Raw genomic sequence first — 144,179 nt, forward strand, 5'->3', positions numbered from 1 at the left:
CTTACATTTTATTAGGTTACTTCCCATTCCTTTCTCACCTTCTGCTTCCTGAGATCATTTCCCCAATAAGCTGAATCCTCATCTCAGGGTCCTCTCTTTGGGGAAACCAAATTAAGACAAGCTTTTTTTTTCTTAAGTGGCAGAAATAGGAAACTGTTAGGTTGCCACCTGGAAGCATATGTGTTCCTGTTTCCCTGATTCTCATGAGTCCATGTCATATGCTTCGAGCTGATACTTCCCTGTGGGACAGCGTTATTTTAAGGTCATATAGTCAAGTGACTTCTTAGTTATGTCATTTTGGCCTAAATCTTATCGTTCAGTTTTTGCTTTGTTCTTAACGGCATCTCCAATTTATAAAATAACAATAACAATATCAGTTATTATTTATACAGCAATTGTGGCAAATAATGTACAGTATGCTTAAAAATCATTCCATCCTCACAACTTATGTAAATATTATTGTACTCATTTTACAGGTACAAAAATCCCTGAGAACTAGAAAAGTTAAATAATATGCATAAGATCATAGCACTGGAACCAGGATCAGAGCTCACATCTGTGTGCTTCTGTGGTTCAAGCTCGAAGCCACTTGTGCTCCAAGCCACAGTGGAGTAGTGTGCTCCACTGCTTACATTCTGCATCTAGAAACTGTCTGCCAGACATTGTCACAAAGATAACTTCATCTATAAAATGAGGATAATGATGCTATGTTCCTCATAATGCCATCAGAAGTATCAAATAAAACAATACCTTACAGTAGCCATGAAAATGTTTATTATCATCATTGTTATTATGGCTATTAATACCAAAATCATATGCAGTCCACTCCTTTTCTTAGAGTCTTTGAGGCAGTCCTCTGCAGCCTCTGGTAGATGAGGAAAGAGAGCCTGCACATGGAAGAGTATGTAGAACCGTTTTCAGAGCTAAGACTAGAAGTGCTGTATATCAGCTGTGTCTTCATCCCATTGATGGGTATTCAGTCACATGACCCCACCTGACTGCAGGAAGAATTAGGAAGTGCAGTTTAGCTGTGTGCTTAGGATGAAAAATAAGTGAAGTATGATGATTGTATTGCAATATCTCATATGGCATCATCATCATTTTAATTTCATCCAAATTTAACATGTTCAGAAGTGAACTCCATCCCCAAGATATATCCAGAATCCAGTCATGTCTCACCATAGCTCCATCACCACCTTTCTAGTTCAAGCCATTATTTGTCTCCCTGATTTCTGCAGTAACTATCTAACTGGTTTCCCTCTTTCACTCTTGTCTTTCTAAAAATGCATTCCTCATTCAGAAAACAGATCAATCTCATCATGATCAATCAGTCTCCCCTTCTTCAAAACTCTCCAGTGGATTTCCATCATTCTTAGAATAAATGACAGATGCTCCATACTCTATCTTTGATGTCCTCTCCTACCAGATTCCTTCCTGCCTGTCCAGGACTGTATACATCCTCTTCCCTCTTATTGGAATTCTCTTCCCCTTCATCTTTGCATAGATCCATCCCTTGTTTCATTCAAATCTGCCCCTAGTCTCATCTCATCAAAGAGGCCTTTTTAATCGTTTCACTTAAAATCTGCCTCAGTTCTTCTTCAGTTCCTTAATGTATCTGTTTTTCTTCATAACACTTAAAATGCCTAAAATCTATATTATATATCTATTTATTTACCAGTTGCATTGGGCTTACTCCATTAGATTAAGTTCCTGGGAACAATGACTTTGTATAGTTCACTGTTGAATTCCTAACATTAGGATGGTCTCTGGCATGCAGGAAGTATTTAATATGTATTTGTTAAAAGGTTGAATGGCTGCTGTACTCCCTGTGATGACAGTTTTAACTTTCGCTGGTCCTCATAGGGCTCGTTTTTAATTCCCATTGATTACAGTGTTTTCTCTGTACCCCACACTTCTTGTCATTTCTTTAGTTCTTTTTAATTTCTGAAGCTCTATAAACTGATGACAATTTCCATGGCACTCATGGTCCAACTGTCTGGATATCTGAATATGTTTGTTTTTCTCATACTAGATATAAAAAGAAATGCTAACTAGGGTTCCTGTTCTGATTTCTTTATAATGATCCAATTCTGCCTGTTTGTAATACCAGTTCAAAGCATCGATGCAATTTTATAGGGCTGGTTCACACCCTCCCTCCCTTTTTTCTTCTTCCTTCCTTCTTCCCTTCCTTCCTCATGGAATAGCCATTCAATCAGAAAATACAGTTTGGAATGATCTGCATGAATAGCTAGTAAATGGACCATAATCATATTTGATTTTTTAAAATGTGTTTCCATTATTAGTTTCACATAAGAAAGAAGAACAGTGGGTGAAATTGTTCGTGTGGGCATTGCCATTACTATTGCTATAACCCACAGCAGCTGTTGTCTAAAAGAATTTGTCACTGTGTCCCTGGACTCCAGAGTACTATAAAGAATCAGCTCTTGACCTACAGTAGAAGAAATAGAAACAGGAATCAGAAACTAATTACAGTTCTATATTTGCGTCAATTCATAATAGCCAACACTCCTTCCCAAATTCAGAAAAATTCCTCCATAAATTCCCCGAGTGTTTCCTGCAGTACCTCATAAGAAATTTATTGATTTTAGCTGTAGTATTTCAATAAACATCAACAGAGATTTTCTAAGCTTAAAAAAGATTTTGCCAATTTTAAAAATAAGATTTTGATAGCTTTTCAGAAGTAATACCAAATAAGGTTATTTGCTTTGTGCTCTCTCTCTTTTCTATTATTTAGTTTCTAAAGCAAATATCTGTAGGCTAAAAACAAAGGTAATGCTAAAGTTTCACTAAATACCATTATGAAGTGTTTCAATTTTATATCTTTAACAAAACCATTATTTGCAACATAGTCAATGACAGCTAAATGTTTACCAGGTCTGACCTAGATACATCTTTCTATTTTAGAGCTGGAACTTAAACCAGAGCTGATTTTTAATTCCTCAAAATAAGCAAAATAATTTTCATCTGCAAAGAAACTTTGATAGGAAAAAATGTATATAAATTATGAGTAGGTATTTAAGACCAGTATTTTATTATTTTACTTTGTATTACATCCAACTGTTACAAGCCAGAAAGAGATTCAGTTCAGTAGCTCAGTCGTGTCCAACTCTTTGCGACCCCATGAATCGCAGCACATCAGGCCTCCCTGTCCATCACCAACTCTCAGAGTTCACCCAAACTCATGTGTATCGAGTCGGTGATGCCATCCAGCCATCTCATCCTCTATCGTCCCCTTCTCCTCCTGCCCCCAATCCCTCCCAGCATCAGGGTCTTTTCCATGAGTCAACTCTTCCCATGAGGTGGCCAAAGTTTTGGAGTTTCAGCTTCAGCATCAGTCCTTTCAATGAACACCCAGAAACGATCTCCTTTAGGATGGACTGGTTGGATCTCCAGGCAGTCCAAGGGACTCTCAAGAGTCTTCTCCAACACCACAGTTCAAAAGCATCAATTCTTCGGCGCTCAGCTTTCTTCATAGTCCAACTCTCACATCTATACATGACTACTGGAAAAACCATAGACTTGACTAGATGGAGCTTTGTTGGCAAAGTAATGTCTCTGCTTTTGAATATGCTATCCAGGTTGGTCATAACTTTCCTTCCAAGGAGTAAGCATCTTTTAATTTCATGGCTGCAGTCACCATCTGCAGTGATTTTGGAGCCCAGAAAAATAAAGTCTGATACTGTTTCCACTGTTTCCCCATCTATTACCCATGAAGTTATGGGACCAGATTCCATGATCTTTGTTTTCTGAATGTTGAGCTTTAAGCCAACTTTTTCACTCTCAACTTTCACCTTCATCAAGAGGCTTTTGAGTTCCTCTTCACTTTCTGCCATAAGGGTAGTGTCATCTGCATATCTGAGGTTATTGATATTTCTCCTGGCAATCTTGATTCCAGCTTGTGCTTCTTCTAGCCCAGGGTTTTTCATGATGTACTCTGCATATAAGTTAAATAAGCAGGGTGACAATATATAGCCTTGATGTAGTCCTTTTCCTATTTGGAACCAGTCTGTTGATCCATGTCTAGTTCTAACTATTGCTTCCTGACCTGCATATAGGTTTCTCAAGAGGCAGATCAGGTGGTCTGATATTCCCATCTCTTTCAGATTTTCCCACAGTTTATTGTATATATTAAAAAAAAAAACACACTCTAGTAAGTTTAAAAATGTATTTTAAATGTGAAATAGCAATCAGACCTATGAAATATATATTAAAGATGGCATGAGGACTAATTTTCAATAGCATTGGGCACTCTTTATCATCACCTCTGAAAAAGCTCACCTAGCACTGCCTTCCTTAATACTTCTACCAGCTCATGAGAGTTGATAGTCTGTCTACTCCCTTCTCTACTCTTTTTCATTTTATCATGAAATACCAGAACAAAAAAACAGCAATAGTATATTTACCTGCTCTACTAAAATATGACCTGTTGTTCATCATCTGCAAATTCTGAAGAATAACTATCACTTAAAAAATATTTATGACATCTTTAAGTAATAATACAAAGTCAGAATATGAAAATTGATAGGGTAAAGATGCTTGGATGAATAAGGATGTTGATGAACAAAGACAGTTAGACAGACAGATGGAAATTTTTTCCCAGAGATTAGGAGAAAATAAAACCAATATTCCCTTTTCTTGAATACAGTTGGTTTAGGTTATCAGTTGCTCAATTGCTCAATTGTGTCTGACTCTTTGTGACCCCATGGACTACAGATTGCCTGGCTTCTCTGTCCTTTAACATTTTCTGGAGGTTGCTCAAACTCATGTTCATTGAGTCAGTGATGCCACTCAACCATCTCATCCTCTGTTGTCCCCTTGTCCTTTTGCCTTCAATCTTTTCCAGCATCAGAGTCTTTTCTAATGAATTGGCTCTTTGCATCAGGTGGCCAAAGTACTGGAGCTTCAGCATCAGTTCTTCTAATGAATATTCAAGACTTATTTCCTTTAGGATTGGCTGGTTTGATCTCCTTGCAGCCCAAGGGATTCTCAAGGACCTTGTGTGTTAGCTGCTCAGTCCTGTCTAACTCTTTGTGACCTCATGGACTGAAGCCTGCTAGGCTCCTCTGTCCATGGAATTCTCCAGGCAAGAATCCTGGAGTGGGTAGACATTCCCTTCTCCAGGGGATCTTCCCAAATCAGGGATTGAACCCAAGTTTCCTGCATTGCAGGCAGATTTGTTACCATCTGAGCCACCAAGAAAGCCACTTAATACATAGTTAAGAACTTAGACAACAGTGGAAAAACCATCTACAGACTTTACAGAATGACTATAATGCCTGAGAAATATATTAAGTTCATTAGAGGGAAAGCTACAAAAAGAAAATCACAAAATTTATGCTATTAAAGAACTGCTACTGGATTCATCATGTAGAAATGCCATAGGAATCAGCACAAATAAACCATTACATCATTTAACTTTTATTTTCTAGAGTTCGTTATACTATGTTGGCCAAAAAGTTTGTTTAGATTTTTCCATAGCATCTTATCTTTTGCCTCTGTCATCCTAAGACAATATCAACAAACCTACTTCTTCTGAATTCTTTATTTCAGCTAATCACATAGACATTTAAATAGTGATTCAGCCTGAAATTCTGTAGCCATTCTTAGCTTCTCCTTCAAATTTCCTTCAACATTAAGTAGTCAGTTCTGTCAGTTCAGTCACTCAGTCGTGCCTGACTCTTTGCAACCCCATAGACTGCAGTACGCTAGGCCTCCCTGTCCAACATCAACTTCCAGAGTTTACTCAAACTCATGCCCATTGAGTTGGTGATGCAATCCAACCATCTCATCCTCTGTTATCCCCTTATCTTCCCACGTTCAATCTTTCCTAGCATCAGGGTCTTTTCAAATGAGTCAGTTCTTTGTATCAGGTGGCCAAAGTATTGGAGTTTCAGCTTCAACATCAGTCCTTCCAATGAATATTCAGGACTGATATCCTTTAGGATGGCCTGGTTGGATCTCCTTGCTGTCCATGGGACTCTCAAGAGTCTTCTCCAACACCACAGTTCAAAAGCATCAATTCCTTGGTGCTCAGCTTTCTTTATAGTCCAACTCTCACATCCATACATGACCACTGGAAAAGCCATAGTCTTGACTAGACGGACCTTTGTTGGCAAAGTAATGTCTCTGCTTTTTAATATACTATCTATATTGGTCATAACTTTTCTTCCAAGGAGTAAGCATCTTTTCATTTCATGGCTGCAGTCAGCATCTGCTGTAAGTTCATAGATTTTGTTCCTGAACACATTGCTGCCCTGTATCCCCATCACCATTGTCACAGCTTTCCTTTGGGCCTTAGTATCTTCCTGTTTTCCTTGCTCTTATCTTTACCCATCTAGTTCAGCCTGTATCATGGCTGAAGTTATATATCTGTTGATACAGCTTTCTCAGTGGGGCATACAAACCCCTCAATGATTTAGTCCAGTATCTCACATATGCTTCCATTTCCTGACTCAAAGCTTTAGGAATAATGAATTGCTTGCAATCCTCCTTGTTTTATGCATCTACCCTCTCCTACACAAATATTAATACTTGGTGTTTTATACTTTTGTGTCTTTTTTACCTTGTTTCCTCTTTCTGGGCAGCACTGCCTTCATCCATTCTGAAACTTAACTCCCCTTATTTGGGGCTCTTACTCCTCACTTAGAACTCAGTTTGCATTCACTTCCTCCAGGAAGCTTTCCTGACCTTCTGCTGTCCTTGCTCTTGTCCTTCTGGGGTTCCATAGCAATGGTGTATTTTACATTTGTCATCCTCACCATACTGGAAACTCTTTGAAAACTAGAACCATTCAGTTTTTTCACCAGTGCTTTTCCAGTGGTCCACAGAATCTGGAAAACAACAGATCAGCAAATGTTTGAACACTGAGTACCAAAAAGCAGGGGGGTCCCTAACCTCCAGGATTTAATGTCTGTTGATCTGTGGTGGACCTGATGTAATAATAATAGAAACAAAATGCACAATAAAGGTAATGTGCTCGAGTTATCCCAAAACCACACCTCCAACTCTGCTCCCTGGAAAAATTATCTTCCACTAAACTGGTTCCTGGTACCAGAGAGGTTTGGGACCACTGCCAATGAAGATAAATGGCAATGACCAAGAAAGGAATTGATGAAGCTAGTTAATTGTAAAAGCCAACCCTTAAGTTGCTGCTATACTCTTTACATTTACCCCTGTGATGAGTGTGATGAGTGTAGTTTCTCACATCTCTGCTGGTGAGTCCCAGTTTTATAAATACAGCTTTACTCTTTTTCCGTAGTCTGCTTGGGTTCTGGACATCTTCCACTTGGATGGGGGTGTTTATCTTCCCTGCAGTAACATCACTATTCTTCCATATTGATCCTTTGCTTGGATTCCAATATACTTTTCTTTTTTTTTTTTTTAATTTTTCCAATAAATAAACTTTTTTTCCTTAGAAAAAATGGTAGTTCACTAACTGTCTTTCTCAAAATGTCTTTCACTAAATAATGGATACTGTATCACTCATTTCTTTCCCTCCCCCTTTTCCCATCCCCTTCTCCCTCTCTGTCAGGAACTCACATTTGAATTTTACACACAGTTGTAAAAGTAATATGAAGGTAAATAATCATTAATGAATGAATGGAAAAACTGGTACTGCAGTCGTGGTTCTCTTGGGGTCAGTACCTCTGGATCTCTGATATACATTATGTTTATTCCTGTCCTTTTTCTTCTGCTTCTGTGAGCATACCTTTAGCACATCACAATAATTGGTAATTAGCAAAAGGTTAATTTCAGCTTTATTACACTTAATTTAAGGAGTCAAGTGAATATGACAGGGATGCTTTTAAGGATTTCCTTTCACTTTTAAGGGCTTCCCTGGTGGCTCAGACAGTAAAGAATCTGCTTGCAATGCAAGAGACTTGGGTTTGATCCCTGGATTGGGAAGATCTCCTGGAGGAGGGCATGACAATCCACTCCATTATTTTTGCCTGGAGAATCCCATGGACAGAGGAGTCTGGTGGGCTGTGGTTCATAGGGTCACATAGAGTCAGACATGGCTGACTGACCAAGGACATACACTTTTAAGGAAGTTGAAAAATTTTTAGAAGTCTCATACATAATAGTGTCTTGAAAATTTACTGTTTGGAATAATACTGATGTTTTTCTGTATAATAACTTATAACTATCCCATCTGTACTCTTTTGTACACATTGATTCATAGTCAATACTGGGAAAAAGTTTGACCTTGCTTTAATAGACAGATTTATTGTAACTCTTTTGAAAATGACTTAAAGGTTAAAATAATACTGATTGGGATAGCTCCATAAGGGAGAGAAAATTCACCTTTCAAAGTATTAAAACTTTTCAAAGAGCTTTAGCTAAATTCAAGACTAAGCCAGAGATACAAAATAGAAGTTCTCTCAGCCCAGTTATTACCTTTTGCTGATGCTTTCTCGGTGGTCATGATGTGTATGCGAGAAGATTCTAAAGCTAAAAAGACTGAATGTTTTTTAATAGCTAGTTGGCCAGACCACCAATTGCTTTACGATGCTGTGTCACTGAATATAGTGCAGAGTATTAGATTAATGGCTTTTGCTTTGACCAGCTAGAACAGGAGAGTTAGGGAATAAAAAGCAGGACCCCTGTTTTTCCCATTGCAGGATTCTTTGTTCCCTGAACCACAGGGAGGCTTAGTTTGAATAGTGGTGTGTAAAATGAATTCAGTCTTATAGATCCTATCACTTTTATCACTCTGGTAAGGAAGGGATGAATTTAATAAGACATGGTATTAACTGTATTTGCTTTGTTTAGGACTTTTATATAGATTAGCAACCCTAGACTCTTTTATTGGTTTTCTTTACTTTTGGACTCATGATAGTGTGATTAGCACTAAAAGGAGGTGATGGCAGCAGGGGTGGATGGGATTTTGAAGGTGCAGCTTTGATAAATATCAGGTATTTGGGACTCACAGGAAGACACTGTGTCCCACATCCTTTGTTCGGGAATCTCCGTGATCAGAATCTGTTGGGGAAGTCTCAGTGGTTTTTAGTTTCTGCCTAATGGAAAACAGGCAGAAAAGATCTCTTTCTGGTTGCAGTCTGCTGTTAAGTTGTCTATCAGTCAGTCTGCAGATTTAAACAGAAATTGAATGAACACAAAAGCAGTTTTCCTAGTTGGGATTCTGGCCCCCACCATCAGCTGCCTTTCCCCTCCATACTCACAATCTCAATCTCTGGTTAGTATTTAATTTCCTTTCAGCAAACATTTATTGGGTGCCAGACATTGCATTAGGTGTTGATGGGAGATAGGAGATGAATATAAAACCTGGCCTCTGCTTTTGTTTTCATCACCTTGAAAACACAATTGTATCTCTCAGAGTGATTTGTTTAGTCATCTAGATTAGAAATTAGCCACACAAAATACACCTGGAGGTATAACTAAATAAAGACACTAAAAATAGCAAGTCTTGGGATTCAGGGTCGCATTACAGCATAAGGTAGGTAGACAGGATCCTGAGCAATACCTGGATACCAGAGAACTGTAGTGAAGGTGCTATCGGGTGGATCTTCCCAGATGACTGGTTCTTTGTGCCACTCAGCATTAACACACATTCGAGCATGTGCACACACACACACTCTCCTGCTTCTCTCTGCAACCAGACGTACTGCATAAAATAATTTCACAATTTGTATGGAAATACAAAAAACCTCGAATAGCCAAAGCAATCTTGAGAAAGAAGAATGGAACTGGAGGAATCGACCTGCCTGACTTCAGGCTCTACTACAAAGCCACAGTCATCAAGACAGTATGGTACTGGCACAAAGACAGAAATATAGATTAATGGAACAAATAGAAAGCCCAGAGATAAACCCACACACCTATGGACACCTTATCTTTGACAAAGGAGGCAAGAATATACAATGGAGAAAAGACAATCTCTTTAACAAGTGGTGCTGGGAAAACTGGTCAACCACTTGTAAAAGAATGAAACTAGAACACTTTCTAACACCATACACAAAAATAAACTCAAAATGGACTAAAGATCTAAATGTAAGACCGAAACTATAAAACTCCTAGAGGAGAACATAGGCAAAACACTCTCTGACATACATCACAGCAGGATCCTCTAGGACCCACCTCCCAGAATATTGGAAATAAAAGCAAAAATAAACAAATCGGACCTAATTAAAATTAAAAGCTTCTGCACAACAAAAGACTATAAGCAAGGTGAAAAGACAGCCTTCAGAATGGGAGAAAATAATAGCAAATGAAGCAACAGACAAACAACTAATCTCAAAAATATACAAGCAACTCCTGCAACTCAATTCCAGAAAAATAAACGACCCAATCAAAAAATGGGCCAAAGAACTAAATAGACATTTCTGCAAAGAAGACATACAGATGGCTTACAAACACATGAAAAGATGCTCAAAATCACTCATTATCAGAGAAATGCAAATCAAAATCACAATGAGGTACCATTTCACGCCAGTCAGAATGGCTGTGATCCAAAAGTCCACAAGCAATAAATGCTGGAAAGGGTGTGGAGAAAAGGGAACCCTCTTATACTGTTGGTGGGAATGCAAACTAGTACAGCCACTATGGAAAACGGTGTGGAGATTCCTTAAAAAACTGAGAATAGAACTGCCTTATGACCCAGCAATCCCACTGCTGGGCATACACACTGAGGAAACCAGAATTGAAAGAGACACGTGTACCCCAATGTTCATTGCAGCACTGTTTATAATAGCCAGGACATGGAAGCAACCTAGATGTCCATCAGCAGATGAATGGATAAGCAAGCTGTGGTACATATACACAATGGAGTATTACTCAGCCATTAAAAAGAATACATTTGAATCAGTTCTAATGAGGTGGATGAAACTGGAGCCGATTATACAGTGAAGTAAGCCAGAAATAAGATCACCAATACAGTATACTAATGCATATATATGGAATTTAGAAAGATGGTAATGATAACCCTGTATGCAAGACAGCAAAAGAGACACAGATGTATAGAACAGTCTTTTGGACTCTGTGGGAGAGGGAGAGGGTGGAATGATTTGGGAGAATGGCATTGAAACATGTATAATATCATATAAGAAATGAATCGCCAGTCCAGGTTTGATGCAGGATACAGGAAGCTTGGGGCTGGTGCACTGGGATGACCCAGAGGGATGGTATGGGGAGGGAGATGGGAGGGGGCTTCAGGATGGGGAACACGTGTACACCTGTGGCGAATTCATGTTGATGTATGGCAAAACCAATACAATATTGTAAAGTAATTAGCCTCCAATTAAAATAAATAAATTTAAATTAAAAAAAAGATATCCAAATGACTTACAATTTCAGAAGTTCTTTTCTTGTTAATTTAAATTTACATAAGCTGTGAATATCAAAATTGGAATGAAATTTATTCTTTCGTCTAGTAATAATGGTGATGATGATTTGCATAAATCATCCCTTGCTTTTAAAGAGATTTAGAGAATGTATTATCCAGATATTTTCTTCTCTACTCCTGTGTAAATTATAGAACACACAAATACTACTGTCTTTATTTTAGAGATAGAGAAACTGAAATTTTGAACAGTATAATGACTTCAAAAAGCCAGGAAACCAGGATTAGAATTCCTAATTTTAGGCCCAGTATCTACACTGGAGGTAGAATATCCTTTGTCCAAAAGATATATCTACTACATTTCTTTGATCTTAATCAGCTTATCTGCTTTCTAGCCATATTTTAACACCCTCAATAAACACTTGGTGGCTCAGTGGTAAACAATCCACTTGCTATGTAGGAGACACTGGTTTGATCCCTGGGTTGGGAAGATCCCTTGGATAAGGAAATGGCAACCCACTCCAATATTCTTGTCTGGGAAATACCACGGACAGAGGAGCCTGGCGGGTTGCAGTCCATGGGGTCGCAGAGTCAGACACGACTTATGAGAAACAACAATGAGAAATCACAGGAGGACAGTGATTGTCCTAGGCCAGGGAGGAGGGGGAAATGCCTTCCCCTTTTGTTTTGTTTTGTTTTGTTTGACAGAGCTAGTTTGATTAAAAAAAAGGAGTAAGAGAAAATCTTTTTTAATACAAATTTTGCATGTTGCTTTCTTTTCTGTGGGTCAAACCAAAAACAAATTATTCTGAGAAAGAGAAGTTTACAAATGGCAGATTTCATGGCCATGATCTTTGCTTCCTTACCCAGTTCATTGCAATGGGAAGACAACATAAGGTAGTTCCCCATGGCTGCCAAATCCAGCTTTAGTCTTCTGATGACTTGGAGTCTGGTTATTTTAAATTTAACATTTCCTTGTACTTTAATGTTAAAAGACACACACACTTTTAAACAGCTATATTTCCAAGATGCTGAAATGGTTTTGTAAATTTCATGAATTGTTTACACTCTTCCTTTTCATACTTCCAAACAGTTTGCAAATAGCTCAGAAATTCACTGTGACAGTTTAAGCAGCTTGCTGTTGATGCAGTATCTAACATGTTTTGACAGACATGGGAGCTTTCCAACACATAAATTGCTATTGTGTCTCAGCACTACTCAAGTTTCAACCACCTGCATTAGAATGCAAGATATGTTCTGGCAACTACTACTGCTTTTGGCTTTTTTAAGAGGAACTTGGGCTTCCCTCGTGGCTCAGAAGGTAAAGAATCCATGTGCAATGTAGGAGACCCGAGTTCGATCCCTGGATCAGAAAGATCCCTTAGAGAAGAGAATGGCTACTCACTCCAATATTCTTGTCTGGACAATCCCATGGACAGAGGAGCCTGGCAGACTATAGTCCATAGGGTTCCAAAGAGTTGGACATGACTAAGTAACTTTCACTTTTTGCAGGTCTCACCAGTAGTTGAGGGAAAGAGTGGTTATGTCTAAATCACACACACACACACACACACACACACACATGTAAATTCTTAGGTTTGAAAGGGATTTCAAATAATATTAAGTCATAACCCCCTCCCCCAGTTCTCAAACATAATTATACCTACTCCTGGGAGATATTTATTTACAAGTCATGGCAATAGCCATTTCACTCCCAGAGTCTCGTGTCTTGGATTATGTTTTGTTTGTAAAAAAATAGTCTTCTAAAATCTAAATAGCTGTGAGATAAGGTCAAGTTTAATGGAAAGAGAAAAGGATCTGGAATCAGAAAAAACTTTGTTTCATTCCTCAGCTCCATCTCTGATCCTGTGTACCATCTGTGTAATATATTTTTTTAATCATTATGAATCACACTTTCCTCATCTGGAAAATGGGGATAATAATAACTTGAAGTTATTGTAAGAATTAGTGATGTAACCTATGCAAAGTGTCTAGCCAGATATAGATGCTCTGTTTTATTTCATCCTTATATACACAGTATGAGAAAGATGTCTGTGTTTCATAAAAGAAGAATCTGAGGTTCAGAGTAGTGATATGATTTCTCTACATTCCTGTGTTAAGTAAAAAAAAAAAAAAAAAGAGTAACCACGATGGCCAAATAGGCTTTTACTTATCAAAGCAAATATATTTCAGAATTTTCAAATCTTTTCCAACACTTCAAATCCATATCTCAGACACCTCTGGGGTAGATATGGTGTCCATTTTTTCATAGTTCGTATGTCAGAAGTAAAGGAAACAAATAAAAATTGAACTAAGATTGACACTTTGATAAATACCTCTTTATCATTATTAAACATGCGTTAGTGGAGAAGGCAATGGCACCCCACTCCAGTACTCTTGCCTGGAAAATCCCATGAATGGAAGAGCCTGGTAGGCTGCAGTCCATGGAGTCGCTGAGGGTCGCTGAGGGTCGGACACGACTGAGCGACTTCACTTTCACTTTTCACTTCCATGCATTGGAAAAGGAAATGGCAACCCACTCCAGTGTTCTTGCCTGGAGAATCCCAAGGATGGGGGAGCTTGGTGGGCTGCCGTCTATGGGGTTGCACAGAGTCGGACACGACTGAAGCAACTTGGTAGCAGCAGCAGTGGCAAGCATGAATTGAGTTTTAAATTTTTTATTAATGTTTTTCATGAGTATGTAGTAAATGCCTGTCTTTCTCACTAGACTAAAAGTTTCAGGAAATCGGGGAACACATATGTATTCTGTAGCCTCAGTGCCTGACACACAGTAGTTATTTATGAATATTTAAATGAATTTTTTTGTAACCGTGCATTTAAAAGCACATAATTTTCAATTTTTTTTCAGCTTGTTTCTATATCTGAATTTTTCTTTACAATATACATTTTTTTTCTTTCCAATATACATTTTTTTTCTTTCATAAGTAAAATAAATCTCATTGTTAAGGAAGATTTAGAAAATATAAGCAAGATAAACAAACAAACAAAAAAATCATTCCACCATGTCTTAGATTTCTATTTGCTTTTTTAAAAAAGAGATGAAAATTAATTTTAGTTGGACTTCAAAAAGTGTAGATATTTCCCTTGGGATTTCTTGTTCTAACCACAGAGCTCTTGTAATTACAAGAACTAAAGCTTAATAAAACTTTCTGCTTTTAAGTTTCAGCCAGATGTCCCAGGGAAGGGTGGGAAAATCCCGTCCATATTTTTTTCAGTTTTGCTATCGTTTTTGAAAAGATTGTTTAGGGAGCCACTACCTTCAGGAATCTTATAATTAATTTTCATACTGTCTATTGATTTTCCCACAGTGAAGCAAGAATTTTTTTTTTTTTTTTTTTTTTAATACATAGCACCTCTATTCTGTTCAGCTTAATTTTGGATCATTTTTGGATCATCTGAAAACTACACAATTTCTTTTAAAAATGCTATAGAGGTAGCTAATATTTTAGTTCTGATAACTTTAAAGTTGACTGAAAATATACTTAGTTTGCTTTCATACATAACACAAGAATTTCTTTCAATATTATTGAATTATAGCCTTTATCTTTAAAGTTGTATAATATTATATATATCAGATCAGATCAGTCGCTCAGTCGTGTCCGACTCTTTGCGACCCCATGAATTGCAGCACGCCAGGCCTCCCTGTCCACACCAACTCCCGGGTTCACTCAGACTCATGTTCATCGAGTCAGTGATGCCATCCAGCCATCTCATCCTCTGTCGTCCCCTTCTCCTCTTGCCCCCAGTACCTCCCAGCATCAGAGTCTTTTCCAATGAGTCAACTCTTCGCATGAGGTGGCCAAAGTACTGGAGTTTCAGACTCAGCATCATCCCTTCCAAAGAAATCCCAGGGCTGATCTCCTTCAGAATGGACTGGTTGGATCTCCTTGCAGTCCAAGGGACTCTCAACAGTCTTCTCCAACACCACAGTTCAAAAGCATCAATTCTTCGGCACTCAGCCTTCTTCACAGTCCAACTCTCACATCCATACATGACCACAGGAAAAACTATAGCCTTGACTAGACGAACCTTTGTTGGCAAAGTAATGTCTCTGCTTTTGAATATGCTATCTAGGTTGGTCATAACTTTCCTTCCAAGGAGTAAGCGTCTTTTAATTTCATGGCTGCAGTCACCATCTGCAGTGATTTTGGAGCCCAGAAAAATAAAGTCTGACACTGTTTCCACTGTTTCCCCATCTATTTCCCATGAAGTGATGGAACCAGATGCCATGATCTTCATTTTCTGAATGTTGAGCTTTAAGCCAACTTTTTCACTCTTGACTTTTACCTTCATCAAGAGGCTTTTGAGTTCCTCTTCACTTTCTGCCATAAGGGTAGTGTCATCTGCAGTAATCTGAGGTTATTGATATTTCTCCTGGGAATCTTGATTCCAGCTTGTGTTTCTTCCAGTCCAGCGTTTCTCATGATGTACTCTGCATATAAGTTAAATAAGCAGGGTGACAATATACAGCCTTGACATACTCCTTTTCCTATTTGGAACCAGCCTGTTGTTCCATGTCCAGTTCTAACTGTTGCTTCCTGATCTGCATACAAATTTCTCAAGAGGCAGATCAGGTGGTCTGATATTCCCATCTCTTTCAGAGTTTTCCACAGTTTATTGTGATCCACACAGTCAAAGGCTTTGGCATAGTCAATAAAGCAGAAATAGATGTTTTTCTGGAACTCTCTTGCTTTTTCCATGATCCAGCGGATGTTGGCAACTTAATCTCTGGTTCCTCTACCTTTTCTAAAACCAGCTTGAACATCAGGAAGTTCACGGTTCACGTATTGCTGAAGCCTGGCTTGGAGAATATTTTAGCTTGGAAACTTGAGGTTTTTAAAAACTTGTTAATTAAAATATTCAAGATTTTTAAAACTTGTTAATTAAAATACTGTATTTAAGGATGAATTTATTTGAAATAATTTTGCCTTATTCCCTATACCTATTTTTTAATCATAGAACTTTTTCGTTATGTTTTGATTATATCTTTTGATTCATTTCAGTTTTCCTCAGTTCTTTCTTTGAACATCTAAACATCTTTTTATAATTTTTTTTAAAGTGGAGTGATGCAAGTATACAATTAAAAACAGCCAAATCGATCTCAAAGGCTTACACTGAAAGTCAGCAGTTCCTTGCCTGTCACCCCTTTCCTTCCCCTTCTATATGCAGCTCTACTCTCATTTGACTCTACTAGCTATAGATTCTGTTTTACACTTCTGTATGTTAAAGTAATATTTTTATTCTGCTCTCTCTTGATGCATCCATTTTAAATATGGCCTATTGACTAGTTGAGTTTTAGGCTATTACCACCGTCCTTCTTCTCCCTCTGTCTTCCAAAAATTATTTTATCACAGCTTTCATTAGATAAATAGTCCATATTTACATTATTATGATTATGTAAGTATTATTACTGAGCTTAAGAATGCACTATTATTTCAATAGTATGCTTCCTTTAGTTTGTCCTGGAGTTGGTAGTTGCTTTTGTTTTGCTTAGTTTTCTATGTGTCTGTCAATAATCCTTTACTAAATGTTCCAACATGTCTGGGCAATGCCTTGTAATAATTTTCACCAAACACTCAATGCTATCAAATAATCTATAGTTCTGTTTATCATTCTTCTTGGAAACTGCCCTCTTCCAACCCTCTAAGGTAATGTTCTGACATGAATTGTTGCTCTTCAGGCCTGCTGCATAGCTGCTGCCCTGGGACTTCTTGGTAAATTCCCTACACTGAACCCCCAGTTTTCTACATATCATGTCTTCTTCTCTCTTTCATTTATTTTGCTGAAGTATGTTCTCCAGTAACCTGTCATGAAGAGGAAGGTGGGTAGTTACCTTTAGAATTACCAGGTGTCTGAAAATAACTTTATTTTTACCTTCCCACTTGACTGGTAGCTTAGGTAGGGTAAAAATCATTTTTCCTGACAAGTGTGTCAACCAAAAAAAGGTAATGCAGGAGGCTGCAAATGTAAAAACTAATTGATTTGAGGGTTTAAGAATGGCAATTTAGGAGACACAGATTTGAGTAAGCCTGAAAGAGTGTTCAGAGGAAGCAACTTATACATACAAAAAGTCCCACGGTTGCTAAAAGTTATCTGGAAAGAATTGTGACTGATGAGAGTCAGAAAATATTTGCCATTAAGATCTGTCGTTAAGATCTAAGGGTCTGAGAAGTAGACAGATCGTCATGAGTTATTTTGGAGTAAGGGTCCAACAAGTTTGAGTTTGAGTTTCTGGCAGGTGTTCTAGACGACTTAATCAGGTCAGTGGTCAGACTCTATCCAGGCTGAGATGTGTGCTTAAGTCATACTTTCTAAATGGCCTCCTGGCTCTGCTTCAGCAAGTTGTCTTAGCAATATTGAACCATTTTCATTTCTTTCTCACTGTTGGAAGGCATCATTCCTCAGTCTTCTGGCTTCTAGTGTGACTGATAAAAATTCCAAATGCTACTGTGATTCCTTTTCCTTTGATTGTGTTTGGGTACTTGTTTTTGCATTATATTCTGGAAGCTTTTAGAGTTTCCTCTTATACTTATTGTTCTGAAATTTTTATTTCAGTCATTAGCCTGGTGATTCTGAGAAATTTTCATATGCATAATTTATTTCTCTCTAATTTTTCAATTCTTTATTTTGGAGGTGGTGTAGGGGTGAAATTTCAAAAAAACGGTTGGATTTTGTACCTTCCAGATTGATTCTCAAGAATTATCATAGTTTACTTCACCTCTTTTATGTTCTTTTCTGAGAGGCTTACTTGGCTTTATGTAGTAGCACTTCTGATTTTTTATTGTATTTCATATTTACTATTTATATTTAATTTAGAGATTTATTTATTATTGTCTTTTTTTGGCCTTGCATTTATTTATGTATTTTTTATTTATTATTTTTTTTTACTTTACAATATTGTATTGTTTTTGCCATACATCAACATGAATCTGCCACGGGTGTATTGTCTTTCTTAATAACAGTTAGGTTTCCATCTGTTCTTTGCACTTATTTAGTTCCTTCCTTCCTTCCTTCTTTGTGTTTTGCCTTGAATTTCTTTGACTTCTTTGTTTGACATTGAAAACACTTTTTACATAACAGCTGATCTTGATTTGTCCATTCATATTCCAGAGATATCAAACAGCTCATTGAAGCTGAGTGTCTTCATGGATGAGTAGATTCTTAATTGGAAGAGTAGTTAACCATATGTGAGCTGAAAGCAAGCCACCTTTTTGATCAAGGGACCTCAAAAATGCCACAATAAGGATTTTTCTTGAGTTGTAGAGTTATATCCAGGGTGCTCCCTTTTCCAGCTTCTTGTGGTAGAAAGTGGAGAGATAATCTTTATGTATAGTTTCTGGCAAGAGAAGCAGAGGGTGTGTAGTATGTAGACTTCATTGTATTTCGTTTTCACTCCTATACACCCTCCTCTCCACTGTGCTCCTGTTACAAAATCTAGTCTTTCAGAAAATAGGCAACTGTTATCCTGTCAGTGCAGGGGGGCGGGGGAGAAAGGGGATGTGGGGAATAATTTTATTACTACAAGCATGGAGAAAGAGACCTGGGATGTTCCAGCTTCCCTCTATAAAGTTTTTCAGTTAGTGTCTATCTTTCAGTCCTCATCCACCCCACTTCTTTGGTGCCAGGTGTCTCCAGTAGTTAAGACTCTCAAAGCATTTGGGGCAAATTTCTTCCAATATAGACTTTTAAAGAAAGGCAGAAGTAATCCTTTCATGAATGTCTAAATTGTCTTCTACCTAAAGAATAGGGGAAACATTCTAATCCATAAATTGGACAGATAGCTTATCTCTATCTGTAACCTTCATCTGTATTTAATATTGAACAGGGAAGTTTGGAGAAACCTGATATTCCTTAAGCAGTATACAGATATTTTACAAGTTAACCTTAAGTGGTTCTAATCAATAAAGAAGGGCTGGTTTAATTTTTGGTATTAATTAATTCAACAATATTTATTATGGAAGGATAATAAATATTTATTTATTTATTTGTAAATATTCCATTTATTTTGGAAACTTACAATATTCTAAGAATTAGGCATATAAAGCTTGTTGCTGCCTAGTCAAATCAACATCATGTCCTTTGTTAGCTCCAGTGAGCAAGTAGGAACAAGTAGTCCATATAACACTGGCCAACAAACCTGATGAAAGGGAGGCACATTTATTAGATTCACACATCCAAATTTGTGAAAAGAAAAATTTCTCAGCATATTAATCTATAGGATTTAATTTTTGCAAAAACACACCCCCATTTTAAAAATATTTATTGTGCACTTTGAAAAGGAGAAAATTGAGCATTAGATATCTTAAATAACCTGCCCAATATTAACACTAAGGTGTTGTCTACTTTAGCTACAGTACCATAATACTGGTACTATTATCCCAACACCATCAGTGGGAACAACTGTCAGAGGTATTGTCTGCTAAATCTTTCCTATTAGGTATTTCTTCTTCTTCTTCTTCTTCTTTTTTTTTTTTTTAGGTATTTCTTCTGTACATCTTCATGAGGCATAATTTGCACTCTATTTTAATTTTCTTTTGGCCTATTATAGCAGTGACAACCTTAACTAGCTAAAAAGCATATTCAAGTAGGCCCCAGTAGAACTTAAAAATAAAACTTTAATGTGTTTTCTTTATACCTATTCCTCTTTTCCTTCTAACCACCTAATTTCACAGATTCTGTGTTTTCTTTTACAAAGATTTGAAACATATTTTGCTCTAGGAGTTTTGTATGACATTAAGACTTTGGAAGGAAAAATGTCAGAAAGTATTGCTTTATTCTTCTTAAAACATAGCAAGCAATGCCCATCCAATTATTAGGAATGATCTCCAAAATGTTAATTCACTCATATAGAACAAAACTTGTCATGCTTGGTTAATAAATGAAAATACTGTATATAACACTACTATTTTAAATTCAAATAAAGCTATATGAAGTTACTATTTAAAATGGTGTCTTGTAAAGCACACACAAAAAAATCTCCATTACTAAAAACATTTAGTAATACAGAAAGATGACCAGAATTTTAAATACTGCTGAAAATGAAGAAATCACTGTTGCCAACATTCATTGGAAATTCTCCTAACTCTAAAGTTTTTATATACGTTTAAATGTGATGTCTGCTAGGTGATATTCAAGGTATGGGTTCATTAAGGGGTCTAAAGAACTACAACACTTACACCCTATCTCTAAAAACATATAAGATGTTTGGAGGTATAAACTGTAGAACTCCAAAGCTTTCAGTTCATTGATAGAATAGAACACTCAGACTCTACAGATTGAAGAGATAGGGTTGGACAAAGAAGAATTTACAGAGAAATTGAGACTCTAAGATTTTATATAGAAACTAAGTTGGGCCTTGAAGGAAGGGTAGTATTGACTATGTTTTGGTTAAGGTGAATTGAGAAGAGGAGAGAGAACACAACTGAGGAGACCGGAATAGACCTTGTAGATTCAAAGTTATTGAAGTTACTGAAAATCTGTTTTAGGTTGAAGAGGAACATTGATTTCTTCTTATATGAAGTTTGTTAACAGTGATCACATTTTAATTTGATGGTGCTTCTGTGGAATGATGTGATTGTATGTGTGTATGCTCAGTCATGTCCGACTGTTTGTGACATCATGGACTGTAGCCTACCATGATGCTCTGTCTGTGGGAATTTCAGGGCAAGAATACTGAAGTGGGTTGCCATTTCCTTTTCCATAGGATATTCCCGAACCAGGAATCAAACCTGCATCTCTTGTCTCCTGTGTTGCAGGAGGATACTTTACCACTGAGCCACCTGAGAAGCCTGATATGACTATATTGCCACTAAAAAATGTTAGGAAGGAAAACCTTGGTAACACATGTGCAAGAGAAAAAACAAAATCCAGGATTTTTCTTTTTTCCTTCCAAGCTTTCCTTCTAATTTTTTGGATTATGCTATATTTACAACATTCCCCCCCCCCCCCTTTTCCCTGTAGTCTTTTATTGGAAACCCACTTTATACAAGCAAAATAAAGCTAGAGGTGATTTTGATGAGGGCAGTTACAGTTGGGTTCTCTAGGAAGCAGATTCTGATGTGAAGGTAAGACTGGAAAAAATTTATTATGTAGTGGTCTTGAAATCAACACTATTGAAGAGAAAGAATGGATGAATGATTCACAGGGGGAGAAGTTTGGTCCTGATGCAGCCTTACTGAATGTCTCAGCCAGCCCCACAGTTTGCTCTGAAACAGAGATGACATTTCTTAGTCCATGATGTAGTGAGGGGCCAGGATGAAAGCTACTCCAGGAAGGAGGTGGGGCCTTAGTTGTGGCAGCATTCTCAAGCTGAGGGCAGATTTTTGCAAAGATTACGATCTGAGCACTATTAACCCTCTTCTAGTTTCTGGAGAAGTAAATTTTTCAGTACTGAAGGAAGAGCTGGCTGGTACAGCAAAGCATCTACTGCGGGAAGTCAAGCTATTTGTTAGTGATCTGGGTGCCAAAAGCATTGTTTTGCCTGAATGCAAATTCAGGTGAAGGTGTGGGTCATTCAGGCAGCATCACCAATGTCAGTCTCCAAGGGCCGCCACTACTCCACTGGGTAAAGAGGAGCCATGGGTGTGTATTAGTTTGCTTGGTCTGCCATAACAAAATATATCAGACCAAGTGGCTTAGAAAACACAATTTATTTTCCTACCTTTTTTTTTAAAGCTGAAAGTCCAAGATCAGGGCCTCAGTTTCTGGTGAATGCTCTTTTCAGGTAGCCACCTTCTTGCTGTGTACTCACCTGTCTTTTCCTCAGTATTTGAATGTGGGGAAAGATGCCCCTTCTTATAAGAACACTAATGCTATCAAACTAGGACCCCACCCTTATGACCTCATTTAAACTTAATTACTTCTGTAGAAGCTAAAGTTCTAATACTTTGGCCACCTGATGTGAAGAACTGGCTGATTGGAAAAGACCCTGATGCTGGGAAAGATTGAGGACAGATGGAGAAGCGGGTGACAGAAGATGAGATGATTGGATGGCATCATTGACTCAATGGACATGAGTTTGAGCAAACTCCAGGAGATAGTGAAGGACAGGGAAGCCTGGCACACTGCCATTCTGAGCAACTGAACAACAACTTCCCTAGGAGGAACCCCAACTCCAGGTATAGCCACACTGGGGAATAGAATTTCAACATAAACCCAAGGAGGGGTTGGAGAAGTGGCACACAAACATATATAGCAGGATCAGTTAACTCAGAAATTTCAGGTAATTCTTTTTACAAAAGTGGAGAAATATAGATTATGAATTATTTTTGTTTCCCTGAATTAGTGTTTTTTTTTTTTTTTTTTTTTTAATCCCAGCCTGTTAGTACTGGCATTGGGACATCGCAGGCCAAGCATTAGCCAAGTAGACATGTAACTGCACACACTGCAGGTCAGCTACCTTAGAATCCCCTGAGCCCCAGGTGCCCTGGAACCTGGTCATACCCACCAAGACCACTGGGGCCTCACAGTCTACAGTCTTAGGAACTGACTAATCCAATGGCAAGCTGGCTCAAGCCCAAAGAACTTCTGTGCTCTAGCCCTACTCATCAGGTTGTCAACACCAGTCTGAGATACTTTGACCACCTCAGCCAGTCATCCCAGGATACGATGCCACCCTCTAGTGGGCTAACAGCAGCTTTGGAAACCCCATGGATGACAAGCCAGCCATGTGAGGAATTGACTCTTCCACAAGTGGGCAGACTCCAACTCTGAGATCCCCAGGGTCCTGCAGTCAGAGACTACAATGCCTACCATTGAGTCAGCACTAGCCCTAGAACCCTCTGGGCCTAGATCCCACCAGTAGCAGACTGAAACCTGCTCCAGGACACCTTGGGCCATTCAGCCAGCTGTCTGGAACCTGACCCCCATTCACCAGTAGGCTGACACCAGCTTTGGGACACAATGGATGCCACAGCTAGCCATGTCAGGAACAAGTTCCACTCAGCAGTAGGCTCTCTTTAGTCTGGGATCAATGGCCCCACAATCAGTTACCCTGGGACCTGACTCCACCCACCAGTGGGCCAGCATTAGCTCTGGTATCCCCTAAAGCTTCAGAGTCAGCTACTCATAACCTGACCAGGCTCACTAACAGATGGCAGCCTCTAAACAAGGCAAGGCCTGGCAACCAAATAGGCCAGAGATCAGCCATGCCTATCAGACCAACCACAGTAGTCATTCTGCCACAACAGAAGGGCCCATGCAGCCCACCTAGAGCATATAGCCCTGGTGACCACAGGGCAGTATATTGCTGGGACATGTGGCAAGTCTCATACCTAAGGCCACTTCTCCAAGATCAGAAAACATAACCAACTTACCAAATACATATAAATAAAAACAAGAAATTAAGTGAAATGAGGCAACAGAGGAATATGTTCTAAATGAAGGAATGAGATAAATCCCCAGAAGAACTAAGTGAAATGGAGATAAGCAAATTATACCATGAAGAGTTCAAGGTAATGATCATAAAGATGCTCAGAGAACTTGGGAGAAGAATGAACAGACACAGTGAGAAGTTTAACAAAATGTTAGAAAATATAAGGGAGAATGAAACAGAGTTTAAGAATATAATAACTGAAATAAAATATGTTAAAAGGAATCAGTGGTGTATTAGATAATACAGAGGAATGGGTTAGTGAACTATAAATAGAGTAGTGGAAAAATCACTGAAGTGGACACAAAAAAGAAAAAAGAATTCAAAAAAGAGGAGTGTGTAAGAGATCTGTAGGCAACATTAAGCATACTAACATTCACATTATAGGGGTCCCTGACGGAGGAGAGAGAGAATACGGGGCAGAGAACATATTTAAAGGCATAATAGCTAAAACTTCCTTAACTTGGGAAAGAACAGAAACATCCAGGTCCAGGAATCAAAGAGAGTTCTAAACAGGATCAACCCAAAGATCTAACCAAGATATATTGTAATTAAAATAAAAATTTAAAAAAGATAGAATATTAAAAGCAGCAAGGGGAAAGCACCACATTACGTGCCAGGAAACTTCCATAAAATAATCAGTTGACTTAAGCAGATGCTTTGCTGCTCAGAAGATATATTTAAAGTGATGAAAGAAAAAAAAAAAGGAAAGCTACAACCAAGAATACCAAGGGTATCACTTAAATATGAAGGGATATGTAAAGTTTTACAGACCAGCAAAAGCTGAAAGAGCTCAGCACCACAAATCAGCTTTATAAGATATGTTAAAGGGACTTCTGTAAATGAAAAAGAAAAGGCCACAACTAAATATCAAAATTATGAAAGGTAAAATCTCATTGGTAAAGACAAATGCGAAATAAAGGTAGTAGTCCCTTGGACTGCAAGGAGATCCAACCAGTCCATTCTGAAGGAGATCAACCCTGGGATTTCTTTGGAAGGAATGATGCTGAAGCTGAAACTCCAGTACTTTGGCCACCTCATGAGAAGAGTTGACTCACTGGAAAAAAACCCTGATGCTGGGAGGGATTAGGGGTAGGAGAAGAAGGGGACGACAGAGGATGAGTTGGCTGGATGGCATCACCGACTCGATGGATGTGAGTTTGGGTGAACTGCAGGAGTTGGTGAGGGACAGGGAGGCCTGGCGTGCTTCGATTCATGGGGCCGCAAAGAGTCGGACATGACTGAGCGACTGAACTGAACTAAATTGAATCACTTATAAAGCGAGTAGGAAGGTTAAAAGACAAATATATACAAAACAAAAGGACATAAACATGGTGTCACAAACTGTAAACATCAGGATAGATAATAAAAATATAGGGTTGTGAAAATGTGTTCATATGTAGATCATCAACTTATACTAATTATACACATACACACCCCTATATATAGCAAGGTATACCACAAACCAAACATCTATGACAGAAACACAAAAAAGAGAAAAGAATCCAAGCATAACAATAAAGATAGTCATTAAATCACAAGGGAAGAGAGTAAAAGAAGAAAGGAAAAAGTAACTGCAGAACAACCAGAAAACAGTTAACAAAATGACAATAAGTACATACCTGTCAATAATTATGTTAAATGTAAATGGACTAAATGCTGCAGCCAAAATGTATAGTGACTGAAAGAATACTAAAAGAAGACCCATATATGTATATGCTGCCTGTAAGAGACTCACTTCAGATTTAAATGCACAAGAGACTGAAGTGAGGAGGTGGAAGAAGTTATTCTTTGCAAGTAGAAACCAAAAAAGGTGGGTAACAATACTTAGACAAAATAAACTTTAAAACAAAGACTTTAACAAGAAAAAAAGAAGGACATTTATTACATAATGATCAAGGGAATTGATCCAGGAAGAAGATATAATAATTGAAATATACATTCACTCATCATAGAAGCACCTAAAATATTAACAGACATAGAGAAATTGACAGTAACACAATAATAATCAGATCAGATCAGTCGCTCAGTCATGTCCGACTCTTTGAGACCCCATGAATCGCAGCACACCAGGCCTCCCTGTCCCTCACCAACTCCCAGAGTTCACTCAGACTCACGTCCATCGAGTCAGCGATGCCATCCAGCCATCTCATCCTCTGTCGTCCCCTTCTCCTCTTGCCCCCAATCCCTCCCAGCATCAGAGTCTTTTCCAATGAGTCAACTCTTCGCATGAGGTGGCCAAAGTATTGGAGTTTCAGCTTCAGCATCATTCCTTCCAAAGAAATCCCAGGGCTGATCTCCTTCAGAATGGACTGGTTGGATCTCCTTGCAGTCCAAGGGACTCTCAAGAGTCTTCTCAAACACCACAGTTCAAAAGCATCAATTCTTCGGCGCTCAGCCTTCTTCACAGTCCAACTCTCACATCCATACATGACCACAGGAAAAACCATAGCCTTGACTAGACGAACCTTTGTTGGCAAAGTAATGTCTCTGCTTTTGAATATGCTATCTGGGTTGGTCATAACTTTCCTTCCAAGGAGTAAGCGTCTTTTAATTTCATGGCTGCAGTCACCATCTGCAGTGATTTTGGAGCCCAGAAAAATAAAGTCTGACACTGTTTCCACTGTTTCCCCATCTATTTCCCATGAAGTGGTGGGACCGGATGCCATGATCTTCATTTTCTGAATGTTGAGCTTTAAGCCAACTTTTTCACTCTCCACTTTCACTTTCATCAAGAGGCTTTTGAGTTCCTCTTCACTTTCTGCCATAAGGGTGGTGTCATCTGGATATCTGTCATCTGCAGTAATCTGAGGTTATTGATATTTCTCCCGGCAATCTTGATTCCAGCTTGTGTTTCTTCCAGTCCAGCGTTGCTCATGATGTACTCTGCATATACGTTAAATAAACAGGGTGACAATATACAGCCTTGACAATAATAATAGGGGACTTTAATACCCCATTTACAACAAAGGACAGATTATCCAGACAGAACATTAACAAAAAAACACTGGCCTTAAAGTTAAAATTAGATCATCTGGCTTAATAGATATAAATAGAACAATCCATCCAAAAGCAACAAAATATACATTCTTTCAAAGTGCACATAACATTCTATAGGAAAGATAATATACTTGTCCACAAAATAAGTCTCAATGAATTTAAGATGATTGAAATCATATTAAGCATGTTTTCTGACTATAATGCTATGAGACAAGAAAGCAACTACAAGGGGAAAAAACTGCAAAAAACAGAAATATGTTAAGACTAAACAATATGTTATAAAAGGACCAATGTGTCACTATAGAATTCAAAGAGGAAATTTAAAAAATACCTGGAGATAAATGAAAATGAAAATACAACAATCCAAATCTATGGGGTATAGTGAAAGTAATTCTAAGAGGGTAGTGATACAAGCCTACCTTAGGAAACAAACAAACAAACAAAAATCTCAAGAAACCTAATCATGCATTTAAAGGAACTGGAAAGAGAAGAATAAACAAACCCAAGGTTAGTAGAAGGAAAAAAGTCATAAAGACCAGTGGAGCAATAGATAAAATGGAGACTAAAAACAATACAAAAGATGAATGAAAATAATGGCTGGTTCTTTGAAAACTTAAAAAAATGGATAAAACTTTAACCAGTCTCATCTAGAAAAAAATTGTGTCCAAGTAAATAAAATCAGACATGAAAAAGAAGTTATAACTGACATCAGAGAAATACCAATGATTATAAGTGATACTGCAAATAATTATACACTAATAAAATGGACAACCTAGAACAAACAGACAAATTCCCAGAAGTGTACAGTCTCCCAAGACTAAATTAAGAAGAAATAGAAAATACGAACAGATCAGTTACCAGTAGTGAAGTTGAGTCAGTAATGGAAAAACTAACAAACAAGCTTTCAGCACCAGAGAGCTTCACAGCTGAATTCTACTGAACATTTAGAGAAGTTGATACCCAAACTTCACAAACTATTCCAAAAAGTTACAGAGGAAGGAGTGCTTTTGCACTCATTTTACAAAGCCAGCATCAACCTGATACTAAAATCAGACAAAGATATTAAAATATAGGACAATTACAGGCCAATAACACTGATGAACATAGATATAAAAATCCTCAATAAAATATAAGAAACTAAAATCAATAATGCATTTAAAGGACCATACATCATAATCAAGTGAGATTTAATCCCTGGCATGCAAGTTATTGTTCAATATACACATATCAATCAGTGTCATATACCACATTAACCAACTAAAGAACAAAAACCATATTATCATCTCAATAAAAAAGCTTTTGACAAAATTCAACATCCATTCATGATAAAAATTCTAAGCAATGTGGGCATAGAGGGAACATACCTCAACATAATAAAGACCATGTATGACAAGCCCACTGCTAACATACTAATGGATGAAAACCTGAAAACATCTTCTCTAATATTAGCAGTAAGACAGGGATTCTCATTCTCACCATTTTTATTCAGTGTGATATTTGAAATCCTAAAGCAGCATTCAGATAAGAAAAAGAAATTAAAGCTGTCCGAATTGGTCTGGAAGAAATAAAACTGTCACTGTTTGTGGATAATCCAACCCGGGTCTCCTGCATTCCAGGAGGATTCTTTATCATCTGAGCCACAAGGGAAGACTGATACTATATCGCTTCAGTCGTGTCCAGCACTTTGTGATCCTATGCACTCAATATAGCCAGACTCCTCTGTCCTTTGGTTTCTTCAGGCAAGAATGCTGGAGTGGGTTGCCATGATCTCCTCCAGGGGATCTTCTTGACCCAGGGATCAAACCCTAGTCTCTTATGTCTCCTGCACTGGCAGGGGGGTTCTTTACCACTAGCACCACCTGGGAAATCTGACATTATACATAGAGAATCTTAAATATACCACCAAAATAATAGTTGAACTCATCAATGGTTTTGGTCAAGATGCATTAATTAAACAAGTTAATAAACAAATATGTTATATTTCTATACATTTTTAGTGAAGTATTAGGAAGAGAAATTTAGAAAACAGTCCTGTTTACAATCACATAAAAAAGTAAAATACCTAGGAATAAATCTAATTAAGGAGATGAAAACTCTGCCCTCTAAAAACTGTAAAATGTTGATGTAAGAAATTAAAGAAGACACAAACAGGTGGAAACATACCTTGCTCATTAATTAGAAGAATTAGTATTATTAAAGTGGCCATACTATTAATACCAAAGACAGTCTACAGATTCAGTGTAATCCTTATCAAATAACAAGGACATTTTTCACAGAACTGAAACAAATAGTTCTAAAATTTATATGAAAACACAAAGACTCCCAAATCACCAAAAGAATCTTAAGAAAAAAGAACAAAACTGGAAGTATCATGCTCCCTGATTTCTGAATATAAGAAAGCTACAATAATCAAAATAATATTGTACTTGCACAAAAATAGACACATGGATCAATGGGACAGAATAGAAAGTGCAGAAATTAACCCAGACTTTTATGGGCAATTAATCTGCAATAAAGGAAACAAGAATACAAAATGGGTAAATGATAGTCTCTTCAATAAATGGTATTAATAAAACTGGACAGCTACCTGCAAAAGAATTAAACTGTAATACTTTCTCATACCATATACCAAAATAAAGTAAAAGTGGAGTAAACACCTAAATGGAAGACCTGAAATTATAAAACATAAGCAGTGTGCTCTCTGACAGCAGTCTGAGAAATATATTTTGTGAATGTATTCTCAGACCAGAGGACACAAAAGCAAAAATAAACAAATGAGACTACATCACACGAAAAAACTTTTTCATACAAGAAAAATACTGACAAATTCTGCCTATCAAATGTGATAATTTTCAAATTATATATCTGATGAAGGCTTAATATGGTAACGATAACCCTGTATGTGAGACAGCAAAAGAGACACAGATGTATAGAACAGTCTTTGGGACTCTGTGGGAGAGGGCAAGGGTAGGATGATTTGGGAGAATGGCATTGAAACATGTATAATATCATATGTGAAATGAATCGCCAGTCCAGGTTCGAAGCATGATACAGGATGCTCGGGGCTGGTGAACTGGTATGACCCAGAGGGATGGTACAGGGAGGGAGGTGGGAGAGGGGTTCAGGATGGGGAACACGTGTACACCCATGGCGGATTCATGTTGATCTATGGCAAAACCAATACAATATTGCAAAGTAATTAGTCTCCAATTAAAAAAAATAAATTTATATAAAAAACTCATACAATTAAACATCATATAAATAGACAACACAATTTAAAAATCGAAGATGATATTTTTAAGAAGATGTGCAAATGGCCAATGGACATGAAAAAAACTTCCCACTATCACTACACATCAGGGAAATGCAAGTTAGCACCATAATATTATTATCACACACCTATCAGAATGGCTGTTATCAGACAGAAAAAATACCAAGTATTGGCAAAGATCAGGTAAGAGGGGAATCCTTGTGCACTGTTGGTGTTAATATAAATTGATATAGCCACTATGCAAGACAGTTTCTCAAAAAATTAAAAAAAAAAACAGTACTATTGCATTATCCCACAATTTTATTCCTGACTATTTATCTGGAGAAAATGAAAACACTAATTTGAAAATATGACTGCACATCTATGTTCATTACAACATTATTTACAATAACTGGGCTTCGCTGGTGGCTCAGATGGTAAAGAATCTGCCTGTGATGCAGAAGACCCAGGTTCAATCCCAGTCCAGAGGTCCCCTGGAGAGAAAATGACAACCCACTCAAGTATTCTTGCCTGGAGAATCCCATGGACAGAGGAGCCTGGTGGGCTACAGTCCATGGGGTCACAAAGAGTCAGACACAACTAAGCAAATGTTTTGATTTCAGTTTCAAGATATGGAAGCAGCCTAAGTGTCCATCAATAGATGAATTTATAAATAATGTGGTATACATATAAAATGGAATAATATTTAACCATAAAAAGAATAAAATCTTACCATTTGCATTAGCATGGATAAACCTAGAAGGTATTATGCTAAGTGAAATAATCAGAGAAAGAAAAATATTACATAATTTCACTTTTATGTGGAATCTAAAAAAAAAAAGTGAACATGCATAGCAAAACAGAAATAGAATCATAGATACAGAGAAGAAACAGATGTTGGCCAAAGGAGACGAGGGTGCATGGTGCAAGACAGTAATAAATGGGAAAGATTTCACCACCCAGATAATCACGATGGTGTGATCACTCACCTAGAGCCAGACATCCTGGAATGTGAAGTCAAGTGGGCCTTAGAAGGCATCACTATAAACAAAGCTAGTGGAGGTGATGGAATTCCAGCTGAGCTATTTCAAATCCTAAAAGATGATACTGTGGAAGTGCTGCACTCAATATGCCAGCAAATTTAGAAAAATCAGCAGTGGCCACAGGACTGGAAAAGGTCAGCTTTCATTTCAATCTCAAAGGAAGGCAATGCCAAAGAATGCTCAAACTACCACACAATTGCAATCATCTCACACGCTAGTAAAGTAATGCTTAAAATTCTCCAAGCCAGGCTTCAGCACTACGTGAACCATGAACTTCCTGATGTTCAAGCTGGTTTTAGAAAAGGCAGAGATCAAATTGCCAGCATCTGTTGGATCATGGAAAAGATAAGAGACTTCCAGAAAAACATCTATTTCTGCTTTATGGACTATGCCAAAGCTTTTGACTGTGTGGATCACAATAAACTGTGGAAAATTGTGAAAGAGATGGGAATACAATACCACCTGACCTGCCCCTTGAGAAATCTGTATGCATGTCAGGAAGCAACAGTTAGAACTGGACGTGGAACAACAGACTGGTTCCAAATAGGAAAAGGAGTATGTCAAGGCTGTATATTGTCACCCTGCTTATTTAACTTATATGCAGAATACATCATGAGAAATGCTGGGCTGGAGGAAGCACAAGCTGGAATCAAATTGCCTGGAGAAATATCAGTAACCTCAGATATGCAGATGACACCACCCTTATGGCAGAAAGTGGAGAAGAACTAAGAGCCTCTTGATGAAAGTGAAAGAGAGTGAAAAAGTTGCCTTCATGGCATCTGGTCCCCTCACTTCATGGCAGATAGATGGGCAAACAGTGGAAACAGTGGCTGACTTTATTTTTTCTGGTCTCCAAAATCATTGCAGATGGTGATTGCAGCCGTGAAATTAAAAGACATTTACTCCTTGGAAGGAAAGTTATGACCAACCTAGACAGCATGTTAAAAAGCAGAGACACTACTTTGTCCACAAAGGTCCGTCTAGTTAAAGCTATAGTTTTTCCAGTGGTCAGGTGTGGATGTGAGAGTTGGACTATAAAGAAAGCTGAGTGCTGCAGAATTGATGCTTCTGAACTGTGGTGTTGTAGAAGACTCTTGAGAGTCCCTTGGACTGCAAGGAGATCCAGCCAGTCCATCCTAAAGGAGATCAGTCCTGGGTGTTTGTTGGAAGGACTGATGTTGAAGCTGAAACTCCAATACTCTGGCCACCTGATGCAAAGAGCTGACTCATTTGAAAAGACCCTGATGCTGGGAAAGATTGAGGGCAGGAGGAGAAGGGGATGAAAGAGCATGAGATGGTTGGATGGCATCACCGACTCAATGGACATGGATTTGGGTGAACTCTGGGAATTGGTGATGGACAGGGAGGCCTGGCATGCTGAAGTTCATGGGGTCACAAAGAGTCGGACACAACTGAGTGACTGAACCTAACTGAACTGAAGGGGTAAAAACTTCCAGTTGAAAAACAAATGTCACCCGTATGAAATGTATAGTATAGGGAATGTAGTCAATGATTATGTAATACCTTTATATAGTGACAAATGGGAACTAAATTTAGAATGATGATTATTTTGAAATATATAGAATTATCAAATCACTATGTTGTGTATCAAGAACTAACATGGTTTTGTAGGTGACTTATGCTTCAGAAGTAAACAAACTCATAGAAAAAGACATTAGATTTGTTGTTACCAGAGGCAGTAGGTGAGGTGGTGGGGAATTGGACAAAGGAAGTCAGAAGGTACAAAATTCCATTTATAAGGTAAATAAGGGATGTAATGTGCAACAGATAAGGGTAATTAACACTGCTAGATGTTGCATATGAAGTTGTTAAGAGTAAATCCTAAAGATTTACCGTAATGGAAAATATATATCCTGTTGCTTTAATTTTGGATCTGTATTAGATGATGGATATTCTCTAAACTTACTGTGATAATCATTTCATGATATACGTAAGGCAAATCTTTATGCTGCACATCTTAAATTTACACAGTGCTGTATGTCAATTATATCGCAATTAATACTGGAATGGTAAAGAAGTGAGAGTTTTAGTTTGTTTTTTGCTTTTTAACCCTTGCATAGAAATCAAACAAATAAGCAACTCAAAGTAATACTACTCCCCACTTCAACCAACCTCAGATAAATTTTTCTTTCATTGCCCTTTTGCAAGTTGGCTAGGATGGCCTGGGGTCAGCCACTGCTGATGATTAAGTGCCTACCTGAAGAATTGTCTTGCTTTGGGCTGAATTCTACTCAAGGCAGGGACATTTTCTTTCAGGAGAAACTTGAGGAACAAACAAGTTCATTTGGGATAACTTCAGCAGTGCCAGAGAATTTTAGTCCAATTTTCTTCCCATCAAAACTTATTGAAAATAGTAATTATACATTCATTCACTCAATACTTTAAGACACTACTATGTATCCCGGGCATTTCAGTTTATGTTTAATTTAACACCCATCCCCACTGACAATTACTGGCATACCTTCTAAAAATTAGAACAGTCTTAAATAGTTCTTACATTCAATTTCTAATTAAAAATGAACTCATTATTAATAAGTGCCAATATTAAAAAGTTTTTTTTATATTACATATAACTTGAAAATTCCTAGAGTTGCAATTTAAATAACAGTAATTTGCTCTGTTTTTCAGTGATGGTATGTATATAGGTTATATAATATTAAGTTGAGTTGATTGATGGTTGTGGAAAATGGATTTTTGTGATTACAAATGATTGGATTAAATGAAATCTTTTATAATCATATACATTACAGTATGCCTTCATAACATTTGACCTTTTTGACAACTCTCAAGCAAATGCTCTGCTCAGCTCTTAATGGACTGAGGGGAATTCACTACTTAAAAGAATGCGAAGCACTCTTTTTTCCTCTTGAGTGTTCATATGACAGTGCAATGTAGAAAGACAGCAATTCCTTTGATATTTTGATATAAGAGGAAAGGAGATTGAAAATCTTACCCTGTGAAGAGTGAATACATATTTTCAGGCTTTTTGGGAGGTAAGGGGAGTGTTCAGACAGTGGATGGGAAACTGAGATGAGGAACTGGAGTAAAAATTTTTACACTACAAAAGTCTCAGTGTGTTTTCAGGGTTCTATGTCCTATTTGACTTTGCTTCCTCTTTGTGTTACGCAATTTATAGATGATAATGATAGATAGGGTTCTCAGACTGTCTCTTAAGCCTGACCCTATTGTCAGGTTCTTCATAAAACCCACAGCATACTTTCTTTCCGGCATGGCATTGAGGATCAAATCACATTTTAATCTCCTATTTCTGGAGGATTTCAGCTGGAGGGTAGAGAACAGTTCCATTGTTCTCCTCTGTGACAGCTTTATATGTTCTTTAGAGGATGATGAGCGGTAGAATTTCTTTTCTTCTCTTTTCTTCATTTCTTTATATGCCAACTTTCAAAAATTCACAATTGAAATATGTAACTTGTGACACTGAGGTCCCAATAATATCCTCCCATTGAACGTGGGGCATAGCTAATCGTACTTCTTAAGTGGATTCTGACCTAAAAGATAAAACAATCACTTTAAGTTCATCTTTTCTGAAGCTTATATGAACTAGTTGGAATTCAGTCATGCTGAAGGAGTTTCAGAGACATCAATTGTAAACACTCTTCTTTATTTGCAGTGTAAATGGATATTTAGAACATGCTATGCTGTGATATCTATTTATCAGTGTATCTGTGTATGTTCTTTCAGGTGATGTATCAGTGAGAGAGTAACACAGTATATAACCAAGAGCTAAAATTTGTGAAACAAAGTGATTATTTGGAGCCAGAATAATAAGGAAGACTCACAGAAGAGATAAAGGGTATATCTTTGAACTGTGGAATTGTTTATTCTGAGAATGAGGGCACAAACCAAGTGTGAGAGTAGGACTAATCAGATTGTATTTCAAAAGTCATGAGAAGATTGCCCTAACTAAATTTCCAAGAAGTAGTGCAGTGAAAACAGGGCCTTTTTAAATTTAGTTATGATTTTACTTCCCACATCCAGAGTGGGGCCTTTGGTAAAATAGGCTCTCAAGAGTTATTTGTTGAATGAATGAATGGATGTAACTCAAGTAAGTGAAAAGCCAAAGATAAGACTGGGTGGGTCAAGATTATATTCTGAGGACATTTAGATAAATATTTGACTTTGTGAGGGAGGCTTATAAGTCATTTCATCAAGCTGCCCAGTTGCCATTTTCCACCTGACAGCCAGATACACTAGTGACTTGATGTCCAGTCCTCTTTCATCTGCAGTCTTACAGCCTCAAGTACATAATGCTATTTTGCCATGATGAGAATCATGTACAAACTTGTGTTTTCTTCGATTAAACCTTTGAGTGTGAGAAGTTACCAATAACCAGAGCTTAGAGCAAAATCTCCAAAGAAGCTGAAAAGACATTGAAAAAAAAAAAGGACCTTTGTACAAGACATTTTCTATTGGTCTGTTCTTCACACATCTTCTCACAGCAAAAACGTGCTTAGAAACCAAATTGTCACTTTTTCAGGAGAGTTTTGTTAGCCAGGAGAACACCAGGCCGGTCAATAGAAATGTGCTGTGAGCTGTCTGGTACTCTGACCCATGTCTGAATTTCATAGTCAAGGCAACTGTGGAAGCAGATTTGAGTTTTCTCTGATTTAGATGAAACAGACAATCTTACATCTGCCTTAATCTTTGTGGAAGTTTAACAGCCCACAAAAGGAAGTTTACTATAATCCCTAACTGTTCCTTGCATGTATTAGATTTGCTTCAGTTTTTTCCCCCCAGAATGTTGTCAACTGAGTGGTTAGAAAAGAGGGATGTCACCTCATTGGCCTCACTTGAAATCCTTCATCCTGTCCCCGGGGCCTTCAGTGTAATATCCGAAGTCATTAGAACGAGTACAAAACTCATGAGGTACCTCACATTCCCCTTCCCTGTTTCCCTTTTTGAGATTATGTAGAGTATCCACTATATGCCAGGAACTAGGCTCATTGCCAAGGATCCAAAGATGAAAAAGTAATACAGACTTACAGGGTCATTTCCCCCCACATCTTAGCCCTAATCTCAAAAATGTTTAAATGGAACTTTTTGCACAGTAATCTTTCTGCCTGCCACTTCTCCTTTCTACTTTTCACTTGATTTCCATCTGTTCTTAAAAATACACCCAGGTGCCAGCCCACCTGTCCCTCTCTAGGACCTGCAGGTCAGAGGCATCTGTATTTCCAGGGCATACCATGTTTTCCTCTCTTGCAGCCCTTGTGTGACATGCTTTTCTTTGAGAAGAAAGCCTGTATTTTTCATATTTCCCTCCAGCAATTTCTTTGGTGCCTATCATAAGCAGATACTTAATAAACCTCAGTTACTCTCTTCTATTATCTTAGAATTTTCTTGATGAAATTTTATTTTTTCAGATGATTATTTTGATAGTGTGATTTCATTCATTCTCTTGGCAAAAGTTCCGAAAATTTAGTTGGTGTCAGGCACAGTTAATTCTCAGTTTCTCTAGCCACAATGGTGTCAATGAAATGGAAGCTCAAGTATATATTGACAGTCTCACAGTTCCTATGTGGCAGAAATGCTTTGCTCACTCAGATCTATGTAACTCCAAAACCCAAGCTCCTCTTTTATGCCAGGCTTTTTCCTTGGGGATAAAGCTCAACTTTTTGTACATTTTATATAGCAAATATAAATATACTACAATTTAAATTCTGTCATCATAAACTCCTTAAGATCTCCAAATTCACTTGTCAATTAATCATAATGAGCATATTAAAAATCCCTTTTTCAGTCAGGATTGAACATAAGAAAAGTCACTTAAGGTTTTTTGCTTTTCTCCTTTTGTATAAATTATCAAATGGAAAAACAAAATAATTTTTGCACTCAATGCAAGGAGAAGATTTCAATGCAAACTACACTCTTCATCATCTATGCTTGTGGATCTGAGGAGCAATTTCAGATTTCTTTCTCCAGTCACTCCTGTAATGGGGGCTTAGGGGGAGAAATTTGTTTTCCTGTTATCTCCCTATTATAAATTTAATATAAATGCAGGAGTGCTCTTAGGTCTATATGTATTGTGAAAACAAGGATGGATGATTCAGGGTGGAAGCCAACAGAGAAAAGAATTAACCTAACAGAGAAAAGGAACCAATTGATTGTTCCTAGTTATATAGCAGATTAAAGATGGCTGTAAATCCTTTAACATTCTTTCCTTAGAGAAGTGAGGTTTATTTCTCCTTCTCTTGAATTTGGGCAGACTCTCTGACTGCTTTCACTGATGCTGTACTGTAACTATGACACAACACTTCTTTCTGGGGCCAGGCTTAATACTTCAATAAGTGAATGTCACTTAGTCGTGTCTGACTCTTTGCAACCCCTGGACTATACAGTCCATGGCATTCTCCAGGCCAGAATACTGGAGTGGGTAGCCTTTACCTTCTCCAGGGTATCTTCCCAACCCAGGGATCAAACCCAGGTCTCCCACATTGCAGGTGGATTTTTTAACCAGCTGAGCCACAAGGGAAGTCCAACAACAGGAGTGGGTAGCCTATCCCTTCTCCAGAGGATCTTCCAGACCCAGGGATCAAACCAGAGTCTCCTGCATTGCAGGTGGATTCTTTACCAACTGAGCTATCAGGGAAGCCCTAATACTTTGATAGCTGTTACTTTATTTCTCAGAATTCTCAGTCTAGATTCCTAATCTACCCTGTAAGAAGCCCAACATGGTGACCATGAAAAGAGCAGGGCTGTGTGAAGGGAGAAAGGGGACCATGGAGCCAAGTCTTCAAGATTTACTTGAAAGGAGCCAGACTTGAACCTTCTGTTCCAGTGCAGCCACCAGTTGAATATTATTACTGAGTGACTACCAATGATGCTGCATTCTTCTGGGAGCAAAATAGTCTTCCAAATGAGCTCTTCCTGAATTCTTAAACTGTATTAATCCACTAAAGCTTGAGGTAGTTTATTGAGCATAATATGTAATTAGAACAGTTTGTATTTAGTCATAATTTAACAGTCACTTTAAATGGGTCCACATCCACTGTAGTACTCACTGAGGATAACTCTATACACTGTGCCTTCCTTCTCTCTGGTGGCAGGGCCATCATAATACGCATGCTAGCTAAAGGGGAAGATGTGGGTTGCCGCTGCTGCTGCTGCTAAGTCGCTTCAGTTGTGTCTGACTCTGTGGGACCCCATAGATGGCAGCCCACCAGGCTCCCCAATCCCTGGGATTCTCCAGGCAAGAACACTGGAGTGGGTTGCCATTTCCTTCTCCAATGCATGAAAGAAAAAAGTGAAAGTGAAGTTGCTCAGTCATGTCCGACTCTTAACGACCCCATGGACTCCAGCCCACCAGACTCCTCTGTCCATGGGGTTTTCCAGGCAAGAGTACTGGAGTGGTGTGCCATTGCCTTCTCTGAAATGTGGATTACTGTGCATTAAAAACATATATATATATATATATATATATATATATATATATATATATTCTGTAACATAGCAAACACTCATTTTTATTTACCACATGAAATTTTCTGGCTCATGCATCTGCTTTCTTTCAGTATTCTCATCATATGTTGAGTATGGTCATTTGCCAAGTCTTTATTATGCCATCATGCAGATGGTGAAGCTGAGACACAGAGCCTTGTTTACTTCTCTGCAGTGACGTGGCTGAGATTCTCAGAGCACACAGTATTTTCCCTTTATATGCATCTCAAATTTAATTATATTTAAGGTGATCATTTGCTAAATGTCTGTCACACCAACTAGACTTTAAATTTCTAAAGGTCAATGAGCTTCTCTGTTTTGTTTATCACTCCATACTTAGAACTTAACCCAGTGCCTGACAGGAAATACTCACTCAGTACTAGCTGAATGACTAAATTAATGAAGAATGGCAGAGCTCTCACTCAAATCTGGGTTTCCTGATTCAGAAGGGCAGTCTCTTTCTATCATAGCAATGAGTGATGAGAATTCCCAAATGAGCATGAGTCATTTAGGAATTTCAGTCAGAATGCACAGTCACCAGCCCACATTTTCCTTTTCCCCTACTTCCTTTTTCAACAGGGCATATCTGTGTGCAGGAAATACGAGTTTTGAAAATTTTTTTTAGTAATTCTGGTATATCTCCCATTGAAAACTAAGTCACAAGCAATCGTTGGTCTCTTAATGGCATGTTGTTACATATGAGGAAATTCTCTTAGAAAATACAGTGGTTTTATACTTGAAAAGAAAATACTCAAAAGCTGAGGAATCTACCTTCATGATTAAAAGGATGGAGGATTGAGAGCAACAGGAGGGTCTGGGTTAAACAGTCATCAGTGGTATGAGAAGACAGCTCACTTTTAGGCATCTCAGCGTGTCTTAGCTAATGTGGCTCCCATAAAGAAAACTATGCCAGTTGCTTCCACTGTTATTTACCCAAATGCTTCTGAGCTCCAAAATGCCCTTGAACTAAGTGCCAGGTTCTAAGAACTGGCCATGATCCTTAGGAGCTGCCTGCAGGCTGGCATACCTGGGGAACAAGGAGCTGACTCCCAAGCTTCCTGCCCTTTACTTTTGTGCCTTTTAGGATTCACAGCCAAAGGAGCAATGAGAACAGGTGGCCAATATAGTTAGGGAAGAGGTGCTGTGAATCTTGTGTTGCTGGCTAGTCAAAACTTACAAATGGGCTTCTTAGATCTGAGTGTCTGGGATCCTGTGGTCTGTTGATACAGTTCTTAAATCAGGAGTAGGCTAAAGGAATATGTATCTTAAGGTAAGTAGAATGTTTCTATAATTTCTTAGACTAGCAGCAGCTTCTCTTTATTGGAGTCAAAACTGATGACTTCAATAAGAAGGGAAAAAGAGAAAGGGAGGGAGGGAAGAAGTAGAAAGGGAGAAAGACAGGGGGAAGGAAAGGGAGAGATGTAAAAGCAGGGAGGGAAAGAGAGAAAAAATGCACACATGAGCCAGAGTGGGAACCTTAGCTCTAGGGAAAATATTTCCTGGTGCTATATATGTATGTATTCGCACATCTCAGTGAAAGCACTATTGGATTAGGGTTATGTGCAAAATAAGGTATTTTAAGAACCTTGAGTGATTCCAGGAGACAACTGATATTTTTGTATATTGTATATATTTTTTTTGTTTTTGTTTAGTTGCTAAGTTCTGTCTGACTCTTCGCAACCCCGTGAACTGTGGCCTGGCAGGCTCCTTTGTCCGTGGGATTTTCCAGGCAAGAACACTGGAGTGGGTTGTCATTTCCTTCTCCAGGGGATTTTCCCTACCCAGGGATCAAACCCATGTTTCTTGCACCAGCAGGCAGATTCTCTACCCTTGGGACACCAGGGAAGTGGTACACTGTATAACAAGTGCCAAATTACAAGGTGATAGTAGAAATTGACATGTGGGTTATCTCAACTGTGAGGAAGAAGAAGATAGAGAAAACACGGTATCCTGAGAGGATGTCTGCAAATTGTATTCCACACACTTTAGTCATTCCAAGAGAAGAGCCACTTCTCCAGAGATGTATTGAGAATCATAAAGATGGCTCCTAGACACCAAAGGAAGCTTTACATGTATTGTGTTTAATCTCCTTAAATTAGGGAACTGTTCAACTTTTAAAGGTCTTCATAGTCAAATTATTAGAAATATATGAGGAAAAGCAAAGATTAGGCAAAGAATACTCAAAAGCTCATCTTTCAATAACAAATTCTGTCAGCTTTTTGTGCTGTTACTATTTTTTTTTTAATTTTGGAAAGCAATCTTATTAAAACAGCGTTCTGTAAAGGACAGAACATATCTGCTTTCTCCCACTCTGGGCAAAAACACTCTTGTTTGCATAGTCCCATGGAGTCCAGCAAGCCAGTAACTTTCTGTCGCATTTTAAAGGCTCCTTCAATGTGGGATTTTAAAACCACAGCAAAAGAATCTATTGCAAATTATTGAATACCAATCTGGAATGAGTCTATATATGTTTATTATGAAGATTACATTGGTACAAATATATTTTATAAACTATAATGGGTGTGTAAAATAGGAACAGGTAGAAGTACCTCATGAACTGTGGTTAAAAAGTACTCATTGTTTATTCATAACTCATTCTAGATTCCTAGTCCTCCAAATGTTGCTTATCTTTCTTGATATGGTTTATACAATTTGTGTACTATGCTGATTCACACTCTGAAGTAAATTTTTATTTGAAAAATATTTTAAGGCCATGTTACTTAGGCTTTGGGCTTCTCCAGTGGCTCAGAGGTAATGAATCTGCCTGCAACACAGGAGTTGCAGAAGATGCAGGTTCGATCCCTCGGTTGGGAAAATCCCTTGGAGGAGAGCATGGCAACCCACTCCACTATTCTTGTCTGGAGAGTCCCGTGGACAGAGGAGCCTGGTGAGCTACAGTCCATAGGGTCACAAAGGGTCAGACATGGCTGAAGTGACTTAACACACACACACTTAGTCTTTAAACAATTTGTAGTCAAAGTACTCATAGAAATCTTCATTCAGTTAACTAGTCCGCTCCCTCGTCTGCATTTTGTAGCGCTTGGCACACCCTAGTGACATCTGCGTATCCAGTTAATGCTGTAGCTCTCTCGCGAATCTCATTGTTTTCTGATTGTTGGCATTTTAGTTTCTTCTCAATCAGCATTCATTCTGTGTATCAGGGAAAAGTGGGTGTTTTAGATATTTTGTGGCAGGAAGAGTAATTTCCTCTTTAGGATATGAGATACCCAGCAGATGGCCAATGCTCTTTCTGCAGTCTGGTGTCCCACTGCACCCCGTCCTGCCCCAGTCTGCAGCAGCTCAGTAAAGTGGTACCAATCAGACTTCATGTATAAGTTCATAAGGATTGTTCTTATTTTGAACATAATAGTAGTTATGGCCATATAACATATCTTTATTCTTTCTTTTCCACTAAATATTTTATTATACCTCAAAAATTTTTATACTTCCCATAAACAGAATGAATTGAAGGCATATTAACTGCTTTCTCCTTATAAAATTAATGTAAGTCTATTAAAGTAAAACAGAGGAAAGATAAAATCCCATCACTCTATTGTCTTTATGCAATATATATATGCAATTTAATACATCTTTGTATCTTGCCATCTACTTTGTGACAGAAATTATAAGTATAGGGTAAATATCAATAAATGTTTTTTTTTATTATTTAAATGTTTTTAAAAAGTATTTTTTGCTTACAGCAAATGCAACAATGCATTATAGAGTTTAAACCACATGCAGAAGTAAAATGTATGACAGCAATAGTACTAAAGCAAACATATGAAAAATACTATTAAAAGTTTGCTATATAGATGTGCAGTGGGATTGTATCACTTAAGTATAGATTATTAAAGATAAGTTAAAGGTGTATATTATGTATCTGAAAGAAAAAGAAAGAAAGAAATAAAGTGAAGTCGCTCAGTCGTGTCTGACTTTTTGCGACCCCATAGACTATAAGCTACAACGCTCCTCTGTCCATGGGATTTTCCAGGTGAGAGTATTCGAGTGGGTTGCCATTTTCTTCTCCAAAGGATCTTTCCAACCCAGGTCTCCCACCATCTGAGCCACCAGGGAAGTCCTATGTATCTGAAAGCAAGCATTAAAATAGCACAAGGAGTTATAGTTAATAATCCAGCTAAGGACAAAAAATTGAATTACTCAATATAATCAATCCAGAAAACAGAAAAAGAGGGATGAGAGAACTAAGAACAGATGAAACAAATAGAAATCAAGCTGATAGATTTAAACCTAACCATATCAGTAATCACATTAAATGTTAATGATCTAAACACTCTGATTTAAAAGGGAGAGTTGTTGCCAAAGACGTACTTCATCAAGGAATTTCTCAAGGTCTTAATGAAGGAAGTTTCCTCTGGTCCTCACAAGAAATAGAGTTAAGTAGTATTTCTCTATACTGGGTAAATGGCTTTGGCCATGGTTAATCCTTGAGTCTTTTGAACCATTTAAAATGCTTTGCAAAGGAAGTCTGGATTGTCACTTTATTTATTAGCATCACTGTCATCTCCAAATTTTAACAAGTCCATTTCAGGAGGGTATCATGACAAGCTCCAAGTGTCTGGGCTAGGGTGCTGAGTCCTGAATCATAGGAGAGTGTTCCTATGTCAGTAAATTTTCCCCTATCCTGCCCACACCCCATCCTGGTCCTACGAGCATAGTCAATTCCACTTTCCCATGTGTTCTGCTAGTTCCTGCTGGTACATTTTAGCCAGTTCCTGTGATTCTTTTGGTAGATAAAGCAGAGACTAAATTTCCTCTCTCAAGAAATGCTGAACAGTGGCCAGTAATTGGTCTGGCAATAAAGAGGAAGGGTAGGGAAGGATCTTGGGGGAGGGATGAGCATCATGTTGTAAGACAGCTATCAGAGAAAAAGTCCTTCTTTAAGAAGATAAGACAAGTTTGTTGTTTAGTCTCTAAGTTGTGTCTGACTCTTTAGGACTCCGTGGACTGTTGCCTGCCAGGCTCCTCTGTCCGTGGGATTTTGGCAAGAATACTGGAGTGGGTTGCCATTTCCTTCTCCAGGGGATCTTCCCAAGCCAGGGATGGAACCTGCATTTCCTGCATGGCAGGTGGGTTCTTTACCACTGAGCCACCAGGGAAGCACAAAATGGAAAGGATGGATAATAAAAAAATACCCAACTATGGTGCACAGAAGAACTGTACAAAAAAGATCTTCACGACCCAGATAATCACGATAGTGTGATCACTGACCTAGAGCCAGACATCCTGGAATGTGAAGTCAAGTGGGCCTTAGAAAGCATCACTACGAACAAAGCTAGTGGATGTTATGGAATTCCAGTTGAGCTATTTCAAATCCTGAAAGATAATGCTGTGAAAGTGCTGCACTCAATATGCCAGCAAATTTGGAAAACTCAGCAGTGGCCACAGGACTGGAAAAGGTCAGTTTTCATTCCAATCCCAAAGAAAGGCAATGCCAAAGAATGCTCAAACTACTACACAATTGCACTCATCTCACATGCTAGTAAAGTAATGCTCAAAATTCTCCAAGCCAGGCTTCAGCAATATGTGAACCGTGAACTTCCTGATGTTCAAGCTGGTTTTAGAAAAGGCAGAGGAACCAGAGATCAAATTGCCAACATCTGCTGGATCATGGAAAAAAGCAAGAGAGTTCCAGAAAAACATCTATTTCTGCTTTATTGACTATGCCAAAGCCTTTGACTGTGTGGATCACAATAAACTGGAAAATTCTGAAAGAGACGGGAATATCAGACCACCTGATCTGCCTCTTGAGAAATTGTATGCAGGTCAGGAAGCAACAGTTAGAACTGGACATGGAACAACAGACTTGTTACAAATAGGAAAAGGAGTACGTCAAGGCTGTATATTGTCACCCTGCTTATTTAGCTTATATGCAGAGTACATCATGAGAAATGCTAGACTGGAAGAAACACAAGCTAGAATCAAGATTGTTGGGAGAAATATCAATGACCTCAGATATACAGATAACACCACCCTTACGGCAGAAAGTGAAGAGGAACTCAAAAGCCTCTTGATGAAAGTGAAAGTGGAGAGTGAAAAAGTTGGCTTAAAGCTCAACATTCAGAAAACGAAGATCATGGCATCCAGTCCCATCACTTCATGGGAAATAGATGAGGAAACAGTGTCAGACTTTATTTTTCTGGGCTCCAAAATCATTGCAGATGGTGACTGCAGCCATGAATTTTTTTTTTTTTTTTTTTGTATTTCTATTTCTTCTTCTTATTTTTTTTACTTTACAATATTGTATTGGTTTTGCCATACATCAACATGCTTCCTCCACCATGAAATTAAAAGACGCTTACTCCTTGGAAGGAAAGTTATGACCAACTTAGATAGCATATTCAAAAGCAGAGACATTACTCTGCCAACAAAGGTCCGTCTAGTCAAGGCTATAGTTTTTCCTGTGGTCATGTATGGATGTGAGAGTTGGACTGTGAAGAAGGCTGAGCACTGAAGAATTGATGCTTTTGAACTGTGATGTTTGAGAAGACTCTTGAGAGTCCCTTGGACTACAAGGAAATCCAAGCAATCCATTCTGAAGGAGATCAGCCCTGGGATTCCTTTGGAAGGAATGATGCTAAAGCTGAAACTCCAGTACTTTGGCCACCTCATGCGAAGAGTTGACTCATTGGAAAAGACTCTGATGCTGGGAGGGATTGGGGGCAAGAGGAGAAGGGGACGACAGAGGATGAGATGGCTGGATGGCATCAGACTCGATGGACGTGAGTCTGAGTGAACTCCGGGAGTTGGTGATGGACAGGGAGGCCTGGCGTGCTGCGATTCATGGGGTCGCAAAAAGTCGGACACGACTGAGGGACTGAACTGAACTGAACTGACTGATAGTGCCTCAATCATAAAGAATCTGACTGCTAATGCAGGAGATGTGGGTTTTGATCCCTATATTGAGAAGATCCCCTGGAGAAGGAAGTGGCAACCCACTCCAGTATTCTTGCCTGAGAAACCCTGTGGACAGAGGAGCCTGGTGGCCTAAAGGAGACAGGCTGGATAATATTAATTAAAAAAAAAAAATAGATGAAACTATTCGTTACTTGGAAAATAGAAGTAAAATCACTCATGACACCAGTACTCTGTAATTGACGTTCTAGTTTGTATTTTTTCCTTTCTTCTCTTTTTTTAGCTATATTTTCTTGGTTTCTATTTTGATGTGAGTATATAGCTTTCTTTTGTTTTTCTCATTCAAAGTATGTTGCTATTGGAAATAGGTTAAAACTTGATGGTTCACAATAGTCCATTCCCTGACAATTATGAATTAAGGACTGAGTGTCTAATATTAGCTAAGTAAAAACTTGTCAGAGTTGTCCTACCTGATTAGCAATTGGACACAAAATAAGAAGGGATCCCTGGTCCCAAGAAATTAAGAATCTCTTTTCTTAAAATGGTCTATTTTGGGGTAAATGGATCATTGTAGTATTCAACAGTAAGTGCTGATGACTCACTGTATTAGATCTCATATTCTTAAATATGTAACTATTAGAAGTAACTGTAATCTTTCTTTGATGATCTTAGTTTTTTTTGAAATATGTTTATTGTATTTAGGATTATCTTACAGAATCATTTATTCCTGAACTATGAAAACACAAAATTGCCTAGTAATAAAGATTTCTGGTTCAGTTAATTACTGAGAGTGCATTCCTGATACACAAAGCAGTGGAAATTTCCCCTCTAGCCACTTGACTATGGGTGGCATATGTCTTAATTCTCCATCCCAAACATCCAAGTTGTTTAGTTGCTCAGTCGTGTCCAACTCTTTGCGACCCCTTGGACTGAAACCCACCAGGCTCTTCTGTTCAGGGGATTCTCCAGGCAAGAATACTGAAGTGGGTTGTCATTTCCTGCTTCAGGAAACAGTCAAGGTCTTGTGAGTATTATTAGGTTGTGGTTATCTGGCACCTTTTTAGTAATTTTCTTCTAGTTTGTTACCCAAACTCATTTAAGGACAGAGATAAAGAACCTTGCACACAACAAAACAAAGTAGCAAGTCCAGTGAAACTCCAGAAGTCTTTATTCTATTCAGAGAAGAGGCATCAAACAATTTTCTCATTTATTCTTTTTTTATGTGTACTGCATTAGTTTGTATTAGCTTAGTTAAGGTATAGAAATCAGATATAAAAATCTGTTAATATTGACCCATTGAAGTTTTTTAACATCAGTCGTTTCCTGCCTTTCACTGCACTTTCTGCCACCCTGCCAAATCAAAACAAAACAAAGAAGGAAAACTAAATAATATTCCTTATTTGTTGGTGATCTCATTTGTTTTTGTATTGTTTTCTTCTGTGTTCTCAGCAAAAATATTGTCTTTAAGAAGCTGCGGAGTTGCTTGTAAAAGTAATATATTTTAGCCACAAGAACAGAGCGCTTAATATATATATATATATATATATATATATATATATATATAATAAGCTCATAGGTGCCAAATATTCTACTGGAGATCAGTGGAGAAATAACTTCAGAAAGAATGAAGGGATGGAGCCAAAGCAAAAACAATGCCCAATTGTGGATGTGACTGGTGATGAAAGCAAGGTCCAATGCTTTAAGAGCAATATTGCAAAGGAACCTGGAATGTTAGGTCCATGAATCAAGGCAAATTGGAATTGGTCAAACAGGAGATGCAGAGAAGGCAATGGCACCCCACTCCAGTACTCTTGCCTGGAAAACCCTATGGACGGAGGAGCCTGGTAGGCTGCAGTCCATGGGGTCGCTGAGGGTCAGACATGACTAAGCGACTTCACTTTCACTTTTCACTTTCATGCATTGGAAAAGGAAATGGCAACCTACTCCAGTGTTCTTGCCTGGAGAATCCCAGGGACGGGGGAACCTGGTGAGCTGCCATCTATGGGGTCGCGCAGAGTCGGACACGACTGAAGTGACTTAGCAGCAGCAAACAGGAGACGGCAACAGTGAATGTAGACATTTTAGGAATCAGCAAACTAAAATGAACTGGAATGGGTGAATTTAACTCAGATGACCATTATATCAACTACTGTGAACAAGAATTCCTTAGAATAAATGGAGTAGCCATCATAGCCAACAAAAGAGTCCAAAATGCAGTACTTGGATGCAATCTCAAAAATGACAGAATGATTTCTGTTTGTTTCCAAGGCAAATCATTCAGTATCATGGTAATCCAAGTCTATGCCCTGATGGGTAATGCTGAAGAAGCTGAAGTTAAACAGTTCTATGAAGACCTACAAGACTTTCTAGAGCTAACACCCCAAATATGTCCTTTTCATTATAGGGGACTGGAATGCAAAACTACAAAGTCAAGGAACATCTGGAGTAACAGGCAAATTTGGCCTTGAAGTACTTGAAGCAAAGGCTAATAGAGTTTTGCCATAGGAATACACTGGTCATAGCAAACACTCACTTCCAACAACACAGGTGAAGACTCTACACAAGGACATCACCAGATGGTCAACACTGAAATAAGATTGATTATATTCTTTGCAGCCAAAGATGGAAAAGCTCTATACAGTCAGCAAAAACAAGGGGAAGGTCAAGTGGTCTGGGATTTCTATCTCTTGAAGACTTTTCCACAGTTTATAGTGATCTACACAGTCAAAGCCTTTGGCAAAGTCAATAAATCAGAAATAGATGTTTTTCTGGAACTCTCTTGCTTTTTTAATGATCCAGCAGATGTTGACAATCTGATCTCTGGTTCCTCTGTCTTTTCTAAAACCAGCTTGAACATTTGGAAGTTCATGGTTCATGTATTGTTGAGCCTGGCTTGGAGAATTTTGAGCATTACTTTACCAGCATGTGAGATGAGTGCAATTGTGTGGTAGTTTGAACATTCCTTGGCATTGCCTTGGGAGCTGACTGTGGCTCATATCATGAACTCCTTATTGCCAAACTCAGACTTAAATTGAAGAAAGTAGGGAAAACCACTGGACCATTCAGGTATGACCTAAAGCAAATCCCTTACAATTATACAGTGGAAGTGTAAATAGATAGAAGGGACTAGATCTGATAGACAGAGTGCCTGATGAACTACGGATGGAGTTCATGACATTGTAGAGGAGACAGGGATCAAGACCATCCCCAAGAGAAAGAAATGCAAAAAAGCAAAATGGCTGAGTGAAGAGGCCTTACAAATAGGTATGAAAAGAAGAGACACAAAAAGCAAAGGAGAAAAGGAAAGACATACCCATTTGAATGCAGAGTTCCAAAGAATAGCAAGGAGAGTTAAGAAAGCCTTCCTCAGTGATCAGCGCAAAGAAATAGAAGAAGACAATAGAATAGGAAAGACTAGAGATATTTTCAAGAAAATTAGAGATATCAAAGGAATATTTCATGCAAAGATGTGCTCAATAAAGGACAGAAATGGTATGGACCTAAGAGAAGCAGAAGATATTAAGAATATGTGGCAAGAATACACAGTAGAAGTGTACAAAAAAAAGCTTCACAACCCAGATAATCATGATGGTGTGATCACTCACCTAGAGCCAGACATCCTGGAATGTGAAGTCAAGTGGGCCTTAGGAAGCATCACTACGAACAAAGCTAGGGGAAGTTATGGAATTCCAGTTGAGTTATTTAAAATCCTATAAGATAATGTTGTGAAAGTGCTGCACTCAATATGTCAGCAAATTTGGAAACTCAGCAGTAGCCACAGGATTAGAAAAAGTCAGTTTTCATTCCAATCCCAAAGGAAGGCAATGCCAAGGAATGTTCAAACTACTGCACAATTGCACTCATCTCACATGCTAGTAAAGTAATACTCAAAATTCTCCAAGCCAGGCTTCAACAATACGTGAACTGTGAAATTCCAGATGTTCAAGATAGTTTTAGAAAAGGCCAAGGAACCAGAGATCAAATTGTCAGCATCTGCTAGATCATCAAAAAAGCAAGAGAGTTCCAGAAAAACATCTATTTCTGCTTTATTGACTTTGCCAAAGCCTTTGATGTGTGGATCACTATAAACTGTGGAAAATTCTTTACAAGATGGGAATCCCAGACCACCTGAACTTCCTCTTGAGAAATCTGTATGCAGGTCAGGAAGCAACAGTTAGAACTGGACATGGAACAACAGACTGGTTCCAAATAGGAAAAGGTGAACGTCAAGGCTGTATATTGTCACCCTGCTTATTTAACTTATATGCAGAGTACATCATGAGAGACACTGGGCTGGAAGAAGCACAAGCTGTAATCAATTGCCTGAAGAAATATCAATAACCTCAGATATGCAGATGACACCACCCTTATGGCAGAAAGTGAAGAACTAAAGAGCCTCTTGATGAAAGTGAAAGAGGAGAGTGAAAAAGTTGGCTTAAAGCTCAACATTCAGAAAACGAAGATCATGGCATCCAGTCCCATTACTTCATGGGAAATAGATGGGGAAACAGTGGAAACAGCGGCTGACTTTATTTTTGGGAGGACTCCAAAATCACTGAAGATGGTGACTGCAGCCATGAAATTAAAAGACACTTACTCCTTGGAAGGAAAGTTATGATTAACCTACTTCAGTTCACTTCAGTCTCTCAGTCGTGTCTGACTCTTTGCAACCCCATGAATTGCAGCACGCCAGGCCTCTCTGTCCATCACCAACACCCCGATGTATCCAAACCCATGTCCATTGAGTCGGTGATGCCATCCAGCCATCTCATCCTCCGTGGTCCCCATCTCCTCCTGCCCCTAATCCTTCCCAGCTTTAGGGTCTTTTCCAATGAGTCAACTCTTCACATCAGGTGATCAACCTAGACAGCATATTAAAAAGCAGAGACATAATTTTGCCAACAAAGGTCCATCTAGTCAAGGCTATGGTTTTCCAGTAGTCATGTATGCATGTGAGAGTTGGTCTATAAAGAAAGCTGAGCACCGAAAAACTGATGCTTTTGAACTGTGGTGTTGGAGAAGACTCTGGAGATTCCCTCGGACTGCAAGGAGATCCAACCAGTTCATCCTAGAGGAAATCAGTCCTGAATGTTCATTGGAAGGACTGATGTTGAAGCTGAAACAAAAATACTTTAGCCACCTGACGTGAAGAGCTGACTCATTTGAAAAGACCCTGATGCTGGATGAAGGCAGGAGGAGAAGGGGACGACAGAGGATGAGGTGGTTGGATGGCATTACCAACTTGATGGACGTGAGTTTGAGTAAACTCCGGGAATTTGTGATGGACAGGGAGGTCTGGTGTGCTGATGTCCATAGGGTGGCAAAGAGTCGGACACGACTGAGAGACTGAACTGAACTTAACTAAAGCTAATAAAATATCCATCTCTCTCAGTCTCTGTCTCTTTCTCTCTTTCTCTCTCCTCTTTCCTGTTCTACTTCTTATTGCCATTCTTTTATTCTTAAATTCTATCACAGGCAGGATATTCTAACTCCAATTGATAACTGAGATACTGGACTCTTTCTCCATTTTCTGTGTAGAAATATGTAAGTACTATTCATAAGAAAATGTAACAAGAAAGTGGGCTTCCCTGATGCCTTACCAGTGCAGAGGACGGGAATTTGAACCTTGTGTCAGGAAGATCCCCTGGAGAAGGAAATGGCAACCCACTCCAATATTCTTGCCTGGGTAATCCTGTGGACAAAAGGAGCCTGCTGGGCTACAGTCCATGGTGTCTAATAATAGTCAGGAAGCACTTAGTGATTCAGCAACAACAGCAACATAAAAACAGGAAAGCATATAGTTTATATTAGAAGGACTAAGCTTGGAATACTATTTGTACATGGGAATTAACTCAGAAAACTCATTGATTAGGATCATCCTAGAGTTTCTGTTGTGATGGATAATGAAGGATGGCCATTTAGCTTCTGTTTTTACCATATATCTTTATACTGTTATTAATGGAGTGATTGAGACACTGTAATACCAGGAAATTTGCAATTGATTTTTATTTTTTGTTTTTTTCAAGAATATTGTCTCAGATAAGTGGTAATTGCTGGAATAAAGAGACGCTTTATCACAAGAAACTAGATAATATTGTTGATAACGGGAAAATGGTCTCAATTAATGAACACTCTAAACTCTAAATACTGCATCTTTTCCAAATCTAAAACTCAGCTTCTCTCATGTTCTCTACATTGCTGTACTGAAAATGTTAGTAATTTTACTGTACACAAATAAATGTATACATTATAAAATGTCTAAATACAAAAACATGGCTCCTATGGAATGAGTCTAAATTCTGTTGAGAATATTCTGGATAATGCTGAATCAGGGAAGGAAAAGGAGAAGGAAGAAGTGGTAAGGAAGCTGTAGAGCATAGGTTTTAACATTCCCATATTAACACATATTTGCATATGAGTAAACATGAATCTGTAGGAGACAAAATATTTAAAATTATGACTATTATTGAAAATCTGAAATTAAAGTACATGGTTTTTCTTTTTTGCCTTTATAATTTTCTGTAGCAAATATGAAACCCTTAAATGTAAAAAAAAAAAAAAAAAAAAAGACAAGTCTCTTTTTGCTAAAATAACTATTTTAATAGTAAAAATATCTGTTTAACGAGCATCCTTTCGCTAATCAAAATGCTGCATATGCTGGTGAAAAGGTATTTGTATGCCAGCTGGCAGAGAGGAATAGTGCTCAATTCTATGTCTCATCGTTTATTCAATAATTGCTGAATTTCAAATATGTTTTGGAATGAGGTGGGGCATACAAGTAATGTATAGCTCAGGCCATATATCAGGCCTGTGCTTCCCTGGTGGTTCAGTGGTAACGAATCCACTTGCAATACAGGAGTGAAGTGAAGTGAAAGTTGCTCAGTCCTGTACGAATCTTTCTGACCCCATGGACTATACAGTCCGTCGAATTCTCCAGGCCAGAATACTGGAGTGGGTAACCTTTCTCTTCTCCAGGAGATCTTCCCAAACCAGGGATGGAACCCAGGTTTTCTGCATTGCAGGCGGATTCTTTACCAGCTGAGCCAGAGGGAAGCCCAAGAAAACTGGAGTGGGTAGCCTATTCCTTTTCCAGTGGATTTTCCCAGCCCAGGAATGTAACCGGAGTCTCCTGCATTGCAGGTGGATTCTTTACTAACTGAGCCATCAGGGAAGCAATGCAGGAGAAACGAGTTCAGTCCCAGGGTTGGGAAGACCCCTGGTGAAGGAAATGGCAACCCACTCAATTTTTCTTGCCTGGGAAATCCAATGGATAGAGGAACCTGGCGTGCTGCAGTCCATGAGGTCTCAAAGAAAAGGACACAACTTAGTGACTAAACAACAATATATCAGGCTACTGGTGACAATTAGACAGATTAATAGAAAGGGTCTTTGTCACAAGGAGTAGCAGTCCCTCAATGACTTAGAGTGAATTTTTTAGTGATAGGTAATTAAAACCTTGTTTTTTATTTAAATTATCCCTATCAGTTTGTTTTATTAAGATAAAGGCAAAATGTAGATGATCTTGACACTAAATAGTTCTATGGGATGGTACGAAAAAGGCATTTGTGTATCAGACAGATTCCTTGGTCTTGAATAGTGTAGAAAAATGTTTTCTTTAATAATTGGTCTGGTGTCCAGCAAACAGTGATCAATCAGTTAATGTCAAATAAGAGAGTGGTTGTGTGAACAGCTGGCAGAATGAGGAAACAGATTGATGTGAGTCATGGGGAGCAGTGCTTGACATTAGAGAGAAATGATACAATGCCTCTTTGATGGCTGTAAACCTACTTTGTCTCTCAGTTTCTGAATAGTTGCAAAGAATTGTAAAGAAACTCAACCACGTTAATTTCTGCCTTTATCCACTTTTTATATAATAGCTGATATATTTAGAAAATGGGGCATGAAAATAAACACCTCTGAATCTGTCACTGGATCTAAAGAACTTCAGGGCCAGAACTTGATTTCTAATGTTGGAAGCTATTGTTTTCATTGTTAATTAATCCATTCTTGTGACAGTCCCATATGGGTAAGAATTATGTCTTTTCACCACATATTATAAGCCACATAATGATAATTTTATCACATGTTAATGTTTTCAAATGTTTGTTTTATTATAAGATTTTTGAACTTTGTAAAAATTCTGTCATACTACAAGTAATATTTTTGACTTAAACTGTTGCCTATAGTTAAGTATATTTATTTTTACCACTGTTTAACGTTAACACAGTGATCATCCTTTCTTCTTTGTATGTACGCTTGATTTGGTTATCGTTGGTTTCTTTTCTTTGTTTAATTTGTTTTTTTGTATTACCATGTTGCTATAAATATGCTTCTAAAGTATAAACTGCGCCTGGCCTGGACAGTGATGTTTGTATATTGATTTTTTTTTTTTTTAGCCCAGAAAGTTACCTGATGTAATGAACACTCAATAAATGTTTGTCACTGTTGAGAAGAAAAAAGAACAAAAAATATTGTATGTGATTCCTAAACGTACCTATGCAAAAGGTTTCCTCTTATATATATATTTGTATATTGTATATTATGGGGCTTCTCTGCTGGCTCAGATGGTAAAGAATCTGCCTACAGTGCAGGAGACCTGGATTTGATCCCTGGATCAAGAAGATCTATATACACATAAATATATATTTATATATAGTCAAAATTTTGTTCACATATCCTACAACAGAATTTTGAAAACTTGTGTGACTTCATACATTTTTAACTTGGCACCTAATTTTTAAAAAATCAACAGTTGAAGTGATGTAATTTCTGGTATATTTTTAATTTTACTTTTTAAAGTAACACTGTAATATTCTTTTAAAAAATAGATCCAATGGAATACAAATACCATTGTACTTTTTAAACTCATTATCATTTATATAAAAATGCAGATGGAAAGGTCTTTTTTAAAAGTCAAAAATTTAATGTTCTTTCCTCCTGGAGTCATTATTTCATTTCACTACTTCCACAGAATTTTATCCTAATGCAATATATATTTGCAGTTACATTCTTTTTATTAGTCACCCTGCTATACTTTAAAATAAAAGTTACATATATAAACTTGATTTAAAAAAAATTTTTTTTGCCTTGAAGACCATTAAGTGTTAATTATTATCTGGATTTAGCTATAACAATTGTTATTAGTACACAGTTGGTTAAAACCATTTTGGAAAAAAATTATTGAACTTAAAGTAAAACTTTATTTGAAAATGTATTTAGATGTATTTAAGTTAATACAAATTAAATACTATTAATTTGTACTTGTTTCTGGTTCTAGGGTGACTGTCACTGACTACTGAAATGAGACAAATTCAGTGGAAATTCATGATAAGAGAAAATACTAGGCCACCAGTAAGTGTAGAGTTTATACAAAGTATTGGAGTAATCATTGCTAAGTATACATGTGCATAGTAGAATTTTCTATTCCCATAGGAAGGACTCAGCAAGCAGAAAAGTGGTTGATAAGTGCCAGAAAGGATATTTATTACTGAGTCAAAAGAAAATATGTTTTTAAAGTGTCTGATAATATTTTTTCTTGGTAAAATGCTGGGAAATGTTTCTCCTATGAATAATAGATGTTCAAGAAGATACAAAACATTTTTAATCTCCAATATATGTTCCATTTTCTCAAAGATTTGTGTTGAGATGTCAGAAATAACATAAACATTTTCATTTAAAAAATTTGAAATCATGTAAAATATCCAATCCAGAAACATTTTCAGACAAAGTCAGGGCATGCAATCTGAAGCACACTGTTTTAATTCTAGGGTGCATTTTCAAACGTTCTGTATATTCTAGTTATTTGATAAATAGAGTGATAAGACATGTAACCTTGTCTCTTGTTTGTTGTTGTCTTTGACATTTCTTACCCTCACCCTTTTTTGCTTTCCTTTCATGATCAAGGTATAGTATCATGATCAAAGGTATAATACCTTTTCCCACAGTTGTAGGGCATGGGAAGGTGAGGCTGTTGAGTGAAAGTAGTCATTAGACACCCTATTCTCACTCTGCACTATATATATATATATATATATATATATATTCACTGCCACCTAATATATAGTGTGTGTGTGTGTGTGTGGTGGGAGGTGGGTATTATTTCTAATATCCACTTTGTCCTTGATAGAAACACATTTATATACAAGACTGGGAAAAATGCAAACCCATGCGATCAAAAAAGTCATTGTGGATGCTCCCATCATTAAAAGAATATTCTCTGTCACCAGTAATTTTAATTGTTCCAATAATTTGCTTTCCTTGGAGTTTATACTGTTTAGGATAATGTATTATGAAATCAAAGATGAGTGAGAGCTACTTTTTTTTTTTTTAAGTGTAAGAAAGGATGATTTTGTGAAAAGAGGTGAAAAATAATTCTCATGAAATGTCTAACTGCTAATAAAGGCATGTTCTCAGATCACTTCAAAATATATACATTTCACAGGGAAGATGGGAATCTAACAATTTATTCCTTTAAATGTATCTGTGTCTGTAGGGAACTCATGTACCCAGGGTTACACATGCACAATTGGAAGACTTCTGGCCTATACTACTACCTGTGAATAGATTGCTCAGTCATGGGATATCCTTCTTTTTGTATTTACAAAATAACTGCTAAATTGTTTATCCAAATAATTGTTCACATTGACACTACAGCTAGAGGGTATGGGGATTTTCATTTTCTCCACATCTTTACTAGATTTACTTATTTCCAGATTTACTAACTTTAGGAAATTTGCTGCTGCTGCTGCTGCTGCCGCTGCTAAGTCGCTTCAGTCGTGTCCGACTCTATGCGACCCCATAGATGGCAGCCCACCATGCTCCCCCGTCCCTGGGATTCTCCAGGCAAGAACACTGGAGTGGGTTGCCATTTCCTTCTCCAATGCATGAAAGTGAAAAGTGAAAGTGAAGTCGCTCAGTTGTGTCCAACTCCTAGCGACCCCATAGACTGCAGCCTACCAGGCTCCTCCATCCATGGGATTTTCCAGGCAAGAGTACTGGAGTGGGGTGCCATTGCCTTCTCCGTAGCAAATCTAGTAGATGTAAAATTACATTACACTTTGGTGTTAAATAGCACTTCAGTGATTACTAACTTACTAATGAAGCTGTACATTTATCTTTATGCTTGTGTGCTAAATCGCTTCAGTTGTGTCTGACTCTCTGCAACCCCATGGATTATAGCCCACGACTACTCTGTCTGTGGGATTCTCCAGGAAGAGCACTGGAATGGGTTGCCATGCCCTCCTCCAGGTGATCTTTGCCCTCCTCTGGGGAATCTTCCCCACCTGGGGATCAAACCTGTGCCTCTTACATCACCTACATTGACAGGTGGGTTCTTTACCACTAGATTCACCTCGGAAGCCCATCTGTCCTTCTGTTTACTGCCAACTCATGATTCCTCTTCTGTGCAGTGCTAATGCATACCTTTTTGCCCTTCTGGATTGTTTGCCTTTGTTACTATTTTGTAGAGACTTAAAATATATTCTAAATTTTAATGATTTATTTGTTGAACATGTTGCAAATATCTTCCAGTTTTTGGCTAATATTTTCACATTCTTTATGGAATGTTTTGATGAACACAAGTTCTCAGTTAAATGCAGTCTAATTGATTATTTTCTTCTATGATTAGAGCTTTGTATTTGCCTTTTGAGAAATCTGTATGCAGGTCAAGAAGCAACAGTTAGAACTGGACATGGAACAACAGACTTTCCCAAATTGTGAAAGGAGTACATCAAGGCTGTATATGTCACCCTGCTTATTTAACTTATATAAAGAGTATATCATGCGAAATTCTGGGATGGATGAAGCACAAGCTGGAATCAAGATTATTGGGAGAAATATCAATAACTTCAGGTACGCGAATGACACCACCCTTATGGTAGAAAGTGAAGAAGAACTAAAGAGCCTCTTGATGAAAGTGAAAGAGGAGAGTGAAAATGTTTGCTTAAAACTCAACATTCAGAAAACCAAGATGGCATCTGGTCCCATCACTTCATGGCAAATAGATGGGGAAACAATGGAAACAGTGAGAGACTTTATTTTGGGGGGCTCCAAAATTGCTGTAGATGGTGATTGCAGTCATGAAATTAAAAGAAGCTTACTCCTTGGAAGGAAAGTTATGACCAACCTAGACAGCATATTAGAAAACAGAGACATTACTTTGCCAACAAAGGTCCACTAGTCAAAGCTATGGTTTTTCCATTGGTCATGTATGGATGTGAGAGTTGGACCATAAAGAAGGCTGAGCATCAAAGAATTGATGCTTTTGAACTGTGGTATTGGAGAAGACTCTTGAGAGTCTCTTGGCCAGCAAGGAGATCCAACCAGTCCATCCTAAAGGAGATCAGTCCTGAATATTCACTGGAAGGACTGACGCTGAGGCTGAAACTCCAATGCTTTGGCCACCTGATTCGAAGAACTGACTCCTTGGAAAAGACCCTGATGCTGGGAAAGATTGAAGGCACAAGGAGAAGGGGATGACAGAGGATGAGATGGTTGGATGTCATCACTGACTCAATGGACATGAGACTGAGTAAACTCTGGGAGTTTGTGATGGACAGGGAGGCCTGGTGTGCCGCAGTCCATGCGTCACAAAGAGTTGGACACGACTGAGTGACTGAACTGAACTGAATGATTTAGGTGAAAAATTCTTTTTTACCCAAAGTTTATAAAAATACCTTCATCTTATACTTGTTCTAAAAATTTGAAAGTTTTTTGTTTCACCTTTAAGTCTTTAATCCAAGTGGAATTGATTTTTATGTGTGGTTTGAAGTAGAGATTCAGTTACAGTTTTTCACATCATTATCCAGAGCTGTTTATTGTTTAGTGCATCTCTTGTCTAATGATCCTCAGTGCCATCTACTTTATTTCAAATTTCATGTCCATGCAAGTCTGTTTCTGGCCTTTTTCTTTTCCTTTACTCATTTTCTGTCCCTATGCCCATACCACATTCTCTTTACTACTACTGTTTTAAAATGTCTGGATGTTTGTGGATGATTAAAAATGGCAGAAAAGTTTTGACACATTTCCCATCAGACAGTAGAATCTGTTCCCCTCTACTAGAAGTTGTGCTGCCCTGTGATTGCTTTGACCAGTGGAGTATGACTCCAGATCTCGACTTTTTAGATATCTAGTAGTTTCCAGTCAGGCTCTAGGAATCTCTGTGCCACCAAGTAAGATGCCTACTTGCCTGCTGGAGATGCCACATGGTGAGACCTTTATGACTGCATGGAGAGGGAGAGGGGCCAGCTTAATTCAGTCTACTGGCTATTCTTTCCAAGGTCGCAGGCATTCCAGTGAAGTTGTCTTGGGCACTCCAGACCAATGAGCATTGAGCTGAGTACCAATGAATGAACCCAACAGACTCCACATGGAATCAAGAAAGAAAACCTAGCTGTGATGCCATCCTGATGTGTCAACTTTATGTTTTTGTTAGGTCAAGTACTATTCTAGGGGTTGCTATGGAAGGGTTTGGCAGATACAACAAAGGCCCCTATTCAGTTGACTTTAAATGAGGATAGGTATTTCCAGTTATTTCGCTGGACCTAATTAAATTGGTTGTGTATGTTAGTCACTTAGTCATGTCTGACTCTTTGCAATGCCATGGACTAGAGCTCGGCTGGCTCCTCTGTATGGAATTCTCCAGGCAAGAATACTGCAGTGGGTTGCCATTCCTGTCTTCTGGGGATCTTCCCAACCAAGGATTGAACCCAGGTCTCCCACATTGCAAACAGATTCCTTACTATATGAGCCACCAGGGAAGCCTTTTGGATGGCCTTAAAAGCAGGCTTGAATGTTGTGTAAGGAAGAGAAGAAATTTCACCTTTGGACAGCAGTTCTGCCTATTTCTATGGAATTTAGGCCTCAATATAATCTTCTGTTCCTGATGTTCTGCCATTCAGACTTACTTAGATAGCCCCCACAATTATGTAGGCCAGTTCCTTGAAATAAATAAGTCTTTGGAATAAACCCTACTGGTTTTGCTTCTTTGATTGAACTTTTACTGATACACAAGCTAGGCCCTGTCCAAATTCATAATTCATGGAATCAAGAGATTAATATTAATAGATAAATGTTGTTTAAGCCACTGAAATTTGGGATAGTTTTCTACAAGGCAGTTAATAACCAAAACAAAAATTAATAGGGAAGTTTGATGCATCTTTAATTTTTTTGAAGAATTTTAGTATCTTAAATATTTCTAGTCTTTGTTTTCCCACACAAGTTTTAAAATAAAATTTTACAGATATGTTTCAAACTCTATTGGTATCTTGGTGGGAATTGAATTATCTCTGTGGGCCAATGTTAGGTGAATGACATGGTTATGATATTGAATATTCTTACCCATCTACTTTTTGTTTATTTAATTCTTAATGTTACTCAATAATGTTTTAAAATCTCCTCCAAAGGGTCTTATAAATTTTTTCCATATTTTTCCAGTGACTTTATATTATTATATATATATATGTAATTTATTAAAATGAAAATTTATCTTTGTTGCTTTGGGAATGATTTTTTTATATTGAGCTTATATTTCTGCAATAGTAGTTTCATTATGTATTCATTTATTGGCCATGTAACATGTGGAATCTTAGTTCCCCAGCCAGGGATTGCCTTCTAAGCATGGAGTCTTAACCACTGGACAGCCAGAGGTTTCCCTTTCTTCCTAGATTTAATACTTTGCCTGAGGAGTTTTTAGGTTTTCATTTTCTGTCTTATGTTTGTTTCATCCCCTTTTCCTCAGAAACTTTAAGTGGAAGGTGGATAGAGACAAAAGCTGAGCTCAGGTTTACTTATGGCCAAATTTATAGATACTGGAGTTTATGACATATGTGCTATTAGGATACAAATATACGTTCTTCTATGGGGCCTTTTCAACTTAACCATGTGCATAAGAAAAATTAGAGTTAAAAAGAAAACATGGAAAGTGGAATAGTTACAGTATACTTAAAGGTCAAGATCCCAGCCTTTAATTAACAAGCTATATGAGCTTGGAGAAATCACTCAACCTTTTTAGGCTTGCTTTTCTCACCCATAAGATGGGGATTAAAATAAGCCTATGTCATAGAGTCTTAAGGACAAAATATAATGAGTGCATTCATGCAAAATTCTTATCACTTTGAAAGCTCAATAATCAATAAATGACAGTTATTATGATTGAAAGAAAGTAACTGTATTTAAATGAAAGTGTTTAATAAACATATGTAATTTTTCTAGGATTGAAATTGCACTTTATTTTGAGATGTTAACATTTAATGGTGTATTCTCAACTACATGCTTTCGGAGGGCTGGCCAAAAGTGAGTGAAGTTGGTCTTTGATTTATCTGTTCTTCTTTAGATGCCCTGTACTTCCTTTCAGTTGTTTTCCTTATATGTGTTTAATGTAGAGATTGCTTCGTAAAATTTGTACTAGGGAATTTGTGATTTATGTGATGTCCATGGAAGACTGTTTTTTCAAATAAGTGTGTGTGTATGTATCTCATCCAATATACTTTTCTCAAGGCTTCCTATGTGGTGATAGTGGTAAAGAACCTGCCTACCAATGCAGGATACCTAAGAGACATGGATTTGATCCCTGGGTCAGGAAGACACCCTAGAGAAGGGCATGGCAACCCACTCCAGTATTCTTGCCTGGAGAATCCCATGGACAGAGGAGCCTGGAGGGCTACAGTTCATGGGGTCTCAAAGAGTCAGGCACAACTGAAGTGATTTAGCACACACACATACTTTTCTCCAAATTCGAGACTGACATACCTTCATCAGGTGGTTCAGTTCAGGTCAGTTCAGTTGCTCAGTCATGTCTGATTCTTTGTGACTTCAAGAACTGCAGCATACCAGGCTTTCCTGGCCATCATCGAGTGGTGGAGGGTCTTTATTACCTACCTTTGAAACTGATGGGCTGTTGTAGATGTCTTGATTAGTAGAATATGGTGAAGTGATGCAACTGACTTCTTCAGCTAAATCATTATATGCATAAGATTTCTGCTCGGATCTTCCTTGGACACTTGACCTTGGAACCAGCCACCACGTTGTGAGGAAGCCCAGACCGCATAGAAAATGTTTAACAGTTTCTTTGAGTCTTCATTTCATTATGAAGTTTCTTGTTATGTAAAACTTAAACAAATGTGTTTGCTTTTTCTTGCTTATCTGCCTTTTGTTACAGGGATCTCATTTGAGAATTTAAAAGTGTGGAGGAAAGAGCTATCTTTTCTTCCTCTATACCTGTTTATTTCTTGATGGCGTTTTGTTTTGTTTTGTTTTTGATTAGCAGAATCTTTCAAATTTGATGAATACCAATTTGTCATTCAATCTTATGCTGACAGTAAGCAGTAGAAGGAAAAATTCACTAGGTGAATTTGTCAGCCTAATCTGTAAAGATGTCATCGCATGAAAAACAAAGACTAGAACTTCGTGATTGCCAGGAGAAATATCAATAACTTCTGATATGCAGATGACACAAGCCTTATAGCAGAAAGCGAAGAGAAGCTAAAGAGTTTCTTAATGAAAGTGAAAGAGGGGAGTGAAAAAGTTGTCTTAAAACTCAACATTCAAGAAACTAAGGTCATGGAATCTGGTCCCATCACTTCATGGAGATGGGGACACAATGGAAACACTGAGAGACTTTATTTAAGGGAGCTCCAAAATCACTGCAGATGGTGACTGCAGTCATGAAATTAAAAGACTTTTGCTCCTTGGAAGAAAAGCTATGGCAAACCTAGACAATATATTAAAAAGGAGAGACATTACTTTGCTGGCAAAGGTCCGTCTAGTCAAAGCTATGGTTTTTCCAGTAGTCATGCATGGATGTGAGAGTTGGACCATAAAGAAAGCTAAGCATCAAAGAATTGATGCTTTTGAACTGTGGTGTTGGAGAAGACTCTTGGGAGTCCTTTGGACTGCAAAGGATCAATCCAGTCAATCCTAAAGGAAATCAGTCCTGAATATTCATTGGAAAGACTGATGCTAAAGCTGAATCTCCAATTCTTTGGCCACCTGTTGTGAAGAACTGAGTAATTGGAGAAGACCCTGATACTGGGAAAGATTTAAGGCAGAGGAGAAAGGGACAACAAAGTATGAGATGGTTGGATGACATCACTGACTGGATGGACATGAGTTTGAGCAAGCTGTAGGAGTTGGTGATGGGAAGTTGGGAAGCCTGGTCTGCTGCATTTCATGAGGTTGCAAAGAGTCAGACACTACTGAGTGACTGAACTGAACTGAGACCTTCATGTTTGTTTTCTATTATATAATATTTCTAAGAATATATGTATGATATAATCTTTCTTCAAAAATATGTTTGGAATACCAACATGATTCAGTTCTACTGTTTAACTTTGATGAAAAGATTTTGTAAATAAAACTAGTATTTATTTTCCAATGTGGATTTCTAAAACTATACCCTTAGTGACTTTTCAAAAATAGGAGTATGGCCAGCTAAGAGAAAAAAAGAAAACAAAAAACACTCCAAGGAAAACAACATATTGGAATTAAACTAAATATGTATGTATAAAGTAAAATTAAAGTGAAAAATCAAATATTTTAATAATTCTTCTCCAGGGAAGTGTGAGTGTGTATGTGTTTTCATATGTGTGCATGTGTGTGTGTGTGTTTGCACTTGAACAAAATCATCCTAAGACTGTTTTTCCTTTCAAATTGTCCTGACTTTCAGGCAGCAGAGAACCAGTAAAATATGCTGGTGTGACTCTTTCTATAGGCAACTCTTAAAAGGAGACATTTGCCGGGAGCCGGCATATTGCATATTGAGTGCATATTGCATATTGCATATTGAGTGCAGCACTTTCCACAGCATCATCTTTCAGGACCTGGAATAGCTCAACTGGAATTCTATCACTGCTGGGAGCCAGCGTGAGGAACTCCGCCCATGACAAAGGTCATGAGGAAGGAGGCTCGGCATACGCCAAGGTGGGATCAAGCCTCAGGAGTCCCCCTGGAAATTCTCGAGCATTTACACCCAAAACCAGAGTCTGCCTACTTTCTGCTTTGTGCTTTCACCTACACCTCTGACTTTACGGGGGGCTGTCCCCCACTACCTCTCTGAAAAAAGAGTTAGCTTACAGCTCCAGTTAATATTTCCTGGGTGTGACAGTGTTTCAACCTACAAACTCCTTTGGAAATCCTCTAGCCTGCCTGAATAGGTTTTTCTGGCCACATGTGATTGTTCAGAGCCTCCCAACTGTGAGAGGCAGGAGATGTTCTAAACTGTCTAAACACAGATTCCTTTGAGTAGTTAAAAGATTGATTAGAAATTGTATTGGTGAAGGGTTTTTCACTTATTGGGCCAATGTTTGCTGCTACGTCTCCATACTCCTTACCTACTGTGTCCTTGGCAGTGTATTGATTGATATAATGGGTTATAGAAACGTAAGTAGTAGCCTCAATGTTTGTAACCTTGGACCCTTGAGTTAATTCTTTTCTTGATTGAGCCCACCTCACCTTTGCCCTATAGGAATGCAGCTTTGTCCAGTGCTTTTTTGGAGGCTGGTGCCTGACTTTGGAATAATCACCTTTAGAGAAATATAAGTTTCTTAAAATGTTAACAGGCCTCCTGGCCAGAAGATGATGTAAATCACCTGAACTTTTGCATATGATAAGTTTGAAAGCCTGGCTTCGATTAGGACCAGGAACTGCTGTCCTTGCATGACTCCACCCCTTCCCCCATTATTCTCTATGCACAACTTAAGGTATAAAAACTACTTTGGAAAATAAAGTGCGGGCCTTGTTCACCGAAACTTGGTCTCACCATGTCGTTCTTTCTCTTACATTCTGGCTGAATTATTCAGCCTCTTTTCTCCACTGAATTTCCTCACTGAGCTATCCTTATTCTATTACTCTTTATATCTTTGATAAATATTTAAATAAATAGGTCTCCTATGCCGTCTATCCTTCGAATACCCTGGATCAGCCGGGGCTGGACCCCGGCAGACATTAAAGAAAAAAAAAAATTAGCCTTAATTTGGATTTGTCTCTTTCCATGATTATACAGTTGTCTTAATCAGGCCAATGCCTCCCATGTTTTAATTTCATAATTAAGAATGTACAAGTTACCATATGTGGACTTTGTATTAAAGAAAGTCATCTTGGAGCAAAACTCTATTGGCCTGACTCTAATAATGTCAGTCAGGTTAGGCTTACAATTCAAAAATGATTATCTGAATGATGTTCTAGTTTTCCCTCTTGACTGCTTTGCAGCGTTGAAAGTCTGAAGCCAGTATTTCTGTTCTAATAATAAGTTTATGCCAAAGGTGAGGAAGACAACAAGACCCAAACAAGGAGGTAATAACAGATACCAGTGGTGTCTTTAGTGGGAATATTCAAATTTGGTCTTACTTACACAAGCATTAAATGGTTCATCTGCATTTTCTATTGAGTGTCAGAGCAGCATATAATTAAGAGAAATTGTTTGTAATTGCAGAGTACCCCATCATAGCTTAATAATCTTCATATGCTTTGTTTAATGTTATTTACAGTCTTTCATTCTGTGGAAAGGGTCATACTCCCTTTCAAAGAGGGCTAGCTGTGTCTAAGGACAGGTTTCAAAATTATAGGGATTGTTTTTATATAGATATTATAAATTAGTAAATAATCATTTGTTGGTTATCTAATAAAAGGAGAGTAATTATAATAATTTATGCAGTTGTAAAAAGGGAAACCTGCAGAGAAAAAAGAAAACAAAATATTTTTTCTCATTTTTTACTGTACCACTGTGTCTGCTGCTGTAAGTACTTTTCCATCTGTATTTGGACTGAAAAGTTAAAGCATCAAGCAGTCATAAAGGAGATTTAAACCGAAAGACAGGAAGATGTCTCCTAGGGACTGAATTGTGTTCCTTCAAAATCCATATGTTTAAGCTCTAATACCCAATGTAACCGTATTGGAGATAGAGCCTTTAAAGAGTTAACTGAGATCATAAAGGTGGGGCCTTAATCAAATAGGACCAGTGTCCTTATAAGGAGTAGAAGAGATACCACAAGTACACCTACAAAGAGGAAAGGTCATGTGATGACATAGTAAAAAGGCAACCTTCTACAAGTCAAGAAGTATCACAGAAACCAACTTTGCTGGAACCTCGATCCTAGCCTATAAGTCTCTAGAGTTGGGAGAAAATAAATTTCTTCTGTTTAAACCACACAGTCTGTGGTATTCTGTTATGGCAGCCTCAGCCTACCGATTCAGGACTGAGTAGTATCTAGCCCCAGAAGTTTTAACGTCAACTCTGTAAATTAGTATAAATTAAATCCGTATCAGCTGAACACAGACAAACTTGCTTTACCTTTACATTTATGTAAATAATTACTGTTAGTCAAATATGTATCAGCATTTAAAACAAACCAATACATACATAAATATGTACATAAAAAAGACATACAGTACCATCTAACATACTACCCTCATCCAAAATGTTAGAGCTTCAGGGATGTTGAATTAATTATAGTCTATTTAAAGATACTCCTGTTGCTTTAGCATGAACCCCTGCCCTGTGCCAGGTTGTTGAGTGAGCACTGGGTTTCCCAAGTGGGATGGATAGAGCATCTCATGATTGCTGATCTGGATCTCTTAATACTGTTACTCTTCTGCTTTATAATACACTCGGCTTATTGATCAGTGGTGTCTGGCTAGCTACTGGATTGCTTGTCTGTTGTTATCAAGTATCAAATTTCAGGTATCTCAGTAACAAAATCTGTCTCTGTTTATAGTGATGTTTGAAATCTAATTACTCTTAGCTTTATGAAGACAGAGTTGTAAAATCTGAGATTTTAAATTCATTTGGGGAAGAATTCTAAATTATAAAGTGCAATTTGTACATTTGTTTTTTCTTTATCCTAGGATGGCCAAGGTGTTATCTAAGTGTTGTTACCTCTAAGTGTTTTCTTTCCGATATATTTATAATGCAGTTACAGGCTACTAGCATGACATATTCTGCGGAAGGAAATGGCACCCCACTCCAGTACTCTTGCCTGGAAAATCCCATGGATGGAGGAGCCTGGTAGGCTGCAGTCCATGGGGTCGCTAAGAGTCAGACAAGACTGAGCAACTTCCCTTTCACTTTTCACTTTCATGCACAGGAGAAGGAAATGGCAACCCACTCCAGTGTTCTTGCCTGGAGAATCCCAGGGACGGGAGAGCCTAGTAGGCTGCCATCTATGGGGTCGCACAGAGTCGGACACGACTGAAGCGACTTAGCAGCAGCAGCAGCATGACATATAAACTTCCCAGTGGAGGAGGTGTTATCGCAAAAGGATGCATACATTCTAACATTTATGCAGCTATTCTGGCTTGTCCTTAGAAAAGGTATTTTAACCCACTGAAAGCAAGAGTAATTTGTAAGGACTTTAGAATTTTAGAAATGTTAGGAAATAATGACAGTCTATGACACTTGTTAACTTACATAATTAATCAAGTGCTGGACCTAAAGACTTGGAAAAGAGATAGTTAAGCACTGCAGTTTACAAATGGTTACCCTGTTATTGCTGCTGCTTTCATCTTGTGCCTGGAAGGGGCTCTGGAATTCATGTCATTGAAATAAGTCTTTTAAAAGGACATTTAATAAGACAGAAAAACTTGGTTTTGAATTTCAGCTCTGCCTTTGACTATTTCTCTTGGACATTACATAAACCTCTTTAAACTCAATTTCCTCCTCTAATCCCAGTCACCATACAGTGTATTATTATGGATGAAAGGGGACAATCCAGGTTTAGTACACAGCAAGTGTGAAAAGTGCTCCACAAGGGGTCATCGCCTTTGTATTTCTGTAGAAGCTGTAGGACAGCCTCTGGCTTCGCTTTGTCGTTGGTAGTCACAAAAGTAGTGACAGGGCAGGATTTCATCCTTGCTGTAGGAAAGAAGGTCCTGAGCAGTGTCTTCAAGGCCAAAGTGGGGGCTGTGCTGGGAGAGCACCCCTTCTCCGCCCCTCGCAGCAGCCATTTCTTCTTACTCGTCTCTAAGTAGCGTTCCAGCTGAGTTACGGTGAGCTGTTTCTCTGATTAGGCTTCTCCAACAAATATTTGTATCGGGGCTAGAAGGATGGATGACTGACATACTAGGTTCTAAAAGATTCTAGCTAACAAAGTACACATTTTTGTTATTTCCCTCATTTTCTGTCTCTTCTTTCCCCTAAGATTTCTGGTAAGATAATGTGTGCATGTACATAAGGATATACACATGCACACATACACACTGTATGTCATTTTGTTTTAATTAAACATTTCTATAAGCTGATATGAACTGCACTAAATTACTGTGATTATGAGCACCTTTTTGTCTCCAGCAGAAGCTAACTTATAACTAGCTTAGAGTTTTCTGTGTCCTTTAATTCTATTGCTGACAAGTCCTTGGGTACTTCCCTGGTAGCTCAGTGGTAAAGAATCTGCCTGCCAATGCAGGAGATGTATGTTTGATCCCTGGGTTGAGAAGATCCCTTGGAGAAGGAAATGGCAGTATTCTTGCCTGGAGAATCCCATAGATGGAGGAGCCTGGAGGGCTACAGTCTATGGCATTGCAGAGTCAGACACATTTGAGCTACTGAGCACGCAAGCACAATTCTACACTGCTATATTCCTGCTTCCTTTTTGGTTATTATTCCACAGTCCCTTGAAAAACTAAACTTTAGCCCTCCTTTTCTTTGACATCACTGTAAAACTTGCTGGATCTTTCTTCTCTTGGCTTCTGACTGTGGACATCCCAAAGTTTTAGCATAGTCTTATTCTCAAAAGGTCTACCTTTTAAATCTCTCATGACCTGCCCACTTATTTGTTTTGAGTCTTAAGTTAACCCATATTCCTAATTGCTTGTAGGGCATCTCAAATTCTTCAGATATAAATCCAAACCTATTTATTGCAAAGGCCTATTCATTTCTAGTGTCTATTTCCTATAACATACAAAAATGTTTCTGGCTTTTTAAATTTTTAATTTATCTTTTCTTTTCTTCTCTTGTTTTTAAACAGCACTAGTCACTGATGCTTTTGAACTGTGGTGTTGGAGAAGACTCTTGAGAGTCCCTTGGACTGCAAGGAGATCCCCCACTAGTCCATTCTGAAGGAGATCAGCCCTGGGATTTCTTTGGAAGGAATGATGCTAAAGCTGAAACTCCAATACTTTGGCCACCTCATGCGAAGAGTTGACTCATTGGAAAAGACTCTGATGCTGGGAGGGATTGGGGGCAAGAGGAGAAGGGGACAACAGAGAATGAGATGGCTGGATGGCATCACTGACTCGATGGACGTGAGTCTGAGTGAACTCCAAGAGCTAGTGATGGACAGGGAGAAACTGGTGTGCTGCGATTCATGGGGTCGAAAAGAGTCAGACACGACAGTGACTGAACTGAACTGAGTCATTATTTTAAACCTTGGAGATTTATGTTAGAGTGATTCCATCTGTCATATTCAGTTTTTGATTCTTATTTAAATACCTTCCTAGGATTAAAAGTTCAACACTTCAGCTTTTAAGACTAAATTACTATATTTACCTCTTCATGGATTCTCTGTTCATTCAGATCTGTTTAGCAATTATCTACACAACTTGTTCAGGTACTTATGCTATTCTATCTATTCTTATATATTAGACAGCATACCATAATAACACTGTTATATACCTGTTATCCAAAACTGGATGCTGAACTCTTCAGTGACACTGTTTATGACCTAATGCACCAAAGTTACTCAAATCTAGTGATACCCTATCTTCAAAGCAGGGCATTTTTTGCTGCTTCTCTCACATAGAAGATAACAATGCCACTTTTCTTTGTATTTTTGAGTTGGGCTAGTCTCAAAGTATAATTAATTAAATAATAAATCTCATCAATGCTATGTGATCTGGTGACTAAATTCAGTATGTTATTCAACAAATTAACAGCAAGATAATTTTCCCACTTTTAGATGAGTTTCTGGAGTTAAATTCAATCGCAAAGAGAAATTATATTCCCTTGAGACTGAATGAACCTTTCTCATACTTGTTAAGATGTACTTTCACTGTCATTAGCTTACAGAAAAACACCCATGAGCAGTTTTAGCATCCTTGATGCTCTCTGCTTAGCACTGGCCATTAGGTTCAAATATAAAACCTGTAAATGGTAGGCTTCATGTTGGCTTTTAAAGCTACAGTAGTCACTTTTTGTGGAGGAATTATCTTCTGTCCTGTGATGGTGTTCCTCAGTATTAATCCCAATGGTGAGAATTACACCAGGCTTAATCACAAGCCACTGGTTGTACTATCAACTGAATAGCAAATTACATCTTAATCAAGATGGCTGTTTACTTATGATAATTCTATCTGCAGATTTCACTTTGCATGTATCCCAAGTACTTTATATATATCAGTCAGTTGAACTCTTATATATACATTTCAGTTCAGTTCAGTCGCTCATTCATATCCGACTCTTTGCGACCCCATGAATTGCAGCATGCCAGGCCTCCCTGTCCATCACAAACTCCCGGAGTTCACCAAAACCCTTGTCCATCGAGTCGGTGATGCCATCCAACCATCTCATCCTCTGTCGTCCCCTTCTCCTCTTGCCCCCAATCCCTCCCAGCATCAGAGTCTTTTCCAATGAGTCAACTCTTCGCATGAGGTGGCCAAAGAACTGGAGTTTCAGCTTTAGCACCAGTCCTTCCAAAGAAATCCCAGGGCTGATCTCCTTCAGAATGGACTGGTTGGATCTCCTTGCAGTCCAAGGGACTCTCAAGAGTCTTCTCCAACACCACAGTTCAAAAGCATCAATTTTTCGGCGCTCAGCTTTCTTCACAGTCCAACTCTCACATCCATACATGACCACAGGAAAAACCATAGCCTTGACTAGATGGACCTTTGTTGCCAAAGTAATGTCTCTGCTTTTGAATATGCAATCTAGTTATATGCAATCATAACCTTCCTTCCAAGGAGTAAGGGTCTATTAATTTCATGGCTGCTATCACCACCTGCAGTGATTTTGGAGCCCAGAAAAATAAAGTCTGACACTGTTTCCACTGTTTCCCCATCTATTTCCCATGAAGTGGTAAGACCAAATGCCATGATCTTCATTTTCTGAATGTTGAGTTTTAAGCCAACTTTTCCACTCTCTTCTTTCATTTTCATCAAGAGGCTTTTTAGTTCCTCTTCACTTTATGCCATAATGGTTATGTCATCTGCATATCTGAGGTTATTGATATTTCTCCTGGCAGTCTTCATTCCAGCTTGTGCTTCTTCCAGCCCAGCGTTTCTCATAATGTACTCTGCATATAAGTTAAATAAGCTGGGTGGCAATATATAGCCTTGACATACTCCTTTTCCTATTTGGAACTAGTCTGTTGTTCCATGTCCAGTTCTAACTGTTGCTTCCTGACCTGCACATAGGTTTCTCAAGAGGCAGGTCAGGTTGTCTGGTATTCCCATCTCTTTCAGAATTTTCCACAGTTTATTGTGATCCACACAGTCAAAAGCTTTGGCATAGTCAATAAAGCAGAAATAGATGTTTTTCTGGAACTCTCTTGCTTTTTCCATGGTCCAGCGGATGTTGGCAATTTGATCTCTGGTTCCTCTGCCTTTTCTAAAACCAGCTTGAACATCTGGAAGTTCACGGTTCATGTACTGCTGAAGCCCGGCTTGGAGAATTTTGAGCATTACTTTACTAGCATGTGAGATGAGTGCAATTGTGCGGTAGTTTGAGCATTCTTTGGCATTGCCTTTCTTTGGGATTGGAATGAAAACTGACCTTTTTCAGTCCTGTGGCCACTGCTAAGTTTTCTAAATTTGCTGGCATATTGAGTGCAGCACTTTCACAGCATCATCTTTCAGGATTTGAAATAGCTCAACTGGAATTCCATCCCTCCACTAGCTTTGTTCCTAGTGATGCTTTCTAAGGCCCACTTGACTTCACATTCCAGGATGTCTGGCTCTAGGTCAGTGATCACACCATCATGATTATCTTGGTCATGAAGATCTTTTTTTGTACAGTTCTTCTGTGTATTCTTGCCACCTCTTCTTGATATCTTCTGCTTCTGTTAGGTCCATACCATTTCTGTCCTTTATCGAGCCCCTCTTTGCATGAAATGTTCCCTTGGTATCTCTAATTTTCTTGAAGAGATCTCTAGTCTTTCCCATTCTGTTGTTTTCCCCTATTTATTTGCATTGATCACTGAAGAAGGCTTTCTTATCTCTTCTTGCTATTCTTTGGAACTCTGCATTCAGATGCTTATATCTTTCCTTTTCTCCTTTGCTTTTCACTTCTCTTCTTTTCACAGCTATTTGTAAGGCCTCCCCAGACAGCCATCTTACTTTCTTGCATTTCTTTTCCATGGGGATGGTCTTGATCCCTTTCTCCTGTACCATGTCATGATCCTCTGTCCATAGTTCATTGGGCACTCTATCTGTCAGATCTAGGCCCTTAAATCTATTTCTCACTTCCACTGTATAATCATAAGGGATTTGATTTAGGTCATACCTGAATGATCTAGTGGTTTTCCCTACTGTCTTCAGTTTCAGTCTGAATTTGGCAATAAAGAGTTCATGATCTGAGCCAGAGTCAGCTCCCAGTCTTGTTTTTGCTGACTGTATAAAGCTTCTCCATCTTTGGCTGCAAAGAATATAATATATCTGATTTCGGTGTTGACCATCTGGTGACGTCCACATACATTACTCCTTCCCATTTTTTGCTTCTGAGTATTAAATGACTACCTTAAAATATAAAACACAGGTGAGAAGAAATGAGATATAATTTTACACGTGTCTATAGAACTAGTTTAATTACCTTAACACAAGGAATCGATATATGAGGTAAACTTTTGGAAAATATGTCAAAATCTGTTTATGTTTAGGAAATTAATTTCAATTGATGTTATCTTCCAGTTGTTTGGGGACAATAACTTGCTCCAAATTTTATTTCCTCTTATTTCTAAGTTTTATTTGCCTCATCCCCTACTTTAGAGATTTGTGTCATTTTTATTTTCATTTTCATCTAATATATACTTATAATCTCTTTCCATAAGATATTTTTCCTTTTCAACTTTTTTTTTGGATAGAGTATTTTTATTCATTAATCATCATGGATGAGCTTCCAAGTTTAAGATTTTCTAATACTTTCTTATTCTATTTCATTCATTTTTAAGAAACTAAATTCTTTATCTTTATTGTCAGTTAAGTTACTGACAAACACCTAGTATTTGACCTGTAATTTGTATGTATTATCTCATTTATTTTTCTCATTTAGTCCTATGTATTATTACCTAATTTTATAAGTGAGTAAAAGCAGAACTCAGGAAAGTTGTATAACTTGTTTTAAGTAAATCAGTCAGATTCTCTCCAGGTCTGATGCCAAAATTCCCTGCTTTTAAAATTATTTTACAGATGCCTTATAGGAATAGGCAAATTGTAGCATTTCATAGATGCCTATAGTTCTTAGATATTTGACAAGATTCTTTGCCAAGTTTAATAAATTTGACTCACTGCTGCCATGTGTTAATTTTGTAAAAGATGAAGATTTTAAAAAAATATATATTGATTTTCTTTAATAGTTTCAATCTTTTGATGTATTTTACCAAGTAGCTGAATTATGGTGGCCACTATTGCTGAGTAGTTAGGCAGAGTTTAGGAAAAGAATGTAATCAACTACTGCAGTAACATTCATTAACCCAGTTGTTAGGAAATGGCACTTCTGTTATGTAAAATAATGCCAAAATTCATTAATTATTGTTACTTATAAATAACTTTGGCATAAGTTAGCCAATGAACAAGATACCTTGTTAGTGGGTTCCCATAAAGGATAACATTGATAGGATCTTTGCAAATATAATCTTAGAGAATTATAGATGTTCCATAGACTTACCACACTGAAATAGATCCACAAAGCCATCTCTGTGTTCTAAATGAACATACTTTTCCTCAGAGGTACAATGGAAATTTTATTTGTGCTTTAAAAGGTAATCAACACATTGCCTAGGAGGGGAACATTTTGGCAGATTAAGTAAGGAAATCCTTGGTATAATGTTCTAGTTAGGGGCACCCAAGTACCATTTAGTATTTTTGACCAAAAGCAGTATGAAAGTCAAATATAATTGTCATAGTACAAGAGAAGATTCTCATTATTTATCGTATGTTTTGGCCCCTCAGGATTCTTGAAAAATTTATTGCAAATGAGAAGGTATGTGAACTGATTCTGTGCTAAATTACTCAGTGAGTAAATTTGAAGCAATTTTTTAAAATCCAAAATGAGGTTGATTTGTATTATATGAATATATCATGAATGAATTCATATGTCATGAATCTTTATCCAAAAATAAAATGAGAATCCTACTAACCCTCACACTTTTGTCTAGGAGCTCCATTTGAACTCTTGAGATTCCTTTTTAGATTTAGTAAACTGGTAAGTTCTTGTGTTTCTATGAATGAAAATGACAAGACTGATGTTTTAAAGAAAAATTGTCGTAACATAAAGATATATGTGTGTCTGTCACATATGTGTGTGTGTGTAGATACAGATGTGTGTATGAGTGTGTATAATGTATTCTCTCTTCTTTAAAAATGGTCAGGAAATATTAGTTATTTTTGAGCACATGCCAAAAACAAAAATCCTAGCTAACAGAAATAGTTTTCTTTTTTCCAGACAGTTAAAAGAAGTGTCTAACAATAAGAACTGTAATAGAATTGCTTTCTCCAACAGAATTATAATTACTGATAGGCCATAATATATTTTATACTACTCTGTTAGAGTTTTCTACTATTTTTTTGTCCTTTAGAAGATTTTACTACGCTGAACTCAGAACAGAGGTCAAAGTCCACACATCTGACAAATAAGTAAAAAAGTAATAATCCAAAATAGAAAGTGCTTATAACGACATTCTGCAGTTAATGCACTACTACCTTTAACCCTCGCTTAAGTTGTGCTAATTCATCACCAAACCCATTCAACATTTAATAAAGTATTCAGTAATGTACTGTGCGAAGCTACCTTCCCCCATAAAACAGTGTTTATATGTAGTTACAAATTCATAGACTCTCTGGTTCTTTATATTTCTTAGTGTTTTCAGTGGAAGTAAAGTGAATAAATATACCTATTCAGTCTAAGTATTTGTTGCTAAATAATATTAAATATAATTAATTCAATGAAATATAATTAATTATATATCTCAAGCAAAGTTGCACTTTAAAGAGCCTTTTGCCTTGCACCAAAAAGAGAAAAATGCCATTATAAAGAATTGATTATGTCTTTATTTTATATCTCTAAGTAAATGCTTTCAGGAAAAATTAAAAATACTAATTAATAAAAAATTAAATATTTGTAACTAAGTATTTGATTTCTTTTATGAAGAATCATTTCTACATTCACCATCTTATATGTCTGAATTGGAATGGTTTGGTTTGTACTATTTTTAGTAGGAATTTAAACATTAACTATGGGTAAAAGGCTATGTTTATTTAACTTATATGCAGAGTGCATCATGAGAAACGCTGGACTAGAAGAAACACAAGCTGGAATCAAGATTGCCAGGAGAAATATCAATAACCTCAGATATGCAGATGACACCACCCTTACGGCAGAAAGTGAAGAGGGACTCAAAAGCCTCTTGATGAAAGTGAAAGTGGAGAGTGAAAAAGTTGCCTTAAAGCTCAACATTCAGAAAACGAAGATCATGGCATCCGGTCCCATCACTTCATGGGAAATAGATGGGGAAACAGTGGAAACAGTGTCAGACTTTATTTTTCTGGGCTCCAAAATCACTGCAGATGGTGACTGCAGCCATGAAATTAAAAGATGCTTACTCCTTGGAAGGAAAGTTATGACCAACCTAGATGGCATATTCAAAAGCAGAGACATTACTTTGCCAACAAAGGTTCGTCTAGTCAAGGCTATGGTTTTTCCTGTGGTCATGTATGAATGTGAGAGTTGGACTGTGAAGAAGGCTGAGCACCAAAGAATTGATGCTTTTGAACTGTGGTGTTGGAGAAGACTCTTGAGAGTCCCTCGGACTGCAAGGAGATCCAACCAGTCCATTCTGAAGGAGATCAGCCCTGGGATTTCTTTGGAAGGAATGATGCTAAAGCTGAAACTCCAGTACTTTGGCCACCTCATGCGAAGAGTTGACTCATTTGAAAAGACTCTGATGCTGGGAGGGATTGGGGGCAGGAGGAGAAGGGGACGACAGAGGATGAGATGGCTGGATGGCATCACTGACTCAATGGACGTGAGTCTGAGTGAACTCTGGGAGTTGGTGATGGACAGGGAGGCCTGGCGTGCTGCGATTCATGGGGTCGCAAAGAGTTGAACACGACTGAGCGACTGATCTGATCTGAAAAGGCTATGTGGATATTTTTTAAACTAGAAAATTTACAACACAAGCTTTTGGGAATCATTTAACTTTGGGCTTTTATTTTATGCTTTATAAGGTCTTAATCTCCTTTAACTTCTGGTTTCTGTATTGAGTGACATAAATTTCAATTTCCAAACAAGTCAATGGCAGAAGGTATGCTTATGCTCTAAAAGCTCTCTGTTCATTAACTATTTAATAATAGATATGTCACTCATCTATATTCTCATATTTAGTGTTAAACATATATTTCATAATTTGTTTGAGTAAGAAGGTGGTTGAAAATATTTTCAAGGATATGACAAAAATTCTACCTTTCTAACACAACTTGGTAACTATTACGCATACCTTTAAATTTGTTTAACTGTGCATTATATTATGCTAATTTTATGAAATATATGTAGAATGAATATATTTAGCTAACATATATATTCAGTTTATAAAGGATAATAAAACCAGGGGCACCACTGTTTATCTTCAAATGCCAGTGTAAACACTGCTGCTGCCCGCCTTTTCATGCTAGAACTAGTTACTATGCTGATGTTTCTGGTTACCTTTCCCTCAGATTTCTTTACAATTGTATTTACATGGATGTATTAGGTATTTAACAAATTTAGAAAGGTCATTTCTTTCCCTAGTGACACTATTTCTAGTTGTGAATTTTTGTTTTGAAGCCCATCTGTAAAGTTTCTGTGTAGCTATACCAGCTCGGACTTCCCAGGTAGCACTACTGGTAAAGAGCCTGCCTGCCAGTGCAAGAGAGTTAAAGAGATGTGGGTTTGATCCTTGGTTCGGGAAGATCCTCTGAAGGAGGTCATGGCAACCCACTCCAGAATTCTTGCCTGGAGAATCCCATGGACAGAGGAGCCTGGTGGGCTACAGTCCATAGGGTAACACAGAGTCAGACACAACTGAAGCAACTTAGCGCGTGTGTGTGTGTGCACACTCACACACACACACACACACCAACTAGAGCTTTCTCTTGGCATTTTCCATTGTGTCTGTATCTTTTTTCTTATCTCTTTTTGCCTTTTTACCACTATACTTCTTGGGTGTGGTGTGTAAGTGGATTTTGTTTTAATAAGGCTTTTCTGACATTAATTCATAAATTTTAATTTATTCACTGTAATTACAGATATAATTGTATTTTTTCTGACATTCTATTTTGTTCTTTCTTCATTTAGATTTTTCTATATTCATTTTCCCCTGTAATTCATTTACCTTCTTTTGAGTTGACTTTTGAATTATATTTCAATTTCCTTTATTGTTTCTTTAGTGCTTTGGAAGTTAAGTATTTGATTGTTATTCTTTGAATGGTTACTTTAGAAATTTCCACATGCTTATTTAACTTAGCATTAAAAATAGTTAATCTATATTTATAGACTATGTTCCCCAGATTGTGATTCTAGAATAAGAGATCTGAATGATTTTACGATTTTAAAAAATACTGCTAAATTGCCATCCAAAAAAAAAAAACTTGAATGTGTATTGCCACCAGCAATGCATAAATGTTTATTTTTCACATTCTTGCAAATGTTGAATATTGTGATTTTTTTATTTGTTTATTTTTATGCAAATTTAATTGTGGAAAGTTTTTCTTTAAAGTTTTTCTTTATTTTTCATATTATGCACATTGCCTAACTAATATTTTCATGTGTGAATTTTTTTCCAAGTTATCTGTTTAATTACGAAATTTTATGTGCTCATTATAAAATGAATCATTTATTTGAGACTGGCCAATTTCAGTGTCTATGTAGCAATCTTAAGTTTGTTGGTTAATTTATCTTGTAAATCTTCTACATCACCAGAATCACACTTTTATTATAGACTATATGATTTAAAGAGATATTTATGTGTCTTTCTCTCCCCTAGACTGGAGCAATATTATATTCAAATCTCTACTTACATTACCTAACAAGATGTTCATGAGAGTAATCCTAAATGCCAGATACAGATATCATTTTTTTCTGAATTGCCAACACTATCTTAAAGTGTATAAAGCATGCCAGACTGCTATTATATTTCAAGGATAGCCTCCAAAGGGAACAGAAGGGAATGTGTTTTTCCCAGTCAATTTGTCATACTTAACTAAAAGTTGACTGCTTCATTTTAACTTCTTTGTGCTATTACATGTTGCTTTATTGAATGAATTTGAGGATGGAGGAAGATTGCATGTGTTCCTTCTATCCCCTGAATATTTCTACAATTTGATAGTTGCTACTTAATGTTCCTTAAATTCAATTATATATGTAAGAAGTTTATATCAAATAGCAGCTACTATAATAAGTATTAGGAAGTAAAATTTAATTAATATTCTATTCTATATCCCTTTGTATTTATTTGTAGTTTATTCTGGAAACATATTTCTATTTAGTCATTTCATTGATTTATTGAAATATGACAGCATAACAGTATTGGGGTGAACCTACTTTTGACATTTTTTAATGTACCTAAGTGTTTATGTATGTATATTTTTAAATTGCACTATTTCTGCATGCTTCCTATTTTTATTTTATTTTTAATTTCAGTTTTATTGATTAATTTGTTCATAAAATTATAAGATATTTAAAGTGTACATCATAGTGATTTGATGTATGGGCTTCCCAGGTCGTGCAGTGGTAAAGAATCCACCTGCCGATCCAGGAGACACAAGAGACACAGGTTCGAACTGTGGGTCGGGAAGGTGCCTGCAGTAGGAAATAGCAACCCACTCCAGTATTCTTGTCTGGAAAGTTCCATGGATAGCAGAGCCTTGTGCTCTACAGTCTGTGGGGTTGCAGAGTCAGATGTGACTAAGCACACACACATACATTGTGAAAGGATCTCCCTCATCTAGCTAATTAACATGTTCATCATTTATTTGTATGAGAACATTTAAATTTGACTCTCTTAGAAAATTTTCAGTTACACAGTACAGTATTATGAACTATAATTACTGTGTTTTACATTATATCTTCAGATCTTATTCCTTATTACTGAAAGTTTGTACCCTTATGCCAGCCTTTCCCTCTTTCACCCACCCTGCAGCCCCTGAAAAAAACACTTTTCTATTCTATGAATTTGACTTTTAAACTTCTAAATTACACATATTGAATTATGCAACATTTGACTTTCATGTCTGGTTTAGTATTTCACTTAGCATGATGTCCACAATGTCCTCCATGTTGTTGAAAATGTCAGGATTTTCTTCTTTCTCATGGCTGAATAATGCTCCACTATATACAAAAATATGTATATATTTATATTTATGTGTGTGTATGTGCCGGGAGCTGGTGAGGCATTCCACTTGTGACAAAGGTCATGAGGAAGGAGGCTCGGCATACGCAAAGGCGGGATTGAGCCTCAGGAGTCCCCCTGGATATTCTCGAGCATCTACCCCCCAAAAACCAGAGTCTGCCTACTTTATTGCTTTGTGCTCTCACCTCTGACTTTACTGTGGGCTGTCCCTCACCATATCTTGCTCTTTCTGTCAGAGTTAACTTACAGCTCCAATTAATAAAGTTCCTGGTCAATTAGGAGTGTTTAAATCCAAACCCCTCAGATAGCTCTCTAACTTGCCTGACAAGTTTACCCGGACTCCTACAGCTATGCATACGATTGTTTACAGTCTCCCAGCCTTGAAAGGCACAGGAAGCTTAAGATATTCAAATAGCTTAGAGCCTCTCAGAGAGTTCGAAATTGTCAGAATAAACTAGTAAAAGATTTCATTGATGAGCCAATGCTTGCTGCCAAGTTTCCACATCCCCTGTATTGTATCCTTGAATGTATATTAATTAATATAGTTGGTATGTAGAAAAAATAAGTAGTGGCCTTGGTGTTAGCAACTTTAGACCCTTAAGGTAACAAATTATTTCCTTTGTTGTAAACCCATTACGCCTCTGCCCTATAGGAATGCAATTTTATCTAACACCTTCGGAAGATGGCGCCAAACCTTAGAATAATTACTCTTAGAGAAAATAAGTCTTACAGTTGATAAACCTTTGTCAAGAGTCATAAAATGTTAATAGGCCTTCTGGCCAGAAGATGATGTAAATCACCTAAACCATTTGTATATGATAAATTTGCAGGAAAGAAACCCTGGTTTTTGATAAGAATCAAAGACTGCTGACTTTGCATCCCCTATTATCCTCTATGTGTAACTTAGGGTATAAAAGCCCCTGTTGAAAATAAAGCTAGGGGCCTTGCTCACCAAAGCTTGGTCTCCCCATGTCATTCTTCTCCTCAATTTCCAGCTGAGTCTCCATCTGGAGTGCGGAGGTCCTCTGCGACCATTTATTTGCCTGGGCTTCTAAGACCCACTCGAGAAGGTGTCTAAGGTGGGGCACCTTCCACTGTTCAAGAGGGCGCCTGCGGCCTCCGTGGTCAGAGCTAACCTGGTGTCACAGGTTATATTGATTTTCCGCGTAAACCAAGCTACTCAGCCTCTTTTCTCCACTGAATTTTCCGACTGAGCTATCCTCATTCTATTACTCTTTATATCTTGATGAATATGTAAATAGTCGCCGACGCCATCTCCCTTTCGAATACCCTGGATCAGCTGGGGCTGGTCCCCAGCAATGTTTATCATATCTTTTTTATCCATTCATCTGTTGATGGACACGAGTCATTTCCATATCTTGGTTATTCATGAGTAACTCTACAATGAACACTGAAGTACATATATTTCTTCAAGTTCCTGTTTTCATTTTCTTAAGATATATATCTAGAAGTGGGATTGCAGGGTCAGATGGTAGTTCCTTTTTTAAGTTTTTAAAGAACTTCTGTCCTGTTTTTCATTCTGACTGCACCAATTTACATTTTCACTAAAGTGCATAATGATTCCTTTTTATCCACATCCTCACCAATACTTACCTCTTACCTTCTTGATGATAGCCAATCTAACAGCCATGCTGTAATATCTCACTGTGATTGTAACTTAATAGTTATTTTTAATAATGCCGTAAGCACCCATGGAATCACTAATTCAAATGAAAACTAAGATATTGACTATAATCAATTAGCCATCTGATTTTGTCCTTTTATTAACCCATCCTGTTTCACCCTTACTGATGGTAACCATCATCCTGAATCCTCTGTTCTTTATTACCTGTTTAAATTTTGTAGTTATATTTCATCTCTATATGTGACTAAGATATTTGTGTGTGTGTGTATAGTGTGCATTTGTGTGTTAAAAGAGCTTTGGGAAAAATAAGGAACAAATGTTTCAAATAAAACTCAGACAAATCTGAAATCGTATTAAGAGTAAAATTTACTAATAATATTAAAAAATACAAGCAAGTAGGTGGTTTAAGAGATACATGGGATTGGTTCAGTTCAGTTCAGTTGTTCAGTTGTGTCCAACTCTTTGTGTCCCCATGGATTGAAGCACGCCAGGCTTTCCTGTCCATAACCAGCCCCCGAAGCTTGCTCAAACTTGTGTCCATCAAATTGGTGGTGCCATCCAACCATCTCATCCTTTGTCATCCCCTTCTTCTCCTGCTCTCAGTCTTTCCCAGCATCAGGGTCTTTGCCAAGGAGTCAGTTCTTCGCATCAGGTGGCCAAAGTATTGGAGCTTCAGCTTCAACATCAGTCCTTCCAATGAATATTCAGGACTGATTTCCTTTAAGATTGGCTGATTTGATCTCCTTGCAGTCCAAGGGACCCTTAAGAGTCTTGTCCAACACCACAGTTCAAAAGCATCAATTCTTCAGCGCTCAGCTTTCATTATAGTCCAACTCTTGCATCCATACATGACTAATGGAAAAACCATAACTTTGACCAGATGGACCTCTGTCAGCAAAGTAATGTCTCTGCTTTTTAATATACTGTCTAGGTTGGTAATAGCTTTTCTTCCAAGGACCAAGCATCTTTTAGTTTCATGGCTGCAGTCACCATTTGCAGTGATATTGGAACCCAAGAAAATAAAGTCTGACACTGTTTCCACTGTTTCCTCATCTATTTGCCATTAAGTGATGGGACCAGATGCCATGATCTTCGTTTTCTGAATGTTGAGCATTAAGCCAACGTTTTCACTCTCCTCTTTCACTTTCATCAAGAAGCTCTTTAGTTCTTCATTTTCTGCCATAAGGGTGGTGTCATCTGCATATCTGAAGTTATTGATATTTCTCCCAGCAATCTTGATTCCAGCCAGGCATTTTGCAGGATGTACTCTGCATAGAAGTTAAATAAGCAAGGTGACAATATACAGCATTGATGTACTCCTTTTCCTATTTGGAACCAATAGATTGTTCCATGTCCGGTTCTAACTATTGATTCTTGACCTGCATACAGATTTCTCAGGAGGCAAGTAAGGTGGTCTGGTATTCCTATCTCCAATTCCAATTCCCATCTTCCAACTGTGGAAGAATTTTCCGCAGTTTATTGTGATCCCACAATAAAGGCTTATTGTGATCCCACACAGTCAAAGGCTTTAGTGTAGTTAGTGAAGAAGAAGTAGATGGGTTTTCTGAAATTCTGTAGCTTTTTTTATGATACAACAAATGCTGGCAATTTGATCTCTGGTTCCTTTGCCTTTTTAAAATCCAGCTTGAACATCTCAGACTTCTCAGTTAATGTATTGTTGAAGCCTTGCTTGGCAAATTTTGAGCATTATTTTGAGCATTATTTTGCTAGCATGTAAGATGATTGCAATTGTGTGATTGTTTGAACATTTGGGGCATTGCCTTTCTTTGGAATGAAAACTGACCCTTTCCAGTCCCGTGACCACTGCTCAGTTTTCCAAGTTTGCTGGCATATTGAGTGCAACACTTTCACAATATCACCTTTAGAATTTGAAATTCTAATTTCAAATAGCTGGAATTCCATCACCTTAACTAGCTTTGTTCGTAGTGATGCTGCCTAAAGCCCACTTGACTTCACATTCCAAGATGTCTGGCTCTAGGTGAGTGATCACACCTTTCTGGTATCTGGGTCATTAGAATTTGTGTGTGTGTGTGTGTGTGTGTGTGGTTCTTCTGTGTATTCTTGCCACCTCTTAATATCTTCTGCTTCTGTTAGGTCCATACTGTTTCTGTCCTTTAGTGTGCCTATCTTTTCATGAAATGTTCCCTTGGTATCTCTAATTTTCTTGAAGAGATCTCTAGTCTTTCCCATTCTATTTTTTTCCTCTATTTCTTTGCATCAATCACTAAGGAAGGCGTTCTTATATCTCCTTGCTATTCTTTGGAACTCTGCATTCAGATGGATGGATATATCTTTCCTTTTCTCCTTTACCTTTAGCTTCTCTTCTTTTATCAGCCATTTGTAAGGACTCCTCAGACAACCATTTTGCCTTTTGCATTTCTTCTTCAGGATGTTTTTGATCACTGCCTCTTTACAATGTTACAAACCTCCACCCATAGTTTTTCAAGCACCACTCTATCTATCGTATCTAATCTCTTGAATCTATTTGTCACTTCCACTGCATAATCGTAAGGGATTTGACTTATGTCATACCTGAATGGTCTACTGGTTTTCCCTACTTTCTTCAATTTAAGACAGAATTTACAATAAGGAGTTTATGATCTGAGCTACACTCAGATCCTGGAATTTTTTTTTTTTTTTTTGCTGACTGTATAGAGTTCTCTATCTTCGGCTGCAAAGAATATAGTCAATCTGATTTTGATATTGACTATCTGGTCATGTCCATGTGTAGAGTCATGTCTTGTGTTGTTGGAAGAGGGTATTTGCTATGACCAGTGAATTTTCTTGGCAAAACTCTGTTAGTCTTTGCCCTGTTTCATTTTGTACTCCAAGGCCAAATTTGCCTATTACTCCAGGTATTTCTTGACTTCCTTCTTTTGCATTCCAGTCCCCTATGATGAAAAGGACATCTTTTTTGGGTGTTAGTTCTAGAAGGTCTTGTAGATCTTCCTAGAACCATTCAACTTCAGCTTCTTCAGCGTTAGTGGTTGGGGCGTAGACTTGGATTCCTGTGGTATTGAATACTTTGCCTTGGAAAGAAATAGAAATCATCCTGTCATTTTTGAGACTGTTCCCAAGTACTGCATTTCGGACTCGTTTGTTGATCGTTAGGGCTACTCCATTTCTTCTAAAGGATTCTTGCCCACAGTAGTAGATATAATGGTCATCTGAATTAAATTCGTTCATTCTGGTCTATTTTAGTTCACTGATTCCTAAAATGTCGATGTCCACTCTTCCACCTTCTTTTTGAACACTTTCAATTTACCTTTATTCATGGCCTTAACATTCAAGGTTCCTATGCAATATTGTTCTTTACTGGGCACCTACCGACCTTTCAGTGTCATATCTTTTTGCCTTTTCAAACTGTTCATGGGGTTCTCAAAGCAAGAATATTGAAGTGGTTTGCCATTCCCTTAGCCAGTGGACCATGTTTTGTCAGAACTCTCCACCGTGACCCGTCTGTCTGGGGTGGCCCTACACAGCATGGCTCATAGTTTCATTCAGTGAGACAAGACTGTGATCCATGTGATCAATTTTTTAGTTTTCTGTTGTGGTTTCTGTTCTGTCTCCCACCTGGACATACTGTATGTTCCTTCCTGTATACTATTGAATTCACTTTGCTAATATTTTGTGAGGATTTTTGCATCCTTATCACAGTTATTGGCCTATAATAGTTCAATTACCTTTAAAACAGTTATTGATGACTGTGTACCAATTGCCATTTTGTTAATGTTTTCTGGTTGTCTTTGTAGTTCTGTTTCTTATTCTTTTGCTGTCTTCCCTTGTGACTTAATGACTACTCTTTAATGTTATATTTGGATTTCTTTCTCTACTTTGTGCATATGTCTATTATAGGTTTTTGGTTTGTGGTTTCCATGAGATTCATATATACCCATATATCATAAATAGATGTATATATATGTAAGTATGCTTATTTATTAAATATATTATCTATAATAGTGATTATCTTAAATTGATACTCTCAAATTCAAACACATTTTAACAACTCTGCATTTTTACCCACTTCCCAAGTATAATATTTTTGACATCATATTTTACATCCTTTGTGTATCCTTTACTATTGATACTTATTATGATTATAGATGATTTCACTACTTTTATCTTTTAATCTTTCTGCTAGTTGTACAAATGTTTGACCTAATACCTTTAATGTATGCTTGCCTTTATCAATAAGACTTTTCCTTTCATAATTTTTGTATTTCTAGCTGTAGTCTTTTGTTTTCTACTAGTGAAGTCATTTTAACATTTTTTGTAAAGTCAGTTTAGAGGTTCTGAACTCTGTTAGCTTTTGCTTGTCTGTAAAACTATCCCTCCTTAAAATCTGAATGGTAGCTTTGCTAGGGTGAGTATACTTGGTTTAGATTTTTCTATTTTATCACTTTGAATATATCATTCCACTCCCTTCTGGCCTGCAAACTTCTGCTGGAAAGTCAGATTATTGTCTGATGGTAGTTTTCTTGTACATAACTCACTGAATTTTTCTTGATGCTCTTAAGATTCTCTTTATCTTTAGTATTTGTCATTTTAGTTATAGTGTCATGTTATGAATCTATTTGGGTTTATCTTGTATGGGATTCTATGTGGCTCCTCTTCCTGGATGTCTGTTTCCTTTCCCAGGTTAGGAAAGTTTACAGCTATTATGTCTTCAAATACGTTCTCTGCCTCTTTATCTGTCTCTTCTTCTTTTGGGACTTCTCTAATGCAAAAGGTACTATGCTTGATGTTGTCTCAGAGTTCTCTTCCATGGTCCTTATTAATTTTTTTTTGTTGTTGTTGTTCAAATTGGGTGATCTCTACTACTGCCTTCCAGTTCACTGATCTGTCCCTCTATATCATCTACTCTACTGCTGATTCCTTCTAGTGTAATTTTTATTTAAGCTATTCCATTGTTAATTTCTACTTGGCTTTTTATATTTTCTAACTCTCTGCTGAACTTCTCACTGTGTTCATTCTTATCCTGATTGGTTGGGCATCTTTATGATTATTAATTGCTTTGATTTCTTAATGGATATATTACATATCCTCACATTAATTAGTTCATTTTTGAGGTTTTGTCATGTTCCTTCATTTGAAACATACTCCTCTGTCTTCTCATATTGCAGAAATCTTTGTGTTTACCTTTATGTGTTAGGTCAGTTTGTTATGTTTTCTGATTTTACAGCCCAGGAGATGTCCTATGGGGCCCAGCAGCATATTCCTGTGTGGTCACTGAATCTAAATGCTCTCAGAGTGCTCTCTGTGTAGGCTGTGTGGTATCTTCTGTTGTGGTGGGACTGACTGCTGTGAGTGTGGTGCTAGGTGGGGCTGACTGTCAGTCTGGTTAGCTGCCAGGTCTTGCCTCTTTCAGAGGCTTCAACTCCTGCTATGAGGGGCTGGGACATTATGCTGCTGGCTTCATACCTTGTGGATTCCTGGGTCTGGTGCTAGCCTGCTGGTGGGTAGGTAAGCCCCCAGCACTAATAAATTAGAAGGAAGACTTCAAAATGGCTCTTTCCAGCACTAGTTTTCTTGTGATAGAGTGAACTTTTTCAAAATGGCCTCTGCCAGCATTTATGTTCCCGGGTGGAGTCCCAGTTGCCTCTTACTTTCTTGAAAGTTTAAGATTAGCAAGTGTATCTGACTCAGGCTCTTTTTTTAACATACTGCCTCTGCATGTAATCTCTGAGTATGTGAGATTTTGTGCGAGCCATTTAAGAGCAGAGTATCTATTTTCTGAAGCCCCCTAATCTCAGCCATATGCAAGAGCCAGCCACTGGTCTTCAGAGCCAGATGTTCTAGAGGTGTGTCTTTCTGAGGCATGACTCCTGGGCTGGTACACCTGATGTGGAATTTGAGTCATTCTTTCTTGGCAAGAGCCTCTGAAATTGTGATTATTCTCCCATTGGTGGGTTGCATATTCTTTGTGGTGGATCTTGGTTCTACCTTGTCTTTTTACCCCTCCTCCCATCTTGTGTGCTTTTTATTTTTAATGTATTTAGTTGTGGAAAATCTATTTTTCCAGTCTTCATGTGATTCTTATAGATAGTTGCTCTTTAAATAGTTATAATTTGGTGTACCTGGGGGAGAGGGTGATCCCAGGGTTCTCTTACAGCACTATCTTGGCCACACCTCCCCAGATATTTCCTCCAGCTCATGAAGTTAAGCTTGACTCAAGGAGACATTTCCACAGAGATTGCAAGAGAATCAGGGAACCATGCATTCAGTACTTTCTAAGTGTACACATTTTCCCAGTGGTAATTTAGGCCTTGTATTCCTAGTGGTCAGTGTGTTAATGTCCTGTTGAATAATTTGATCAAGTTTATGCTGTCCATTTACATTGGGACAGTCACTTTTGCAGAAGCTTAATTGTATTGGTTTAATGACCAAGCGTGTGTCAGATGAAAATGGTTATGTAAATATTACAGCTTGAAATAAATAATATTTTATTTTAAAAGATAATAATGTTTGTTGTTCCAGTGCAAATACAGAACATTAATTTTTATGTACTGGAATAAATAAATCTATAGGCATTAAGTGATAGGAGAGTGATCATAGGAAAACCTCATGAATAACTGAAAACTGAAATTTAAGAGGCTTATAATTTTTTGCTTTTACTAATCAGTGTATCTTATAATATGAAATGCTCTTAATTAGTGGCATGTCCTTTTTAACTATAACAGATGAAACTTTTGGGAAAACTTCAAGTTTTTCAAGAACACAGAAAATCAATTATTGGACATGAAAGGCAGAGAATAGACCAAAAAACACAAAAACATAATTCAAGATATACTTTTGAGATGAAAAAATTGTCACAAGTCAAATAACTGCTAAGAATATTGAAAAGTGAAATGCACCTTTAGTATTATGGTAAAAAATAAAACAATACTTTATCAGGTTACAATATTGGAAGTAACATAATATCAACATATGATATGAAATATAAAAGGATAATTGCTGTTATATATTTAACTTAAATTTGAATAAATCATTTGACTTACTGATAAAGAATTATCTCACATTATCTGTGTTTACAGGAGAAAATTTCTTGACCACTTTTTATCTGTTTATCACAGAACGTCTATAACACAAAAAAGGGTTTTACTGTTAATTGATCCCCTTAATGATATTTTGTGGACTAGAACAAATGAAATGGCATCAAACTAATAGAGAATCAGCTATCTATATAGCAAGGATGGTGAGTAATGGGCATATTTTTGAAATATTATTCAAATGATAATTGATACCTAATTAGGTAATTAATTAACTAAATGATAATTCACATCATAATTCCTTTATTTATTCAGAAACCTGGCACTCATCAACAGATCTTGATTCAGAGTGGAAAGACATAATGAAAAATGTGAATAATTTTCCATTACAGCTGTATCAGTGTATGCATTTTCAGGTATGCCTTTTGACTCAACTCTGTATAAGAAGGTGATCAAGACTCAGTGACTCAAACTCATTGATTACAAGGCAATATCATTTGTTTAATATATAATTAAGTATATAGTCAAATATTTTCCTAAAACTGTTGGGGAAAATAAGTCCCCCTTCTCCTGCCCCCACCCACACCTTTATATCTCTCCTCTAATGGGAATTTTGATAGGATAAAATTTCAACCACTGTCAACTCTAAAAGAGTTTTGCTTGAGAATGAAGCCAAAAAAAGAATGAGACAGGCCTGATATAGGGAGAAGTGCCAAAGATATTTCTTGGAATGTATTTAATAGTGAAAGAAGTCAAATTTTTAGCATTTTTTTTGTCTTAAGCTATTTTGAATGTGACATTTTGTCATTTAAAAATGAAAGAATCCTAATAGAAAGATTATTGTTGCAACTTAGAGGCTAGATTCTGGAGTCAGGATCAGTTCAGTTCACTTCAGTTGCTCAGTCTTGTCCAACTCTTTGCAACACCATGGACTGCAGCACACCAGGTCTCCCTGTCCATCACCAACTCCTGGAATTTAATCAAACTCATGCCCTTTGAGTCGGTGATGCCATCCAACCATCTCATTCTCTGTTGTCCCCTTCTCCCACCTTCAAACTTTCCCAGTATCAGGGTCTTTTCAAGTGAGTCAGCTCTTTGCACCAGGTGGCCAAATTATTGGTGTTTCAGCTTCAACATCAGTCCTTCCAATGAATATTCAGAATTGATTTCTATTAAGATGGACTGGTTGTATCTCTTTGCAGAGCAAGGGACTCTCAAGAGTCTTCTCCAACACGACAGTTCAGAAGCATCAATTCTTTGGCGCTCAGCTTTCTTCACAGTCCAACTCTCACATCCATACATGACCACAGGAAAAACCATAGCCTTGACTAAACGAACCTTTGTTGGCAAAGTAATGTCTCTGCTTTTGAATATGCTATCTAGGTTGGTCATAACTTTCCTTCCAAGGAGTAAGTGTCTTTTAATTTCATAGCTGCAGTCACCATCTTTGGTGATTTTGGAGCCCCCCAAAATAAAGTCTGCCACTGTTTCCACTGTTTCTCCATCTATTTGCAATGAGTGATGAGACCAGATGCCATGATCTTCATTTTCTGAATGTTGAGCTTTAAGCCAATTTTTTCACTCTCCTCTTTCACTTTCAAGAGGCTCTTTAGTTCTTCTTCACTTTCTGCCATAAAGGTGGTGTCATCTGCATATCTGAGGTTATTGATATTTCTCCTAGCAATCTTGATTCCAGCTTGCGCTTCCTCCAGCCCAGCATTTCTCATGATGTACTCTGCATATAAGTTAAATAAGCAGGGTGACAATATACAGCCTTGACATACTCCTTTTCCTATTTGGAACCAGTCTGTTGTTCCATGTCAGTTCTAATTGGTGCTTCCTGACCTGCATACGGATTTCTCAAGACGCAGGTCAGGTGGTCTGGTATTCCTATCTTTTTCAGAATTTTCCAGTTTATTGTGATCCACACAGTCAAATGCTTTGGCATAGTCCATAAAGCAGAAATAGATGTTTTTCTGGAACTCTCTTGCTTTTTCGATGATCCAGAGGATGTTGGCAATTGGATCTCTGATTCCTCTGCCTTTTCTAAAACCAGCTTGAACATCTGGAAGTTCATGGTTCATGTATTGTTGAAGCCTGGGTTGGAGAAATTTGAGCATTACTTAACAAGTGTGTGAGATGAGTGCAATTGTGCAGTAGTTTGAGCATTCCTTGGCATTGCCTTTCTTTGGGATTGGAATTGAAAACTGACCTTTTCCAGTTCTGTGGCCACTGCTGAGCTTTCCAAATTTGCCAGCATATTGAGTGCAGCACTTTCACAGCATTATCTTTCAGGATTTGAAATAGCTCAACTGGAATTCTGTCACCTCCACTAGCTTTGTTCATAGTGATGCTTCCTAAGGCCCACTTGACTTCACATTCCAGGATGTCTGGCTCTAGGTCAGTGATCACACCATCATGATTATCTGGGTCATGAAGCTCTTTGTACAGTTCTTCTGTGTATTCTTGCCACCTCTTCTTAATATATTCTGCTTCTGTTAGGTCCATACCATTTCTGTCCTTTATCGAGCCCATCTTTGCATGAAATGTTTCCTTGGTATCTCTAATTTTCTTGAAGAGATCTCTAGTCTTTCCCATTCTGTGGATTTCTTCTATTTCTTTGCATTGATTGTTGAGGAGGGCTTTCTTATATCTCCATGCTATTCTTTGGAACTCTGCATTTAAATGGGTATATCTTTCCTTTTCTCCTTTGCTTTTTGCTTCTCTTTTTTACACAGCTATTTGTAAGCCTTCAGACAGCCATTTTGCTTTTTTGTGTTTCTTTTTCTTGAGGATGTTCTTGCTCCTTGTCTCCTGTACAATGTCATGAACCTCTGTCCATAGTTCAATCAGGCACTCTGTCTATACGATCTAGTCTCTTAAATCTATTTGTCACTTCCACTCTATAATTGTTACAAATTTGATTTAGGTCATACCTGAATGGTCTAGTGGTTTTCCTACTTTCTTCAATTTAAGCCTGAATTTGACAATAAGGAGTCAGGATAAGTAAGTTTAAATCCTAGCCCCATCATTTGTTCTTTGTGTGGCCCCATACAATTTTCTTAACTTCTTTGTGCATCAGTTATATAATCTGTAATTAATGAGGACAAGAATAGTACTTATCTCAAAGGTCGTTGTGATGGACAAAAGAGATAATATAAGTAAGTTATATATCTTTAAATTAAATGTATGTAAAATAACTCAGAATATCTGCCATGTCTTAAGGGCTGAATGTTAATTTTAATTAATTTTATCTTTGTTATTTATATATGAATTGTCAGCTGTCAAAAACTTCATCCAAATCACTAAGAGAAATAACAAGCAGAAAAATAGTTCTTAAGGATGAATAAAACAAAAAATGGAATGGGTATCCATTCACTACAACCCCAAATTGAAACTTTAAAAAATATTTCAGGTTTTAAATAGTTCAAAAATTTGCTTAGATTTCCTCTCCACTAGGTCTACACATTCTTTACCTTATGTCCATTTAGTGAGGACATATTGGGTTAGCAAGTGGGTCATTGCTTAAAGGAATAAATTATTTTCATGGTTTATAGTAGCTGTCTCTAATTTCTGTCTCAAACATACAAAAGAGGGCTGTGTATAGTCTTCTATGAGAAAACTCTTCACAATTTCTACATCTACTTTAAATTGAAATGCACAGACTTGGAGGCTGCCAATAGTTGCTGCCACCTTAATGAAAAATCTGAAATACGATATATTTTTTAACCTAGTAAAGAGAATGACTAAGATATGAAGCTGATGAGATATGGAATCTGACTAATGGTGAAAGCTGTGTGTCATCTAGTCAAATATAAATAGTTTGTTGAAATATGCTAATTGACATTTATCCTACAGGCAACACTAAAATAATCACTTGAAATAATTGAAACATTATGTTTTGTTTATTAAAAGTATGATTTTCTAAGCAAATTTCTATAGACGCCAAAAGGTAAATACTGATTTTAAGGGATTGAGGCTTTAGATCTGCAACTTTCTAATGGGATCTTTGGAGTCCCAGGAAATTTTGGAGATCTCACTTTTAAACATAAGCATTTGAGCTCCAGAAAATTATGTATATATCTATTATGTATTAATATTATAGAAAATTTAGAAAAACTGATTCTTTGGAATAACTATAGTGTAGATTTTTTACTCCTGTTTTACAGATGAGAAAACACCAAGAAGGAACAAATAAATATAATAATTTGCTAGGGATTAGAAAGCAGGCCCTGGAGGGGGGCCTGGAAACCCACTCCAGTATTCTTGCCTGGAGAATCCCCATGGACAGAGGAGCGTTGTGAACTTAAGCCCATGGGGTCACAAAGAGTAGGACACAACTGAGCAACTAAGCACAGCACAGAGCAGGCAAGTGGGAGAATCAGAATTTGAACACAGGGTATCTGGTCTGAATGCTTAATAAATCCAGTCCACTGCCTCTTGTAATTAGTAATCATTTGATGCAGAGGCCAATCTTGTCTCTAGGTGGATGAAATATACTCACTAAACTTTGATGTAATATTTTAATATAATTTAATAAATATTTTCATGTAATTCTTACTTTTTAATAAGTAATCTCCTCTAAACTTTTCTACATACAGTTTTGTCTTTCAAACATATACTCAAACAGACAACCCAGCCATGGACTTTTATTTTAAAAATTAATTTTGCAATAACCATCTCCAAAGTGAATTGTTTACCAATATGTGTGTGTACTTTATATTATTTTAAAGCACTTTAAAAATTGGATCTTAAATGTCTAAAGAAAAGAGATACAACTTTAGGTTACAAATTAGATGGGAAATAGTGCTTACTAGTTTATTCACATGCATTTTTTCAGACCCCATATCAAAATTTGAACTTCTGCATGGTAAGTCCTTTATATTTAATTCTTTTTTGCTAAGAATATCCATTCTCCACCCAATGACTACTTAAGAAGAAACTGTATTGATGTAAGAAGTAGTTCATAATGGGAAGAGTATCCTAAAGGAGTAGGTTTACCTGTGTACATAGAAACTCTTTTTGAAATTTGTTTGCTGGCCCAGAGGACTGTGGGATTCCGATAGTAATTTGTTGTCCTCTGTGGATTGGGATTTTTTTGTCTTAAGACTCTTGCAGGTAAAATATGCCAGGATAATTTAAGTCACAGATCATCAAAATGGGAGTTAGATAAAACTAGTACTAATATTGTATGCCAATATATCTCATTATAAAAAGATAAAACGGGTTTGTTTATAGATAAAAATATAGAAATAGAAAGAATAAACTACATGCAAAAACAGAAAGGGCAAAAAATGTTCTATACTAATGCTAAAAAAAGGAAGTGGAAAGTTCCCTGGAGATGGGTTAAAAGCCAGAACAGCTAATTAGTATTGGAACTAGGTCCATGAGATTTACTGGGGAAATGCTATTTAATACAACATTCAGAATTTGTAAAAATGAGACCAGAAAAAAGTCTAACTTCTATGTCCCTATGGTTTTTGTTATCCAGGGTGAATCATTAGTGACATTAATAACCATCACCATTTTAGTAACATTGTAAAAGTATTATTTTAGTCAATAGTGACTTTTTCATGTTAAAATAAAGATTATAGTTAAGAAATTATGTATAATATCTCAAAATAACTATATAGCTAAAATAAGATTCTAACCTTGAATATTTAACTCAGGAAAAAAGAAAAAGATCAAAGACACCAGAGAAAATCCTTGAGAAACATTTTTCATAAGTTACGTAACTTTAATATGCTTTGGTTTTATATTTTTTTAAATAGTATGTAATTTATACCCATTAGGATGGCTACTTTATATATGTATAAAAAAAGAAAAAGTGTTGGTTGAGAATGTGGAGAAATTATAACCACAGTGTACTATTGGTAGAAATGAAAATGGTTCAGTCAATATGGAAAACTATATATATAATATAAAAGAAAAAGTGTTGATGTGGAGAAATTGTAACCCCTGTATACTATTGGTGGCAATGCAAAATGGTGCTGTCACTATGGAAATCCACGTGGCAGTTTCTCAAAAAATTAAAAATAAAATTACAATGTGATCCAATTTTTCAACTTTAAAAGAGTTGAAAGCGAGATCACAAAGATATTTGTATACATGTGTTCATAGCAAGCATTAATCACAATAGTCAAAAGGTGGAAGAAACCCATGTGTCCCTCAATGGATACATGGATAAATAAAATGTGGTGTATATGTACAATAGCATGGGCTTTCCTGGTGACCCAGTGGTAGAGAATCCTCCTACCAGTGCAGGAGACATGAGTTCAATTTCTGGGTTGGAAAGCCCTGGAGAAGGGAGATGGCAACCTGCTCCAGTGCTGGAGAAATGCCATGGAGAGGGGAGCCTGGCAGGCTACAGTCCATGGAGTCACAGTCAGATGTGACTCAGCGACTGAGCACATACTCTGTACAATAGCCTAGTATTCAACTTTAAAAAGGAAGAAAATCCTGATACCTGCTGCATCATGAATGAAACTTGACAACATTCAGTTAGTCAGTTCAGTTATTCAGTCTTGTTCGACTCTTTGCAACCCCATGGACTGCAGCACACCAGGCTTCCCTATCCATCACCAATTCCTGGAGCCTGCTCAAACTCATGTCCATCGCATCAGTGATGCCATCCAACCATCTCATCCTCTGTCATCCCCTTCTCCTCCCATCTTCCATCTTTCCCAACATCAGGGTCTTTTCCAGTGAATCAGTTCTTCTCGTCAGGTGGCTAAAGTACTGAAGTTTCAACTTCAGCATCAGTCCTTTCAATGAATATTCAGAATTGATTTCCTTTAGGATGGACTAGTTGGATCTCCTTTCAGTTCAAGGCTCTAAAGCATCAGTTCTTCGGCACTCAGCTTTCTTCACAGTCCAACTCTCACATCCATACACAACTACTGGAAAAACCACAGCCTTGACTAGATGGACCTTTGTCAGAAAAGTAATGTCTCTGCTTTTTAATATGCTGTCTAGGTTGGTCATAGTTTTTCTTCCAAGGGACAAGTGTCTTTTAATTTTATGGCTGCCGTCACCATCTGAAGTGATTTTGGAGCCCCCCAAAATAAAGTCTGTCATTATTTCCATTGTTTTCCCATCTATTTGCCAAGAAGTGATGGGACTGGATGCTATGATATTTGTTTTTTTGATTAAGTTTTAAGCCGGCTTTTTCACTCTCCTCTCTCACTTTCATCAAGAGGCTCTTTAGTTCCTCCTCACTTTCTGCCTTAAGGGTGGTGTCACCTGCATATTTGAGGTTATTGATATTCTCCCTTCAATCTTAATTCCAGCTTGTACTTATCCAGCCCAGCATTTCACATGATGTACTCTGCATATAAGTTAAGTATGCAAAGTGACAATATACAGCTTTGATGTACTCCTTTTGCAAATGGAACCAGTCTGTTGTTCCATGTCCAGTTCTAACTGTTGCTTTTTGACCTGCCAATTGCAAAAAGACAAATCCTATGTGATTCCACTTATATGAAGTATATAGTGTAGTCAGATTCATAGAAACAGAAATTAGATTGCTAATGAGTAGAGAATTCGGTATTGTTTAAAGGATACAGAGTTCAACAAATTGAAAAGAGCTCTTCTGGAGATTGGTTGCACAATAGTGTGAATATATATGGAATGGTTCCTGGTAGCTCAGTCAGTAAAGAATCCACCTGTGAATATATATAATACTACTGAACTGCACAGTTAAAAATGGCTAAGGTAATAAATTTTGTATCTGTATTTTATCACAATTAAAGTAAATAAAAATCCACGGAAGAATAAAGTTATTTTGAATAACTGTATTGTCATAGCAAGAGTTTAGAATGACTGTTCCTATCTATACCAATGGTTCTCAATGTGTGATCCTTAGTTCTGCAGTATTATCATCACCTGGGAACTTAATAGGGAAAAGTAGATTTATATTGGGTCATCTCCCTAAAATAAAACTAATAATGTAGTGACTTTTGTAAAATGAATAAAATTAGTATAAGAATTCAAAGTGTTCAATACTAGTGTATGTTTACCTTTTAAGGTATTTATGAATAAGGTAAATAATTTCACTTTAGAGATTTTGTTTGAGACAATAGTAACATAAATAAAATTTAGAGGAAATGATCAGTACAGACAAATGTAAGAAACTGATTTGTGTGGATAAGTGGACATTCCCCAGGTGATGTTAAAAATACTTTTTCTTCCACTTTTATTGAGACATAATTGGTAGATTACATTATATAAGTTTAAGGTGTATAACAAAATGATTTGGTATAAATATATATTGCAGAATGACTTCCATGGTAAGTTTAGTTAATATTCATCACCTCATACAGTTACTATTTTTATTTATTTTTTGCTTGTTATGAGAACTTTTAAGATCTGTTCCTTTAAAAGCTTTCAAATACACAACACAGTACTGTGACCTGTGACTCATGGGCAAGTCCTTGAAGACACTGGCCATGGTTCTGAAAATGAATTCTGGAGGCCCTCTGGTATTCCTATCCTGATGTCCTTAGTTTCAGGATAATGAGTTCAGAGGAGGGATCCTGACATGGCATCAGGTTTGGCAAAGATCACAGTGAAAAGACCACAGTGAATATTTCTGGTTCAGAAACGCAGCTAAGTATCAAGTGCTGTGCTTTGTCACTTAGTTGTGTCCAACTCTTTGCAACCCCATTGACTATAGCCTGCCACACTCCTCTGTCCAAGGGGATTCTCTGGGCGAGAATACTGGAGTGGGTTTCCACACCCTCATCCAAGGGGTCTTCCCAACCCAGGGACTGAACTCAGGTCTCCCACATTGCAGGCAGATTCCTTATCACTTGAGCCACCAGGGAAGCCCAAATATCAAGGAGAATGGAAATATCTCAATATTTTAACAGCTGGCTTGATGTACTTATGTGTACTGATGACCCTGGCTATACTTTGTTTGTTTGTTTTGAAAAGTTCATGATCAGTGACTTTATAGTTTAACACATTACTCTGAAAATATGAAAATGTCTTAAAATGTAATGTCTGAATTTGAATTAGATCAAGGCTTTGGAAAGTTGGAGGTATTAATACAGTATTTGGAGCTGAAGTGTAGAATCTCAGAATAAAAATCAGAAAAATTAAGAGTGTAAAGTAAGCATGTCACCTTGAAAGATAATAATAGTTCAGTGGTTTGCATACTCAACTATTTAAGCTATATTAAATGGGCCAGGAAAAGGGGTGGAAAGTGATCTTCAGGCAAGAATGCTGGAGTGGGTAGCCATTTCCTTCTCCAAGGGATCTTCCTGACCCAGAGATTGAACCCAGGTCACTTGCATTGCAGGTGGATTCTTTACTGTTTGAGCCACCAGGGAAGCCCTAATTTTTTTGTGGTGGAGACTAAATTAAAAAACTGGCTAACCAAAATCTCTGAAGATGATAATCAACAATAATTGCTTTAAAATATGAGGGTTTTGAACATCCTGGTGAATATTGTTTAAAGAATGATTTTTGTGTAATATATATATATATATATATATATATATATACAATATTATTTTTCCAATCATGTTTGGTAAGTGCTATTAGCTTTATACTGACACGCAGGACTTCCATATGCATTTTGTAAAGATAATGCTATTCTGTGTCTAGTAAAAATGGATATGTGGTTTTTATCAGGCTGGGGAAATATTAGTTTCTTCATTTTATGGCTCTAATGAACCCTCTAAGAAGTTAGTAAAATTTAAGCATAAATAGTACTGAGAGATTTTCTTACTCCCTTTATTCTTGAATAATTTGAGAGTAAATTAGACTTCCCTGGTGGCTCAGATGGTAAAGCGTCTGTTTACAATGTGGGAGACCCGGGTTCGGTCCCGGGGTGGGGAAGATCTCCTGGAGAAGGAAATGGCAACCCACTCCAGTAGTCTTGCCTGGAAAATCCCATGGATGGAGGAGCCTGATAGGCTACAGTCCATGGGGTCGCAAAGAGCCAGACAGGACTGAGTGACTTTACTTCACTTACTTTACTTAAAAGGTATGCCAGTATTTCAGAATACTAGAATATATTTTCTTGAATCAGGATATTCGCTTATATAACCAGATTACAACCATCAGAATTGGAAAATTAACTCTGATACATGCTATTATCTGATAATCAGATTCCACTCAAGTGTTGTACCAATAATGTCCTTTATATCAAATAATCCAATCATTGATCATGTGCTTCATTTATTTATCATGTTTCTTTAGATTCCTCCAATGATTTTGTAAATATTCTTTAACTTACATTTATGTTTCTTTGGAATTAGATTTAGGGTGTGTACTTTTGCCAGGAATATCCTGAAATGAAGGTATCTTATCAGGTAGTATGCAGTTTGTGGACTTTCATCACTTAAAGTAGGGTTTGTCATGTTTCTTGACTATAAATCACTTTCTTTTGTATGTATTCAATATGTATTTTATTTGGAGGTATTTGAAAATATGTAAATATCACATTTCCCAGCAAACATTTACTTACTCATTTAACATTTATTGATACTTCTTGGCTGAGTTAATTATTTTGAATAAGGTTTCTAAGTGGTGATTTTCCAGATTCCTTCTGTCTTTAGACATTGACATTCTACTGTGAGTTTCTCCACTTTTAATTAATTAACTAATTATTTAATGTCAGTGGAGTCTCTTGGATTCCTACATTATTTAATGAGCTAAAATGAGTAACTATTGTTATTTGTCTATTTTGCTTTAAAATCAACTTTTTTTTTAATATAATTTAGTTACAATAAAAGGAAATCATTTTAAGTATATTGCTCTGAGTTTTGACAAATGTATATGCATGTGTAACTAGCAAACCAATCAAGATATAAAACGCTTATTTAACCTTAAGATGTCTCCTCATGTTCCTTTGAAGTCAGTCTCTCCACCCACATCACATGGTCACAGCACACTTACTGTTATTATTTTTTAATCTCTAAAGTACAGTTCTGTCAGATCTCTCCACCATGACCTGCCCATCTTGGGTAGCCCCATGGGCATGGCTTAGTTTCATTGAGTTAGACAAGGCTATGGTCCCAGTGTGATTAGATTGACTAGTTTTCTGTGAGTATCATTTCATCACCAGATGGTCAACACCGAAATCAGATTGATTATATTTTTTGCGGCCAAAGATGGAGAAGCTCTATACAGTCAGCAAAAACAAGACCAGGAGCTGACTGTGGCTCAGACCATGAACACCTTATTGCCAAATTCAGACTTAAATTGAAGAAAGTAGGGAAAACCACCAGAACATTCAGGTATGACCTAAATCAAATCCCTATGATTATACAGTGGAAGTGAGAAATAGATTTAAGGGCCTAGATCTGATAGAGTGCCTGATGAACTATGGAATGAGGTTCGTGACACTGTACAGGAGACAGGGATCAAGACCATCCCCAGGGAAAAGAAATGTAAAAAAGCAAAATGGCTGTCTGGGGAGGCCTTACAAATAGCTGTGAAATGAAGAGAAATGAAAAGCAAAGGAGAAAAGGGAAGATATAAACATCTGAATACAGAATTCCAAAGAATAGTAAGAAGACATAAGAAAGCCTTTTTCAGTAATCAATGCAAAGAAATAGAGGAAAACAACAGAATGGGAAAGACTAGAGATCTCTTCAAGAAAATCAGAGATACCAAAGGAACATTTCATGCAAAGATGGGCTCGATAAAGGACAGAAATGGTATGGACCTAAAAAAAAGCAGAAGATATTAAGAAGAGATGGCAAGAATACACAGAGGAATTGTACAAAAAAGATCTTCATGACCCAGATAATCATGATGGTGTGATCACTGACCTAGAGCCAGACATCCTGGAATGTGAAGTCAAGTGGGCCTTAGAAAGCATCACTACGAACAAAGCTAGTGGAGGTGATAGAATTCCAGTTGAGCTATTCCAAATCCTGAAAGATGATGCTGTGAAAGTGCTGCACTCAATATGCCAGCAAATTTGGGAAACTCAGCAGTGGCCACAGGACTGGAAAAGATCAGTTTTCATTCCAATCCCAAAGAAAGGCAATGCCAAAGAATGCTCAAACTACCTCACAATTGCAGTCATCTCACATGCTAGTAAAGTAATGCTCAAAATTCTCCAAGCCAGGCTTCAGCAATATGTGAACCGTGAACTTCCTGATGTTCAAGCTGGTTTTAGAAAAGGCAGAGGAACCAGAGATCAAATTGCCAACATCTGCTGGATCATGGAAAATGCAAGAGAGTTCCAGAAAAACATCTATTTCTGCTTTATTGACTATGCCAAAGCCTTTGACTGTGTGGATCACAAGAAACTGTGGAAAATTCTGAAAGAGGTGGGAATACCAGACCACCTGATCTGCTTCTTGAGAAATTTGTATGCAGGTCAGGAAGCAACAGTTAGAACTGGACATGGAACAACAGACTGGTTCCAAATAGGAAAAGGAGTATATCAAGGCTGTATATTGTCACCCTGCTTATTTAGCTTATATGCAGAGTACATCATGAGAAACGCTGGACTGGAAGAAACACAAGCTGGAATCAAGATTGCCGGGAGAAATATCAATAACCTCAGCTATGCAGATGATACCACCCTTATGGCAGAAAGTGAAGAGGAACTAAAAAGCCTCTTGATGAAAGTGAAAGTGGAGAGTGAAAAAGTTGGCTTAAAGCTCAACATTCAGAAAACGAAGATCATGGCATCTGGTTCCATCACTTCATGGGAAATAGATGGGGAAAGAGTGGACACAGTGTCAGACTTTATTTTTTTGGGCTATAAAATCACTGTAGATGGTGATTGCAGCCATGAAATTAAAAGTCGCTTACTCCTTGGAAGGAAAGTTATGACCAACCTAGACAGCATATTAAAAAGCAGAGATGTTACTTGGTCAGCAAAGGTCCATCTAGTCAAGGCTATGTTTTTTCCAGTGGTCATGTATGGATGTGAGAGGTGAACTGTGAAGAAAGCTGAGTGCTGAAGAATTGATGTTTTGAACTGTGGTGCTGGAGAAGACTCTTGACAGTCCCTTGGACTACAAGGAGATCCAACCAGTCCATTCTGAAGGAGATCGGTCCTGGGTGTTCATTGGTAGGACTGCAACTCCCATAATTTGACCACCTGATTCAAAGAGCTGACTAATTCAAGAAGACCCTGATTGGGAAAGATTGAGGGCAGGAGGAGAAGGGGACAACAGAGGATGAGATGGTTGGATGGCATCACCGACTCGATGCACATGAGTTTGGGTAAACTCTGGGAGTTAGTGATGGACAGGGAGACCTGGCATGCTGTGGTTTTTGGGGTCGCAAATAGTCGGACATGATTGAGAGACTGAACTGAACTGAACTCTATTCTAAACCGCCCAAATGTTTTTCAGTATGACCATACAATTTAATTTTTCTTGCAGGAATATGTGAGCATATAGATGTATTGTATCCTCATCAATACTTGATATTGTTAGACTTTTTAATTTTTGCCAGTTTAGTGGATGTGTAATGGTATATCATGTTTTTAACTTGCATTTCTTTGGTGATTGAAGCATTTTTAATGTATTTATTAGCTATGCATATATATCCTTTTGTGTTATATCCTTTCAAATAGTTTGTTCATTTTTTATTGTGTTGTTCATTTTCTTCTTATTGATCTATAAGAATTCATTTCATATTTGAAGTACAATTCCTTAATTGTGTATATGCAAGTATTTTCTCCCATTTTATGGTCTTTTAATTTTCCTTTAGGTGTCTTTGGGAGAACTGAACTTTTTGACTTTGATGAAGTCTAATTCAATTTTATATTGTGCATATTTGTTGTTTTTTTTTGTGCCTTTACCAAAAAATCTTTGTATATTCAGCAAGAAAGTCAATGGGATTCCCCTGCAAAATTTGTTAGTGTTTTCTTTGGTGTTCTCTCCTGTGAAGTGCTCTGTCTTATAAATTTCAGCCACTTCTTCCTGAAATCCAATATCTGCATCTTCAAGATTTTTTTTTTTAATTCTTGAATCACTTGAGAATAAGATACTAATAGTATTGCCTCTACCACTTTGGAACACTCTTGTGTATTCACTGTGAAAATTTCATGTTTTCTGCTTAGATCTCTGTCCAGAAATTGTCTTCAGTTCAGAAAGTGTCTCCACATGGAAAATCTGGTTGAGTTTTGGGCTCATCTAACTGATTTCCCTTCTCTTAGTTGTCACAGCCATTTGCTGCTTGTTACCCAGTGTATCCAAACAGCAACTATATATTTTATCCAGTTTGTAGATGTCACAAACTTGCCCAGTAAGAGGGCAAGTCCAGTGCCAGTTAGTCCATCAGAGTTCAGGTGGACACTCTCCAATAGACTAACAAGTTCAAATTTGAAATAGATATCTAAAAAATAAAATGTAGGCTATACCATCATTCTTTCTTAGTGACTTCATTAAAAAATTAAATCCCTGATCTGCTAAGTCTTTAAAGGATACTCTCAAAAATCCTACCAAATAGTGCCCAGTTCTAGTTGGAGCTCTGTGTCTATTTTTTTTCTCAAGTCAAAGTGAAATTTTTCAGTAGAAGGTGTTCAGAGTAAGAGTAACTGGAATGAACACTTTTATATACCTTCAAACATCATGATGCTATATACACATGTACATGTATACATTCATATATATAAAATGTGGAGAATCCTTGAAGACAAATAAAAGTACATACTCATCCTTAGAAAGACCTAGCAAAAGATGTAATGCCTTCACCCATAATCCGTAGCAAAGTCTGTTCTAAAAATAAAAATTTGAAGATATACTGAAGTGTATAATAAGATGCAAAGAATAAGTTAGTCTTCAAAAGATAAACATTTGTTTTTAATGGAAACTCTTTGACTCATACTTATCTCATTTCTGTACATACTCTCACTGGCCATAATCCTTTTCAATAAAAACAGTTTTTTAAGGACTACAAGTTAAATTACCTTTGAACCATAAAAACAATTCCTTGTATATTTTTTACTTTCTCTTTTTCTACTAGAAGCACCATATGTTGCTGAACTCCAGATGTGACTATAAAGGTTTCTTTATATGCTGCATAGTCATTATTGCAAAACATAATGTAGATGGGTAAGAGTTCTGAGTGAGGAATTCAACTGTCATACAAATTGATGTCACCATTTTCTATTATTGTTACTAGATTCTAGATTCTGTTACTAGATTCTCTCATAAGATTCTTGGTCTCATTGTTCCTCTCTAGTTGTATATATTATGAATAGATGCACAAGAAAATGGAGAAGGCAATGGCACGGCATTCCAGTACTCTTGCCTGGAAAATCCCATGGGAGGAGGAGCCTGGTAGGCTGCAGTCCATGGGGTCGCTAAAAGTCGGACACGACTGGCGACTTCACTCTTCACTTTCATGCATTGGAGAAGGCAATGGCAACCCACTCCAGTACTCTTGCCTGGAGAATCCCAGGGACGGGGAAGCTTGGTGGGCTGCCCTCTGTGGGGTCGCACAGAGTCGGACATGACTGAAGTGACTTAGCAGCAGCAGCAGCACAAGAAAATGTGTGAAGGAAGCTTAAGGTTACTTGACTTTCACTTTTTATAGCAGAAGAAATAAATTTAGATGAACTCAAGTTCACTACCTACTTTATCTCCATTCCTTTCCTTTCCTTGGCCAGTTTAATGGTGTTTATACTATGAAGTGAGGGGATAGGACATTTGGTTGCAAACAAGGCTTAAAGTCTGGCATATAAGATGTCGTTTGCACATATTTTATTTCACTGAACTATTGACTATTGTTTGGCAATAATAAGCCTCTTAGATATTTATATGGTAAAAAATTATTAAAATCTAAAGATATATTTGTCTAGTGACTTCAGTAGAACCTTTTGAAGGTTGTTAAGAAACATAAGTATGAAATCTAGTTCATAGTGATTTCATGATGACGGAAAATAGTTACTATCCAATTTCTCTACTTTATCACTAAGCTGTTGCTTCTCAAATTCTCATGTACATGAGAATCACATGGAAGGTAGTCTTCCCCCTTATTTTCTGATTCCACTGATTTTGGGTGGGGTCAGAATTTGCATTTCTAAGAAGTTGCCAGGTGGTACAGATGCTTCTTGAAGAAACACTGACTCAGGAAACCTCATTACCAGAAAAGAACTGCTTTCTTCAGGCAGAATATTTCACAAGTGGTAAATATAGACTTGGCTAGCTGCCTACTCTTGAAAATGAGCTATAAATAGTGTTATTTTTCTATTATATTTAAGTATTTTAGTTCCTGTACTATAACACTGATATTTGTTGCAAAGATGCAGATACATTTTTTATATTATTTCCTTCCACAACTGAAGAGTTTCTTTATTCTGAAACAACCCAGGCTTTTATCTGTGAATACATTTTATGTTTATTTGTTTTCCTTGTCAGATCAGGTCTAATTTATGAATTTGCTCTGAATACAAGCTTACATTCTGATATGTAAATTACTTTAGACTGTAAGACAGTAATTCAGTTCAACTGTCCAGCACACTAATAACTTCTTTTTTCCCTTTACTATTCAGTGTAAGATTTTCACACTATGTGGTTTTCTTTCACAATGAGATCATGCTGTACTATCTCCACTGCTAAATGGAAATAAATTCCAATTCAGATTAATTATAGCCTTTTCATCCAGTATACAGCTTACTATTTTAAAAGATCACTGCCTTTAATACATTCAATATAATTATATTTCAATTTAGATTACTTCAATTCCTTTATTTCTTTTTCCATTGTTTTCTCTTTCCTGATAGACATAAATCTGTGTGTGAGCATGCACACACAACATACATACATGTATACACACACATACCATTGTTAAATCATCATAGTAATATCAGTATATTTATGGGACATTTATGTTTATAAATATATACTGTAATATACCCTAACATTTATATAAATAAACAGTATGAAGCATAGAATTCCCTATATATCACAAGCAGGAAATCTGTGTGACAGTTTTATGGTAAATCTGCCATTTCTTTTGTTTCAGTTCTTAAGCATGAAGAATATCAATGGCACAATGACAGTTCTTCTCGCACCCCGTGAATATATAATAACATGCGTTCAACCCTCTCTTTTCCAAAGGCAAGTCTTACTGATGGTGACTATATGTCTTTGTACCTTTTCAGAATGACTTTTTAAATGTTACTTGTCAATAAAGTGATTTTTAGAGAGATGGAGGAACCATGTCAGAGTCAACTATTACACACTAAGTATCAATTTCAAAATGAATTTTTTTGTTTAGATTTCTAAGAACCTACATTCAAGAATTTGGGAAAGGGATTCAAGCTAATTATAAAATAATAAATGAAATGAAAAAGTTGTAGAATTAATCATGCAGTATACCATGAGGAAACTGAATTTCAGAATCTCTAAATGACATTTTTCACACATTCAATTTGGTAGAAACCCTGGATGGATTAAAGCTATGATATTGTGATTTCTAGAACCGTGTTCTTTCCACTACTCATCCCAAAAACATAAACTAAAAAAGAAAGGTGACTAATAAAAATGATGTTACTTTTCTATTGGAAACAACATAGAAGATATTCTCTTTTATCTGTAGCCTCCATTCAGTAATCTTTTCATTTTTATGCTTAGATTATAAACAGTTGAAAGCCTAAAAGGAGCTCTTAGCATTGTTGACTTCAGGTTGATAATAATATGTAGCAATGGTTATCGAGTTATCATAGTAAGTCCAACATGAATAATCACCAAACTGTAGTAATTAAAAAAGACACCTGTAGAATATAGATCCCATCTATGCAGGAAATCATGTATTACATCATCTACTTTGCCAAATATTTTTAATGGATTCATCACAATATACTAGATACTGAGCTCTCAAAAATACAATGTTCTTGCAGAGTAATGCATGTATAGAATTTCTGTGTCTTTTAAAAATCCAGCCCATGAAATAGCACCATGATACACTTTTCTAAGTGTTAAGCAACCAGACAATCAAATCAGACTAGATAAGTAGCGTGATTTCAAGAACGATTACAAACATTTAATCAAATTGAAATTATGCCTGGAGTCTGACAAATACTTCCTTTGCAACACCAGCCCTACTCATAGGGAAAAATACATTTTTAAAGGACTTCACATCTGAGATTGTATACTTCCAGCTTCCATGATACTGTTTGTTTGTTTTTTTTTAAGGAAAAAGTGATAGATTTTATTTATTTTTTTATTATTATCATTGTTTTTTCACTTTACAATATTGTATTGGTTTTGCCATACATCAACATGCATCTGCCATGGGTGTACACGTGCTCCCATCCTGAACCCCCCCTTCCACCTCCCTCCCCAACAGAGAAACACAAACTCTAAATGATACAATAACCAGTTAGACCTAATTTATACCAATACATGATACTGTTTTTTTCTGCATTGTTTAATCACTACTGAGATCTTTTTATTTTTCAATCAATCAATATAATTCTAAAATTGAAGTATAGTTGATTTACTATGTTGTATTAATTTCTGCTGTGGAGAAAAGTGATTTAGTTATCCATATATTTACATTCTCTTTTTAAATGTTATGGTTTATCACAGGATATTGAAAATAGTCACTTGTGTTACACAGTAAGACCTTGTTGTTTATTCAATCTTTATATAAAAGTTTACATCTGCTTGGCAGCTCTCCCCCTTGGCAACCACCAATCTGTTCTTTATGTCTGTGATTCTGTTTCTGTTTCATAGATAGGTTCACTTACATCATATTTTAGATTCCACATATAAGTGATATCATATGGAATTTGTCTTTCTCTTTTTGACTTCACTTGCAATCTTTAGTTGCACCTATGTTGCTGCAAATGGCGATATCTTGTTCTTTCTTGTGGCTGTATAATATTCTATTTCATGTATGTACACATCTCCTTTATCAATTCATCTGTCGATAGACTTTCAGATTGTTTGTATATCTTGGCTGCTGTGAATAGGGGTGCTATTAACATAGGGGTACATGTATCTTTTTGAATTATAGTTTTGTCTGGATATATGCCCAGAAGTGGGATTGCTGGATCAACACTAATTCTATTTTTAGTTTTCTGAGGAACTTCCATACTGTTTTCTATAATGGCTGCACCAACCTATATTCCCACCAAAGGGGCAGGAAGTTTGCCTTTTCTCTACACCCTCTTCAACACTTGTTATTTGTAGACTTTTTAATGATGGCCATTCTGACCAATATGAAGTGGCCACCTGCATTTTTGCTTTGGAAAAATGACTATTTAGGTCTTTTGCCCATTTTTTTAATTGGATTGTTTGTTTTTATTCTTGTTGAGTTGTATGAGCTGTTAGTATATTTTGAAAATTAAGCCCTTCTCAGTCACATATTTTGCAAATATTTTCTCCCATTCTATAGGTTGTTTCCTCACTTTGTTTATGGTTTCCTTTGCTGTGCATAAGGTTGTTAAGTTTGATCAGTCCCATTTGTTTATTACTGAGTTCTTTTTAAATTAATTTCTTCATAAGCATTTGGGATCTTAGACTTTTAGCACTGTAAGGAATCTTAGAGTCCTTATAGATCAATTGTCACTTTACAGATGAGGGAAACCAAAGCCCAGAGGAAAGCATGTCTTTGAAAAGGTTACACAGTGACTCATAGGACAGCTGGGAGTGGAACCTCTCCAGATAACTTCCAGACCATTATGTACCAATTTCTAGATCAAGACAAATGGAATTGCTGGTGTTCTGGGCTCCATGGTTACCTTTTCTTTTGTGTATTCCTCTGTGTCACTCTGACCCTCACTATTCACAGTAAGTTAAACACCTTGAGGCCAGAGCCCAAGGGGTTTAGCTTGTTCTATAACTTTCAATTCATTTGAAGCATTACCTTACTTAGAGCAGAGGCTCAAAAGGAAACTTCTTTTAATAGTAGAAAAAAATCATGAAACTGATTGTTCAGTTTGGTGTGTTAAAGAAAGTGAAAAAACTGGTATCTATAAAAAGCTGCCTCTTATTGGGTTACACAAAGAGTGAACTTTGAAGAAGTCTATAATTAAAATCTAAATTCTCACTTAGTTTTTATATTAGGGGGCCAGGATTCCTGCTTTTAAAAGATGACTTTTTAAAAACAATGGCTAACCTTATCTTGTTCAATCCAGCTTCTTTTTATCAATTCTTCTATAAATCCATGACATCACACTTTCAAGTCATTAACTCAAATTTGGGCCTTTGCCATGAAGCAAAGTCTGGGAAAGGAATTAGCAATGATCTAAATGTTAATACCTGAATTCAAATAAAAATGGACACAGCACATAGCTATGGAAATGTATTTCTTTAATTTAGACAACACCAATGGGCAAGGCCCTGCATTTTAGAATGGTAAAGATAAATTCATCTGCTATTCTTTATTATCAACATTGCAATATGAAGGAAGTTAGAAAGAAGAGAAGGAAGTCATAGACTTGGAGTGAGAAAGTTCAGTTCAGTTCAGTTGCTCTGTCATGTATAACTCTTTGTGACCCCAGGGACTGCAGCACGCCAGACCTCACTGTCCATCATCAACTCCCAGAGGTTGCTCAAACTCATGTGCACTGAGTTGGTGATGCTATCCAACCATCTCATCCTCTGTAATCCCCTTCTCTTTTCACCTTCAATCTTTCCCAGCATCAGGATTTTTTTCAAATAAGTCAGTTCTTTGCATCAGGTGACCAAAGTATTGGAGTTTCATCTTCAGGATCAATCCTTCCAATGAATATTCAGGACTGATTTCCTTTAGGATGGACTGGTTGGATCTCCTTGCAGTCCAAGGGACTCTCAAGAGTTTTCCCCAACACCACAGTGCAAAAGCATCAATAATTTGGCAATCAGCTTTCTTTATAGTCCAACATCCATACATGACTACTGGAAAAACCAAAGCTTTAACTGGATGGAAAAATTTAACAAATTTAACAAATAGGAAAAGGAGTACGTCAAGATTGTATATTGTCACCCTGCTTATTTAACTTATATGCAGAGTACATCATGAAAGACACTGGGCTGGAGGAAGCACAAGCTATAATCAAGATTGCCGGGAGAAATATCAGTAACGCCAGATATGTGGGCTTCCCTGGTGGCTCAGGGTGCGTCTGCCTGCAATGCAGGAGACCTGGGTTTCATCCCTGAGTTGGAAAGATCCCCTGGAGAAAGAAGTGGCAACCCATTACGATATTCTTGTCTGGAGAATCCCATGGACGGAGGAGCCCGGTGGGCTACAGTCCATGGGTTCGCAGAGAGTTGGACACGACTGAATGACTTCACTCACTCACTCAGATATGCAGATGACACCACCCTTATGACAGAAGGTGAGGACGAACTAAAGAGCCTCTTGATGAAAGTGAAAGAGGAGAGTGAAAAATTTGGCTTAAAGCTCAACATTCAGAAAACTAAGATCATGGCATCCGGTCCCATAACTTCATGGCAAATAGATGGGGAAACAGTGGAAACAGTAGCTGACTTTGTTTTTCTGGTCTCCAAAATCACTGCAGATGGTGATTGCAGCCATGAAACTAAAAGATGCTTACTCCTTGGAAGGAAAGTTATGACCAACCTAGATAGCCTATTACAAAGCAGAGACATTACTTTGTTGACAAAGGTCCGTCTAATCAAGGCTATGGTTTTTCCAGTGATCATATATGGATGTGAGAATTGGACTATAAAGAAAGCTGAGCATCAAAGAATTGATGCTTTTGAACTGTGGTGTTGGAGAATACTCTTGAGAGTCCCTTGGACTGCAAGGAGATCCAACCAGTCCATCCTAAAGGAGATCAGTCCTGGGTGTTCATTGGTAAGACTGATGTTGAAGGTGAAACTCCAATAATTTGGGCACCTGAGGAAAGCTTGAGGGCAGGAGTAGAAGGGGACGACAGAGGATAAGATGATTGGATGGCATCACCGACTCAATGGACATGGGTTTGGGTGGGCTCTAGGAGTTGATGATGGACAGGGAGGCCTGGCGTGCTGTGGTTCATGGGGTCACAAAGAGTCCGACACTACTGAGTGACTGAATGAGCTGAACTAGGTGGAACTGATATTTCTCCCAGCAATCTTGATTCCAGCTTTTGCTTCATCCAGTCCAGCATTTCTCATGATGTACTCTGCATATAAGTTAAATAATCAAGGTGACAATATGCAGCCCTGACATATTCCTTTCCCGATTTGGAACCAGTCTGTTGTTCCTTGTCCAGTTCTAACTGTTCCTTCTTGATCTGCATACAGATTTTTCAGGATGCAGGTCAGTGGTCATCTCTTTAAGAATTTTCCACAGTTTGTTGTGATCCACACAAAGGCTTTGGCATAGGTAGTAAAGAAGAAATGGATGTTTTCATGGAACTCTCTTGCTTTTTCAATGATCTAGAGGATGTTGGCAATTTGATCTCTGGTTCCTGTGCCTTTTCCAAGTCCAGTTTGAACATCTGGTAGTTCACTGTTCATGTATTGTTGAAGCCTGGTTATGAGAATTTTGAGCATCGTTTTGCTAGCATGTGGGATGAGTGCAATTGTATGGTAGTTTGAGCATTCTTTGGCATTGCCTTTCTTTGGGATTGGAATGAAAACTGACCTTTTCCAGTCCTGTGGCCACTGCTGAGTTTTCCAAATTTGCTAGCATATTGAGTGCAGCACTTTCACAGCATCATCTTTTAGGGTGGGAAATAGCTCAACTGGAATTCCATCACCTCCACTAGCTTTGTTTGTAGTGATGCTTCCTAAGGCCCACTTGACTTCGCATTCCAGGATGTCTGGCTCTAGGTGAGTGATCACACCATCATGATTATCTGGGTCATGAAGATCTTTTTTTGTACAATTCTTCTGCATACTCTTGCCACCTCTTCTTAATATCTTCTGCTTCTGTTAGGGCCATACTATTTCTGTCCTTTTTGTGCCCATCTTTGCATGAAATGTTCCCTTGGTATCTCTAGCTTTATTGAAGAGATCTCGAGTCTTTCCCATTCTATTGTTTCCCTCTATTTCTTTCGATTGATCATGGAGGAAATCTTTCTTATTTCTCCTTATTATTCTTTGGAACTCTACATTCAAATGGTGATATCTTTCAGATCAGATCAGATCAGATCAGTCTCTCAGTCGTGTCCGACTCTTTGCGACCCCATGAATCACAGCATGCCAGGCCTCCCTGTCCATCACCAACTCCCGGAGTTCACTCAGACTCACGTCCATCGAGTCAGTGATGCCATCCAGCCATCTCATCCTCTGTCGTCCCCTTCTCCTCCTGCCCCCAATCCCTCCCAGTATCAGAGTCTTTTCCAATGAGTCAACTCTTCGCATGAGGTGGCCAAAGTACTGGAGTTTCAGCTTTAGCATCATTCCTTCCAAAGAAATCCCAGGGCTGATCTCCTTCAGAATGGACTGGTTGGATCTCCTTGAAGTCCAAGGGACTCTCAAGAGTCTTCTCCAACACCACAGTTCAAAAGCATCAATTCTTTGGCGCTCAGTCTTCTTCACAGTCCAACTCTCACATCCATACATGACCACAGGAAAAACCATAGCCTTGACTCGACAAACCTTTGTTGGCAACTTTTCTCCTTTGCCTTTAGCTTCTCTTATTTTATCAGCTATTTGTAAGGCCTCCACAGACAACCATTTTTGCCTTTTTGCATTTCTTTTTCTTGGGGATGGTATTGATTACTTCCTCCTGTACAACTTTCTAACCTCCACTCATAGTTCTTCAGGCACTCTGTCTATCAGATATAATCCCTTGAATCTATTTGTCACTTCCACTGTATATTCACAAGGGATTTGATTTAGGTCATACCTGAATGGTCTAGTGGTTTTCCCTTCTTTCTTCAATTCAGTCTGAATTTGACAATGAGGAGTTCATGATCTGAGCCACAGTCAGCTCCTGGTCTTGTTTTTGCTGACTGTATAGAGCTTTTCCACCTTTGGCTGCAAAGAATATAATCAATCTGATTTCAGTATTGACCATCTGGTGATGTCCATGTGTAGAGTCTTCTCTTGTGTTGTTGGAAGAGGGTGTTTTCTATGACCAGTGCATTCTCTTGGCAAAACTCTATTAGGCTTTGCCCTACTTCATTCTCTTCTGCAAGGCCAAATTTGCCTGTTACTCCAGGTATCTCTTGACTTCCTACTTTTGCATTCCAGTACCCTACAATGAAAAGGACATCTTTTTTGGGTGTTAGTTCTAGAAGGTCTTGTAAATCTTCCTAGAACTATTCAACTTCAGCTTCTTCAGCATTACAGATCGGGGCATAGACATGGATTACTCTGATATTGAATAGTTGCCTTGGAAACAGATCATTCTCTCATTTTTGAGATTGCATTAACATATGGCATTTTGGACTGCATTTTCCACTGGAGTGAGAAAATCTGGAATTAAATTGTTAATATGCCTCTTACCAACAGAGTAACTTTAGGTAAATGATGAAACCTTCCTGAACCTGTTTACTTATCTATATGTATTTTCCATGTGTACTCAAGCATACATACATCCAGAGTTAGTTTGATTATTAAAGGTGATAATAAATTTGAAAATGTTTAGAATATAACATGTCATGTAGTTGTTAAAACGTACCTGAAATTTAATGGGTAAATCTTATGAATGATGTAAACTCATATCCATATATTACAGACTAAGTATCCTGAATATATCTATCCTATCTGAATATCAGTATTTTAACTTACTCAGAGAGTAGCTTTGAGATTTTGGAAAAGACATAGAACATAGACTAAACTTTAGTGAGATGAATGAAGGAAGTCCTTTCAGCAGGTGATATAGGTACTTTGTGAAATAGACAAATCCTGAGAAGAAAAGGTAAAAGAAGAACACCTATTATCTGAATCATTTTCTCATTGGCTTTTGCCAATTTTTAAAATGGCTCTGGGATCTAATAAAAATCAGACAAAGGGAAAAGTACTGTGAAAGAAGCATGAAATTTTCTCCACTTTGCAGTGAGCTATGTCAGTTCCAGGACTGATGATGCTCCCTGTGAATGAGAGCAGAGGCACTGTGAATGGCTCTCACAGCATCCCTGGCAGAGCTGAATCACCTGAAGCCACGTGTGGGTAAGAATGTCATCATGGGACTAGAAATTCCCTTTTTGTGGGTCTGTTCACAGGCTTTTGAAATCATAGCAAATGAAAGTATGAAATGAGACAAGTTCATGCTGTTTATTCTAACACTTGATGTTTAAACAATGTTGAGAGACGACAGACGGGAAGTGAATGCTGTATATTTCCAGAAGATTCTAGTCTGTCAGCAAAGGTATATATTTCAAAAAACCTTTACTGATTTTCTCAGTTTTCTCTTGTATTTATGGTGAATTTCCACAAGTATGTTTTTGGAGTCCTATTCCACAGTAAACATTGCATTTTATGACTCAGCTGTTAAAAGGAGTTGTCAAATATTCTTAAACTATTCAGATTCAGAATCATTCTTAGATAAATGCATTATCCAAACAAAACTGTTTTTTCCATCGATTCCCCTCAAACACCTATGAGGTGTAATTGAAATGGATCAAAGAAAAGACCTTTGCAAAGTATGTGGTTACTTACTTCCATAGAATGCTGAGCTAACAGTAAGTGTCTTCAGGTTATTATATCATTTGAAAATGATACTAATGATAATCTAATGATATCATTAATATACAATGATTAATGATAATACTTGACTCTGAAGCCAAACTGCTGGTTTATGATTCCTACTGTGCAGTTACTCACTGTATGACCTTAGAAATGTTACTTAACTCCTTTATGCCTCACTTTCCTCTTCTGTAGAATTGGGGCAAAGTACCTACCTTTAAGTTTATTTTAAGCATTAAATGAGTTAATATTGCAAAGGGCTTCAAAGAATAGCAATACAAAATAGATACACTTATGTTAATGAAAAAAAAAAAAAGAAAAGATTAAGTAGGGAGGAATTGCCTTATATGTCACACTTCAATTATGGCAGAATGGTGGTGCTGTGAGGAGAAGATAAAATCAGCAACAGGAACAAAAGAGGGATCCATGAAAGACTCTGGATTAGACTGAACACTGATGGATGACAGAGAAAGAGAAAAAGTATTCAATAAATAGAGCAAGAGATGGGTCACTGAAAAAGAGAAGAGCTATTCAATAAATAGAGCTAGAGATGGATCATTAATAATGATGAAAATATTGGAAAACAATGGCTGGTTTTCTACCTCACACAGTATATAAAAATCAGCTTTATGTGGATTAAAAAATTTAAAGAGTGAAAGCTGAACTTTAAAACTTTCAGAAGAAAATATAGACACACATCTTTCTGACCTCGGTTGACAGAATATTCTATATGACTCATAAGCACAAAAATAGTTTTAAAAATGAACAAACAGATGATGTGTGAATTAAATATTTGTTTCTCACAAGGCACTTTAGACAGTGAATAGAGTTAAAAAGTTATTTAAAGTTCTAATAACCAGCAAAGAGTAAAATCAAGTATACATAAAAAGATCCTATAAATTAAAATATAAAAACAGTAACAATAAAATGGTCAAAATATTAAAAGACATGTCACCAAAGATGTATATAGCTAATAAAATATAACTAGTCACTAAATTTTACTGGTAATTGGTGGAATGTTGATAAACACAGTGAGTTGCCATTGTTCATCACTCATCAATAGAACTGAAGAAATTTGATGGATCTGTGGTTTGGAGAAGATATAGATCTTTTACACATTGCTGCCAGGAGTGTAACATGACAAAACTATCTTAGGAGTCAATTTAACATTGTTTTCTAGAGTTGAACATTCCCAGCCATATGGCTCTTGCTGAAAGACATAGCAAAAATGTTCACTGTGTCACTGTTGATAGTAGCAAAAAAATGCTGAAAACAACAAAAAATATCTATAAATAGTGGAATGGATAACTATGGAATTTTTATAAAATGAATTACCATCATACCATGTGACAATAAAAATTATGTATAATTAAAAATTATGAGAATCTTAGCATCACAATCTGAATTGGATAAAATAAATCTTAGAGGACTACATAAGTTATGGCACGCATTTTAAAAAGTTCAAAAAAAAATAAAAAGTTCAAAAACCAATAAAGTCAAGCAATATAATGTGCAGATATGCATATGTGTCATAAACTATAAAATCAACTATCAATCAAAAAAATTTTATGTGATGTTTAGCATTCCTTTTTTTTTTTTTTTTTCATTTATCAAACAGGGCAAGTTGCACTAACGCCTCTTCAGACCTCCTATATGCTGTCCTTTCTTTAATAGTAATAGTTTCAATGATTACTTTTATGCAGATATTAGGAATATCTCAGACGTGTTTGAGTTTGTAGGTTGAAAAACACTTTTAATCTCTATTTTTAACAGTGAATAACAGGATGCTCAAAGAGTTTGTGACACTTAGGTGGTGCTAGTGGTAAAGAATTTGCCTGCCGATGCAGGAAATGTAAGAGACGCAGGTTCAATTCCTGCGTTGGGACTATCCCCCGAGGTAGGAAATGGCAACCCACTCCAGCATTCTTGCCGGGAAAATTCCATGGACAGGGGAGCCTAGTGGGCTATAGTCCATGGGGCCACAAGGACTCAGATGTGACTGAACGCACAAAAAATCAAGGTCATACAAATGAGAAGATCCAGAATTTGATACCAAGTCCTATAACTCCAACTCTTATATACTTCATAATCTTTTTAAAGGTCTAAATCATAATTCAGAAGCCCAAATGTTCAAGCCATTACTTTTATCAGCATTTTCATAAAAGTATATATCACTTTCCTGCCCCTAAAAGCTGTGCATTATTCTGTCTTGTTTCTTTGTCTAATAAACCACCATTACACATGTGAGTTTTAAATCACAAATTCACTTTTAATTTTTCTTTCTACATTATCAGCTACCAAGTCCTATAAATTATTACTAATCCCTTTTTAACTTTATCACCTATTCTTCAAAGGATGTGAACATACTATAGTCTGTACTTTTTTACTTTTCTGTCTTCCTTTTCTGTTCTCTAAAATCTCTTCCCTTCTTTCTTGTCGAAATACATTAAATTTTATCTTAAACACCTCCTTATTCAGGAAGTTTCTTACAGTTACAACAAGCTTCTGTTTTTCTCTTTGCTTCTATCTCTATATATTTAGATTATTCTTTATTTGGATTTCTCTTAATGCATTTACCATCTTTGCATTTTGTGTATCTGTCTTGTTATTTCTCAGATCAGATCAGATCAGATCATTCGCTCAGTCGTCTCCGACTCTTTGCGACCCCATGAATCGCAGCACGCCAGGCCTCCCTGTCCATCACCAACTCCCAGAGTTCACTCAGACTCACATTCATCGAGTCAGTGATGCCATCCAGCCATCTCATCCTCTGTCATCCCCTTCGCCTCCTGCTCCCAATCCCTCCCAGCATCAGAGTCTTTTCCAATGAGTCAACTCTTCGCATGAGGTGGCCAAAGTACTGGAGTTTCAGCTTTAGCATCATTCCTTCCAAAGAAATTCCAGGGCTGATCTCCTTCAGAATGGACTGGTTGGATCTCCTTGCAGTCCAAGGGACCCTCAAGAGTCTTCTCCAACACCACAGTTCAAAAGCATCAATTCTTCAGCGCTCAGCCTTCTTCACAGTCCAACTCTCACATCCATACATGACCACAGGAAAAACCATAGCCTTGACTAGACGAACCTTTGTTGGCAAAGTAATGTCTCTACTTTTGAATATGCTATCTAGGTTGGTCATAACTTTCCTTCCAAGGAGTAAGTGTCTTTTAATTTCATGGCTGCAGTCACCATCTGTAGTGATTTTGGAGCCCAGAAAAATAAAGTTTGACACTATTTCCACTGTTTCCCCATCTATTTCCCATTAAGTGGTGGGACCGGATGCCATGATCTTCGTTTTCTGAATGTTGAGCTTTAAGCCAACTTTTTCACTCTCCACTTTCACTTTCATCAAGAAGCTTTTTAGTTCCTATTCACTTTCTGCCATAAGGGTGTGTCATCTACATATCTGAGGTGATTGATATTTCTCCCGGCAATCTGGATTCCAGCTTGTGTTTCTTCCAGTCCAGCGTTTCTCATGATGTACTCTGCATAGAAGTTAAATAAACAGGGTGACAATATACAGCCTTGATGAACTCCTTTTCCTATTTGGAACCAGTCTGTTGTTCCATGTCCAGTTCTAACTGTTGCTTCCTGACCTGCATACAGATTTCTCAAGAGGCAGATCAGATGTTCTGGTATTCCCATCTCTTTCAGAATTTTCCACAGTTTATTGTGATCCACACAGTCAAAGGCTTTGGCATAGTCAATAAAGCAGAAATAGATGTTTTTCTGGAACTCTCTTGCTTTTTCCATGATCCAGCGGATGTTGGCAATTTGATCTCTAGTTCCTCTGCCTTTTCTAAAACCAGCTTGAACATCAGGAAGTTCACGGTTCACCTATTGCTGAAGCCTGGCTTGGAGAATATTGAGCATTACTTTACTAGCGTGTGAGATGAGTACAATTATGCAGTAGTTTGAGCATTCTTTGGCATTACCTTTCTTTGGATTGGAATGAAAACTGATCTTTTCCAGTCCTGTGGTCACTGCTGAGTTTTCCAAATTTGCTGGCATATTGAGTGCAGCACTTTCACAGCATCATCTTTCAGGATTTGGAATAGTTCAACTGGAATTCCATCACCTCCACTAGCTTTGTTCACAGTGATGCTTTCTAAGGCCCACTTGACCACATTCCAGGATGTCTGGCTCTAGGTCAGTGATCACACCATTGTGATTATCTGGGTCGTGAAGATCTTTTTTGTACAGTTCTTCTGTGTATTCTTGCCATCTCTTCTTAATATCTTCTGCTTCTGTTAAGTCCATACCATTTCTGTCCTTTATCGAGCTCATCTTTGCATGAAATGTTCCTTTGGCATCTCTGATTTTCTTGAAGAGATCCCTAGTCTTTTCCATTCTGTTGTTTTCCTCTATTTCTTTGGATTGATCACTGAAGAAGGCTTTCTTATCTCTTCTTGCTATTCTTTGGAACTCTGCATTCAGATGCTTATATCTTTCCTTTTCTCCTTTGCTTTTCGCTTCTCTTCCTTTCACAGCTATTTGTAAGACCTCCCCAGACAGCCATTTTGCTTTTTTGCATTTCTTTTCTATGGGAATGGTCTTGATCCCTGTCTCCTGTGCAATGTCACGAACCTCATTCCATAGTAAGCTTTGTGCTGGTAAATAAAATAATTTTACTTATCTATTTAATCCATGTATAGCAAAGTCATGGAGTAGGTAATCTGTAAATGTGTAATAACTTAAACATAGATATGAAGGTAACCTATAGTCTGAATGAAGCCATAAGATAAGAAATTACAGCAAAGTTTAGATTTGACATGAAATCCAATAAATGAGTATGTCGTCTATTTCTGGTTGTAATATTTTTATTTATTGACGGTTTAAATCAATTTATTTCTCCTAAAGGTTTTTTTTTTTTTTCCAAGGAATTTTTAATATTGTTCCATATGTGTTTGATCTAAGGGCATAGGATATTGGATGATTTGAATGGATTCCTAGAAAAAAATGGTTCTTGCAAATATAAAGGTCTTTCAACTTGCAGGGCCAAATAAAAAGCCTGGGGTTTAAATGTGTCATGAATCCTGAATTATCTTTTCAAAGTAGCTGTTCATCTACTTTAGAGAAGTTCAAGCCATTTCTTTCTCACTAATACAAATCATGTATGCAAATAATGGGAAGGCCGTCTTCTCCCAATGAGAAGGAATAAGGAACCGTTTTTGTGTGCATGCTAAGTCGCTTCAGTCATGTCTGACTCCGTGCCTCTGTGGGCCATAGCCCGCCAGACTCTTCTGCCCATGTGATTCTCTAGGCAAGAATACTGGAGTGAGTTGTGGTGCCCTCCTTCTAGGGCTCTACCCCACTCAGGGATTGAACCTACATTTCTTAAATCTCCTGAAGTGGCAGGTGGGTTCTTTACTACTAGTGCCACCTGGGAAGCTCAAAAACCAGCACATAGGCTTTCCTGGTGGCTCAGTGGTAAAGAATCCGCCTGCCAATACAGGAGATACAGGTTCAATCCTTGGTCCAGGAAGATCCCACCTGCTGTGGAGCAACTACGCCCATGCACCACTATTGACCCTAAGAACACTATGCCTTGTGTGAACTGCATGACATTCACAAGCTGGTGATGAGGAAGTATGGCTTTACTTTTTATCTTTGCATTCTGGGCAAAGGGAGAATTTCACTCTAATACTTAAGTATTTGATGATGAAGCATGGAATGATTACATGCTTTCACATGAAAAATATATGCATGCATGAAAATTGAGTGATCTTCTGCTAATTATCATTTTGAGAGTTAATGATGTTCTCTGAGCTCCTCCTAAAATTGCATAGACAAATCCTGAACAGCCTGCATATTGAGAACTTAAAAATGGAAAGTAAATCAATCATACTAAAGTGAGATTTTGACTTTTGAATTCTCTAATGCAAATTTATTTATCCTCTTTATTTTTTATAAATACTTTTCTTCTTTAATTCAAGTATAGTTAATTTACAGGATTTTGTTAAGTTCAGGTATATAGTAAAGTGATTCAGTTATGTGGAAATGTATGATTTCTAGATTATCTCCCATTATAGGTTATTATAAGATACTGATTATAGTTTCTGTGCTGTACAGTAAATCCTTGTTGCTTAGCTATTTTACACATAGTAATTTGTATCTATTAATCCAATACTTCTAATTTATGTCTCTCCCCCATCCCTTTCCCATTTGGTAACCATGTTTTTTTTTTTTTTTTTTTAACGTCTGTGGGTCTGTGTTGGTTTTGAATCAGTTCATTTCAGTTGCTCAGTCGTGTCCGACTCTTTGCGACCCCATGAATCGCAGCATGCCAGGCCTCCCTGTCCATCACAAACTCTCAGAGTTCACTCAGACTCACCTCCATCGAGTCAGTGATGCCATCCAGCCATCTCATCCTCTGTCATCCCCTTCTTCTCCTGCCCCCAATCCCTCCCAGTATCAGAGTCTTTTCCAATGACTCAACTCTTCGCATGAGGTAGCCAAAGTACTGGAGTTTCAGCTTTAGCATCATTCCTTCCAAAGAAATCCCAGGGCTGATCTCCTTCAGAATGGACTGGTTGGATCTCCTTGCAGTCCAAGGGACTCTCAAGAGTCTTCTCAAACACCACAGTTCAAAAGCTTCAATTCTTCAGCACTGAGCCTTCTTCACAGTCCAACTCTCACATCCATACATGACCACAGGAAAAACCATAGCCTTGACTAGATGGACCTTTGTTGGCAAAGTAATGTCTCTGCTTATGAATATGCTATCTAGGTTGGTCATAACTTTCCTTCCAAGGAGTAAGTGTCTTTTAATTTTAAGGCTGCAATCACCATCTGCAGTGATTTTGGAGCCCACAAAAATAGTCTGACACTGTTTCCACTGTTTCCCCATCTATTTCCCATGAAGTGATGGGACCGGATGCCATGATCTTCGTTTTCTGAATGTTGAGCTTTAAGGCAACTTTTTCACTCTCCACTTTCACTTTCATCAAGAGGCTTTTGAGTTCCTCTTCACTTTCTGCCATAAGGGTGGTGTCATCTGCATATCTGAGGTTATTGATATTTCTCCCGGCAATCTTGATTCCAGCTTGTGTTTCTTCCAGCCCAGTGTTTCTCATGATGTACTCTGCATATAAGTTAAATAAGCAGGGTGATAATATACAGCCTTGACAAGATTCCACATATAAATATCATATGTTACTTGTATTTCTGTGTCTGACTTACTTCATTCAGTATGACAATCTCAAAGACTATGTTATTGCAAATGACATTATTTCATTCTTTTTTATGGCTAAGTAATATCCCATTGCATCATTTTGTGTATATATATGTGGAGGATATGACAATCCACTCCAATATTCCTGCCTAGGAAATCCCATGGACAGGGAAGCCTGATGGGCTACAGTCCATGGGGTCACAAAGAATTGGACACAGCTGAGCACATGTGTATCACATCTTCTTAAACCAACCATCTGTTGGTGGGCATTTGGGTTCTTTCCATGTTTTGGTTATTTTAAATAGTGCTTATATGAACACTGGAGTGCATGTATCCTTTTGAATACAAATTTTTGTCTTTTTCAGATATATGCCCAGGAATGGTGTTGCTGGATCATATGGTAGCCTTATTTTTAGTTTTTTTTTTAGGTCCTTCCATACTGCTTTCCATAGTGGCAGCACCAATTTACATTCCAGCCAACAGTGTGGAGGTTGGCTCCCTTTTTTTCCACAAACCCTCTAGAATTTATTATTTGTAGACTTTTTGATGATAACCATTCTGACTGGTGTGAGGTGTTACCTCACTAAGATTAGACACAGATGCATGGGGCACTTTGGATTTCTGTTTAGATTTACAAAATTGTTATTTAGGTATCATTCATATTAGGCAAGAATCTGTAATGCCTATAATTATATAATTATTTATAGGCTTATTCATATCCTTTGAAAATTTCTTACTACTCAATTCTTGTTAGTATTAACAATTCTTGCCTGCTGCTGCTGCTGCTGCTAAGTCGCTTCAGTCGTGTCCAACTCTGTGTGACCCCATAGATGGCAGCCCACCAGGCTCCGCCATCCCTAGGATTCTCCAGGCAAGAACACTGGAGTGGGTTGCCATTTCCTTCTCCAATGCATGAAAGTGAAAATTGAAAGTGAAGTCGCTAAGTCATGTCCGACTCTTCGCGACCCCATGGACTGCAGCCATACCTGTATCTCTCTCCAAAAGATATTCGTTGAGATATAATTGTAAATAATATTCATTTCAAATATACTAAATTAAGTGATATAAGACCAAACTGACACTGGCCAAAGGTCCATTTAAAAATAGAAATGGTATACACAGTGATTATTTAGAAGAAGCCTATAAAGCTTAATTTAGGTGAACCAAGCTATCTTTCTTTTATGATATAGCTCCTAAAATATTTGGATATGTTTTCTAAGAGTCAGCAGAGAAATGGATAAAGAAGAAGTGGTACATATATATAATGGAATGTTAGCCATTTCCAGCAACATGGATGAACCTAGAGATTGTCAACTGTATGAAGTAAGTCAGAGAAAGACAAATATCATATGATATCACTTATATGTGGAATCTAAAAAATAAAGGATACAAATGAACTTACCTACAAAACAGAAATAGAATTACAGATGTAGAAAACAAATTTATGATTAGCAAGGATAAGGAAGGGGTAGAATAAATTTGAAGATTGGGATTGACATGTACATTACTATATATAATATAGACAACTAATGAAGATCTATTGTATAGAACTTAGAACTCTACTTAATACACTATAATGGCCTATATGGGTGAAGAATCTAAAAACAGAGTGGATATGTGCATGTGTGTAACTGATTCAATCCCTTTCCTGTACACTTGAAACTAACACAACATTGCAAATCAATAATACCCCATAAAAATTTTGAGTTCATTAAAGTTGAGTTTCTTGAAAAACGTCATTTTTGTTTAAAAAAATCTCCTGTAGTGTGTTAAGCACAGGTGGAGTTAAATAATTACGTAGTGTGTCTTCAACAGAAGGAAATAATAACATAAAATATGTTTTCCTTGTGTCATTTTCTCTTCCAATGGAGAATTATTTAACAGTATAAGAAAATAATAGCAAAGCAGAATAAATTAGTAGAAGATTAATAAAAAATTTTAAAAAATTCATCTTGTTTGCACAATGGAATAAATGAGACAATATCATTTCTATGGTGTTTTTGCACCTCTAAAAATTATGATCTGTGTGGGGTTATAATATCATATCAATGTTTTCTGGTTTTTAAAATTGTGTTATGCTTTTATGTGGTGCTAAAGAGTTGGACATGACTGAGCACACACACACAAAATGTTAGACAAAGCAGAATGAGAGTTATGCAGCACTATTTTTTTAAGTTTCTGTATTGTTTTTGCAAGTTTTCTCTCTAAATTTAACATGAGAAAAAAAGGCTTGTTAACTTTTCCTAGTTCCATAAGTTGATTAATAGAAAAATTTTTATTGGAACTAAGGTCCCTTCTTTTTTCTTTCCAAAGCACAGTATATTCCTATCAAAGTAGATGTTGTCTAGTTAACAAAACAAGTTAGGTTCCAGTATTTTTATTTTATATTATTGCTAAAGATTTGCACTTGTCTAAGTAAAGACTCTTGAGAGTCCCTTGGACTGCAAGTAGATCCAACCAGTCCATTCTAAAGGAGATCAGCCCTGGGAGTTCTTTGGAAGGAATGATGCTAAAGCTGAAACTCCAGTACTTTGGCCACCTCATGTGAAGAGTTGACTCATTGGAAAAGACTGATGCTGAGAGGGATTGAGGGCAGGAGGAAAAGGGGACGACAGAGGATGAGATGGCTGGATCGCATCACCGACTCGATGGATATAAGTTTGAATGAACTCTGGGAGTTGGTGATGGACAGGGAAGCCTGGCCTGCTGCGATTCATGGGATCGCAAAGAGTCGGACACGACTGAGTGACTGAACTGAACTGAATCGAAGTAAATATTCTTATCTTAATATTTAGTAATATTAATGGGCCTTAAGCAGAAAAGATCCCCCAAAATGGCAGTGAATTAAATTGTCAATCACTTGAACTGTTCTTTAGAAAGTTTACATCAGCAACAGAGCTCATACAAATTTGCATTAGATATTTCTAATAAGCATGGACTTTTGACAGTACTCTATCAAGACAAGACAGTGTTTTGATATTTAAATAACATAAAAATGTAACAGTTATTCTATTATGATTTGGCAACCATAACTTGCAAAAACCAGAAGAGAGAAGTTGTGGGAAAATGCGAAATTCCATTAAAGCTGTATATAAATCCATGGGTTAAGATGAAAGTACCCATGGAAAGACAGCCTTTCTGAAAGAAAAGTCTAAATGAGACATAGCCTGAAGCTTAGAAAACTAAGCCTCATTAGAATCTACTGGCACCCAGGAAATAAAATCTTTCCTAAGTAAGGGTGATATGAATTAACAACAACAATCAAAAGACTATCAAGGCATGAATTTGGGCTCCAGTCAGTTCCCCAAAATCTAGAAAATAAATATTTTTGAAACTGATTATGAGTCAAGCATTGTGTTTTGCTTCAAGTTGATACTGATTCACCTCTACAACTTTGGCCAGTTAATTACCTTAGTCTTCTCTGGTGGTTCAGCTGGTAAAGTCAGCCTGCAATGCAAGAGATCCCAGTTTGATTCTTGGGTCAGGAAGATCTGCTGGAGAAGGGATAGACTACCTACTTCTGCACACTTAGTCTTCCCTGGTGGCTCAGCTGGTAAAGAATCTGCCTGCAATGTGGGAGACCTGGGTTCTATCCCTGGACTGGGAAGATCCTCTGGTGAAGGGAACAGCCACCCACTCCATTCTGGCCTGGAGAATTCCATGGACTATACAGTCCATGGGGTCACAAAGAGTCTGACACAACAGAGTGAATTTCACTTTCACTTTTCTAATGCCTAAAAGTGGGATAGTGAGTGAGTGAAGTTGCTCAGTCATGTCCGACTCTTTGCAACCCCATGGACTGTAGCCTACCACTCTCCTCCATCCATGGGATTTTCCAGGCAAGAGTACTGGAGTGGGTTGCTATTTCCTTCTCCAGAGGATCTTCCTGACCCAGGGATCAAACCGGGGTCTCCCACATTGTAGGCAGACGCTTTACCATCTGAGCCACAAGGGAAGTAGGATAATCTCTTTTAAAATTTATTTTGTATTATTATTATGTTTTCATTATAGGAGTTTTTGATAATATTAATATGTGGAAACATTTTACTGTCTTGGTACAAAGGCACAGATATTTGCTTACTATTTTAAATATGAAGATACCATTTGGTTTGCTGGAAAAAGTGAAGAACTATGATATAAGGATTATCATTGAGCTTTGATAAATAAAGTCTTTATCAGTTAAGAGAAAAATCTAAAAATACTCTTCAGAAGAGCAAATTGGAAGGGTTTTTTCCTCTTATCAAATAATAAAATGATATAATAAATGAGAAGCTAGTGTATTTGTTCTCTACTCAGAATTCTTGCCTTTAGTCTGAAATCCTTTTAAAGTAAAATGGGTAGTTGAATATTTTGGTAAGTACTCTGAATACTTGTAAACCACAATAGTCCTTGTGAGTCCATAGGCAATACCTCTATGTGCTTTTGTACCACAGTAATGTTATTAAAACAGTGAGCAAAAAATTGTAATGGCTCAGGAATGGCCCCCAAGGACATAGAAAGCATGGCCCTTAATGCAAGAGGATTTTTTACAAAGAAGTTGTTTCACTCAGGATCTCTTGGGATGCCATGTTTTTCTCTCTAAGGAGGAATCTGAATCATCTCAGAGTGAGGCAAAAACAGAACAGAAATCTCTTGTCAAATCATATTTTAAACCCCATTAACTTTCCACTGTGAGGCCAGTGCTCAAGTTACAGCATAAGTATACCTATGGCTTCTGAAGAAGAATGAATGGATTCCCTAATCCAAGCAATATACATGTTTATATATTAGTTTTGGACAGAGAATTTAACCCCATACCACATTATGAAAACAGAACACCCTAGTTCTTTTATGTTAAAATGCTAGCCCAGTGTTCTGGCAGTATATTATTTTTTTTTTTTTTTTCTATTTTAGTAATGCATCCCTCCCTATATTGTCACAGAGATTTGTCATTAAACAGGGATCTTTTAACAGAACCCCTCTGGTGGGAAAGCTGAGTGACAGCATACACAAACTTGGGAAGAGAAGTGACTGCAGGCAAGTCACTGTTCTTCAGGAGAAGCAGGTATTCAGTGAGAACTATGATCAGTTTAGGTTGCTTTATACATTTGTGGGCTTTCTGCATCACTCATGCTAGCCTAAATTTCATCAGAGATGAAATCCAAGTAGATCCATAGGAAAATTACTCAGATAAGGCACTAGTGAATTGTCTAAAACATTTAGTTTCTGGATATAAACTAATCTACGACCACTTTTCTTGTGATGAAAAGGAGGCCTGTCCTGTAAGAGTGGATCCAGGTACTTTTTTATTGTTGTTTGCTTGTATTATGTTCTTTCTTAACATATTTTCAACAGTTTTTAACAATTTCTTTATCCAGATGAGCAAAAAAGTTTCCACCTCTGAACTTCTTAGTTTCTAAATCAATAGTCAGTACCTGAATTCCAAGCCACTTTGTGGTCCTGTCACAGCAGCATGGACATAACCTTTGAGGCTGTAAGAAATTTAGAGTCTCTGGCCCCACTGAATATGCATTTTAATAAGATGCTGAGGTGATATATTGTATATTAAACATTGAGAAGCACTAGCTCATTCCATTAGACTAGAAACTGTCTGCTTTTCACTTCTGAATTGATAATTATAATTGTCCTTTGAGTCTGACAAATCAGAAGCTGAGTTATTGCATATATGTATTCCTAAGATTTTATAAATTTGGAATCTACCAAAGAGACCTATGTAAAAATTAAGGGTCCAATTAGATGTATACAAATTTTACTATAAATCATCTGTACTATAAAATTATGTAAAAATTTATCAGGGGTTTACTTTTGTCAGGAACAAGCTTTGCTATTCATGGATTATATAGTCTGTTTCCTTTTGCCTTTCCTTTCCTTTTTGCAACATCGTTTCCTTTTGCCAGCCAAGGAAAAGGAGTACGTCAAGGCTGTATATTGTCACCCTGCTTATTTAACTTATATGCAGAGTACATCATGAGAAACGCTGGACTGGAAGAAGCACAAGCTGGAATCAAGATTGCCGGGAGAAATATCAATAACCTCAGATATGCAGATGACACCACCCTTATGGCAGAAAGTGAAGAGGAACTCAAAAGCTTCTTGATGAAAGTGAAAGTGGAGAGTGAAAAAGTTGGCTTAAAGCTCAACATTCAGAAAACGAAGATCATGGCATCTGGTCCCATCACTTCATGGGAAATAGATGGGGAAACAGTGGAAACAGTGACAGACTTTATTTTTTGGGGGCTCCAAAATCACTGAGGATGGTGACTGCAGCCATGAAATTAAAAGACGCTTACTCCTTAGAAGGAAAGTTATGTCCAACTTAGATAGCATATTCAAAAGCAGAGACATTACTTTGGCAACAAAGGTCCATCTAGTCAAGGCTATGGTTTTTCCTGTGGTCATGTATGGATGTGAGAGTTGGACTGTGAAGAAGGCTGAGCACCAAAGAATTGATGCTTTTGAACAGTGGTGTTGGAGAAGACTCTTGAGAGTCCCTTGGACTGCAAGGAGATCCAACCAGTCCATTCTGAAGGAGATCAGCCCTGGGATTTCTTTGGAAGGAATGATGCTAAAGCTGAAACTCCAGTACTTTGGCCACCTCATGTGAAGAGCTGACTCATTGGAAAAGACTCTGATGCTGGGAGGGATTGGGGGCAGGAGGAGAAGGGGACGACAGAGGATGAGATGGCTGAATAGCATCACTGACTCGATGGATGTGAGTCTGAGTGAACTCCGGGAGTTGGTGATGGACAGGGAGGCCTGGCGTGCTGTGATTCATGGGGTTGCAAAGAGTCAGACACGACTGAGCAACTGAACTGAATTGAACTGATATTTAGTTGAAAACTGAGCAAAAAATGCAGATGGTAAACAAAGTTATACATTCCTTCCAGACAGGAACTATGCCTCATGATATCACCTAAATACTAGAAATAAAATAAATAGTATACAAATTATTTAAAAATTTGTTGAGTAAATATTCTCAAGTGTAACTCTTGTGTAGATCACAAAGTGATGAAATGTCTTTTCCTCTAAGTCCCCCTCTAGTGAAATTGTTATGAATTTGTGGACTTTTCTTCCCCAGGAGGGTCTTGACTGTCCATGATTTTCATAATTGTCCCATGATTGCCATCATCTTTCACTTCTTCTGTCATATATAACACATTAAATTCATAAGGCTGCATTTCAATATGCAGTTGCCACTGACTTTGCTACTATCATTCAAAAATAAACACAACATAGCTACTGGGATCTAATGTGGTATCATCTCTCTGTATGTTGATCCAAGTATTGTGTCACTGAGGAGGCAGAGGGCTTTTCCCTCAAGAGATTTACTCATGTTTACTAGTCTCCCAAAAGAACATTTCAGCCCTTTCTTAAAGAACTTGAGAATTTAAAACATTTAGAAAAAAAATATTTAATCAATAAATATGTATACATTAGCCATAATACGTAAGTTTGTAGTTAGGTCACTTTGGGGAATAAGGATGTGAATAGGAATAAATATGATATGACAGATGGTGATAAAAATTAGAAGGAAATACATAAACAAATATATGTTATAGAAATAAAAATAGTGGGAGGCTATTCTAGGTCAGGGTAATGACTGACATTCCCTTGAGGAGGTGGAATATTTTAGGTGAGTAGAGGTAGAAACTAGAAAATTGAATGCAGGGGAAAGTAAGGGAGAGAAAAGAATCTAGAATGGCACCTAGTTTTTAGATTGGGAAAAGATGTGGTTTGCTTTGTGATCTACTGAGACAGTGAGTTCATGAGAAAAATGAGTGAGTGAATATATAAATGAATGGTATTATTAATGAAGGAACCTGGAATGTTAGGCCCATGAATCAAGGCAAATTGGAAGTGGTCAAACAGGAGATGGCAACAGTGAACATCGACAGTCTATGAATCATTGAACTAAGATGAGCTGGAATGGGTGAATTTAACTCAGATGACCATTATATCTACTACTGTGGGCAGGAATCCTTTAGAAGAAATGGAGGAGCCATCATAGTCAACAAAAGAGTCTGAAATACAGTAGTTGGATGCAATCTCAAAAACGACAGAACGATCTCTGTTCGTTTCCAAGGCAAACCATTCAATATCATGGTGATCCAAGTCTATGTCCTGACCAGTAACACTGAAGATGCTGAATCTGAACAGTTCTATGAAGACCTACAAAACCTTTTAGAACTAACACCCAAAAAAGATGTCCTTTTCATTATACGGGACTGGAATGCAAAAGTAGGAAGTCAAGAAACACCTGGGGTAACAGGAAAATTTAGCCTTGGAGTACAGAATGAAGCAGGGCAAAGGCTAATAGAGTTCTGCCAAGAGAATGCACTGGTCATGGCAAACACCCTCTTCCAACAACACAAGAGAAGACTCTTCACATGGACATCACCAGATGGTCAACACCGAAATCAGATTGATTATATTCTTTGCAGTCAAAGATGGAGAAGCTCTATACAGTCAGCAAAAGCAAGACCAGGAGCTGACTGTGGTTCAGACCATGACCTCCTTATTGCCAAATTCAGACTGAAATTGAAGAAAGTAGGGAAAACCACTAGACCATTCATGTATGGCCTAAATCAAATCCCTTATGACTATACAGTGGAAGTGAGAAATAGATTTAAGGGACTAGATCTGACAGACAGAGTGCCTGATGAACTATGGATGGAGGTTTGTGACACTGTACAGGAGACAGGAATCAAGACCATCCCCAAGAAAAAGAAATGCAAAAAGGCAAAATGGCTGTCTGAGGAGGCCTTACAAATAGCTGTGAAAAGAAGGGAAGTGAAAAGCAAAGGAGAAAAGGAAAGATATATCCATTTGAATGCAGAGTTCCAAAGAATAGCAAGGAGAGATAAGAAAGCCTTCCTCAGTGATCAATTCAAAGAAACAGAGGAAAACAATAGAATGGGAAAGACTAGAGATCTCTTCAAGAAAATTAGAGATACCAAGGAAACATTTCATGCAAAGATGGGCTCAATAAAGGATGGAAATGGGAGGGATTTAACAGAAACAGAAGATATGAAGAAGAGGTGGCAAGAATACACAGAAGAACTGTACAAAAAAAGATCTTCATGACCCAGATAATCACAATGGTGTGATCACTCACCTAGAGCCAGACATCCTGGAATGTGAAGTCAAGTGGGCCTTAGGAAGCATCACTATGAACAAAGCTTGTGATGGTGTTGGAATTCCAGTTGAGCTATTTCAAATCCTAAAAGATGGTGCTGTGAAAGCACGCACTCAATATGCTAGCAAATTTGGAAAACTCAGCAGTGGCCATGGGACTGGAAAAAGTCAGTTTTCATTCCAATCTCAGAGAAAGGCAATGACAAAGAATGCTCAAACTACTGCACAACTGCACTCATCTCACATGCTAGTAATGTAATGCCCAGAATTCTCCAAGCCAGGCTTCAGCAATAGGTGAACTGTAAACTTTCAGATACTCAAGCTGGTTTTAGAAAAGGCAGAGGAACCAGAGATTAAATTGCCCACATTCACTAGATCATCAAAAGAGCAAGAGAGTCCAGAAAGCATCTATTTCTGCTTTATTGACTATGCCAAGGCCTTTGACTGTGTGGATCACAATAAACTGTGGAAAATTCTGAAAGAGATGGGAATACCAGACCACCTGACCTGCCTCTTGAGAAACCTGTATGCAGGTCAGGAAGCAATGGTTAGAACTGGACATGGAACAACAGACTGGTTCCAAATAGGAAAAGGAGTATGTCAAGCCTGTATATTGTCACCCTGCTTATTTAACTTCTATGCAGAGTACATCATGAGCAATGCTGGGCTGGAGGAAGCACAAGCTGGAATCAAGATTGCCAGGAGAAATATCAATAATCTCAGGTATGCAGATGACACCACCCTTATGCCAGAAAGTGAAGAGGAACTAAAGAGGCTCTTGATGAAAATGAAAGAGGAGAGTGAAGAAGTTGGCTTAAAGCTCAACATTCAGAAAACTAAGATCATGGCATCCGGTCCATCACTTCATGGCAAATAGATGGGAAAACAGTGGAATCAGTTGCTGACTTTATTTTTCTGAGTTCCAAAATCACTGCAGATGGTGATTGCAGCCATGAAATTAAAAGATGCTTACTCCTTGGAAGGAAAGTTATAACCAATCAGACAGCATATGAAAAAGCTGAGACATTACTTTGTCAACAAAGGTCCATCTAGTCAAGGCCATGGTTTTCCCAGTGGTCATGTATGGATGTGAGAGTTGGACTCTGAAGAAAGCTGAGCACCAAAGAATTGATGCTTTTGAACTGTGGTGTTGGAGAAGACTCTTGAGAGTCCCTTGGACTGCAAGGAGATCCAACCAGTCCATTCTAAAGGCAATCAGTCCTGGGTGTTCATTGGTAAGACTGATGTTGAAGCTGAAGCTCCAGTACCTTGGCCACCTGATGCGAAGCACTGACTCATTTGAAATGACCCTGATGCTGGGAAAGCTTGAGGGCAGGAGGAGTTAGGGATGACAGAGGATGAGATGGTTTGATGTTATCACTGATTCAGTGGACATGGGTTTGGGTGGACTCCGGAAGTTGGTAGTGGACAAGGAGGCCTGGCGTCTTGCATTTCATGGGGTCGCAAAAAGTCAGACACAACTGTGTGACTGAACTGAACTGAACTAATGAACTTATGAAGGTTTCCTTGTATTTGGATATGAAGCTATTTAAGTGATAGCCTGGTATCATCACCATGTCCCATTTAATATTATTCTTCATGAATTCTGCAAGGATGGAGCTAACACACCTTGACTCTTTCCTCCATCGATATCTATAGCCTCTCCTTCCTCATCCCTTGCAATCTGGGGCATTCTCTGAGAGGTTGCAAAGATCTCATCTTCTGTCTTCATTTATTATTTCCCATAACCTTGCACTCATTCCAGTAGGTACAGCTATTTCTGACAGTTCCAACCATAAGTTTGATGAAACATCCTTTAAGAGACTTATTTCACAAGATAATACCTGAAAATTGGTTTTAAAATGTGTGAAAAATGTCTCACAAATTTAATAATGTGGCAACACATTTTGATTCCTTTAGCATATATGGAGCTGCAGGGTTTGCATCTCCACCATCACTTATGTGTGTGTTCCATATGCACTGACATACATTAGCTTCAGATGAAAGAAGAATCTTTGTGCTCATATCCAATAGTTTGCACATACAATGCAAAGGCGTAGTGCTTTCTTGCAGAAAGTTGTAGGAAAAGTGTGAAAAAGTCATATGAAGGTATGTGAATTGTGGCTTTAGAAGACACCAATGTAATTCTTTGATCATGGTGCCTTTCTCCAAGTACAGTTGTATTTGACTGTCTTTGACCCCTGTGATTTCTTAGCCCTAGTCATTGTTCCATCAATTTTGTGTATCTGATATTTAGAATTTTTTTTGTCAATTATGCTGATAATTCTTGAGCCATGTGGACAACCATATGATATATCATTTCTTACAAGGATGGCTTAATTGTTCTTTGATTGTTACACAGGAAAATCAGCTGTGGAGTTGTCAGGGCTTGAAATCAATGACTTAATTTAAAAAAAAAATGCTACCAAATACTTATGTGTTATACATGTGGCATTATTCAGTTTCTTTTAAAATTTGGTTGATTGTTTTATCCTTCTGATTTCATAAAGTGGGTTTTATTCACCTTGAAAATAACAGAATAATAAGGTGCTTACTGATTTCCAGCTCTGAGAGAAGAGAGATTATTCATATATTTCTCACACAGAATGGGCCTAGATTGGTTTTGATCTGTGGATCTTAGATATATTTAAGTTCTGTAGTCTTTTCTGGATATACAAGAGATTTTTCATATCTAGGAACTATATCTCCCTACTTTATGATTTATAACTGTAGCTGTCACTTAATTTTATATGTGTTATTAATAGTTTTTAGTATAAATAATTTTTATGTGTCTTTTAGAAGAAAATACACCACAAGAGAGAAGTGAACAAATATAACTCCAGCAAAATCTTAGCTTCCAACATGGAAGCATGGTAATTCAGATTTGTTGCCAGGCCCAAATCTATATGGGCTTTTGTTTTAGTCTTATATACTAAAAGAAAAGTATAATATTATACTAACAATATTAGGGCATAGCAATACTCTTTGGATGTCCTGCCCAGCAGGAGCAATGTCTGGAAAAAGAGATGCTTATGGTACTCAACAGGCAGGCAGACACTGTTGGGAACAGAAATACTCATGACAAGTGGTTTATGATTAAATCCTTCCCAGTAATAGTGGTAGGGAATGGCAAAGTGAGATGAACAAACTGACAGTACATGACCTGAGTTTTAATTCTCTTTTATCCACTTAATAAATATATAGCTTGGCTAAGTTATATTTTTGAGACTTTTTTTTTTAAGTTTTTATTATAGTTGTTTTACAGTGTTGTGTTGGTGTCTGCTGTACAGCAAAGTGTATCCATTATATGTATACATATACCCTCTCTTTTTTAGTTCCTCCTCATTTAGGTCACTATAGAACATCGAGTAGAGTTCCCTGTGCTATACAGTATGTTCTCATTAGTTATCTGTTTTATATAGAGTAGCATATATATGTCAATCCCAACCTCCCAGTTCATCCCCTGCTTGTTCTAACTTTGTTCTCTACATTTGAGTCTATTTCTGCTTTACAGATTAGTTCATCTATACCATTTTTCTAGATTCTACATATAAGTGATATTATTGCTATTTGTTTTTCTCTTTCTGACTTACTTCACTGTATGAAAATCTCTATGTCTATCCACATCTGTGCAAATGGCACAATTGCGTTACTTTTATGTCTGAGTAATATTCCATTGTATATAGGTACCACATCTTCTTATCCATTCCTCTGTTGATGAACATTTAGGTTCCTTTCATGTTCTGGCTGCAGTGAACATAGGGATTACTATATCTTTCTCAGTTATGGTTTTCTCCATGAATATGCTCAGGAGTGGAATTGCTGGTTCATTTGGTAGTTCTATTTTTAGTTTTTTTGGCAAACCTCCATATTGCTCTCCATAGTAGCTGTACCAAATTACATTTCCACTAATAGTGTAGAAGGGTTCCCTTTTCTCCACATAATTTCCAGCATTTATTGTTCACAGGCTTTTTGATGATGGCCATTCTAATGATATGAGGTGATACCTCATTGTAGCTTTGATTTGTATTTCTCTAATAAGTAGTGGTATTGAGCATCTCATGTGTTTGTTGGTCAGAAAATGAGTTTTTATTCTTTGTTTACATATTATATATGTATACTACATCTGTTTGCTATGAAAACTAAATTGCTCAATAGATATAAAGAACCTAACATCGTGCTCTACTGGTTGAATGAGTTCAGACTGTTGGTTTTCTTTCTCTTCTCCCTTTTTTCTCTTTATCAAATGAGATGCAAAGAGAAGAAACATATGGCAAATGATAGTTATAGAGTTTAAAAGAAAAAAGGAATAAGAGAACATTAGCTCTGTGTAAAAAATGGGAAGAGATAGATGATCTGAAGTTAAGAATGAGTTTATTGAAAACATATTATGCCTTATATAAATTATGTTAAAGACATAAGAGTTAGCAAAGGAAATAATTGATAAATGGTAAAGAAAAATAATTGAGACAGGAAAAAGGCTAAATGTGGAAAAAAAAATAAAGGAACTGTTACGAGAAGTTACAGTATATTGAAAAACATTTGCCTCTTAGTTTGTTAAGAACATTTAGAAACACTGCATAGGATTCTGTCAAAAGTTGTATAAAGTCATTGGGAAATATCATTTTTCTTCTCTGTTTCAAATAAGTCCTCCCGGAAACCTGGAGACCAACAAGTATAACACATCTACCAAAGTAAGAGACTGCATCAGAGCATCTGTGATAAACAAAACAAAAGCAATCTAGAGGGTTGTGCGAAAAAATAAAAGAATAAATGGACACTTGTGAAATACCATATATCCAACTGGTGATTGCAGTTCTTCCAGTATTTTAAAAACAGGTATATAAACAGATATTGAAAATTGTAGGATATGTGTTAAAAACATAATTTATAGAGAAGAAGTCTAATGTATATTTTAGCACTGATATAGAAGAAATATCACACCATACATAATAAATTAATCCTGATGTTTCCCAGGGTCATATATTGATGTGGCACATCAAAGTAGTGATGAATTTATCTAGATGACAGATTAGCATCTAAATGGAATTATTAAAATTCTTCAATTTATAGTTTGGTACATTCAGATAGTTTACTGCTCTTTGATCATGGCTTAGCCAAGAGTCTCAGAGTAAATATTTGAAACACAATTTTTGAAAGGTCACTAATAATTCATAGGTGTTTTATGTAAATGTAAAACTGTTTTTTCTCCTTTTGACTCAACTCAACTATGGTGTAAAATTTCTTTAAATCTTTTTTTGAACTTCAGTGTTTTTTTTTTTAATATTACTTATTTGAACTTTTAAAAAATACCAGTAATATAAAACTAAAGGTAAGTAATGGGCCAGTGTAAGTCAAGTTGTACCTTTTCTGACATTAAGAACTATAGATTGAATACTTAATTATATGTCATATGAGGTCATCCATATCTATGCAGTGGTTAAGCTAAAAAATTGGCCAAAAATGAATAAAGATGGAATTAGAGTATTTTCCATGCTCTTGCTATTAGGCCAGTTATTTAAGAATATGCAAATGTAAGGGAGTAATAGAAGGGAATTTAACAGATACATTTCATTTCTTTATAGTTGTCAAGGGTAAGGATGCATATCATTTCTCTCCTTACAGCAAATTATTCTAACATGGAGCATAATTGTGGGTTGTAGTAAGGCTTGTCTCAGGCCAAAGATAATAATACCCAAAAAAAAGCCTAAAGAAAACTTAAAAAAAAATTGTATAGAAGATCATCTTTCAGCTTTATGCTTAGAAAAATGGCTATTTTGTACATACAGAAAGGATATTTATTTTTCTTAAATTGAGAGCAAAAATGTCCACCATAATTTCAAACTATCCTGTCACTTAGAAGCTTTACAGAAACGGGGAAGATTTATTTTCTGTAGATTATTTCATAGGAAATAGTCACTATACTTACCTCTGAAATTTATTTCAAATATATAAAATAATGAATTTTGTCTTTATCTTCACTTCTTGAGCAATGATATCCAACCAGTCCATCCTAAAGATCAGTCCTGGGTGTTCACTGGAAGGACTGATGTTAAAGCTGAAACTCCAGTACTTTGGCCACCTGATGCGAAGAGCTGACTCATTTGAGAAGCCCCTGATGCTGGGAAAGATCGAGGGCAGGAGGAGAAGGGGACGACAGAGGATATGATGGTTAATGGCATCACCGACTCAATGGACATGGGTTTGTGTGGACTCCGGGAGTTAGTGATGTACAGGGAGGCCTGGTGTGCTGCAGTTCATGGGGTCTCAAAGAGTCAGACACAACTAAGCGACTGAACTGAATTGAAAACTTGATAATTTCCATTGGCAGTTGAAGTTACTTCTAAGGTCAGAAGAGTTAACCCTACACTGTTAATCACGTGAATAAATAAAATAGCACAGCATCTATCTTAGGTTATAATGCTATTTTGGTATTTCTGCCAACTTGACCAACACAGATGCAAAAAAGGGAAATTTTTGGAGAGGCACCTCCTGTTGAGCAGCAGTTCCTCTCCTAACTTTACTTTCCTGACTTCTTTGTTATGATCCAGTTAAGCAGCTATTGCCAGGCACCCTGTGTTCATCCTCTGTTGGAAGTTGCTACTGTTGAAAAGAATGTAGAGTCAGAGATTTAAGAGGGTTTCCAGGTGCTTATGGCTGAATTCCAGTATTACTGTAGATTTCTCTGTTGCTCCAGTTCCCAATGATGAATTACTGCCAAAAGACCTAAAGCATTCCAATCCTTTAGAAAGATGTTAACAGGATTTCAAACTGAAGTGGATGAGGGAAAAAACCAACAGATATAGCAATACAGTCAGTAAACTCTATAAAAAGAAAATAAATAGATAAAAAGAAAATAAAAAATGTTGCCTTATGTGTTGAGGTCAAATAATTATTTTCCTTTCAGGGTGTCCTTGCTTTCTACCTTGCTGGAAAACTCAAGGCACTGAGTGCCCATGACCACATCTAGTCTCCTACCAACATCCAAGCCTACATACTCTCATTTCCCTCTTGTTATTATCAATTCTCTCTGTTACTCTTTAAGGCTAAATTCTCCACTATGAGATCCCATTCCTCTCTCTTACTCAAGGATCTTGCATGAGCAAACTTATCCCTCCTTTATTAGCAAAATTATCTCTTCCTGGATTGAGACCATTAACCACTGACCATCAATATTTATATCTTAAAAAATTTGTTTTGATCCCAAGCCCATTGTACTTAATATCCCATTTAATGATTTATTCTTATAGAAAAATGCCCAGAAAGTAATACTACTCACTACCAGCAATTCTTTTATTTCCAAACTCCCTTAAATTCACTACAATAAACATTCCATTCCCATCACTCCACTGAAACTAATGTACATAATTGAAGATGACCATGTTACTGAAGTCAGTTGTTCCTGCTCAGTATCATACTTACACTTTTAGTAAGTGATCCTTTTTTTCATGGTGCATATTCCCATCTTTCCACGACCAACTAGTCCCTCCTTTACATTTTCTTTAGTGTTTCTTTTTCTTTTTCCTGATCTCTAAACTTCTTTAGAATAGCCCAAGATTCAGTCCTTTGACCTTTTCATTTCTCAGCCTACACTTACTTATCCAGTGCTATGACTTTAAATAATGTTCATGTGCTGATGATCCCTAAAATTTCCCCTCCAGCTTCACCTTCTCCTGAACACCAAATCTGTGTGTTCAGCCTTCTTTTCATCTCTATTGGATATGTAATAGACATCTCTAACTCAACCTGTCCAAAAAGAAGCTCTCATGGCTCACACTGAACCCACTGAAAAATTCTTTCAGCTCTACTTCTAAAGTATATCTTAAATTGTACCACTTGTAACCACCCTCACTGCCATATTCATGGATTACCTTCTTTATTTCTCAACAAAATCATTGCCATTGATTTCCTACTTTCTCCTCAATTTCTGTCTTGTAGCCTATGCTCAACAGAGAAGCCAGAGTGATAATGTTAAAAGTAAATGTGATTATGTCTCTTTCTTGTTCAAAACCCTCTGATGTCTCTTCATCTCATTTACAATAAAAATTAAAGCATTTTTCATGCTCTATACACTTTGTAATATCTGTCTCCTCATACCTTTCTGGCTCTATTTTTCCCGTCATTCCCCTGGCCATTCCTGCTCCTACCATGCTAGTCTCCCAGCACCTTGTACATGCCAGCCATCCTTCCCCATCAGTGCTTTTTAATGCTTCCTCTGCTTTATATACCCTTCCTCCCAGTACTTCTAAAGCTGACTCTATCATTTCCAACTTTTTGCTTAAATGCCACATTTTGTAAAGATATTACAGACTGTACTACTTAGAATACAATTCTTCATCACTCTTTCCTGATATTTTTCTTTTCTCTATAAAATTTAATATTTTCTAACATATCATAATATCTGTCTTTCTCCAGTATAATGTCACTGTACAAAGGCAGGGGCTTTTGTCTGTTTATCCACTACTCTATCTCAAGTACCTAGAATGGCGTTTCGCATGGGATAGACGTAAAAAGTATATTTGTTGAATAAATAAATATATTTTTATTGTACTGAGTGGAAGCTACTCAACTATTCTTTTTTCAATTTTAAGAAAGAAACATTTTAGGTTTCTTTAGATCTCTTCTTAAGTATACCATATAACTGAAAGGATCAAAACCTTTTTGTATGTGTGGGTGTGTGTAAGTCACTTCAGTCATGTCCAACTCTTTGTATCCCATTGGGGATACACCTATGTATCTCATGGGGACTGTACCCTACCAGGCTCCTGTGTCCATGGGATTCTCCAGGCAAGAATGCCAGAGAGGATTGCCATGCCGGCTTTGGTAAATCACTTCATTAACCAAATGCTCTCTTTTTTCAGGCTGTTTTAAAAATTGACTGTGATATTTTCAAGATAGCAGAGTGGTGAGTTGGAGTTTTAGAGTCATATTTCAGGGCTTGATCTGAGCTCATGAACTTCCTAGATGTGGGATCTTAGATCATTCAGTGCGTCTATGTTCAATATTTTCTTCTGTTAAATGAGGATATTAAATAATAAACCATTTACATTATAATATTTAAGTTACCAAATAATAATATGATAAAAGTTTGTATCCAGTACGTCAGTTCAGTTCAGTCGCTCACTTGGGTCTGACTCTGCAACCCCATGGACTGCAGCACGCCAGGCTTCTCTGTCCATCACCAATTCCCATATCTTGCTCAAACTCACGTACATTGAGTCAGTGATGCCATCCAACCATCTCAACCTCTGCCATCCCCTTCTCCTCCTGCCTTCACTCTTTCCCAACATCAGGGTCTTTTCCAATGAATCAGCTCTTAGCATCAGGTGGCCAAAGTATTGGAGCTTCAGCTTCAACATCAGTCCTTCCAATGAATATTCAGGGATGATTTCCTTATAGGATAGACTGGTTGGCTCTCCTTGCAGTCCAAGGGACTCTCAAGAGTTTTTTCCAACACCACAGTTCAAAAACATCAATTCTTTGACACTCAGCTTTCGTGATAGTCCAACTTGCACATCCATACATGACTACTGGAAAAACCATAGCCTTGACTAGATGGACCTTTGTCAGCAAAGTAATGTCTCTGCTTTTTAATATGCTGTCTAGTTTGGTCATAGCTTTTCTTCCAAGGAGCAAGTGTCTTTTAATTTTATGGCTGCAGTCACCATCTGCAGTGATTTGGGAGCCCAAGTAAATAAAACTCTGTCATTGTTTCCATTATTTCCCCATCTAGTTGGCATGAAGTGATGGGACTAGATACCATGATCTTTGTTTTTTGAATGTTGAGTTTTAAGTCAGCTTTTTCACTCTCCTCATTCACTTTCATTAAGAGGTTATTTAGTTCCTCTTTGCTTTCTGCCATAAGGGTGGTGCCATCTGTGTGTATCTGAGGTTACTGATATTTCTCCTGGCAATCTTCATTCCAGCTTGTGCTTCATCCAGTCCAGCATTTCACATGATTTACTCTGCATATAAGTTAAATAAGCAAGGTGACAATATACAGCCTTGATGTACTCCTTTTCCTATATGGAACCAGTCCATTGTTCCATGTCCAGTTCTAACTGTTGCTTCCTGACCTGCATACAGATTTCTCAAGAGGGAGATCAGGTGGTCTAGTATTCCCATCTCTTGAAGAATTTTCCACAGTTTGTTGTGATCCCCACAGTCAAGGCTTTGGCGTACTCAATAAAGCAGAAATAGATATTTCTCTGAAACTCTCTTGCTTTTTTGATGATCCAACAGATACTGGCAATTTGATCTCTGATTCCTCTGTCTTTTCTAAATCCAGTTTGAACATCTGGAAGTTCTCAGTTCATGTACTGTTGAAGCCTCTCTTGGAGAGTCTTGTTCATTACTCTGCTAGTGTATGACATGACTACAGTTGTGTGGTAGTCTGAACCTTCTTTGGCATTACCTTGCTTTGGGATTGGAATGAAAATTGACCTTTTCCAGTCCTGTGGCCACTGCCGAGTTTTCTAAATTTGCTGGCATATTGAGTGCAGCACTTCAGTAGCATCATCTTTTAGGATTTGAAATAGCTCAACTGGAATTCCATCACCTCCACTAGCTTTGTTCATAGTGATGCTTCCTTAAGGCCCACTTGACTTCACATTCCAGGATGTCTGGCTCTAGGTGAGTAATCACACCATTGTGTTTATTGGGTCATGAAGATCTTTTTTATATAGTTCTTCTGTGTATTCTTGCTACTTCTTAATATCTTCTGCTTCTGTTAGGTCCATACCGTTTCTGTCCTTTATTGTGCCTATGTTTTCATGAAATATTCTCTTGGTATCTCTACTTTTTTTGAAGAGAGCTCTAGTCTTTTCCATTTTATTGTTTTCCTCCATTTCTTTGCATTGATCACTGAGGAAGGCTTTCTTATCTTTCTTTGCTTTTCTTTGGAACTCTGCATTTAAATGGCTATATCTTTCCTTTTCTCTTTTGCCTTTATCATAGCACATAAGCTTAATTAAGGTATAAATTTTATATATTCTTTGTCTTTGCACCATGTATTTCTTGCCCTTCTCCTGGCTCACTGTTGTCCTGAGTCCTACTTGCCAAAATTGTTTGGTAGATAGAAGAGAGGGAGTCTGGAGGTGGGAGGAACACTGGCCATGAAAAAGGGTCCAGGACTTATGTTAGGCTGTCAGAGTACAATGTAGGGTGCACTATTCTAAACTGTCAGTCATTCAGTAACATTAGGTACACTAATAGTAAGCTGAAATTTAGACACAGAAGGAATTTGTTCCTAAGCGGACAAAGATTATGTAGTTATTTCTCTCTGTGACTCTTCTGCTGTTTGATTTATGACTTAAGACCTGTCTGACCTCCATCAAGTTGGAATTGGTTTTAAAGATATTTACACTTGATTTTTGGAGAAGGCCATGGCAACCCACTCGAGTACTCTTGCCTGGAAAATCCCATGGATGGAGGAGCCTGGTAAGCTGCAGTCCATGGGGTCACGAAGAGTCAGACATGACTGAGCAACTTCACTTTCACTTTTCACTTTCATGCATTGGAGAAGGAAATGGCAACCCACTCCATTGTTCTTGTATGGAGAATCCCAGGGACAGGGGAGCCTGATGGGCTGCAGTCTATGGGGTCACACAGAGTTGGACATGACTGAGGTGACTTGGCAGTACAGCACACTTGATTTTTAATGTTGATTCCAAAGCAGTATGACAAACAGTAAAAATTAGAGAAGGCTATTTAGAAATGACAAAAGTTTGTATTATACCTTATACTTTAACAGTTAGATAACTATAGCATCATTACTTTAGTTGAATCTTGTTTATAGACTATGATGTTATTCTCTGGGTTCATTCACTCTTTGATGGTGAGGAAAATGGAGATTATTTTATTCTTATCTCAAAACAGAAATTCACTATTACATCATAAGGAATGGAATTGTGACCACATTCATGAGCTTACTGAAATAGAACATGCATTTTATTTTAAAAGTGAAACTACTTAGAAACTATTAAATAGCCATCTTTGATACCAATTTGATTAATTAGGACCCAACCCTGAACTAACATCAAAGAATGTGGTTAATTTTTTTTTAATTTTATTTTATTTTTAAACTTTACATAATTGTATTAGTTTTGCCAAATATCAAAATGAATCCACCACAGGTACACATGTGTTCCCCATCCTGAACCCTCCTCCCACCTCCCTCCGCATACCATCCCTCTGGGTCGTCCCAGTGCACTAGCCCCAAGCATCCAGTATCGTGCATCAAACCTGGACTGGCATCTCATTTCATACATGATATTTTACATGTTTCAATGCCATTCTCCCAAATCTTCCCACCCTATCCCTCTCCCACAGAGTCCATAAGACTGTTCTATACATCAGTGTCTCTTTTGCTGTCTCGTACACAGGGTTATTGTTACCATCTTTCTAAATTCCATATATATGCGTTAAGTTTACTGTATTAGTGTTTTTCCTTTTGGCTTACTTCACTCTGTATAATAGGCTCCAGTTTCATCCACCTCATTAGAACTGATTCAAATGTATTCTTTTTAATGGCTGACTAATACTCCATTGTGTATATGTACCACAGCTTTCTTATCCATTCATCTGCTAATGGACATCTAGATTGCTTCCATGTCCTGGCTATTATAAACAGTGCTGCGATGAACATTGGGGTACACGTGTCTCTTTCCCTTCTGGTTTCCTCAGTGTGTATGCCCAGCAGTGGGATTGCTGGATCATAAGGCAGTTCTATTTCCAGTTTTTTAAGGAATCTCCACACTGTTCTCCATAGTGGCTGTACTAGTTTGCATTCCCACCAACAGTGTAAGAGGGTTCCCTTTTCTCCACACCCTCTCCAGCATTTATTATTTGTAGACTTTTGGATCGCAGCCATTCTGACTGGTGTGAAATGGTACCTCATAGTGGTTTTGATTTGCATTTCTCTGATAATGAGTGATGTTGAGCATCTTTTCATGTGTTTGTTAGCCATCTGTATGTCTTCTTTGGAGAAATGTCTATTTAGTTCTTTGGCCCATTTTTTGATTGGGTCGTTTATTTTTCTGGAGTTGAGCTGTAGGAGTTGCTTGTATATTTTTGAGATTAGTTGTTTGTCCATTGCTTCATTTGCTATTATTTTCTCCCATTCTGAAGGCTGTCTTTTCACCTTGCTAATAGTTTCCTTTGATGTGCAGAAGCTTTTAAGGTTAATTAGGTCCCATTTGTTTATTTTTGATTTTATTTCCAATATTCTGGGAGGTGGGTCATAGAGGATCCTGCTGTGATGTATGTCAGAGAGTGTTTTGCCTATATTCTCCTCTAGGAGTTTTATAGTTTCTGGTCTTACATTTAGATCTTTAATCCATTTTGAGTTTATTTTTGTGTATGGTGTTAGAAAGTGGTCTAGTTTCATTCTTTTACAAGTGGTTGACCAGATTTCCCAGCACCACTTGTTAAAGAGATTGTCTTGAATCCATTGTATATTCTTGCCTCCTTTGTCAACGATAAGGTGTCCATATGTGTGTGGATTTATCTCTGGGCCTTCTATTTTATTCCATTGATCTATATTTCTGTCTTTGTGCCAGTACCATACTGTCTTGATAACTGTGGCTTTGTAGTAGAGCCTGAAGTCAGGTAGGTTGATTCCTCCAGTTCCATTCTTCTTTCTCAAGATCGCTTTGGCTATTCGAGGTTTTTTGTATTTCCATACAAATTGTGAAATTATTTGTTCTAGCTCTGTGAAGAATACTGTTGGTAGCTTGATAGGGATTGCACTGAATCTATAAATTGCTTTGGGTAGTATACTCATTTTCACTATATTGATTCTTCCAATCCATGAACATGGTATATTTCTCCATCTATTAGTGTCCTCTTTGATTTCTTTCACCAGTGTGTTATAGTTTTCTATATATAGGTCTTTAGTTTCTTTAGGTAGATATATTCCTAAGTATTTTATTCTTTCCGTTGCAATGGTGAATGGAATTGTTTCCTTAATTTCTCTTTCTGTTTTCTCATTATTAGTGTATAGGAATGCAAGGGATTTCTGTGTGTTGATTTTATATCCTGCAAATTTACTATAGTCATTGATTAGTTCTAGTAATTTTCTGGTGGAGTCTTTAGGGTTTTCTATGTAGAGGATCATGTCATCTGCAAATAGTGAGAGTTTTACTTCTTCTTTTCCAATTTGGATTCCTTTTATTTCTTTTTGTGCTCTGATTGCTGTGGCCAAAACTTCCAAAACTATGTTGAATAGTAATGGTGAAAGTGGGCACCCTTGTCTTGTTCCTGACTTTAGAGGAAATGCTTTCAATTTTTCACCATTGAGGATAATGTTTGCTGTGGGTTTGTCATATATAGCTTTTATTATGTTGAGGTATGTTCCTTCTATTCCTGCTTTCTGGAGAGTTTTTATCATAAATGGATGTTGAATTTTGTCAAAGGCTTTCTCTGCATCTATTGAGATAATCATATGGTTTTTCTTTTTCAATTTGTTAATGTGGTGTATTACATTGATTGATTTGCAGATATTGAAGAATCCTTGTATCCCTGAGATAAAGCCCACTTGATCATGGTGTATGATCTTTTTAATATGTTGTTGGATTCTGATTGCTAGAATTTTGTTAAGGATTTTTGCATCTATGTTCATCAGTGATATTGGCCTGTAGTTTTCTTTTTTTGTGGGATCTTTGTCAGGTTTTGGTATTAGGGTGATGGTGGCCTCATAGAATGAGTTTGGAAGTTTACCTTCCTCTGCAATTTTCTGGAAGAGTTTGAGCAGGATAGGTGTTAGCTCTTCTCTAAATTTTTGGTAGAATTCAGCTGTGAAGCCGTCTGGACCGGGGCTTTTGTTTGCTGGAAGATTTTT

At 37.4% G+C, this 144,179-nt stretch overlaps 2 pseudogenes; both read left to right on the plus strand.

Annotated features, from left to right (window-relative positions):
* The first annotated feature begins 46,988 nt into the window (after positions 1 to 46,988).
* LOC139187294 (craniofacial development protein 2 pseudogene) lies at positions 46,989 to 98,914 on the plus strand (annotated as a pseudogene).
* Positions 98,915 to 127,999: 29,085 nt separating this feature from the next.
* LOC139176105 (craniofacial development protein 2-like) lies at positions 128,000 to 128,770 on the plus strand (annotated as a pseudogene).
* Positions 128,771 to 144,179: the final 15,409 nt, after the last annotated feature.

This window comes from Bos indicus, chromosome 1 (genome assembly GCF_029378745.1).
Source record: "Bos indicus isolate NIAB-ARS_2022 breed Sahiwal x Tharparkar chromosome 1, NIAB-ARS_B.indTharparkar_mat_pri_1.0, whole genome shotgun sequence".
Lineage (NCBI taxonomy): Eukaryota > Metazoa > Chordata > Mammalia > Artiodactyla > Bovidae > Bos > Bos indicus.